Source organism: Tauraco erythrolophus, chromosome 8 (assembly GCF_009769465.1).
Source record: "Tauraco erythrolophus isolate bTauEry1 chromosome 8, bTauEry1.pri, whole genome shotgun sequence".
In the NCBI taxonomy this organism is placed as follows: domain Eukaryota; kingdom Metazoa; phylum Chordata; class Aves; order Musophagiformes; family Musophagidae; genus Tauraco; species Tauraco erythrolophus.
The window spans coordinates 15,204,886-15,339,386 of NC_141472.1; the positions used below are offsets into that span (position 1 = coordinate 15,204,886).

General features: G+C 39.4%; 2 protein-coding genes across 2 annotated transcripts; both read right to left on the reverse strand.

Annotated features, from left to right (window-relative positions):
* Positions 1-1,137: 1,137 nt before the first annotated feature.
* FAM237A (family with sequence similarity 237 member A) lies at positions 1,138-18,442 on the reverse strand. The gene is made up of 6 exons (XM_086615885.1): positions 18,387-18,442; positions 16,963-17,048; positions 12,336-12,546; positions 8,953-9,009; positions 5,454-5,869; positions 1,138-1,277 (listed from the first exon to the last, which is right to left on the reverse strand). Exons 1-6 carry the CDS (start codon positions 18,440-18,442, stop codon positions 1,138-1,140), a joined length of 966 nt encoding a protein of 321 aa, XP_086472011.1.
* Positions 18,443-34,057: 15,615 nt separating this feature from the next.
* ADAM23 (ADAM metallopeptidase domain 23) lies at positions 34,058-109,014 on the reverse strand. Its single transcript, XM_086615702.1, has 25 exons — positions 108,843-109,014; positions 107,623-107,849; positions 94,475-94,551; positions 79,004-79,067; positions 74,467-74,549; positions 73,664-73,727; positions 71,230-71,302; positions 70,625-70,698; positions 69,636-69,701; positions 65,522-65,593; positions 62,498-62,664; positions 60,348-60,432; positions 59,696-59,786; positions 58,007-58,055; positions 55,652-55,751; positions 51,909-51,980; positions 51,049-51,135; positions 50,487-50,567; positions 48,164-48,214; positions 47,628-47,691; positions 45,885-45,990; positions 44,325-44,444; positions 43,193-43,361; positions 42,806-42,917; positions 34,058-34,152 (listed from the first exon to the last, which is right to left on the reverse strand). The coding sequence occupies exons 1-25, from the start codon at positions 109,012-109,014 to the stop codon at positions 34,058-34,060; spliced, it is 2,421 nt and encodes an 806-aa protein (XP_086471828.1).
* Between the last annotated feature and the right edge of the window lie 25,487 nt (positions 109,015-134,501).

Consider the following 134,501-nt stretch of genomic DNA (forward strand, 5'->3'; position numbering starts at 1 on the left):
GCTGATAGCCCTCTACAGTTTTTGTCTCCTTCCATAAGATCAGGATTTCACCCAAAGAGACTATGTTTAAGCTTTATTTTGTTCAGGTTCAGTAACCATTTTAAGATTTCATTTGCACATTTTGCTACTTGAACCTATTTCTGCAAGTTGAAGAACATCCAGCAAATGAGTTTTCCTTTAGGCATTTGAAAAAAAAAAAAAAGGCAACCAAAAATTGCCACATGCTCAAGGAAAGAAACTATGAATGAGCAACTAACTGTAGTTGCCCTAGAAAGCTGAATTTTGTAGTTGCATTCAGCCAGCTAGGCAATGGAAACATTTCATTTCCTCAAAGCATCAAATGTTACCTGCCCAAAGTTACGTGGCATTAGTTAATACCAAATTTTCTATTAGAGTTATCAATAACAGTCAGAGGAAACTGGTTTGTCTACAAAGAACTTGCAAACTAAAAAAGAAGCAAATTCAAGTTAAGTACAGTAATTCTTTTGGTTAAACACTTCAAGTGAGAATGTGTAACATTTTAAGTGGCATTTTTTATAACTAAAAATTTAGGGAAAATACCGTAAAAAATATCATATGTAAGTAAACAGGAGCTGGCAAAACCTGTTAAGCCTTTTACTTTTGCTGGAAAACTGAAAACATTTTTTTAAGGTATTTTTAATATAAAAATAAGTACTACTTTAGTAGGATGCTGTCTTTCAGCAGTGGTTGCTTTGTACAAGCGTACAGCTAGGCACACAACAAAACATCACCATCTTGACTCTAATCTTGTCATGGAGTCAGCAGAGGGGTTTGGCAACTTCCTGCTCTGCCTGCCTATGTCTTATTGAAGGATCAGTTGTTTCCTGTTTTGGCACCCAAAACACAATAGTTTGGATAGGTCACATGCATTACAAAAAGCCTGATGTACACACAGATTAAAGTAGGCAACTGCTTATAAATCATGCAGTTTATTAAGGAGACTGAATTAATAGATAATTAAAAAAACCCACAAGTCCAAGTTAATCCGAGATACAGTGGTCATAGTTACAGGCCTTTTTCCACCATGTAAATTGACATCAATGCAGACTAAAATGCAAAAATTAAAGTGAAGTAGTTTAAAAAAAATCTTCAAATCAAGATCTTGGACTAGATGTGTCATTTTCTCTTTTTCCCTAGTTCTCCAATGATTCTTCCAAGTAACGTAGGTCTACTTTTATGCACGTGGATACTTATTAAATCTTCAAATGAGTATGTCTTCTGCAGAACCGGTGACCTCTGAATATGAGAAAATACCCCTGAAAAGTGACATGAAAATGCATATAAGTAATCAATTTCCAAACAGCAAAAAGCAGCTGAATGCTCAGTTTCCCACCTCCATGTTTCCTCCATCTTTAGCTGCTACTGATCCCCTTTTTATCAGCATTGCCCCCAAACCTCTTGTTATGGTGATAGCCATATACCCTCCATTTGCAAGTTGCCTTTCAGTGACAAGTTACTTTGATCTTTTCCCCCAGAACAGACCTTTCCCTTCAGTCTTCCTATAAACCTCTTTCACTTGTAATTAGCAGAGGCAAAGCACTCGAGCCTGCTCACAATCTTACTGACTCACCAGCTTGTCATCTACCTCCTTGCACAGCCGATGAGGTCTCTCACACTGCTCAGTACCACATTTGTTATTTCCTTGAGGAACTGTGGGGCACTTTCTTTGCAATCATCTCCAAAGGCCAGCAGATTGGCTTTGTTTCTTTTAGACACATTTGTCTTCTGAAAAAGTAACTGTTAACGCAGTATCTGTTTATTTACCAGACCTCAAAGGTGCAACACAGCAGCCTTTGCCCCACTACCCTCCCTGGCACCCCACAGCCCAGCAGAGCTGGGACAGCAAGTCGTGTCTGTCTTGGGCCAGGTGCAAGGGCTGGTCTGAGCCCAATTACCTGCACCTGGGAGGGAGGTGTGCACAGCTGTGGCCACTCGGAGTGGTGAGGTAGCAGGGGGATTGCTGGGCTTGGACAAAAGAGGTGGAGAGGTTTTTGTGTTTGCCTTCTTCAGATGTTTCTGCTGGAGATGTGCTATGTGGTTTCTTGAGGAGGGTCTTCTTGTGCAGTTGCTCTTCAGGAAGATTTGCTGTGAGTACAAAAGCTATATTTTCCTTGTGGTACTTCGGTCTTATTTTGGCTCATTAAGAGTTGTTACAACTATAATGTATCTAACTCCAGCATTGCGTTATATTGGAAATGTTTTTATGAAACCTGCTTTTTCATAGTGTGTGGGTTTTGTTAGGGGAAAGGGATGAGTTACTAAAGATACCTTGGCTAGGTAACTGTAAAGGACTCAGTTTAAAGCTGACTAATGCTTCTCTGCAGGATATCTAGGAAAGTTGAAATGCTGTTGGGTTAAGTAGGATGTTAGCTGCATGGAGGCATTTTGTCAGATAACTCATATATACAGCTGTTCTGATTTTGTTGTGTTTTTCATGGATTGCATGGAGTCAGAAGAGTGTCTTCAGATCTGTTAGTAACTACAGTCAGGAGCCTGGCAGGACTAGATTATTTCAGAAAAGTGTTTGAACCCCTAAGTCTGGATGTGCACTGCTTCTACCATTGTCTTGGAGTACACTCAGACAGGCTTGTTTTCCAGAAGGGTAAAGTATGGGGAACTGTGAAAGTGTTTCTTAAGTGTGATGGAGTAATTCTGTTCAGTACTACTGAGAAGCTTTACCAAGGACTTCTGTAGGACTTTTTGCTTTGGAGGGCTCTTCTGTTTTGTTTTTTTTTTTTTCTTCTTAGAAGAGTTCAGTTCCTGACACTCAATTTTCACAATGACCTTATGGGATTTATACTTTAGTTCTGAAATCTTACACTAGAATAACAACACCTTAACGTTAGCATTTCTGTGCCAAGTTCAGATCTCTGTCTTGCTTTTCTAATTCAATTGTATGTTTCAGGAACTACAGAGAATGCAGCTTACAGATTGCTCTTGATTTATGATCTTGTTTGCAATTTAAAACAAAAAAAACCCCAACCAAATTGAAATTGTAAATATTTAAGAGGAATAAAATGAAGAGCTTCAGTATGGAGCAATAAAGATGTTATCAACAGTTGCAAAAGTAACAGTATAAATAATCTTGCTTTATTATTTGACTTCTAAAACAAGCCTGCTGAAAGCTATTCATACCCACCCATGTAGATGTGGAGCAAAGTACACAATGTCATTGAAAGGCCGTTAGTGCTGCTCTTTGGGCTAAGAAAACAGGCTTACACATCTCTCTGTGCATGAGCAGCCGTAATTCTAGTCCTCATCATTTGCTAGCATGTGATTTCTATCTGCAATTATTAACAATTGATTTCAGCTTTCACTGACTAAACAAGGCAGTAGGGTCAAAGGTTATAAAGATTAAACCAGCTGGCTTTGTTAAGAAACTGAGAGGTTAGATAGCTCCTCCAAAAAAAAAACTTTAGGCTGTCAGTGCTATAAACTGCCTGCTGATGTTAATCAATTGTACAGAGAAACCAGATTAACTGATTACAATTCTCAAAACAAAGAGGTAAAAGAATAGAGAAGGGAAGGAATCTTTGTTTGTCTTAAAGTGTGAATACTTAGTAGTGTCTCAAAATCTCTCTATGTAGGAGTAAACAAAAGTCAGTATTAATCACAAAACCATAATTGGATTCTTTAAAATATATCAGACTGTTAATCTTGACTGGAACAAAGCTTTTTGTTTAGGAAAATCACAGTGTGATATAGATATGAAGAGCAAGATGTAAACAAAAGGCTAAGGGGGGAATTTAGATGGTGGCATTCAGAGCTGCAATCGTGAAACCAAAAATTCATCTGTTGCTTTAGCCTGGTGGGTATCTTAGTTTTCGATTGTACTACCACCTCATGTGTCTAAAGCTGCATTCCGTTTGCACCCAAAAGTAGATCAGTCTGGTCAGGATTGGGCAACTTGTCGCCGTTCTGATGTCTAAGGCCACTTGGGAACCAGAATGGGAGTCTGTGCTGCCTGCCATCAGCTTATCTCAACACAGCAAAGATCTTCTCAGAGCCATGTGATAGCTCAGATTCTTTACAGAGCAGGATAGGATCCACTCCTCGCTTTTAAAATGCGGAGAGCAGTGGTTTGGCTCAGATATAGAAACTGGCCTTGTGTATGCGAGTTTGTCCTCAGTCTGAGGGGATCGATTCAAACACGACTCCCATCTCCTAGATTAATGGCTAGGATACTCCCTCTAGGTAATGGAGGTCAAGAGCTCTCGATCCTTCCTATCTCAAATCCTGTTTTTCAATACATAAGACATTTTAAGGTTTGTGGGCAAGAGCTGGACTGCTCAGTGGTATAGTGTCCCTGGGGTGGAAGAATCCCAAGTTCAAGTCCCTTTTTTAGAGACTCAGTAATGGGTAACTGTGCCCAGAGAGATTCTTCATTATTCCACGGACATTCCCCCCAAACATCTTAATAACCAAGGCACTGATCTAGGAAGTGGCGGTAAGGGTCTGAATCCATTCAAGTAGAAAGGCAGTCCTGACTTCTCCCTGTGGGCCCTATGTGCTACAGTTAGTGATGGCAGCAGCACTTCTGCCCCTCCATCAAATTATAGCACCTGCCCCTTTCTGGAAGTGGACATTCTCAAGGGAAGGATGCATCTGTTGGTAGCAGGATCAGACCAGAGCCTTGGAGGGCACTGAGATTCAGCAAAAGCTATGCTGTATCTTCCTGCTGAGAACGGGAAGGCTAAGTGACATGCTACCTTTTGCAGATCCTGCTGTCAGGTGCCAGCTCTCACCTTACCGCATATGGAGACACTAACTTTAAGCCTGGGGATTCTGCTCTGGGGCTGGGAACCTGGAGATCAGAAATTGCAGCATTTAGTGCTCCTCCTGAAGCTGTAGCTGAGTCTGAAAGCCTGCACACATCTGAGTCCTAGGTCTGTTTCTGTTGCGTGTTGGGCAAAGTTACCAGTATGGAAACAGGAAATATCTAGCGGTTGACTACTAGATGGCAAGTAAACATATCTTTACTCTTCTGCTGAAAGACTGCTGCTGTCCCCAGCAGCACCAGTGTGACAACACGCTCCTGGGATGACACACCTCTTGGAATGAGGAATTCAGAACTTGCCTGTCCATGGCACAATAGCAGTAAAAATGCTGGTACAGAAGAATATATTTGTAAGTTCAGTTGCTGAGCTGCCTTCTTTGTTCGAATCCTCCTGTGTTTCACTTTCTGCTGTCCCGCCTCCCCCACCTAACTGAAACTTAAAAGCTGTCATTAGAGTTCAGGTTACTTGGAGGTCAAGTTTTTGCTGAGATGACTTTGAACATAAAAATAGCTCTGTACTGGATTGGGGGGTGGTTGTGCAGCACTGTCCTCTGTTTCTGTACTATTACCACATAACACAATAAGCCTGTATCTCGTCTCTTTCCTACTAGGCTCTTGTTATTGCCTATGAGACATATATTAAAGGAGTAGTAACCTTGGTTTCTCCCTGTGAACTGAGAATGTAGAGTAGCAATCTTCTGTTCAGCTTCCGCTAGCTGCCTTCTCCCTAGGCCATGGGTTCTGGAGAGCACACAGTCCACGTAGATATCCCAGAAGAGCTGAGCCAGGTCCCAGAACAGAGCCCCATGTTTCAAATTCTCTGATGATTTCAGGAAGATCATGAAGTCCCAAAAGCCACTGACAGAGTCAGAAATGCGAGGCTTCCTCATCTCCAGTAAGACAGCTGAAGAGGATTCCCAACACTGGGGGTCTGCTCGCCCAAGAGCTAGTGGATCAATTTGGCTATGGCAAAGGAAAGGTGTCACGCAGAACGCCCCCATGATTAGCAGAGAGCAGGTGAGTCTCATGTTGCAGTGGATTCTTCCTCTGCTCCCAAGGTCCGTTCTGTCACTGAAATGTAACAAAATCAAAAGCAGCTGAAAGACAACTCACTGTTAGATGCAGGAACACCCTGCTACCTTACATGATATAGAAGGCACTTCAGGTGTTGATAATTGTTTCTCTGCTCTTTAAAAATCCGCAAGTGCTTTTTTGCATCTATGAATATAAATACTAGTGGAGATGCATTACTCTGTTGCAGAAGTGTGTGTTAAAATTTGTTAATCATCCTCAAATCTGTATGATGAACTCTCTTATCTGAAACTTCTTCGTATTGAAAATTTTTGGCCTTTCTTGATTTACAGATCCCTTACCTTTTTCAGTAAAAATCCATTCCTTTTTACAGAGAATTTAAACCTTTAGACAGTCTTGCTTTCCTCAAAATTTTATGAGCCCTCTAAAATAGTCTGCAGACTCACAGGGATCTGTGGACAGCAGATGGAAAACTTTGTTGAAAGTGTGTCCTAATGAATTAAGGTGGGTTGCAAAATCATCCATTGAACAGCGATGTTTTACCTGCTAAAATGCAGAACAGTTCTGAAAAGAGGGTACAGCAAAGCCACATCCTAGCAGCTCTATTGTACAGCATGTATATGTGCGTATAGAATCATAGAATGGTTTTGGTCGGAAGGGACCTTTAAAGGTCATCTAGTCCAACACCCCTGCAATAGGCAGGGACATTTTCAACCAGGTTGCTGAGAGCTTCATCCAACCCAGCCTTGAACGCTTCCAGGGACGGGGCATCTACCACCTCTCTGGGAATCTTGTTCCAGTGTTTCACCACCCTCATTGTGAAAAATTTCTACCTTATATCTAGTCTAAATCTACCATCTTTCAGTTTGAAACCATTACCCCTTGTCCTATTGCAACAGACCATGCTAAAAAGTTTGTCCCTGTCTTTTTTATAAGCCCCATTTAGGTACTGGAAGGCTGCTAGAAGGTCTCCCCAGAGACCTTTCTTTTCCAGGCCGAACAACCCCAACTCTCTTGGCTGCTCTTCATAGGAGAGGTGCTCCAGCCCTCTGGTCATTTTTGTGGCCCTCCTCTGGACCCGCTCCAACAGGTCCACGTCTTTCCTGTACCGATAGATATAAAAAGTACAGATGCTTATTGCAGATCACTATAACAATTGCCTGTTATGTTAAAATTGTGAAACTTGATAAGTAGCAGCTATAGTGGGAGAAATCCTGAGACTGATAACCTTTTGGGGACAGAAGGGCCCAGCTATCTCCATCGGATTACATTTCTAGCATGTGCTTGTATTGTGTGGTTTCTAACAGCAACACCTGAGTTCAGCTTTTAGGACAAAGAATTCTATTTAATGTGTGTGCTGATGTTTTGGGCATTCATGCTTTTATGGTTTTGGTTTGATTGTTGGAGGGTGTTGTGTGGGAAGAAGATACCTCTCTTAATGAGTTTAATAACTAACTGGCTTTTTGTGTAGAAAGCCTCTTCCATGAGTTATCAAGAGCACAAGCAATACTTCTCTATATGAAGAAAAATGTTAAAGGCAGGATAAGCATGTACAGATGGATCGTGTGTGAAAGGTATCCCCCAGCCACAGCCAGCGTGCAAGACCAGGGAAGGGGAGGCTGCTTTGTGGAACGTATTTCATTGCAAAGATAAAGGACTCTTCAGAGATTTCAGTCCTAGCAGTGATATTCTTACCTAGCCCCCTCTCTGGTTACCTGGTCAGGTTCTGGGAACATTTTGGAGGCATGCAGGCTTTACTCTGCCACTGTGTACAGTCACTTTTTAATCCGAGTTGGGATCTCGAGAGGAGAATTGTCTTCACAGCCTTGGATCTGAACCTTGCATTCAATGAATAGAAGAGGGACAGCACACTCTCCTCACACTGCTCTGCCTAGTGGGATGTCACCTATGCCAGTGGTGGCAGTAATGGGGTTGTCCTCATGCTGCTCCCAAAATCTCCAGGAGCATCGTTCTTCTGTACCCTACTGCACAAGGCAGGTTTAGATTGCTTTCTCAGAAGCAAAACCGAAGACATCCTGTGAGTCACTGCTCCATTCTTCCTTGTTTGTGCATCAGACCCTTTCCATGGGCAGCAGACACCTGTGCATGTATGCTGTGCAATATGCACATATCTATCTGTTTACTGAGACTTTTTCAAGGGACATAATAAACTTGGTTTATCAAGCTTCCAGTTTTCAAAACAACTTAGTAATCTCAGATATGACCATAGGGAGGAAGAAAAGAAAACCCAACAACAACAGAGAGTTCAAACAAAGGAGTAATACTAGAATTGGCTTTTAAGGATGGTTCTGTCATTTGGACAGGGGCCATCTGGTTTGCACTGGTTAACAACCGAACTGGCTGCTGTGCTTTCCCTGCTTCCCAGCCCCTTTGGAAACTTTCAAAGTTACAAAATTGGGTAAAACAAGGACAAGGGCTCTGGAATTGTCAGAGGTGTGAGCTGGCAGGGCATTAATAGGGGAGTGGGTGCCACTTAAGGTGTGGTGTGAATGGCAGTGGACGGTATCCAAGACCACTGGTCCTTATGGTCCGATCAAACTCAGGCAGCATTTTGCTGTTAGTCTTCTACAAGGTTCAGGATTTTTTTTTTTTTCAGTTGCTGAGAGCTGGGGGGGGGTGCTCGGGAAATGCCAGTTTTCATGAATGTCTTACCTGTGCTCGTGGTGAATGCTTCCCTGTCATTCCCCCCTCACCCTCCAATCTTCAGGTCCTTCTGTCCATAAACTGGAGTTCGTGCGTGTGTGCGCTATTTACCCCTTCCGGCTCTGACTTTCCTTCTTTTTTCCTCCCCGCCTTCCCTTCTCCTCGCAGTTTAACCCCCATTCCACTCCCCGTCATGAGCAGTGCCGCACAATAACGATAATTAAAAAGTTGACGAGCTCATTCGTTATCGCCGCTTTACGTGGTGGGAGCCGTCGGTTCCGACCACTCGCTCGACCCCAGCCCCGAGCTGCCGACGCGGGTTGCCGGGTGCCGCCCCGCCGGGGCGCGCTCTTCGCGGGGCGCCGCGGCCGCGGGACGCTCCGCCCGTTCCGCGCGGCTCCGCTCCGCTCCCGGCCCGTCCTGTCCGCCCCGGCCCCGCCGCCGCCCGCAGCCCTTACCTTGGCGCTCCGGCGCGCAGGGCACGGCTCTCCGCGCCCGCCGCCGCCGCCGCGCTCCTTAAGAAGCCGGAGCGGGCAGCCCCGCTTAGTTTTTTACGTCAGGGCTCGGGGAGAAGCCCCCACCCCCGGTGCCCTGGCTGCTCCCGGGCACCCGGCCCTCCCATTTCCTTTGGCGGAGCTGCCCCTGCTGCAAGGCGTCCGCTGCTCCGCCTGCCCGCCTCTCCCTGCGGACCCCGGCCCGCCTGGGGGTCTGCCTGGCAGCGGAGTTGCCTCTGGCCGCGGGGAAACCGTGCACAGGGGCGGTGGAAGAGTAACAGACCCGGGCACAAAGCTGCAGCCCGCCCCTTGCCACCTCTCCTAGCAGTGCCGCGTCGGGAGGGCCAGGGATAAAAAGCATGTCCCCCTACCTTGGAGCTCGAGTTGTCCGGACCTGGCTCAGCCCCCAGGCATCTTGCTTGCTGTGCTTGGCTGCTGGAGGACCCTCCACCCCGGAGCAGGAGCCTGTGTGGCACAACTAGAGCTATTTGCTGGCCAGGGTGCAGCACATGCAGCAGCAGGTCCAGCTCTCCTGGGAACTGAAGCAGTCCCAGAAGAAACAGTGAAGACATTAACTGCAGCATTGGGGCTGAGCTGCTCACTGCAGCTCAATTCACACAACTTTAGGTAAAGGAGAGCTGCCTTGGAGGCTGTGCACCCTCCAAAAGGAGACGGCCCTGGCTACATTTTTGTGCAGGAAAAGAATTAATAACGTGATCTATTATTTTTATTGTCTGCAACCTCTCTCCACTGTATGCCCTTGGAACAGCAGCAAAACCTCTGTACACATAAGGGATGTAGGCCAAGCTAGTAGGGAAGTGGAAGGAAGCCATTGGTGAAAGGGTCGTCTCCTGGTACATGCGGTGCAGAGAGGAAACCCTGAGCTCAGCTCTGCAAGTGCCAACTCTGCCTTCGTTCTCTGTGCTTGCTGTAGCCACCTCTTCGTGTGCATAAAACACACAAAGAGCTTGGCGCTCTGGGAACAGTGTTGGGAGTAGCTTTTTTAACCACTAACTGTTTGAAGCAATAGGGAGGGTGAGACCATTCTTTTTTCCTAACCCTACGTAGTCTATATTCCGAATCCTGTAACACTCTGCTGGCTGGCTGAAGTCAGTGCAGCTGCACCAGTACATACCAACTGGGCACTAGCCCATTTTTTTCAAGACTTTCACTGGCAGCTCCCTTCTGTCTTTGCACTCTGAACCACAATCCTTTCTTCATGAAGCAACTGTGCTTCAGTAGCACCAGGCTTATCTTTGTTGAAGTCAGTGGGGCCACACTGGTTTATACCAGCTGAAAAGTTGGCTGGAAACACTGATTTTTCTGTTAGTGATCTATATCTTAGAATCATAGAATGATTTGGGTTGGAAGGGACTTCAAAGATCATCTAGTTCTAACCCCCCTGCTATGGGCAGAGACACCCTCCACTACACCAGGTTGCTCAAAGCCTCATCCCACCTGGCCTTGAACACTTCCAGGGATGGAGCATCCACAACTTGTCTGGGCAACCTGTTCCACTGCCTCACCACCCTCTGAGTGAAAAATTTCTTCCTTATATCCAATCTAAATCTTCCCTCTTTCAGTTTAAAGCCATTTTCCCTTGTCCTATCACTACACGCCCTTGTAAAAAGTCCCTCTCCAGCTTTCTCATAGTCCCCTTTAGGTACTGGAAGGCTGCTAGAAGGTCTCCCCGGAGCCTTCTCTTCTCCAGGCTGAACAACCCCAACTCTCTCAGCCCGTCTTTGTAGTAGAGGTGCTCCAGCCCTCTGATCGTTTTTGTGGCCCTCCTCTGGATCTGCTCCAACAGCTCCATGTCCTTCTTGTGTTGGGGACTCCAGAGCTGAACGCAGTATTCCATGTGGGGTCTCACGAGCGCAGAGCAGAGGGGCAGAATCACCTCCCTTGACCTGCTGGCCATGCTGCTTTGGATGCAGCCCAGGATACGGTTGGCTTTCTGGGCTGCCAGTGCACATTGCTGGCTCAAGTTGAGCTTCTTATCCACCAGTGCTCCCAAGTCCTTTTCCTCAGGGCTACTCTCAATCCATTCTCCCCCCAGCTTGTATTTGTGCTTGGGATTGCCCCGACCCACATGCAGGACCTTGCTCTTGGCCTTGTTGAACTTCACGAGTTTCGCACAGGCCCATCTCTCCAGCCTGTCAAGGTCCCTCTGGATGGCATCCCTTCCCTCCAGCATGTCAACCACACCACACAGCTTGGTGTCATCTGCAAACTTGCTGAGGGTGCACTTGATCCCACTGTCCATGTCGCTGACAGAGATGTTAAACAGCACCGGCCCCAAAACTGATCCCTGAGGAACACCACTTGTCACTGGCCTCCACTCGGACATCGAGCCGTTGACCGCAACTCTTTGAGTGTGACCATCCAGCCAATTCCTTATCCACTGAGTGGTCCATCCATCAAATCTGTGTCTCTCCAATTTAGAGACAAGGATGTTGTGTGGGACAGTGTCAAATGCTTTGGATAAGTCCAGGTGGAGGATGTCAGTTGCTTTTCCCTTATCCACCAACACTGTAACCCCATCGTAGAAGGCCACCAGATTTATCACGTGTGATTTGCCCTTAGTGAACCCATGTTGGCCATCACTAATCACCGTGGTTTTTCCCATGTGTCTTAGTATAGTTTCAGGATCTGCTCCATGATCCTGCCAGACGCAGAGGTGAGACTGACTGGCATATCCTTATAATTTACATCTTTCTGTGCATTCAGTCTATGTAATGGTGAAGCATGTTAATTTCCTAACCTATGATCTTGCAATGTGTCTGACACTGTTGGATTTTTTTGCTGATGCTTTATTTTCTCTTCTCAAGGAGGAATCCATGTGAAAGTGCTTTTTGTTAGTAAGGTTACCTTTTAACAAAAGTGAAAGGAACTTTTTGGGGGTGAGAACTTCTGGCTAGAACCAATATAGATAACTATTGCGAGACTTGGGCAAATTTGCAAATGGTCCGTTTATTTCTCAAGAAATGTGGGGTTGGGAATGGGAGAATAGTGAGCACCAGCTGCTGGAATACACTTCATTCAGGAGCTGAAGAGTGCAATGCCTTGCAAGGAGCCCTTGTAACATCCAGGAGGAAGCCTCCCGTTGCATGTAGGATCTCCAATGCTTCCTCTTTGTGCTATCAAATGCAGGCTATTCCAGTAGATTTTCTCCTCCCTGGTTCTAGGAATAAAATGATCCTTAAGCATTTTGTTTTCAAGTCTGCTCTGTAGGAGCTGATTCTGGGCCCGTGTGCTATCTGGAGCCCCCTTGGCCAGTGAGTAACCAGTGTGCTTTCAGTCTCTGTGTTTGGGGCCTGAACGGGGTGAGGGAGAGAAGGAAGGTGCACCTGTGAGACATGGGTGTTGTGATGTAACCTAAAGGCAGCTCCTGGGTCGAAAAGGCTCTGAGGCCGCTTGTGTTTATGGTGGGCCTGGGTGCAGGAGGCCAGACCAGAGCAGGGCTAAGATGCCGTAGGAGTGCGTTTTGCTGACGTTGCTGGGTCTGTGGTGCGTTGCTCTGAGGACTCTGCCCCATACTGTTAAGGGTAGAGCAAAAGGCTGCAACGGGAAAGGAAAAAGCAAAATGTTTCTTGAGAGTTGATACATTTCTGCCAACCTGGAACCTTCCTGTATTTGTTGTTAAGAAGTGAGTTTATTTAATTGAGTCTCCTTCTGAGGAGCGCTTTGTCTGGTTTTTGGATCAAGAATGACATTGGTTTCATTCCACTCAGAATCCTTCTGGTAGACCCAAGGGTGCTGAACCAGGGCTTCTCAGAGAAATGAGAGTCACTGCTCAAGGGAAATACTGCTACAGATAAAATACTCAGCTCTGCAAATTCTTCCTGAGCCTACTACGGTTTGTTCCTTCTGAACCAGAGCGCTCGTAGTCTATTTCTGGGAAAGAGGTTTTTGGTAATTGAATTCATCACCTCAACCTCCTAGTGGAGAAGAAACACAGAAGGACTGGCCGTCTCGCTCAGCTCTGCGTGCGCTCCCTCAGTAAAGCTTTCTGTGCCCTTTCAGGCTATCGGCAGTCTGTCTGTCACTGCGCTGCACGACGTATTCCCCTGACAGCCGATGTTCCTGTCTTCAGTGGGTCTCCATATCTTATGAATGAATTCAATTCGGATGTAGGTCGTATCCAGAGCCGTTTGTAAAAGGATAGTTTTATCAAGAAAAGTTGATTCTTTAACTCATAGATGAGAGAGAGATTCCAAATCATGTAAGGCTACAGAAATGATGTTATTACTACCAGAAAAATATGAAAGTAAAATATAAGAGCAAATGTTAAAATGATCATGCTATAGGAGTAGGGGATGGGAAGAGAGAAAAGCAGGAGACCATCTCATTGGTATTTGTGTTTTGAATAAAGGCATAAACAACTGTGTGCAGAGTCACTTCCTTCCTGCATTTGCTTCCTGCAAACCCTCCGATGTGGTTAGACGTTAGCAGTTAATAGGTGATGCCTTGGGGTTGCTTGAGACAAGTAAGCATTTACAAATTAAAAAAAAATATATATTAAATTCAGCACTGAGGCTGAGGGGCAGCAATGTGTGATGGTACATACTGCTTGCCTCTTACTTCCATGAGCAGCCACACCTGGACCCAGTATTAAGCTCTGTAAAATGATCTGCATGATGGAAAAGACCTTTTTCAGCCTTAATCCAAACAACACTTTGAAGACATATTCTTAGCTGAAAGTTGGTGTTTTGCTGAATTGGGTTCCCAATTATCCCAGCTTTGTGTGAAACTTGGCTAAGTTACAGCAAAGGCAAAACTTGTGATTCTCAGAGCTGGGGGAAACCCAAAGGTCTGTTAGTTTTTAAATTCATAGTGTGTGGCAGAGACTTGATTTTTTTTTTTTTTTTCTTCAAAATCCCCAAAGGCAAAGTGCAAAATCTAACTCCCATTTATACCTTTTCAAATTCTCTTTTAAGCAGGAGATTAAACTGTTCTTAAAATTGGCTCCCTGACAAATATACTTAAGAGCTGCTTGGAAATGAAATACTTATGCTTGATCCAAAGTCTGTTTGTGGGTATTTTTTAGTATTTTTTTTAATGATATTTAGAACGCTTTGAGTCAGGACTCTGAGTGGACTCAGTTATGCTACTGCCTATTAAAGAACGACAGCCTTTGAGTGCAGAACTTGTTTGAAAAGTAGAGTATGTTTCAAAAAAAATAATTTTAGCTAGGAAATGACACAAGATAGTGAGCAGTCTGTAACCTATTAGCAGGAGACTGGTGTTTTGTAAGTGGAAAGGGGGGAAAAATTTAGCAAATTCTTCACCAAATTATTTGATGGCACCTGTATCCTCCATCCAGGATGGCTTGTGTAGCCCTTGATATTGAATCTGCAGTCACAAAGTGATTGATGACCTCATTCTGCTCTAAACAGTCCTCTGGATTATGCTCTGTCCAAGTTGCCAGCAGGAAAGTCAGTGGATGTGATGTGACACTTAATCAGCTCTAACTGGTAGAGAGATGTAGTTGCTTAAACATAGAAGTCTTCAGTGCTGTACACTATTGGTGATGACCTGAAACATCTCCATGGAACTAGCAGACAAGACATGGGACAGGCAGGAGACCAGTGTATTTCTGGGCTGGAGCCCTGTGGATGCCCTGGGATGTCTCTGGCCTGTGCCTGAGAAGTGATGACTTAGGCAAGCTTTGTGCTGCTCTGCCTCTGCTGTTTTCCTCTGCCAGGACATGCTTCTGTGCTCTGTTGGAGTTGAACAAGTGTTGGTGAAAACAGTCCTCTGGAGGAGGCCTGTAGTTTGAACTTATGCTTGAAGCAGGCTAACACTAGATCAAGTCAGCTGTAGCTGGGCTCCTGGTGGAAATTTTTTTCCTAGTATCTAGCTTGAGTTTCTTAATTTGTGGCTATTACCCCCTGTATGGCTCTTCCAAGAAGAATTTGGCTCTATTATCCTCACAATTATTTGGAGGGAAGTTATAGGTGTTTTCTAGATCATTCCTTAGCTGCTTCTTTACCAGGCCCAAAGAGCCAAGTTACCTCACCGTGTCTTCATGAGGTAGCAGGAGCCCATCTTGGTTGCCACCTGCTGTTTGGCCCTGTGAGAACATACGCCACCACCATTGTCAAAGGGCTTCAGTATCTCGCCTAGCAGAGTTTGTTAGTGCCTCTGACTTGTCACCACCTTTGGCTAAACCGTAGCCAGTTGTAAGCTGCAATATTCTGGTACTTCTTTCCTGGTGCGTGGTGTATCCAGCTCTTCTCCTTGCCTGTGACTGTAAAAGGCAATGTTTGCGTTGCTGCTAATTCTAACTTTAAACCTGCCTAGCATGTAGTCTAATTCCTAGATGATTTGAATGCATAGATTTTCATAATACTTCACTTTAGAACACAGCTTGAGTGGCAAGCAAGCATTTGTGGTATTTCTCTGGAATACCGTTGGGTTTTGCCAGTTGCTACTAACTGGTTGTTGCTTGTCTACTCAGAGAAATGTACGTACAGATCTTCACTGTGAGCTGGTGCTGCAGTTAGTGTTTCATGTAAGAGAACCAGGCCAAAGCTCATCTGATTTTTTTTTACAGGATTTCTAGTTCTTAATATCTCGATAAATCTGATGTTAAGTGATTATTTGTGAGGCATGCAGGCCATGCAGTGTGCTTTGTTTGTTTCCTCCCTTGTCACCAAATAGGTCGTATTCCTATTCTGGTTTTCCTTCCGTGTGGCAGATCTCCAGATCTTAGACCTTTGGGGTTGAATTCTCATTGCTAGATCTTCTCATCCTGTTTCAGCAGTGTGTAGGGACCTTGTTTATTGAGGCCTTTTGAATCACTGGTATATTTTGGCCGGAGTGTAAACGGGTCAAGTGTGTGTTCTTTTATCTCCATCAGTTTCTGCTTCCCCTAGAAGGTGTGAGGGACTGCAGTTCCTTATTAGAAGAGATCCATCTCTTTAATAAAGAAGTTTTCCTCTCTCTCCTTGTCTACTAGCTATCGTATGTGATCAATTCTGTCACCAGGGACATGTTTGGAGTGTTTTCCCGACAGTAAATTTAGATGCCACTAGTCAGAAGTTTGAAGTGGCTTCAACGTTTACACTACTTTGAGTGAATTTGTGAAAGAGGTAAAATTTCTTGTGGCAAATGGATTAAATACAAGCTTTGAAAAGACATTTGGAGCAGGTATTTTTACAAGTGCAAACTAAGCAATGCTCGTTAGAAAATTAATGTATATTTTTAAAAACTTAATTTGGTAACATGCGAAACTATAAATGCAAGTGACCTCTGTAAAGAATGTGACTGTGAACTTCTCATATTTCTATCCAGACTGAAATATTCCAAGAAAATAATGTAAAAACCTAAACTGGTTAATATAGTACATTAAAAGTTAACTGTTCGTGTCCTGTGGGCAGGGTGTCTCACTTGAACCATTTAGTGCAGTTTTTAGAGAGCCTTTGATTAATTTTAATGGCATCCAGGATATTTATATCCAGACAGCTATCACTTATTGAATGAAGGGATTCATTGCCGTTGGAGTGCTGCACTGATACCTCCGTGCTCAAGAATAGAATTGGTTCTTCCTGATTCCCTGCCCTCCGCCTTCCTCAAGTACTCACAGGCAATTGAGGAGCCCTTCTCACCGCCAGGCTCTCCAGGCAGAAGTGAGGGTCACCCTGGGTATGTCGCGGTTAAAAGAGCGCTGCGGTGAAACATGCTTTCCTAAACCCGCCAGCAGCAGCTGGGAAAGCGAGCCTGTTACGGGAACAACTTCTCCCAGAGTGTTACAGCCAGATCTGGGGAAGAAAAACACTTTCACAGCCTGTTCTTTCTTGAAAGTGAGTAGGACTGTAGTGTGGTCTCTCCCACCCTTTGTTGCTCTAAGGGTGTTTCTTTCCTGCAGCTCTTGGGAGAAAAAGGTGTTTGAGTGCGCTTGCCTCAGGGCAGCTTCTGTAGCCCGCCAGTGGCCCGCAGGGAGGTGTGCCAGCCTGGCGCTGCCACACTCACCCTGCAGCATGTGCACTCCCCAGGCAGCCAGGGCCCAATGCCAGGAGCCTGCACATTCATATCTGAAGGTGTTTGGGGAAACTAGTCTGCAAGAAGAAATTGGAGGCAAAAATTATTTAGGGCCAAGAAATGGGTCACAGGACGTTCTGGAGAGTAATGAGGATATTCTGTCTCTTGTGAAAGGGATGGACTTGTGGGATCTTCAGCTTTTGTTAGTTACCTGCTGATACTCAAATAGCCCAGCAAACAATCTGCTTTATTTTATGTTCTGCTGCTAGTTCTGGCCTAGGGTTCTTTGGGACTCATGAAGTTCTTCCATCTCGCTAAACCAGAGATGTGATGCCTTATACGTACACTAGTGGTGCTGCAGTTGTCGGAGGAAAATGGTTGTTGCCGTGTAAAATCCGATTAGAAGTATCGATATGTTGTCATGCCTAACTTACTGTCAGTGAAATTCACCACTTGGAATGATTTTTCCAAGTGAAATAGTACGAGCTCTGTTGTTTAGTATACTTAGACTAGACAAAACCCATACGTTTTGAGTAAGGAATAGTGTGATGGAGGCAGATGGCGCATTGATTTATTTTTTTTTTAATTTTTAAAATTTAATTCTTTTTTTTTCATAGCTCAGACCACTAAGCTTTTGAAACCTCCGTTTCTATTTCACAAATGTACCCTTTGAAACCTAGTCTCAAAGGAGATGCTACAAAGGTGATACTAGAGTGAAAATTCTATGTAGTATCTTTAAATCAGAGCTTCTGGAGAGACTGTAGTTCGATTCAACAAGGTCCTTTCTCTCCCGTTCTGTTCTTAATTAGGCATGCCTAAAGAGCAGCATGTTTCTTGAAGAATAATAATGTTTGAATGCCTGTGTGCAGGGCTGTCATAAACGTAGCAGCCAACCAGCTCTGCCTAAAATCAGAGCTCCCTGGGCTAGGTGCTAGAGGTCACCTTCGAGTAGGACAACTCCTGTCCTAGAGATTTTATGTTTGAAGTGAAAAATACCCAGCCAAATCAGAGGAAGGAAAACCAAAGCACAATATAATGGGACCTGAATCTTTTACCTACCTGTCCAGCCCTCCGATCCAAGAGCACACAGTCAGGATTCTGCTGTGTATGGGAATTGTCTCTTTCTTCCTGCGAATGAGGCAGGCTTGAGTCTTGAGTTCAGGGTCTCCTCATTACAAACAAAAGGAAACTTACAATCTTTAATTTCCCAAAGCTTTTCAGTGAATGCTGAAGGGCACTATGATAGGTCCAATTTCTTGGAACGGCTTTCTCATGACTCTGTAAACTACGTTATTGTTAACAACAGCTGTAAGAGTAACTTTGTATGGGAGCAAGTCTTGCAATAGCAATACAGGGTTCAGATGTGCCTGAAAAGAAACGGGAGAAATTACTGACTCCAAAGCAAACAGGCTTGCCTGTGCACTTTGCATCCATCCGATTTCATTGTTGGGTCACCCTTAGAGCGGGGCATGTTGGCAAGGGAATAGGTTTGGGGAGGAAGCGGATAGTCAGAGTATGTCAAATGCCTACATAAATGTATGAATGGAGTACGGAGGCTTAGACTGCGGCCCCTGTACTCCGAAAGTGACTTGAGCTTCTCGTGGAAAGCACTGATTGAGGCTGCTTACCATGACCGTGAGCACTGCCACGGCAGTTCTGTGTAGTCGTGTAACTGTGTAGTTACTGGTGTGTGCTGGAGCAAGTGAGGCTGCCGTAAATCGTGTTGTGGGAGGAGGTCCTTGTTAGGAAAGTAAGCATCTCTGTGCATGTAAGCCGAAGAGATGAGTGGAAGCATGTTTGGTGTAACTGCACTGAGGCTGGTGTTCAGGCCTTGCCAAATGCAAGTACTGCAGACAGCTGGAGCTTGACGTGTCCATAGTGGTACTGCCATGCAGCTCTGCATGCTGACCAGTGGAAAGCGGGGTGGGTGCTGTGGCAGCATGATCTGGCTCTTGGTTCAGCTTGACAGCAAAAGGTGCCATTCAGCCACCACCTTTGAGCAAGGGTCATTAGGACATTGTCCACCATGAGTCAGAGCTGCAGGGTCACAGGAAAATCGGTTGCTGCTGCTGGTGCCATTTTCTTCTGTAACCCCGTTGGTGAGGGGACTTCCACTTGAGCAGGTCTGTAGCTCAGTAGCCCCAAGGAACAAGCTGAACCGGCAGGCCAGGATGACAGCGTCAGTCGTTCCAGGGAGCACCACAGGTTTCCTGTCTGAGCTCCTCTGTGGCAGTCTGGAGACAGGGAGGGCTTTGGCAGAGTAGCAGGGAGCTGCGCTCCTCCCTGCCTCAGGGGAGGCGCTGGCACTTTGTCAGCAGTGAAGGAAGGTGTCTGGCACAAGGCTGCACCCAGCAGCTGCCTTGCAGTGCTTGTCGCTGGTCTCCAGCGGTGACTGGGAGCACCTCAGGGGACTTTGCCCCAGGTGTGTGCTCACACAAAGCAGCTGGGAGGGGAAGAGGGGGTCGTTTCTCTCTCGGGTAAGAAAAGGCCTCTGCTGTTACCAGTGCTGTGGGTTATGTGGTTGTGCTGCAGCTCCACAAGGCATCCAGGTGCCCTGTCGCCTAGATTAGACACTAGGGGCAGATCTGTTCAGTTTTCTGGAATACTAAATGCTCCTTTCTGGGAACAGTAAAGCCTTCAGGTGCTCCTTACCAGTACTTCTCTGTCCTGTGAATCCATAGCATCCCAAGTAATACACGTACTGAAGTATCTTCTAAAGAGTGGATACATAGTAGATGTTTAAAACCTCAACCTTGACAGCCCAAAGACCTAATCTATGGGAAGCTGTCCTCAATTAATATGGTCAGTGCTTATCCTGTTCAAAAGCGAATTGCCAAATTTGTAACATGGATCTAATGTGAGGGCAACACGCAGAAGGATATTGATTCTTGTTTCCATATAACCATGAACATGCACAAATACTTTCAAAGGAATCAAATGGGATAACTTGGAGCTATCAGTTGTCAGCTCAGTGCTGCTTGCAATTGATAAGGAAGCAAGTTTAGCACAGCTGCCATAAAGTTACCATTTTTTCATTTCTCTTACTTAATTAAATTTAATTTACTTATGTAAATAGGCCTAGGTTTGAGGTAGCTAGATGCTTGTCATTCTGGAGAAAAAAACCTTGTCGTCATCTTAGCTGGAAACAGGAAACCAGTCAAAAGTACTGTTTGCTTGTGTCATTATTTAGCTGGACGCTGTCCAGGTTAGGCTGCGGAGGAGCAGCGCATGTGCATGTGTGGGAACACGTCCTTGCTGCAGGAGAGGGGAAACTGATGTTACAGAACGGCAGCATGTTGCCAGTGTCTAATGCACCGTGTGCCACATGCTCATGCCTTGGTCTTCCGTGGAAAACACAGCTTTCGCAACCTGCGCTTCTCCCTGCATCCGCAGCACTTCAAGCAACAGACAAAGCCACAGGTAGTGCAGATGGCAACCTGTTGCCTCACAGTCCCAAAAGCAAAGTCAAAGCTCGTACTATTTGGTCTGATGGCTGAGGAAATCATAGAATAGTTTGGGTTGGATGGGACACTTAAAGGTCATCGAGTCCAGCCCCTTGCAATGAGCAGGGCGACCTTCCACTAGACCTGTCAACGTATGACAATATGCAGAGTTAGAGAAATATTGCTAAGTGGCGCAGTGTTGTGCGTATGAGGTCTGGGACCTGGACTTGGACCAGGAGCTTTGTTCTGGTTTCTGCCTCTCCACAGTTAAGTGTCATGTAGCTGCGTGTATCCTAAAGAGGGAACCAATTCTTTGGCTTAGGACAAAACCAAGCTCCTTTAAAAGAAAATTTTAACACGAACCAATGGACTGACACTCGATCACTGGATTTCTACAGATTGGAGCATTCTGAATTACACTGCCTTCAGCAGTTTGTGGCTGTGCCCCTCTGATGTGGGGTCCTTGTACATACCCAGAGGCCGTACATTCTCCCTCTAAATAACTTACTCAGCAAACCTATGGAAATACGAAGATGTGCTGCTGTGCTTGAGTTCTGAGTGGTGAATCTCTGACCTGCACGATGTGTGTGCAGCTTTAGGCTGGTTTTGTGACCTTTAGCTTTCAATAGTACTGGTTCGAGCAGCGCTACTACTAAAATTTCTAGTTATTTTCTTCTTGAAGCTTTCCGAGGACACTGAAACAGCCTCTATTGTATTTCCGATGGATGATTCACATGTAAATTAATTGTTCAGCTCTCGTGGGTAGGAATCTGCAGTAAGTGCCTTTGGAACAAAAAGGGGCTTGGGGTTCGTACAACATGACTTGCTGTTGTGTTGTTTTTTCTTCTTACTATCAAAGTGCCCAGGAAGATCACTTTCCCAGCAGTGTTTTGTGCCATCATTGTGAAAGGTTTCAAAAGCGGTTTTTAAGATATTTTTTTCTTGCAAAATCAGAAGTAGATACACAGCTAGCTATATATTGCTCGTTTATTCATACACTGCAAAAGGCCTAACTCCTATTTTAGGACTGCATACCGTAATTTATAGCCAAAATGGTGCATGTCCATATTTACAGATAAATCCTCCGACACTCAAATGACAGGAAATAAAAGCGGGTGATGGTGGATCCGTTCGTGATAGTGTTTCCTCAGTCTCTAGTTTTAAATGAAAAACATGCTTTCATATGTAACCTTGGCAGGTATTAAGGCAAAAGTGCATTTTGTTTCCCAGTCTGGAGCTGGAGAAAACTGAAAATGTCTGCAGTTATTTGGTAACGGTGTCATGCATGTGTTTAGTTTTCCCAGGCTGGCTTCACTAGTTAGTCTGGCAAAAAACCAAAAAGGGAAACTGGGTTTCATTCTGTAATCCACTGAAATGATGACCACGTTATTTGGTTATTACGAGGCCTTCAAAATAGTTTTTAAATAATTACATCATTTTAGACTTTTTGTAATTATATCCTTCAGAGTTTTGAACTGCAAAAGGCTTCCCTCAGCAAACTGGTGCATTCTGGTCTCGTTCAACTCGGTGAAGGCAGAGATGGGACTGAAGCGGGCCCAGCCACCCTCCTGCTGCATGCCTGCCCAGCCCTGGGCACCGCGGTGCTGGGCGCTGTGCCCACGCATGTCAGAGCCTGCGTGCAACGTCCTCGCACAGGCAGAAGCTCACTGGGAGATGGGATGTGGTTTTGGAGATCTTCAGTAAAAGAAAACTCCAGTGAATTTCCACTACTATAATGGCAGTGATATCTCGAACACATAAATAAAATGGAGAGAATAAATAAGGAAAAAATGATTGAAAACTAAAAGCTACTCCATTTCATGTTCATGAAGTTTTTAATACTCATCTTGCGAAGATGCAGAACAAGGACTATTGAATTTCCATTCATTAGCAGCCAACAAGATATGAATGAGTATTAACTTCAAACAAAAACTGATTTATAACATCAAGTTGTGCACTTAAAAAAATAATTACAAATAATTTTTTAAAGGAAGAGTAACAGTGGAAGCAATAATGAATACAAAACATGACTGATTAGGCCTAAAACATAACTTCAAGTATTCTATGGTATTTTCTCAGACACTTGTCTTAAATTGTGTAATACCCATCTTTGCATAGTAAAGAAAAATTGGTTAAACTCCAGCCGTAAGTAATCTGTTTCTTTTAACATGCACCTATACAGCTGTTAATTTGCCAAGCAGACTCCTCTTTTAGGAGGATCAGCTCAGCTCAGTGAGATCATGCAACAAATTGGAACGAGCTATACAGTTACCACGGTTTCTTATCCAGATGAGTAGATAAATAATGGAGCAAATTTATAGTGGACGAAATGGACGCAGTGCTGACCAGGTCCTCTTTTGATGATGCTTTGTGATGAACAAATTAATACTAAATGGATATGTACTTTCCAAAGCACAGCAAAGGCAGGGTGTAGCAAGCCAACACCTACCCAAACCAGTTTCTTAATTGTCCACCATAGAAAACACTTGAGCCTGTACCTACTCTGCGCTGTGTTGTCACCTGTGTTCTGCACACACCTCCACATGCACCCAATGGCTGATAAGCGGAGCATAAATCCAGTCGAGGAATCACCATTCCTATGAAACTGCTGGTGTAAGGAAAAAAATTACTCCAGCACTGAACATATGTACATAGTAGCTGGGGACCACTGTGGTCTGATTTAAAACATCACATCACACACTAATGATGTTGTTTGTGAAATGCTTCTCAAAGGTTTATTACACAGGTAGTTTATGTATATCCAGTTGATTTCACTTATTTTAATTTTTGGTAACCACTGGTGTTTCTGTTGTGGGTTACACTCGCTTTGGAAGCAGAACTCTCACAAAGCTGGGAATTATGTTCCCAAGCAAAGGACTTTTAGAAGACAGTAATACAGTTGCAAGTATTTTTGGTTTGCCATGTAAGTATCGTCACTAACTTCATCCTGCTTTAAGTCAGGTAGGAATTTTTCAGAGCAAGATTTATGATATTTACCAATGGTGACTACCCGTGTGCAGCACCTTTAACTCATAACGTAGTGTTAATGTGATTATGTTAAAGCTGTTTAAAAACACTGGATAATAACTGTCAACCAAAACGACACATTGTAGTTCTCTTGTGAGACTCTTGGATTGAACATTATCTTAATAAGCAATATCATTGCAAGGAGATTTTGTAAGTCACAGGAAATCTGCAGCATTTTCTTAATATTCTGGCTCTTAACACTCACTCAGGAAGTGGATTTCCACTGAACAAAGACGGAATAAGCAGTGTAACTGGTCTTCTGGTGTTACTAATATCCAACTTTTAAATTAAATCCAAAATTAGAAGTTTTTAATTCTGATTATCAGATGCAGCAATGAAATTTTCAGAATTTACACGAACTGAATTACCTGTTTTAAATCAAGATGAGAAGGATGAGCCAGACTGTGCAGCTCCATACTGTAGAGGCCTAAGCTAGACATCTTCATACCTTTCCCAGGTCAGGCGCAGCCAGGCCAGCTCCGTTACTGGAACAACAGCACTGCTGCCCAGCACTTCTCTGCAGAGATCCGTGTTTGTACACGAGGCGTATCTAAAAGTGATTGCAACTCCCAGCCCCCTGAGATACATGGGATTTTGCATGCTTTGTGATGGGAACTAGCTCTCAGTAACCAGGGGCCATAGTACCGATTTTGCATCCCACTTTTCAAAGTGTAACGCATCAGAGAGATACAGGGAGTGAGTCAGAAACATCAGTCACCTTTGCAAGCTAGTTTGGGTGGGTGGGCAGAAGGTAGGAGAAGAATAACTTGTTCCAAGCTTTTAACATTTTATGACTATTTTAAGGCTTATTTATTTCACAGGATCTAGACAGGAAAAAAAGTAGCTATAGTTTAAAAAAAAAAAAACAAATCATACCAAAAACCTTGGCACTTCTGTGGTTAGTTTGAGATGGTGTTGCTTATCTTACATTATATTATGGAAAATCTGTATAACAGCCAAAAAAAAGTAATCCAGACTTATAGTCAGTACATAGATATGCATTTATACATTTTAATTGTTTTTGGTTTCAAGCATACAAATTTTAGATCACATCCGTTTGGTGTCAGAACTCCCTGCATCTGCATGCTATTACCTGCCTTTTTTGAGCAAGCCCAGAACATCTGCTGTACAACATGCTACAGAAAAAAAGGGGAGCAAAAAAACCCAAACCCAACATCAAAAATAGATTTACATAAAGAATAGAACCTTTTTTAGGGAAATCCTTTTCTCTCATATATATATTTATATATAATCTGTGAAAATGATATGTCAAAATCTTATTTCCATATTTACACATTTTCCTTCTTGGAAGAATTACATCTGTCACTCGATAGCTTCTATACCCAACAGGCTCCTGGCCCAGGAGACCAAAACAAGGTGGACAGCGAGCTCACAGAGCAGGGAACTCTGAAGTCCAGTGGCAGAATGCACTGCGTGGCTGGAAAAGCTATCAGAGCCTGGTATCAGCTTCCCAGTGGTTTGCGTTTATTGGGCTGCAGATTCTGCTTGGGTCAGCTTGCTAGCTTGCTTGGTTGTATGTGAGCCATGCAGGGTACCCTTTCAAAATTAGCTCCTCATGCCACTGGAGTCTGAGAAGAAAAAGTCATGCGAACTCAAGTGAAGTTAGAGTGCCAGCAGGCTGGGGAAAAAAATCTTCTATTTTGTTATTTTGGAACAGTTCTCTTATTGCACTTGGTCTGTGTGTCTCCTCCTTTGTTTGAGGAAAGAAAAAAACCACCTGATTTTGAAACAGTTTGCTTGTAACGCTTGTCAGTTAATGTTAACAAGAGAAAGGTGAATGGAGGAAGTATTTTGAACTTATCTCCAAAAAGGACAGTCTTCTACCATCGCAAATCCTAATTATGTTTATAGTTACTGTTTCTCATGTTCTTCCTTACTGATTTAGTTCCTGTGCAGCTACAGCAAAGCCATCATACCCAAAATCCAGTAGTGCAAGCTTTTTGAATTGCATTTCTTCAGATAGGGCCTTGTTGACTTGGATCGAATCTTCTTTTTTTGACATTTCTTCCAGGTTGCATCAAAAGGAGATGAAAAGAGAAAAATGCAAGACATGAGTTATATCTAACAGGAACAAAGCCATTGCCAAGGTCATAGTAAAGTAAAAGGCTCACAATGAGACAGTTTAACAAGGAACCTTTCCAAGGGGTAACAATTTAAGGAATTTGGTTGCACGCTTTCTGTAGCATAGTATCAAGTATTGGTTTCCTTATGCAGTTTGGAGATCATGCTGGCACACACAGAATTCAATTATTTATGTAGTACTTCAAGTGGCGCTCTGAATTTGTAGAAACTTTCAGCCCACAGTAACACGTGCGTCCACTAGGCCAAGAAAGCATGCACATACCTAAAGGGAATGAATCAGAAGTGCCAGTACTTGGAAATACATAAGCACAGGGAGGCTTGAGCTCTCAGAGCAAGTGCCCATCTCTGGCTGTACCAGAATACCAGGATGCAGTTCACGTGTTCCAGTGTGATGAAAAAGCGAGTGCCTCTGTGAGCTCTTACCACACTATTGACCGTAACTGCTGTGAGCGTTAGTAAGGTGCAAAATATAGCAAAGACATTGCATTCGAAGGAGACTGGACAGTTTTGTAAACTGTGAGTAGAATTTAATGTTCGCAGTGGATAGCAAGCTGGTCAGTGATATCCAGTCTCCTGCGACACTGATATCCTATGTCAAACAGCAAGACATTAGGAAGCCACAACAAAAGTTGGGTGCAACCTCCCCAGTATCTGGCTTTATGTGGGGCATCAAGCAAGGGGCTCATGCATTTAGTTTTAACATTGGGCGTATGCACCGCTACCGCCACCAAACCGACATGCAAAATTCATAAATTCCCTAAAGCTACTTATTGACCCCGGGATTTTCTGTTTTCTGCAGCCCTGTAGCTACTGGCACTGCTATGATATTTCTATGTATACTATATGCAAGGTTTGCCCGGTGGTTTAAGAGACTAATGGATGCATGCAAAGGCAACTTGTTTTGAGAAGACCTCCAGAGACTGGTAATTCTTGGGCATCCTTTGTTTTGTTTTGTTTCCTTGGGTACCGGTGCCTACGTTTTTGTAAGGTGAATGCTTAAGAATTGCTGGTTTCTGAAAGATCACTATATTAACCTTTCAGTCACTTTCCCCTCTGGGAGTACTTCTAGAGTCCTTCTGAATTAGGCCAACATTACTTCAATCTCTCAATCCATCCTACTCTGTACTATAGGTAAATTTGAGATGAGCAAATCATTTTTTCAGGCCAACGTGCAGAACTGCATGATAAGAAGTATGAACATAATATAACTCGGTTGAATGTGAGGTAAAACCTGCTTTGCATCTGCTTGACCTGCCAGTTTCAATGGGGAAAGGACGTCTGCTTCTCTTCCTCCTCTGCCCCACCCCTCAAACACTGTCTAGCATACTTGAAATCAAACACTACCGATGAGCAACTAATTAGTCAGTGCCCTTAAAACAAACCATCAATGCACATAAAAACCAGATAAGGTAACTTGTCCTCCTACTCTAGGGAAAGCGTCCAGTTCGCTTGAAGAGGACAAGTCATTAAAACATGTACTGAAGTACCTTCTGTTACCAGAGTTTAACAACGAAATTGACTTTGCAAGTCCTAGAACAAGGTAGAGAGGACAGATGCTGTGCTAGCTTCCCAGCACAACTCCTGTAACAAAACTCTCTTGACTTTTTTCCTATCAAATCTTTGTAACCTGATCTCCACCAGCACAGTACGCCAGTAAGGACCATTCCGAGGTACTACGGCTCAGCCAGCACCCGTGCTATGGGGCAACAGGCAGTCCGCTGTGCCCTTGCCATGCATTCTGCCATCTGTCCAAACCACGTGTTCACTCATTGCCTAGTTTTATTCAGCAGATACAAGGAACAAAACAGTAACTAAAACTACTGCTTTTTTTCACTTAGGATATTCTGCTAAGTGTTGTACAAGAGGGAAACATCTGGAGAACTAAAAGAACATATAAGAGCCTGAAATAGTCTCTGAAATAGGGCACATCAGGTACAGTGTCAACAAGGGAACACAGTACACGTGCAAAGCATGAACAAGAGCCTGCCACATCGCCCTGACGCTATCATAGCGCTTCAGAGCAGGCAGGCAGGTGCTATCCTGCAGGAATCAGAATTCTATTCTGATTCCCCGACCTGCTTTAACAACTTCATCCCGAACTACCAACCATTTTTGTACTAAAATGTAGACAGTAGTCTTACTTAAATCGGCAAATAGAACAAGGATCTTTTCTTCCCCAAGAAAATAACAAGAAAAAGAAAGGCAACTAGGTGAGTATCATGTCCTGGATGTTTGCACCTCTTTATAACTACATACTATAGTAGTACAAGGTTCTTTTCACTATGCTTCAGTAAAACAGTAAGGCAGGGAGCAGAGGAGTTCTCTGTGGAAGGACACAGAGGTGAATGATGCTGTTCCCTAGTTCTTTGTTATTTTATGTCTAAGATCTTAGAACATTAAGTTCTTTTGCATTTAATGGTTTAACGCCTCTTCAAATGAGGGTCAGACTTTCAGTCTGTAATCCAATCAGAAAAAGTGTTTCTAACAAAAAAAATCATCAAAAAAGCACACCATGCTACTGCACATCACTGCCTCTGTAACATGGTCATCTCTACAAATAAAAAATACTTCAGGAAAGAAAAACTGGTTTCAAAAAAGGTGGATATATGTAAGAAATACCTTGCTGCAATCCTCTGCACTTTTTTTTTGCTAATAATTAGGAACGTGATTACACAGTATATTACTTGCAATCTGTGCCTTTGTGATCACATAAATACAAAGCTTTACTGAAGTATTTAAAGATTTATTCAAAACCAGTATTTTAACCACCTCAAATAGCTAATGTTTTCATAGGCATTCCTAAAGCATGGTCCAAATCATAGAATCATAGAATGGTTTGGGTTGGAAGGGACCTCAAAGATCATCGAGTTCCGACCCCCCTGCCATGGGCAGGGACACCCTCCACTACACCAGGTTGCCCAAAGCCTCATCCAACCTGGCCTTGAACACTTCCAGGGATGGGGCATCCACAGCTTCTCTGGGCAATCAGTTCCAGTACCTTGCCACTCTCAATATAAAAAATTTCTTCCTTATATCTAATCTAAATCTCCCCGCTTTCAGTTTAAATCCATTGTCCCTTGTCCTATCACTACATGCCCTTGTAAAAAGTCCCTCTCCAGCTTTCTTGTAGGCCCCCTTTAAGTACTGGAAGGCTGAAGAAGATTAAATAAATGACCTTTTGCTACAAAACTGATTCAAATTAACAAAATGAAGGACTAAAATTAGCAGCTTAAAATAAGACTTTGGCCTGCTATTTATTCTAGTAGTTTGGACAAAAGTGAGAAAGTATCTCATGTTTGATTCTAATGCTGATGTTTGTGAAGCGATGACTATGTTTAGGTCCATGACACATGCTTTACGGAATTGCTGGTGAGGGGACTGAAACCTCCTTTCCTCACCGAGTCACCATTGTCATTCCACAAGAGTGAGACGGCGCCTGCAGCCAAGGCATGGAAGCTTTAATGGTAGGAATGTCCTTCCTCTACCAGTAGCATATTAAACACTGTGGTTTGAAATCTTGCAGACTTGCTACATCGAAATGAACTTCAAGTTTCACATGAATTGACCTCGGTGACGGGCAAAGTCATGGAACAGGTTATCTTGAGTGCTATTAATGAGCACATACAGGTTAACCGGGTGATCAGGCCCAGTCAACATGGGTTTATGAAAGGCAGGTCTTGCCAATCAAACCTGATCACCTTCTATGACAGGGTGACCCGCCTGGTTGACGAGGGAAGGGCTGTGGATGTAGTTTTCCTAGACCTCAGTAAAGCCTTTGATACAGTTTCTCATAGTGTTCTGGTTGAGAAACTGATAACTAATGGCCTGGATAGGCACACCCTCCTTTGGGTTAAAAACTGGCTGGATGGCCGGGCCCAAAGAGTGGTGGTAAATGGGGCTAAATCCACCTGGAGGCCGGTCACCAGTGGGGTTCCCCAGGGCTCAGTGCTGGGTCCAGTTCTGTTTAACATCTTTATCAATGACCTGGATGAGGGGATTGAATGTACCCTCAGTAAATTTGCGGACGACACCAAGCTGGGAGGCTGTGTCGATCTGCTCAAGGGTGGGGAGGCCCTTCAGAGGGATTTGAACAGACTGGATCGTTGGGCTGAGGCCAATGGCATGAGCTTTAATAAGGCCAAGTGCAGAGTCCTTCACTTGGGGTATAAAAACCCCAAGCATCGCTATAGGCTCGGGGAAGAGTGGCTGGAGAGCTGCCTGGCGGAGAAGGACCTGGGGGTGTTGGTTGACTACCGGCTTGATATGGGCCAGCAGTGTGCCCAGGTGGCCAAAAAGGCCAATGGGATACTGGCATGTATCAAGAATAGTGTCACCAGCAGGAACAGGGAAGTGATCCTGCCCCTGTACTCGGCACTGGTGAGGCCGCACCTGGAATATTGTGTCCAGTTTTGGGCCCCTCGCTTTAAGAGGGATATTGAGCTCCTGGAGCGAGTCCAAAGAAGGGCAACTAAACTGGTCAAGGGGCTGGAAAATAAAACTTATGAGGAGCGGCTGAGGGAGTTGGGGCTGTTTAGCCTGGAGACGAGGAGGCTGAGGGGAGACCTGATTACGGCCTATAAATACTTGAGAAAAGATGGTGGGGAGGTGGGGGAAGGGCTCTTTACATTAGTGATGGGTGACAGAACAAGAGGAAATGGGCATAAGCTTAGTCAGGGGAGATTCAGGTTGGATGTTAGGAAGTATTTCTTCTCTGAAAGGGTTGTCAGCCACTGGAATAGGCTGCCCAGGGAGGTGGTTGAGTCCCCATCCCTGGATGTGTTTAAGAATAGGGTGGATGATCTACTTGAGGATATGGTTTAATGGGGATTAGGGATGGTTGGACTCGATGATCTCTAAGGTCTTTTCCAACCTAGAAATCTATGAATCTATGAATGCTGTACTTCCACACATGATCCAGCAGAGTTCAGGTGGAAATATGTAGGACTCCCTTACTGCAGTCTAAACAGCAACGGCTTTAAAAGTGCTCTGCAAGGCTCAACTGATGTAAAATCTACTTCTTAACAAGGTTTCCACCCACAGCCTTTAACCCTAAGCCACCTGAAATGCGTAATGAGGCTCTATGCCTCATAAAATTGTCAGTTAACTTTTTTCTTTCCTATTCTGTCCACAGATTAACTTGATTAGAAAAATTAACCTACAATTCATTCTTGAAACTGGAAGTTGGTTGGTTGTTTTGATTTTACTTTGTTTCTCCAAACTTGCATCAAGCCTTCTTTTATGCTGCCCCTCCAACCCCCACCCCCCACCACCTCAGTTCATGAACAAAGTTTGCTTAGTTGCAGCTTACGTTTGATATGGACTTGACACCACAGTACCGTATGTTCATATGAACATCTGATAACCTGTGAAACAGAAATCACAGCTCCCAGTTTGTAAAGCATTAGCTACCTTCTCTCATATTTGCAGAGACTAAACATATCACTTGCTTAAAAAGGAAAAGTTAAAATCCTCTTTAATATCATCTGTCCCTCCAGATATATCTGAAGCAAAGTATCAGAGGGTCTACCTGTGCTGGCCCTCTTGTATACAAGCTGAAAAGCCTTTCAGGTCCCCTCTGACCCCCAGAAGAAACATGCACTTCAAGCTGTGAGCTAGGCCAGGCCAGTGTATTTGAGGTTCTGCTACAGAATAAACATTTGCATCTTGCTCTTTTGAGAGTAAGAGCTTCTAGAGATGTTTCCAATATAGATCCTTTATAGGGATAACAAGCTTCTACATTTGGGCAAACTAATAGCACCAGGATGCAAAGTTGAACACTTGTGAGAGCCGTCTGAGAGATGTGGAACACAAAGAAGAAATAAACAATCAACTAAATACAGTATTGTTTCAGACAGGGAGGGATTCTCTAAAGATCTGTGCTCACGCAAGTTCTCGAGCGCAGGCGTCCCCGGTCAGCAGCCGGACGGCTCACACGGCTGCTGGCAGGTGCTGCAGCACTGGTGTGAAAGAGTGAAGGCTGTTACGGCACAAGACAGCTTACAAATTTTAATGACTCGTACTACGTTTTCAACAAATCACCTTCTGCAATGCAAATGTATTATTTAGGGATAAGTACTCTGTGTCCGGAAAGTATATGAACTGCTAAGTAACACACATGGCTCTGACAGCAGAAAACTGGTCCAAAGGTATAATCTGACATTTATTTTTTCCAACAAACTCTAGCTTGGTTAATTCCTATGGAAATTTGCAATGTCAGTGTTTCTAATGTTATTGCTTTAAATATGCATGCATTGTTGTACTCCATAAATCAAAAATTTTAACAGAAATGTTAAAACGCCCCTCGCAGAAAATTTGGCTGTATTTATTTAAAAAGCTAATTGCAGTAAAGTGAGGGGGGAAAAAAACACCCTCAGTTCTGCAATTTATAGAGATTTTAATGTATTGTTTATATGCTTTATTTAGGTTAAAAGACAAATGTCTCCTATAACTCTGCATCTAGTAGGATTCAGTAGGAAAAATGTAAATGTACTTGGACATATTCTGTAGCATTAACTAATGCAAGTATTACAGAGAGTCTGTAAAAAAGCATTATTCCCAGATTAGGCCTTTACACAGAAGAAATCTTTCAATCCATCAAATGCAAAGAATCCCAATTCCTTCTTGTGTTAACACCACATGAAAATCCATATCTGTCACTGCATATTCTAAAACCCACACCTCATTTGAATTTCTGCCTTTGAACATTGATTTGATGAAACAACATAACAAATCAAAAAGGCATAAATACTAAATTATTTTACTGTTTATAAATATGGAAAAAGCTAATCTCAGCCATATGAGGCACAATGCAAAAGATATAGGACTGTATTAAAACTACGTGTTTTAGAGCTGCCCTGTATAAATTTATAAGTACTGGAGGCTGACCTAGGAGTAGTCATTGTACAAATAACTGGATTTAATTTATTTAACTGAGAAGAAACTGTTAAAAAAAAAAAAAGATACAGCAGCTCAAGGTAAGTCTATCATCAGGAACGAAAAAGGCTTATGATGGTCATACGCCCACGCTCAAGGACTGGTGTTTTGGTCTGTGTTGTATTTAATCTTTTCTTACCAAAGCAAATGAGGAGCACTGACTCCCGCAGCTGATGCAGGCAGCTGTGCAGCTCTTGCCAGTGTCCAGGGAAGCGCAGGGAGCATTGCTTCCCTCAGAACATGCATTTAGAGAAAAAAAAACACGTGGCAGGCGCTGGTTCTTTCTGAATGCACTAGTAGTGGCAGGCAGTGCAAGAGGAAGTAATAATTGCCTGGTCCAGAAGAAAGGGCAAAGTCTGTTTTCAGCAGGGCTGAAAGAGGTGGAAATGTTTTGCTTGTATTTGCATGTGTAATTAAGGCCACTGCACACTATGAAAATACAACAGTCTAAGTCAGAAGTAAACAAACATTTTCAGGTGACCTTTGAAAGTGAATTAACAGATAAATATGACCTGATCACTGTATTCTACTTTGATTGCCTTAATCAATTAGGGAATATTTTTTTCCTCTCATCTCAGACATGGAATATGAATATAGGCCATAAAAATATTCTTTGTATTATTATAAAAACCTGATTGAGGAATTATGGCTTATTGTTGTATCATGGCTTAATCTTGATTCATGCTATTGAAAAACACTGCAACTTGAATACCATGAGAAATTACTTGTTCTTGTGCTTAACACTTCCAGGATTTGTAAGGTTATAAACACCGATTTTAAATTTGGACCCTTTTTACCAAATATGGACCATGCATGCAGGTAGACTTGACACTACAAAAAAAGGCAAGAATTAATACCTTTGTACAGGACTCTCTTTGCTTTAATGGTCACAAGCAGAATGATTAGTATGTTACTCTGAAAAGTTATAAAACACCTTGAACAACACACTGAGTGAGAAATGTTTTCATCTTTCAGGAAACAGCTCAAGATTTCAAAATGTTCTCTCTAAACCTGACTTTTGAAAAAAAATTGTGAATTGATATTAAGAAAAAAACCAACTCAGTAACCACAAGCAAAAGGTAGCTCCGGTACTTCTAAGTCAACTGTCAACACATTTGTTACTGAAAACTACTCAGCTACTGCCAACACTTACCATTTACAGATAAAGTCTTTAACTGTAAAAAAGTTTATCAGTTTGAAAGTACTACTGCGTTCAAAATAAACACTCCTCAAGATGTGTCTTCAGGGTTTTTAACAACTGTAGCCAACTTCTGAGAACAACGCTATTACTAATTGGAGGTGAAAAAAAGACCTTGCTCCCTAAGTGTTGGGGTGAACTACTGAAAGTTAAATTCCACCTTCTATAGTTCTTCAACTTTGCACCCTGATGACATCTGCCAGTTTCAAATCCTCCTGTTCCTCCTCTTGTTCAGTACACATGTAATTCTTTAGAGCAGTTTGTTATGGGTGAGGGGGGGAGTTAGTTAACTTAGAAATCTTGTAGCAGGAACTCAAAATTTAGTGATGTGAGCAAGAAATAGAAATGCCATAGCCACTGAAGACAAGACATGCGGCATTGCTTACTTAAAGCCCCATCCTGTCCCCCCAAGGACAATAGCTGCTACCAGGATGGCACCAGCGATGGAGCCTATTATAAGATTGGTGGCACTAGGACCTGTGATAAAGGATTATGGTAAGACAGACATAAGAACCAACCACTTTATTCACATTAAGTGAAGCAACTGAAGGGTAGTCAAACAATTCAAGGAATACAGACAGCACACAAGGTGATGTCTGCAGACAATTTCAGCAAGCCCAACTTAATTTTCTTTAACAGCAAGAATGAACAAAGCTGTTGGTCTCTGCATTGTGCTATGTTGACTTCTACCATAGATAAAAAATCTAGTATTAGACAGTAAATTCCATTGTGACTTACTCCATTATCTAGTGAATGAACTGTCAGCTGAGGACACTAAGATATTTGTGAATAATTCCTTAACTTAAAGGAAAAAGTACGAATGCGGTATATTTTATGACTAGAGCAATTGAGAAGGAAAAAAAAAATAATAATCAAAAAGCCTAACTTTTTTAGCAGCACTTACTAATTAGAGTCCAGGGTCCCTATGGTTACATCAATGCTAAATTTACAAACAAATGTTTGACAAAAGCAAAGGATTATATAATAAGGAACAAAAGTTGAAATAAAGCTGTATTCCCATTAAGCTTTCCAAACATCAAAGCATCTCTTCATCATCCTCAAGAAGCTACTTAACAACAACGTAGGGAAGGGTGGAGCAGGAAAACAGAGCAACAAAAAGCAGCAGCTCAAAATACGTTTGTGCGATTTCCTGAAGAGGGCGAGACAACACCTAAGAGACATTCATGATTGACCCTTAAGTGCTCTATTTACACGGGGTGGAGGAAAACCGACAATAGGCTTGAGTAACATTTTAATTGCTCAGTACAAAAATTTCCTATTGAGCAGTCTTTGATGTAAAGCTAATTGCATCTGAGCTCAAGGCAGAATGAAACCAACCCAACAGTTCTTTTGCAGCATATTGAAACTTTTTGTTTGAACAGTTACAAACCTAGGAATAGCCTTCAAAAAGAAGTTCTTACCTCCTATCCTCGTCTCCCCAAACCAACAGTTCAATACAGCAATTGAAATTTTCCTATTTAAAATGTTCTGAAACTGAGTTTGGAAAACTGCCAGACAGCTAACATAGGGAAGAAAAAAGGAGCAGCCAGAGATCAGCAAAGGAAAGAGCAAGAGCAGCTGCAACAACTGAAAGTTTTAAGCTGTTAGGTCGGTATCACAAAACCTTCTGCCCAGTCCCACGCACTACAATAAGTATGTACACTAAGTTTTAAAATTTACTGCAGTGACCTAACTTCACTGCATCCATTACATGTTTCCCATATCAATGCTTCTGGAGATCAGATTAGCTAAAAGAAAACCAAGGTTTAAAGATTGCTTCCTGCAATTCCTACACAAAGAGTATTCAGGAATATTAATAAAAGACTTAGACTGAGAAGAAATATAGTGAGCTTTACAGCTATGAGCAGTGCACACATCTGACAACATAATTAAAAGGCAATTCTTCACAATTTGGAAGAACATATCTTATTTGGACTTACCTTTAAAGTCACACCTGGCTCAAATCAACAGGAGTGAGTACAGCAGAGGGTAAATGAATGCCATTCCACAGGCATTATATTCCCAATTAAGGCTTGCTTTCAACAGCAGCCTAATGAGCTAGTGTATCTCACTCAGATCTCTGGCTTACTCTGGATTTTATCAAATGATTGGCACACAACAAAAGACTGAAAACACAGCAAGTAATTTATCTGTAATAAATTTTAGAAGCCTTGAAGAATTCTAAACCTCATTTCTTTCTAGCTATAGAATGCTGTCTTCCCACAAAAGAACTACAATGATTAACTGATAGTACCATAGCCATAATTTAAGATGAGGCAGTACCTAAATCGCCACTTTTTTATATCTCTCTTCTTACTATGTTTCCTGGTTGTTAAATGTTTGGAGAAAAAAAAACAAAACAAAACAAAACACAATTATTTCATAGTGCATATCCATTCAACGAACAGCAGTTTGTTCTTTTAATACAGAAAATCAGTATTGGTTTTATTTCCTATAAATATGGAAGAATTCAATGAAAATTTAAACAGAATAATATACAAAACAATTAGGTTCAGTTAATAGAAGTTACTAATATTATGTTAAATAATAATTGGGTCCTGATAAAAACACTTTTCGGATCTGACCCAATATTTATGAAGCATCAGTGACTACAGCAGTGATGTTCATTTTTAACACAAAAAAACCCTGAAAATCAAATGCCTGTGAGAATTAGGGTACCTGCTAGAGAGAGCCCAAGAGCGGAGTACATGATAGATGGCTGTGGATAAAGACATGTCCACTCCTTTGGAATTTTTGACCTGTTTCACAGTATGCTGGGAGTGGCAGTTCCCATGAATGCAGATAATAGCCATTTTTCGTAGTAAAGAAACTGAAAAGGCCATGTTTAAGGTAAAATTTCACTGACGGTCAACACCACTATAACCTCGTTTCTAACTTCAATATAAAAACAAAGCTGGTGGAATACTTATGATTACTGAACAGCAACCACTTGTTTGCCAGAATGGAGTCCTCCAATTAATGAATTCCAGTTTGGAAATACAGAGATTTAAGAGGATTATTGGTAAGCCGTTTCAAGACCATAACAGACTGCGCACAGAAGTACTTGCAATGGGACTGCTTTTACATGTTATACCTTACTTTAAAGATATATGTCTTATGTTTAATTAAACATTATCAAGGAAATTGTATTATTAATAAACTAGAATTTTGCTAGCAGTATGAAGCCCACTCTGCATCAAGTCACTTTAGTTAGTGACAATTATGAAGAAAAATATAAATCAGTATGTTTCAGCTAAATAAGCTTCTCTAGTCCCTGGACTCAGATGCTCCACATAAATACAAGCAAACCAGAAGAGGAAGGTTCTAATAACCATCATATGATGGGGTCATTTTCCATCCAGACTGTCAGAAGATGCAATACTTATTTCTTCCATCACACTACTGCTATAACCTGCAGATTTAGCAGGAGGAAGCTCCAGCAACTAACTGCACCATAACCGCCCGGCACACCACCCTGTCCTGCGAGGTGCTATGAGGTGCTATCTGCTTTGGCACAGCTATCGTGTCATCTTTTAAGACTGATACAAACGCTACTGAAGGTATTAAAACAGAACGACACCTTTAACTTCAGTGGACTTCAGACTATTCCCTAAATCTTTATCATCAGATTCTAGAAGCATTAATATACATTGCTTTGAAACTCTGCTAGAAGAGGCAAGTTTACTGCAGATTGTCCTGCAGATAACACCACATTGTGGTGGCTTGAAGTTTTCTTTTCTTGCCTGTCACTTTGCCAGCCAAATCCTCTGTTTTAAGTTATCAAAGCTAAGTATCCATTTTAGGATGAAATCTGGAAAAAAGACTCACCCATTTTGTCCCCCATGACTCCTAAAATAAATTCATAAAGTGTTAAGGAACTAAAGTTATTTTAGCACTTTGAAGAAAAGTTTGCAATTTGCAAGTTGAAGCAGCCAGGAAGGAGGAAAGGGGCAGGACCTGGCGTAGGGCTGTGATGAACACAACTTCCTTCTCCTGCAGCCACTGACAGTAACAGCCTGCAGGGCATTAGGTTCCCCATGTGCTTTCTTTAAATCAAGCAACAAAAAGTAGCAGCAACTTGCCTTGAATGTATGTTTGTATCTGAAGGAACCAGAGGACAGAGGAAAGACTGATATGATCCAGGAAAGAAGAAGGGATAGAAACAAAAAAAATGAGTCAGGTAGTGAGTGATAAGAGGAGAGGAAAGACGGAAAAAACCTGGAATTAGAGCACATGGATACAGGGGCAAGAACAAATGGTCAGGGACATTGGTCAGAGCTGAGTGGATTGAGACAGTAGGTAAGGGGAGATAAAACCAGACGGGTACAAGGTAGAACATAAGCAAAAGGCAAATGGTCCTCAACCTGTAGGCAAATAAATATTCTTCTCCAGAATCTGAGTCCCAAACCTCTAGAGAGTTTTCAGCTTTTAGCAAACAGCTGTAAAAGCCACCAGCAGAACACAGAGCTGATCTTTCTCAAATAGATGATCTATTAACTTCTTCCTTCTCTTTGTTTTTCTATTAGTTGTCCTCTCTGAGTGCAAAGTTCTCTACTCTTCTGAGAATCCAAGATGAGTCTCATGTAACAGTCTAGTTCAGCAAAAGCTAAAAAGGTTGTATCTAGGGTTGCAAACTCAGACACCCAAAATGCTGCCTACCAGAAGACTGCCTATGCAGCTTTGATTAGAACTGTATACGAATGCTTTTTCACACAGCCTGATTAGGAATCACAAACTGTCTTGTTATGATTCCCCCTGCAGAGAGATGGCACTGTCACACAACACAGGTAATGCATAGGATTAGAAACACAGTTGGAAATCTCAGAAAAGCGGAATAACAGTAATTTATTCTGTAGTTTGCACAGTGAATGCAGAATGAAGAGACTTCTTATATGGTCATTTTTATATGTTCACATATACATATACACACACACACGTATATAAATCAAATAGCCACTGTTACAACTGAGGTAGTAGGCTAACACTTAAGATTACAGTTTCCTAAAGCTATGAAAAGACAATAAAAACTGCTCATACATATTCTTTATATATGAATTCTATACTTCGGCATTCTACTGCCTTGAGGTAACAGAATCCTAAGCAATGGAACATTGTGAAGCTTTACTGTAAAACTAGCTATCTATACTACTGTCATCAGCTTTCATCTTAGCTAGATTGTGTGACCTATAATTAGACTGAAAGCCCCACAAATTGTAATAAACAATTTCTGCATTTTATGATATAGTCCATGATAGTCTATTTTGCAAAAATAATCACCAACTTCCATTTTTCCCCATTATTTTTATAATTTGGTGTAATGGAAACATTTAGACATTTAATTTTACTGTGACGATGTAAAAATTCACAAACTTATTGTTTTATGCCCCACATTACCCCAGACAGGAGAGGGTTCAACACTGCATGAGCAAACCACATGACACAGACACAGTCAAATCACGTGACAAATACGGTCACCACATGACAAAGCTAATGGGTAATACACAGAGGGCTCGGGTGCATACGGTTACCTCACACACTAGGCACCAGACATAAAACTCAAACTAAGAAAAATGCTTACTCTATTCCCCACCCTGTGCCTCCAAAAATCACCCCCAAGGCCAGAATGGTCCCTGCCACTGCACCTATTAGCCTGTTAGTGGCCATGCTCACTGTGTGGAGGGAAAAGTGAAGATTTTTAAGGAAATGATCACATATATGTCTGAAACGAAAACATGAAATAATTCCCCAAAGGAATATTTTACGCTGTAATCCATCATCGGATAAACAATTCAAACCTCCTAACAAACCTTTATTTACCAAATAGTGTAGCTTTAAAAATTCTCAAATGAGCTATATTTGGTTTTCTTTGAATGCTTGCAAATATTTCAATGAGAAGCCTTCCTGTAAATGTAAGACCATTCCTTTTAGCTTGTGATTCTGTTACTTACTTAAAAAAGGAACATCTACAACCTAAGGCTTATTTGAAACAGCCAAAATGCAAATAAATCATCAACAAGATAACTTCCTTTTGATCACCAGAAACTTACTGTATCCATAATATAATTAAGCAAATGAAAACTGTTTGTTTGGAAACAGTTCCATCACAGGAAAAGAAAAAAAAACAACAAACTAAAACCGAACTTTTTAATTAATTTCTTTACTAGTTAGCAATATTTTCCTTTGCTACTGCATTTATCAATAGGAGACTATTTATCTATATGACCTAAAGACAGGTAACTCCTTTTAAAAGGAAAAACCTATCCTAGAAACATGCTTCAGGTAACACCCTGGAAACTTCAGTATGTTCTCTTAAGACATTGAGGGCTTATTTTTAATTTTTTAAGGGAACTCTTTTGAGAAAAAACACCTATGCATTTCCTATGTTAAAGATTAAAAGCTTGATAGATTCACTGTGTCATCATTGATCAAAAGAAAGCAGTTGAATTCCCTGTCTAATGGGAACTTTTCCAAGGGACAAAAACTTTATAGTCTTCATGCTGAATAAAGTCTGTTTTGAAATGGTTTCATAATTTTTTCCTGTTTCATAAATATACACAAACACACACACACAATTGAGACATAAGTTTTATATTAAAAAAACAAACACACACTATTCCACTAGTCAAACAATGGCCTAATTCGGCAAATGAAATTGCAAAGGAAGAATCTTGTGTGCATGTGGAGTTCTAATGATTTCAAAACTACTAGCCAACACACTCTGAAGTAATTAAAAGTTTCTGCAGTAGCCAAAAGCTAACAGGCAGAACTCTTTGTCTTCCCAAAACTGCTAGCAATGCTGTGCAGGATACAGTAGGTTACTGAGTTTAGAGTAATTAAAGACTCATGTATTAATACCAACATAATTAAGGACCACTGATTTTTTAAATCCTGAAATAACAGTATGGAGCCAAAAGCTATTGATGGATGATGGAAAGTCTGAAAAGAAAAGAGCAGCAGGAGTAGCAGTCAATTGTCAGTTATCATAACAATATATAAATAAATAGCAACACTTCCTAGCTATATATGACCTAACTGTAGTAAGAAAAATGCTTGGATTTATGGTGTGAAAAATCTTAAATCTTTTAGGTGAATTTTGACATCATGAGTGTTCTGTTTCTGAAACGTAACAAAACTCAAATTTAGAGCCAAGGAAAAACAGTATTTTGGTTTCTGTCTCAAGGCTTGTAAACTGGCATATGACATAGGAACTACTGGTAATAAAGGGAAAAAAACTTAATGGAAACTAGTACATTGGATCTTTACGATACAGAAAACTACTTCTGTATTCTTCTGACATCTTCTCACGAAGGAATTCCTCTATTAGCACACCAAAAGAGGTTATAGTAGCTGTCAGTGTTCAGGCTCCTAAATTAATTTCTAGATGATTCAATATCAATAAATTACTATAACATCATAAGTAAAAATAACCCATCTTTTGAAATCATTGAGCTACCTTGTACAAAAATATATTCTGCCTTTTTGCAGAGGACTCCACTGAAAAATGCAGACTAAACTTTACGTCTGTACCTACTGACAGATATCCGTGCACATAATATCCATTTAAGACTTTTTCTCAGAATATTTCAGCTTCGACGTATTAATTTTCATAGAAGTATTTTCATTCTGAATTAGATGAGTTAATCTGAATTACAAAACTCTAACCAAGGTAAGTGTACCTTCTGCGTTGCCTTTCCTATAGACCTTTTACAGAGAAGGGAATTATTTCTTAGCTACAGAATTTGGAAATGAGCAAGATAAAATTCCTGTACTCTCAGTGTCACAACTGTAAATACTGCTCCCCTTATCCAAAGAGAACTAACCAGCTCTATAGTGCTGTTCGACACTATTTTTTCTTAAGACTCTGTAAGCAGCGTTCCACAGGTAGGAAGGTTTTTATGGGAAATGGAATGACAAGTAGCTTTGTTCGACAGGGTACAAACCAGGCAGCTCTACAATGAACAGCAGTGGAGTTAGGAGTCCAGGAAGCACCTGCACAGATTCTATAGTACAAATCTAGACTGTTCTAGAGAGTCCCCTTCACAGTGGTAACTTGTTTTAAGATGATCTCTTTAACAGTTCTTGGTAAAGGTCTACTGGAACCATTCTGCTACGGGGCAAAAGAATAAGGCATACAAGACAGAAGCAGAGCCATTCTGGAAGGACATACCAAAATCCTGTCCTCCCTTGAAACCTTGGCTATTTTAAAGAGTGATGAATTGGAGTCTGAGCTCTAAGGACTACATTTTTAAACATCTCTATCTTCTTTCCATCAGCCTTGTATAAAGGACAGAACCACCTGGAACTGGGACATAGCAGAAGAATTTTGTTTGGGTTTCTCAGTTGTCTGTTGGGAAATTTATCTGTAAATGCACAACACTGGATAAATACAGTCTGATGTTGGACAATGTCCTGATGACAGGAAAGACAAAAAAAATGGACAGCACAATCCAAACACATTCTTTGGCAGAGAAGTCAGAGAGAATCTCAAGCGCTTTTCTTCCTCTTTGAAAAAACCTTTTTTATGAATTATTTCCTCAATAGCTCCTCTTTGTATTTATACTTCATATGCAGTCGAAATACCTACTAAATACATAAGCATAAGCAATAATGATGGTAAGAATAATTTAAGTCCTTAAAATCTTATATCTTTTTCCTCCCATTGAAATCTGATTTCAAGGAACTAAAGCTTCTTTTCACTAGGGACATTCCACTTTTCCCTTTTTATGCCACAGCTCTCTGAATTAGCTGAGAATGACAAAGGGAACTGGAAATCTCTAGTAAAACATAATTACTCAATTATCATATAAATAATAAGAGCTACACTTGGTCAGATCCCAATCACAAAGAAAACGATCATAAAATACAGAGAATAGAGGACAAAGGAAAAAACAGAAAGTACATACCATTAGCTATTGAAATCTTCCTCAAATTTAGGTGAGAAAAATAAAAGTTTCATCAATTCTCAAAGCAGAAGGACCTATTTCATCTACACAAAGCAGAATTTTACTGTCTGGGTCTAAACAGGACTGCACAGTAGTATTCTCTTTCTATATGCCAATTCTATTACCATGTATCAACAGAAAAATGTCATAAATACTTGAAAGAACACCAAAACTGAAATCACACAAACCCTTGGGTCCTTCATCCTTCTTGCTACTGGTATTCCTGATAGGATCATCAATACTGCAGTCCGTCCCGGCCCAGGAGAAATTACAAATGCAAGTGGCTTCGTTACTACAAACCTGGAAAAGGAAATAAATGACAGCAGCTGGGTTTTAGGTACATTTTATTAAGTTTATTTAACATGTAATTAGGTATTTAATTCACAGTATAGTATATATTATATTATATTAATGCTTCACAGAATGGCAGTCTTCCCATGAATCTAACATTTGTGTTTTCAGATCAATAGGCCTTAGGAACACTTTCAGGTAGAGAACTCCACAGGGTACACTGAGATCCCATATAGCAGAGGTGGCTGGAGAAGCTTAGCTGCTAACTCCCAGTACACACTCACCCCATGACCGGAACAGACTTTTCCGTTAGAACCAATGGGACAGCTGCTTATGTTCAAGGACTGAATTGGTAGGCACTTTTTGTCCAGACACATCATGTGAGGTCCACATGGGGCTCCATCCTCCACATAACCTAAATCTGTATCGTCATCTAAAAGAACATGAGCACCACTAGGAGAAATAAGTTTTAAGATACTGTTAGTATTATGGCTGGAGTCTTTTGCAAATATTAAACATGTCGGTGTAGATACTAAAAGCCTCACACCTTTCTCTCATTTAAGCACACAGACAGACTGAACAAAATTATAAAGTTTTTCTGTCTGTCCACAGCACTGACAAGGTGTTCCAGTTGTCAGACTAAAAAGAGCTCTAGATAATGACTTAAGTACTCAAAAAGGGCATCTTAAGCTTTTTGGGGTTTTCAATAGTCTTTGATAGGCCATGCTTTTTTCTGTGTTTATTTGTTTGTTTGTTTTCCAAATGCTGTGAAATACTATTTCTAGAAAAATGTTAAAAAACTAACTTTCTGTGTGATGACATTTAAATAAAAATACTAGTGGAATAACAAAAGAGTTAAGAATCATTGTTCACTCAGGATCTAACTATGTAAGAGAATATTCTTAGCATGACAGTGATGTTGCCAATGTCTTTAAAATACAAATCCAGGACTGTGCACAGGAGAATAAAAACCCATTTACCTGCCCTTTAACTGAACTGTAGCTTAACATCTTATCCTGCCACATCTCTTCAGCTTCCTCCCTCTCAGCCTTTACTTCCCTACAGCTGTTTCTCTGAGGACATAATACTTAAAAACATTATATTTAATATATGGCTGTTTAGCAATTACAGACTTTGTTTTTCCCCCCAGAAATGCTGAGCATTAAACTCTGACTGTGAAGTTCTGCTACTGGGGAGATCAGATAGAGTAATCAGGAGGATAATCCACATTTCACCCTCTTTAAATGTGTAATATTAGGCTTTTTTTTTTTTTTTTTTTAATCAAAAGAAATACCACTCAGAATAATGATTTTTCCCCAAATTACCTAAAATTGTAGAATTTTACATTTATGTTTATCTTAATTCAATTAGGTTTGATAGAGCAAAATCACATTGGAACTCTGCATTATCTTTTACCTGCAGTCCACTATTCGTCCTTGATGATAAAAAGAATTTGGGATAATTTCTCCTTGAACTTGACCAACTCGTGGAACTCTAGTAAGATTAGTACAGAGCAAAAAGCCACAGAAAACATCACTGTAAAATGAAAACATAAATAAAAAAGTTACTGTAATAACATGAAGTAAACTTACAAAAAAGAAAGACTGGCAATGATGCTGCTGACCACGTTAAGTAATACATTACCAGAAGCCACATGACAGACTTTCAGAGTGCAAGTCTGAAAATAAAATATTATTTGATATAAACGACAAGAGGCAGAAACAAGTAATCGTTCATGCTAATGCACCGGTAGAACGTTCATGTGAACAAAAAATTCCTCTGTGCTCTATATACAATATCGAGGAGTCGAACTGCACGAAGCTTTGTCATATCAGGCTAAATTACATTTCCCTCTCTCTAGCAGCTTGGATGCCGTACTTTAATGTGAAGTTTGAGTTTTTAATTGAATTTTACTTCCCTTGCAGGACAACAAAACCATAGTAACAATTGTTAGCATGCAGTGTGTGTGACTGAATTTTGGTTAAGAATCTGCTTTATTTGATGTTATTTTATATGCGCCATCTTCAATAGAAGGATATCAGCTTAAAACTTCCATCTCCTACTCTAATTGTCCTAAGTCAAAGAAAGTAGCTGGACGAATGCCAGGAACTGTATTTGTTAAAATTGCAAAAAATTTAAATGGTCCTTCAGCTAGACCACTTTTCTGCATCTCTCTACTGACCAAGAAAAGCTTTTATACAAATGAGGTTTTTTACATACATATCAGAACAACACTATTCTCATCTAAATATAGAAAAAAATCCATTAAATGACTCCTTTCCTTATGATCCTATCTGAAAAGTGAATCATGTAATCAAATAAAACCAAAAAACCCACAAAACTAAAAAAAGCCACTTAACAAACATCAAATAGTCAAAGAAGGAGAACACCATTCCAAGACTGAAATTTTTACACGCATACTTAAAAATTACAAAACAGTGAGTAAATCAGGAGAAATTTAAGTCTATCTACTAATGATTATTAACTTGAAAAGTAAATTTCATCAAATATCCATCTAGTAATGATCACATGCAAATGTATCAGCCATCCAAATGTCTAATGGTCCTCTCTGGTCAAAACAAAGGTTAGAACAGACTTGAAATAGCGAAGCCTGGTCTCAATCCCAGCGCAAGCGAAAACAGTGTGTGTATTTGCAGCCTAATTTATCTCTACCAAGTCTGAAGGTATTTGTATATTATGAACTCGTAACTTTTTGCTGCCTTGTCCCCCAGCTCCTCTGAAAGAACTAAAGTCACAGTACATTCTTCTGAAAATCTGGAATTCTTTACAAGTGCATGGCTGAGTCACCCATGGACTTGTCAGAATAGAATTTTTTCAAGATGCAAACCTTGTGAGGGAAAGAGGATTCAAATAATGCAGAACAATGGCTGCTGAAACATTCACGAAAAAGTAGACGATATTAAACCAGTATTAACCTTTTTGAAATACAAATAATCTCTACCAAGCTGAACTTACTGTTTGCTACACTGAATCCATCTGTCTCCATCCTTCCCACAGTTTCCTTTTTTCGTGCCTTCTGTATTAAGCTTTTCATAACAAAATTTGTCAGACCCTGAAGACTCTGTTGATGAAGAATGGAAAAGGAATGTACTTTCCACTGGCAACATGAAAGCCTTGAAAACTTGCATATTTTATTGCAGCAGTTCTCCATATTTTTGTAATACAAAACGTAAATCTAACCACATGTGTATGTACACAGATGGTATTTTCCAGTGACTACAGTGGGAATCTACCAGACTGAACTGCAATACCGACAGATGGCTTTTCTAAAATAATGCTCAATGTTCAAAATTTGCTCCGAACTTTTTAAAAAAACAATCTCCACAGCGTCTTCATTGTCTTCTGTGTTTGAATTTATCTGTGGCTTAATTTCGCTCACTTCATAACAGTGGCATATATATTTTAATCTAGTTGTTTTCACTGCAATTATTCCTGTATTTCAGGACATCAAAGATTTTATATATGATATATATCATATGTTCTGACATCAGCTCAATGTTTATTTTATGTCTTAGGAGTTCACAGAGACAACAAGGTTGGACAGTCAGAGTATAATTTGTACTGCTTTTTATGAGCAGAAATCTGAACTAATAGGTTTTAAACCACAATTATTTACTCACAAGCCCATTTGTTTTTTCTAAAAATCAATTAAAAAAAAAAAAAGAAAAGCACAACAATTACACAGAGGGAGATAATATAGGTAAATAAAGATAAAAAGTAAGACAGGGTAGTTTCAGTAAAATCACTTGTGCAGCAGACAAATCAAATATTTTAAAATATAAACGTGTAAGATACAAAGAAATGAGTTAAAAACATCTACTGCCTTTAATATTATCAATAAATGCGAGGTGGCAACATAAAGCTCAAAAAGGCAAAGAAAATGATGTCTCCATCCAATTCGACACTTATATAGCATTTTTTGTATTGTACAAGACAAACAATAAATGGTAAAACTATATCCCTCCCCTCTCACCTTCCCTAGAGTGGAGTGATTCTTCTGCCTCAAATAGGCAGTGTCAGCAGTGGCAGTTGTGATCATACAAAATGCACAAGAAAACCTTTAAGTGCATCCTGATAGTTCTGCTCTGCTGAACTCTCTAAGTCATTACACACAGCATTTATCCCCTCTCAGCTGCAGGCAAAATCCATTGCAACTGCAATTCTATTTTACTCAGTACCTCTGGGCTTAAATTTGTACTCTCTATATATTTGAATTCACAGTAATGTACTAATTTTTCTGACTATAGGATGGTGTAGCAAAGAGAGGCAAGGTGGAGAAGCTTCCACATGAAGCACTGCTGGGGTAATGGAAGTGACAACTGTCACGAAAACTCAAAAACATCTGTTTTGAACTATTTTAAGAAAATCCTCAAATCCATTCCCTGCCCCCGTTAACAGTAACTCAAAGTTGCTAATATTTTGTATGTTTTCTCGCCTAATTCCACCAGAGTCTAGCATTTGCTGCCCTACCTATGTCTGCAACCACATCACGTCAGAACGATCTCACTGTGATCACTCCCAAACAGGCATTCAACTCAACGTTTCACTTGCCAATCAAGCCACAGTTTCTCACTGCAGCCTACTCTGCCGAGGAGAAAACTTTAATTTTCAGTGGCAAGAACGAAAAATAAAAACACAAAACAAAGGCAGGAATGAACCAGAAATAAAATACATTTAAGGTAGTTAAAGTTAACCTACTAGATCCCCAGATATATTTGCACTGATTATCTCTTGTCTTGCAGTCACCATTATAGCAACGGCCCTAAACAAAACACAACATGTTAGCAAGCAGAACTGAACGTTATTTCATGTCCTTCACCGCCCCCAACAAATGTCTCATTTTGATTCGTCACACGCACGTACTGGGGTGTATACTAGTTTTCATGAATTTAGGCAGATGGAGTACACATTCTGGTCCAGATTCTCCAAGTCAGCTGGTGTCTAATACATACTGACATTTCAGCAGCTGCTTTCTACTTCACATTTACATTGTTGTAAAGAACTTATTAACATGGAGTGTAATACAAGATCTGCATGTAAAATGTAAAGATACCAAGCAGATTTTACTCAAACTAAAAATTTTTACTATTCATAGACTGCAGAAAGCACAAGCAACATTGATGTCCAAAAGACAAAATTTATGAAGATATATAGAAGACAAGATTAAAAAAAACAAAAAACAAACTTGTATTTGGTTGATTTCTGATGTTCAGGGATTTTAAAACATTGCATACCTGATTTGAATCACAGGCATACCCATCTTGTTTATGAAGATTTGGTGGACACTGAAAAAAAAAAGAATTATTTTTTATCATGTGTACTATAATAACAATACATCAAAGGATCGCATATGGAATTTTCCTGGTTTTAGAAGACAATTGCACAACATATAAAGGGGATAGATAACATAATTAGTGCAAGAATCTTTATAGCTACGAATACAAATGAAAAAAATCAACATCTTCAGCCATGAAATACAAGGCTTGATCCTAACTTTCTGCATATTCCAAGTAGAAACTACGGAGGTGAGACAAAATAAAAAGCAGAATGAATGTGTTCAGTAACAGGGTATTCAGTAGCTAACACTGGGCCATGTTTGCAACACTGCCACTGCATTCATTTCAGTTCCACTAAGAAGGTAAGCAAGCCCGTAGTGATAGCCTACCAGCCTATTGCTTACATTGCCATGTTCTCTTGGCACTGGAAACTTTTTCGATATGAACACGTCATTAGGTCCAGAAGCCTCAGATTACTAAAACTAGGAGCAGACCATTCTCAAAGCTTTTCCTCATCAAAAAAGGGACCTGTGAAGATTTGGAAAGGGTATGCTGCTGCAGTGTACCACATTAGCCAATACTCTGAGGACAGCCTTTCTAGCTTAATAAAGCCCTTCTCCTTCCCATTAAGAATGCCCCATCTACAGAATAAAATATTTACAATAAAATCTCAGCAATAGGTACTTATCTGTAAGTGTGGATGTCTTAGATGATAACATAAAGTTACTGTTAATTTATTAGCATCTATAATTACAGTCAATGCCCAGAGAGATGTGATCTATCCTGAATCTTATTTACTCAAAGCTGAGAATTTGACGCCATAGATGACTGCAGTAGAGTTACGAAATTCTTAAATAACCTTAAGCTAAACACTCAGTACTCAAAAGGTGCACATACCACCTAAAGCGTCAAAGTTGCTGTCAAAATGGAAGATGTACAAAATGATGACTAAAAGAACTCAAGTTAAAACAACCCTTGAGTTTCTGTTTATTCCTATAATTTTGAGTATTGACCAAATGTTTTCAAGAGAATGCATAAGATCCACTTCTTTTAAAATTATCGCATTCAGTTGCTGAGGCGAGCAGCTCCAGAGCCAGCACAATCCAATCCACTGCGAAGCACTGTAATGTGGTGCACAGAGGGGTTTCCTGAACGGGGGCAACATCAGGGGGAGCCGAGAGTGCCGCCAGGAGCTAGCAGCTCATGTCACAGTGGCTGACGAGACCTTGAGGGGGCAAGAAGCAATGGCCAAGCTGCCACTGCCACCTGCGTAATAGAAGCCCATAACAGAAGCCCTTAGGGAGCACCAGCAAGCAGGGTGTGGCATGGCAGGGCATGGAGGAGCAGCACTGAACTCTGCCAGCTTGACCAGGGTGCAATGGTTATCTACCGAGCAGAAATTCAAGGCCTCTCTAAGCTCTGCACCCACCACAGCTGACACAGCTTCCCAGACAGAGCTGACACATGTGCCTCGCTCTTATGCCAGCAGCAGACAGCAGCAGTGAGCACACCTGTGCGAGACGCACCCAGGTAAAGGAACTCCTCTGCTTAGTGAGAGAGCTCCAGGAGGAGGTGAGTAGGTTGAGGAGTATCAAGGTGGGCAGGAGAGAAAGCCAGAGAGCAACACACACTATGAGAATCTACCCTGAGACAGGCAGACGAGAAGCCTGATACTGATCCTTTGAAACAGGCTGTCCAGGGAAGTGGCTGAGTCACCATCCCTGGAGGTATTTACAAGACGTGTAGATGTGGCACTTGTGGACATGGTTTAGTGGCAGATTTGGTCGTGTTAGTTTAATGGTTGGACTCAATGATCTTACGGGTCTTTTCCAACCTAAATGATTCTATGATTCTATACTCAAATTAGTTGTAATTTTTTACATTTATATTTTAAACTATTTTATTTCATAAAATACAATGGTTATTACCTTTGAATCCATTCACATTTGCAGTATATTCTTAGTACTTATGTTATAGACCAGGCAAAGAGTAAAGGAGGATGTCTGACAAATACTATGCAGACAGGCAAAAGCGCACAAGTTTTAAAAAACAAACCTACAGAAGTCGTATTTTAAGGCCACTTAGATTAATTCCTTTTTTTGAGCTTATGGTAGTTTATTCTTATGTTTAAAAAATTTTATTAGGATTAAAAAACCCTCCACAGTTATTTCTGAGTATATGAGAATGCAGTTTTTTAATCCAGATTTTCCTCTTCAATTGATAGAAGATGAGAGCAAACAAACATCAATAATGTAAGCAGAGAAAGCTTCTGCACACTTACCTGGCCAGAATCTCCAGTGCAGATCTCTGCAATATCACATTCATTCACTGCATAGCGACAGTCATAGCCTCGTGGGAAAAACTAGAAAATGAAGAATACGGTTCAGGACTACAACTATGTGAAAGCAAAATTAAAGGTTCCTGTTCAGAATTACTCCTCATTTTAACACTTTGTAGACACTATACTAACACAATTGTCTTTTTTTTTGCTTGGCTTAAAAACAGAACACCACAATCTCAATAGTTATTTTCAAGTGTTGAAAAAGATCTCATTTCTTAATCTTTTAAAGGCTAGACTGAAGCATACAATACTTTGAAAAATTATGTTTTTTTCTCTGATATATAAATGCAAACAAAATGCATTTTTACATGAACACATATCCAATGCAATCTATCCCCTTTATATTAGGGGCAGTAACCACATTATTGTCTGGAATAACAGTCTTAGTCTACATAAGCAGTTCCTTTTAATCCTACATAAAACACACTTTGAACTGTAACAGGCTGCACATGACTTCAGTGGACAACTGAAAAGAAAATAGACATACTGCAGCGACACTCACAAGACATGATGTATTACAGCAGGGTCCATCGCTACAATGAGCTCCGTTAGAAAGAGAGCACTTCTTACAACAGTCTGCATAGCATTCCTTGAGAAAATATTAAGCAACATTTTTAGTTTTCCATTTTAAATAAGTTTTTTCTTCACAATCTTTTCAACAAACTATTATGTATCAGCAGACAAAAGATTCAGTTCAGCAATAATAACCTGCAGTTATCAGCTGGAAGAATCCTTTGCAATGCTCAAATATTAAAGCAAAGGGAAAACACTGACACATATGCTACAGTAACAATGGGATTCACACCTTCTGAAGCCTCTTCACAGGTGTGGAACCACCTGTGCCAATGCACGATGCTCAGTCAAATTGCATTCAATGCAGAAAAAAGATCAAGAAAACTAATTATGGGTGTAATTATGTTTAAATACTAGAACTAGGACTCAAAGCTACAGGGCAGATTTTTGCAAAAACACTCTTGGAATATTTCTACAATAGAGAAGAAAACAGTTTACTTTTGCTGTCTGAACACAGGCACCTATCTCCAAAGCATAGATAAGGAGTCTATCACTCCAGGCACGCTATCCAGGAAAAGTAAAGAGGTAAGCACTTCTACAGTTCAATTCAAGAATTGCTGGAAAACAGCTACACCTTGTCAGTACGACAAGACTGTTCTGAGGACACTCTCCGTTGTTGCAGTCATTCTTACTTGAAAAAATGTTTTAACACAGTCCTTTAAGTTGTTTCCCTACCAATAAGCAAACCAAACTCATTCCATAACTTTTGCCCTTTCCTAACCAGTCAGATAATTCATCTTAATATATTTTGTAAGACAGACTTGTGGAGTAATATGTAACTCTACTTGCCATTCGGAAACCGCAATCGCATTCTTCTCCTGCTTCTACATATCCATTTCCACACTCAGTGGTTTCAAAGAGCTGAAAGCAAAAAAGCCCCCCCAAAGTCAGAATAAAACTAGTATCAAATGACTTTTCTGTCACACACAGCCCATCTTTGCAATGCTACAGAGACACACTGTCACAGAGAATACATGGTGTGCTACTGCGATGGGAAGGCAGCACGTTTTTCAAGTGCTGTTAGAATTGTCAAGACACGAAAGATGTAGAGCTAAATCACTTGATTGCCAGCCCTCTTTAGGAGAACACTGATCTCAGAAAACTATGATAAACAGAACGACGATAAAATAATTCTCCAGAGGATAACATTTGAACTTCATTCCAATTCTGTGGACTCCAATTTCTTGGAGAAACCTTGGACAATTCCTTCAAGAAACCAGTCAGTAATACAATCTCTGGGATCTACTCCAGCACCCATACTTGCTCATGCAATTACCTACTGTCTATTCCAGTGTAACATGTTTGTGCATGAAAACAATAAACATTCAGAAACACTGCCAAAAGGAAGTCCTATGTGCCTCATTAATAAGTTAGAATAACACAACCATATGGAGATAGTGCTAAACAGTTACTCCTAGGACCAGATATATACAATACAGATAAATTCTACAGTTCAGGATGATATAGATTCTATACTGGTTTCACATATTATCACTTTGATTAAAGGTGACTGCCCACTGCAGGAGAAAATCAGTCTCGAGACCATGTAAAGAAGCTGAAGGTGCACAAGTCCATGGGACTTCATGAAATGCATCTGCGGGTCCTGAGGGAACTGGCAGGTGAAGTTGCTAAGCCACTATCCATCATATTTGAGAAGTTGTGGCAGTCTGGTGAAGTTCCCACCAACTGGAAAAGGGGAAACATAGCCCCCATTTTTAAAAAGGGAAAAAAGGAAGACCTGGGGAACTACAGGCCAGTCAGTCTCACCTCTGTGCCTGGCAAGATCGTGGAGTGGATGCTCCTGGAAACTATGCTAAGGCACATGGAAAATGAGAAGGTGATTGGTGATAGCCAACATGCCCTTAGTAAGGGCAAATCCTACCTGATAAATTTGGTGGCCTTCTGTGATGGAGTTACAGTGTTGGTGGATAAGGGAAGAGCAACTGACATCGTCTACCTGGACTTGTCCAAACCATTTGACACTGTCCTGCACAACATTCTTGTCTCTAAATTTGAGAGACACAGATTTAAAAGATGGACCACTTAGTGGATAAGAAATTGGCTGGATGATCGTACTCAAAGAGTTGTGGTCAATGGCTCGATGTCCAAGTGGAGGTCAGTGACAAGCAGTGTTCCTCAGGGGTCGATATAGGGGCCGGTGCTGTTTAACATCTCTGTTGGCGACACGGATTGTGGGATCGAGTGCACCCTCAGCAAGTTTGCTGACGACACTGAGCTGTGTGGTCTGGTGTGGTCAACACACTGGAGGGAAGGGATGCCATCCGGAGGGACCTGGACAGGCTGGAGAGATGGGCCCCTGCAAACCTCGTGAAGTTCAAGAAGGCCAAGTGCAAGGTTCTGCACATGGGTCGGGGCAATCCCAAGCACAAGCACAGGTTGGGTGAAGAATGGATTGAGAGCAGCCCTGAGGAAAAGGACTTGGGAGTGCTCGTTGATGAGAAGCTCAGCATGAGCCGGCAATGTGCGCTTGCAGCCCTGGAAGCCAACTGTATCCTGGGCTGCATCCAAGGAAGCGTGGCCAGCAGGTCGAGAGAGGGGATTCTGCCCCTCTGCTCTGCTCTCATGAGACATCACCTGCATTACTGCGTTCAGCTCTGGAGTCCCCAGCACATGAAGGACATGGAGCTGTTGACTGAGTCCAGAGGAGGGTCACAAAGATGATCCGAGGGCTAGAGCACCTCTCCTGTGAAGATGAGCTGAGAAAGTTGGGGTTGTTCAGCCCGGAGAAGAGAAGGCTCCAGGGTGATCTTAGAGCAGTTAAAGGGGGCCTACAAGAAAGCTGGAGAGGGACTTTTTACAAGGGTGTGTAGTGATAGGACAAGGGGTAATGGCTTTAAACTGAAAGAGGAGAGATTTCAGTTAGATCTAAGGAAGAAATTTTTTCCATTGAGGGTGGTGAGGCACTGGAACAGGTTGCCCAGAGAAGTTGTGTATGCCCCATCCCTGGAAGTGTTCAAGGCCAGGCTGGATGAATAGCAATACCCATACATAGTCTTCTTCACTGGCAATGTCAACATGATTCATAAAACTGAAATTTGTGGTTTTTTCTCTATAAGCCACTGTTGCTACTATGCTTCAGAGGAAATAGCAAGAACTCTTACTATGAACCTGAAATTCAGTTCTCCATCAAACAGACCTGGTTATCTGACCTGTAGCCCATAAGAAAACAAAAATGGGTCAACCAGAGAAATGCAAGAAAATAACAGTACACAAACTTCCTATGGCATTAATCAGGAACCATCAAATATTCATATACATGTCATGGCATAACTCAAAGGTTATAATTAAAATGACATTATGGTGATGGTGACTGCTTAACACAAGTACATTTTATTTACCTAAAGATTAAACACACCATTTTCCACCTTTCCTCTCAACCTCCAAACAATAGGTTTCAAAATACTGTATGATTTTTTTTTTCCCCCCAAAGTACTTTAACTTCAAAGCTGTGAAACACAGACACAGATAACATATAAAGATAATTCAACCATTCTCCTGGGAGCATTTTCAGGGAAGTAAACTAGATTGTTATTCTGTATACAGTCAATTTGACAATCTGTTCATATTACTTTGCTAGACCACCATCATCAAAAAATGAAGCTGTGTTTTTCTTTCTCCTTACTTATTCTTTTCTGTAAGAATTCTTACATTCTAATTCTATAAGCAAAGATACTACCCTGGGAAAAGATTAAAAAACACTCTTAACGAGCAACATTTTTTTCAGTTAATTGTGCAAGGTAGTGGCCTGCCACAGGATACAGCACAGTAAACAGAGGAGCCTAACAGTCTCATGCGGTATTAAATTCTACAAGGACAGCAAGTTTGACACCCTGATTAAATAGAATATTAGTACTTTCAATTGATCTTACTTTGCAAAAAGAGCCACATGGAATATTTTTATACTACTCAGCTTTAGAAGGATGTCATGCTAATACGGCTTTAGAAAAAATTATGACCGTAATAAATTTTTAGGCGAAAAAAGCAATGGATGGTACAAGGAAACAGTTATAAATTACAGAGTTCGCTGGATGTACATCTGAAATGAAATGAAATTAATTTAACTTTGAGAACAACCACAAGCTGCTACTGTCTATATTATGTAAGCTATTGATTTCTAATTCCTAGTGTGGTAATTAGCTTTCTTTTAGCAACCGCAGGCAAGACGTCCAAGAATTGAGTGTATGCACTATGACCTCACTTCTGGATGTATTTTGCACTACTTTCAGCTTAAAAAGTAGGGCATTTATGTTGAATAGGGATGTAGCTAGCTGTGAAAAATCAACTGCAATATTTCTCATTATCTGAGCATGAAGAATTGATGGAAAACAAGTTGCATTCCTCTTAAGATTATTTTTAAATGTGGGAATGAACAGTCAGCTAATTACAAGCAACCTCAAGAAAATACCCATGTAGACATTTGAATAAATTTGAGAACAGATGAGTGTTAGTGAAATTATTACATTTTCATTACAATGTTTAGCAGTGGTGCTGACTACGAAAATATTTATTACCTTTGTTGGCCTGTTGAAAAGACAGGCACCTCCCCCACGAAGTAAAAATTCTTTGTATTCTGCAATGCTGCATTTGGAGAATTTCCTGGAATGGTATACCCTAAAATGGCAAGGAATTAGCTGAATAAATGTCTTGAAACACCAACAGTTACTGGAAGGGGGCAGAGGGGTCACAACTTTTTTTTAATACTGTAAATCCCAGTTTCTTACAACTACTGTGTGCACAAGTATGTCAGCTCAGTCTTATTCTCAAAATAAAATCAGAACAACGAAAAAAGTTTTTAAACATTTTGCATTTTTATATTTCTATTATATGGATCTATGGTATATGAAACTGTCATCTTCTAATCTTCTTAATAATGTGAAACCACATTATCGTAATAGCTGCAACGCAGCCTCTCCATTGCGTGCATAATCCAGTGTTTACTTGGGTTATTTCCCCTGCAGCTTCAGTTTAAAAGATAATTGCAATCCAGATCCCTGATTTCACATCAGGGTTCTAACTGTTCAACTCGTCTGATGCTGTTAATAAGGTTAATTTTTGAAGTAAAAGTAATTGTAGCCATAAGAACAGCTGTATAGGGTCAGACTAAAAAGTCGCTTTACCCAAATCCCATCTCTGATTTTGGCCCTGAAAATATGCCCAGGGAAGAGTAGAGAACATAGCACTGTACTATTACTTGCAGAGTATTTTTTCAAGCTCTGAACAATTTTCAGCTCAGTGACTTTCTCAGGAAGCCTTGTTTTGTCTTATTTAATAATCTTCATTGCATTTTCTCTCATGAATTTGCCCAAAATCTTTTAGCATCTACAAGATGCCATAGGAAGAATTTTCACAGCTTAATTACAGAAGGTAGCAGAACAGTTTCATTTATTTATGTCACCTATTCATTAGTCTCATTTCATGCCTCCTTAATTCTTACACTGGAAGAAACAGCAATCATTTGCTATGTTGTTCACAATGTTACAGACTTCTCTCATATTTCCTCATCTCCATCATCTTCCCAGTCTGATGAAATCATACTTTATTAGTCATTTCTCACACAGAAACTGTCTGATATTTTTATCAGCCATGTTTTGAGATCTAGGAATGAGAACTATTCACACTATCAAAGATGGGAGTAACCATGCCATAAGGAGGTTCTTTGTTCCTCTGCTAGCAGCTCACTGCTACTGAACTGACGTTTCCCCATTGAATTAGTCTCTATATGAAAAACGTCTTCTGGCACTGATGGAATTAATTGAAAAGGTTTTACATTGCAACTAATTATTCACTCATTTCATTAGTCAGTCCTTTTTCAGTTTCTAGGTGACTATCATCTGCTCCTGGCATTTCTTGTACGGTTACCTTATCTACAGAAGAGGTTTGTTCCACAACTACTTCAACTGATATTTCCATCTGAGCCTGACACTTTGATGAGTTCATCACAGGAAGGAAGCTAGTGTCTATTCTGATCTGCGCCTTACTTTGGATTCCAGAAGCAAACTTACTGAAAAAATTTCTGTTGCCTTCATACGGTGGCTGGCAATTACAAGTCTACAGGAAAGCCACATAGTAATTCTACTGAAGAACCCATTTCCAAATACCACATGAAGAAACTAAGCTCCTTCTGTCTTATTTATAACGAATTTTCTCCAGGATGTTTGCAATCAAACTTCCACAGTGAGCAAGAATTCTGACAGGACTCAAACCCCTACGTTTCAGAAGCTATCATTTTCTAATCAATTGATTACAGTATAGAGAAAAGAATCTTTGACAGTGTGTGAGGGGAGAGGGAAATGAAACCTGTTTTCTCCCCACAGAGGTGTGCTTCCCCCTTAGACTTCACTGACCATTTAGCTAAGGATTGCGAGCACTTGCTGAAAGTTTGAGGTTTCTACTTTTATTCGCTGGAACAGAAGCAGAGAGATCTGTTCACTCAAAATTAGAATTTTGAAGGAATTGCATAAAAAAAGAATTCAAATTTAGGAGGAAAATAGAAATATCACTTATCAAAACTGTATTATAACACTTTTTCAGCTGCATGTAAAAAGTATAACTGGATTTATTTAATGAAAAATATACATTCTTTACTTTTCAGTCATTGTAAGTATAGCAAAGCATTAGTGAATACACTGCATTGCACTCCAAAATATAAGATTTATGAATAACTTCCTAAAACGTGAATAGCAAAGGGAATGAACCGTTGAAAATGGAAATCACTGATCTATACGTTTGGGTTTTTCCAACTGCTTCTAGTTTTTCATTTATTAATACTAAAACACATGGACGAAACCCAATACATAAATGTTTATGTCATAGTGTAAACTATGAACTCATTCCAGAGCCCTCAATTACTGATAGTTATGACATACCCCGTCTCCTCCATGATGCAACCACCCCAGGATTCAGTGCAGTCACACTCTTCTCAGACAAGACCAAAATACAACAGAAAAGGAAAGCAGTTATAAATATGCTTACAATAAATATAAAGTACTCACTATAAAAATGGACCTTGACGAATTACACAAAGATTAGATGGTTGCTTGGCTGTACAGGTTCTAGCCCTAAAGAGGAAGCCAGCCCACTTGAAGAGATACTAATATGCTTAATATAAACATGGTACTTTCAAATTACCATATGTGCATGTCCTGAGACTCAACGCAAAGTTTCAGGCAGTACAGAAAGCTAAAAATAGCTGGCAATGTTCTTCCCTACATGCTATCAAAACACACAGCACAAGGGTATATGCAGTACACAAGGTACTGATGATTAAAAATGTTCACATTTCCTCCTCCCTAAAATGTGTACAGAACACCATGAAGGAGAGTTGTTACTGAACAGGCCATGTTTTTTCTCTTTGGCATAGAATTATTAATAGTAATATGTGAATCAGCCAATCAAACATTCATTAGAAAAAGCAGTTGAGCGAAAATGGATTTACAGTTTACTTACAGCTACAGCATGTAAGTCAACAGTGACCAAATTCCAAAAATAAAAACAAAAGATCAACATGTTACGGTTGGTAAAACAGACGTTTTAAACGACCCATAAAAAATATCTACCAAAGTAGTAATATTTTCAAGAAGAAAGATTCTGTATTCTGGTTAATACAGCAAATCCATACTGGTTCTCCACAGAAAATATTCACAGATTATTTATAGGCATATTTCTACTCTATCCAGATCTTTCATTAATCTTTCTCTATAAAGGGTATCTGAATAAGGAAACTGAGGTATCATTTTAAAACTCCCCATCTTACAGTTAAAAAAGATTCTGATTTCCAAATTATATGAACTCTGCTTTACCTGTAATCAAACACCAATGATATAGAAAATATTTCAGCAATTTCCAAGTTTACACAATTCAAAAGCGATGCTTTACAAAACAACATTCCCTAAACTTTTCCACATTTTTTCCAAATTCATAGATTTCTGAAGTGATTCAAAATAAAGTCAGCGTTATCAGTCACATTTTTAAAGAAGAATCAAAGAGAGAAAGTAGCCAACAAATTGCTTACAAGATGTGAGTGGAAAAACCCCAACAATTTTCTATAGCCCCAAAAAGGGCTTTTGCAGCAGCTTCTGCACCTACACTCCACATGCATTAAGGCCACATCAGTCTAATCTTCTGGCTGTGAAGCAGCAAGATAACAAGTTGTGCAAATGTCACCCTGGACCCAGTTTCTTACTATTTCTTCAATTTTCAATCAGGTATTTTTGTATTTTAAGAAGTCAATAATAGTTCTATAGGAATTACAGATTTCATTATGACAAATAAGGAGTTCTGAGTTAAATTAATGGTGTTTTTACCATTATACTTTTGAATGTTGGTTATGAATCTAACCTCCTGACACAGGACATCACTGAGATCCCTGCAAAGCGAGTGCTAACCTGGTGGCTTTTATTTTGGTTGAACTCCAATTTTGATGCACGTATTTCCAAAAGCAGCAATTCTTGTCCTACAGTTACAGCAAGTTTGGTATTTGTTTCAAATATTACAAAGGAAGAGTTTATATATTTAGCTAAGGAGGACAAAAGAAGACTCCATGTCCCTGTACATACTTGGTTTCCTGGCAGCTGGCTCCCATTGTATTCCGAGGTTCTGCGCAAGACTTTGTGCCAGTTCCTGTGCCATAGCCAAAGGGAGGCCATACTGCATTTCAAGAGGAACACAATTAAATAAACAACCAATCAATCAAAAACCAAACTTAAGTTATTGTATTGAACACTACACTGGCTTGTTCTGGCTTAACACATACCTACTACCTCAGTAATTCTGTATAGCCAATCACAATTCTGTGTGCATATAAGGAAAATAAACACAATGAAATATGTAACAAAAAAAAAATTCTTAACCTGCCAGAATCTGTGTCCACTGGTTAACCTACAGAAAGAAGTCTGTTTGATATATATGTAATATAGTTTTGTATAGTATGATTAACTCTCATTAAAATAGGAGATATTAATTACTGATTTGGGTCTAAACTCCTGCCAAATACACTAAAAGCCAATTTAAGATCTTATGAAGAGAATAATGCAGACAGGAGGCATGCTTTTTAAAAAGAAAACCACAGTGAGCAGTAGTTTAATGATGATACAAGAAGGCTGGCTGTGAGAATCCTTACTCTGAGGATAAGTAAGTTACCTTTAAACAAACTGAGGTTATAATATACAGTTTTTATTTTATTTCACTGTAGTCATGAAAAAAAATTACCTCATTCACTCCTACTCCTCTCGCCACAGAGCAAACCCCTCCAAAGTAACTTAAGCTGCTCCTTTTGTAATGAAATGTCACATTCCTTACAGACAAATAAAAATAAAGAAAATATAACACATTGACAGTGGGCACCAAGAACTTATTGAAAGATCACACTTTCCCACATACTATGATACATTGCATACGCATCAATCCTCATCTAACCCAAAAGCAACTGCAAGTTTACAAACAGAACATTGACATCAAAAGAGTCAATTAGCTACAACCTTTGACAAAAATACTATTTTTATCTTGCCTAGTCAGAATCAGTCCCAACTCGCAAGCAAACCAAGCAAAGAAAGCTGGAGTACCACATTCCTAAGAAAATACAATGATAACGTTTCCTTTAAAAAGATAAAAAGATATTTGAATGTATAATTTGTCAAGAAGGAATTCTGTACTGAAATGTATCAGTGTTGAGAATTTTTTAATTATGCTCTTAATCCAAACCAATTCAAGTTCTAGTTTCAACTCCAAATGAAAAGACTGAGAAGTATACTTAAAAGGAAAGTAACTTAATACTGCTCTTTAACCCTGCCTCTTTTCATTTATGGTTAATCACTGAGGGGAGGTTCTAAACAACTGATATACCACATGATAATTTTATTTAAATACTTTTTTTTTTTTTAAAGAGCAGCTAAGACCCAAATAATTTAGTTAAGTGAACCTAATCTGGAAGATACAAATTATTCTATAAAATGTCTATAAATGATTATGAATTATACCTATTTTGACTTCACAGGCATAATAATAAATCTACACAGCCTTGGGCATGCATAGCAAATGACCCTAATCTTTGAAAATGAAATCCTTTTACGATAGCAGAATCAATGTCCCTTTATTTTTTCAAACGACAGAATACTCCAGATAGGTATATATTTATTTTTTCAGAACATTCTGACAGCCATCAGAACTTCAAACTGCAGCTTAACTATACTAAGTGTTTAAAGCTAGATGTTTTACACAATAGACAGAACCACAGCAAGGGACGAGGTTGGCAGGCACTTCTGGAAATGGTCCAGTTCAACACCCTTGCTCCAAGGAGGCTCAGTTGAAGCAGGCTGCTCAGAGCCATGTTCCATTGGCTTTTGAATATCTCCAAGCATGGACATTCCACAGCCTCTCTGGGCAACCTGTTCCTGCATCTGATCAACTTCACAGTGAAAGGGTGATTTTTTTTTCCCCTATGTTTAAATAGAATTTCCTGTATTTCCATTTGTGTTTGATACCTTTCAACTTGCACCACTAAGAAGAGTCTGTTTGCCCACCAGTAAACTCTTCAGTAAGTGACACAATACATGCATAAAAGTAATGAAGAGTGCACTTTGCACATCTTATGAAAAACATAATTAGCATTGAGTTGCAATGCCTGTATTAAGGCAGTACAACTATGACAGAAGCTGGAGGAAATTCTTCATCCCCTATTTTTATCTTCCTCTGCAGAAGATGAGTGATAGCAGAATCATATGAAAGACCTCTGTCACTTCATCTTTGTAGTATGTCATGCTGCTATGAGAAGGCTTAAGATCTTTATGCTGCACAGGGGAACACACTCTTCCTCCTCTTTGCTTACAAATGCTGTGAAGTAAAAAAATACTGTTGCTCAAGGTTGACGTTGTGCCTAATGATGCAAGTGGAATTTCCCCTCAGAACATATTGTCTCAGAAAACAATTCACTACAGCTCTAAAGGAGACCTTCCATTAACAAATCATCACAAGCTATGTGTGTGAATAAATATAGTAACTGGAATGCTCTTGTGGCAACACATAAAACTGTCAGCTCTGCCCTCTCCTGCTCTTTACTGGGAAAGCAGTACATTACACACCTGATAAGCAAAACCCTTCAAATATGTGACACTGTTTCCAGGTTGCAAAGACATTAAAATTTCATTATAGGCATATATAAACGTGACCATGGTATACGCTACACTTATTAAAAATAGACTAACATGTTAAAAACAGATTAAGCTTCCTAAGGAAGACAGATGCTGATTGATGTAGTGACTACCAAGCAAAAAAGTAAGCAAGAAGAGACAGGTTGATAAAAGCAGTCGACAGAAAAGTATATAAAACTCTACTAGTCTAAACCATTGTGTAATGGTACATACGAGAGCAGGTGGACAGCATCAGCATGCTGTTTGATGTAGTGCTGTCGATATTTGGAGAAATCATGAAGCATCTGCAGAGGGTCAGGGTGAATACTAATACGATCTTTTTCCGTCCAAGTTTCCACAGCAACGAGAACCACCCTGGTGTTCAACTGTTCCTTGTATATCTGAGGGCAGAGACAGGACAGGCACAGGAGTAGAACACTGGGTCAAACATGCACAGTTAGCCAGTAAGAGTAAAGCGGAAGGACAAGAGGGATAAAGCAGGAGGGAAACATAGGAAACAGTTAGCTGGTAATGCCTTGGATTTCCTAAACGTTAATATTCTGATCAATTTTTTTTTTTTTTCCTGAGAGGGCAAAAAAAAAATATCTTGTTGCTCTTTTTTTTGAGCTACTCTCTTTTCTTTTAAATTCTCATGTCAAGTAACTTCTCTACTGAGTTTTGCAGAAAACCAGTAAAAAAAAATCAGCAAAAAGGAAACCTAAAGATACACTGGGTGATCTCAAAGAAAAAGGAAAGAAAGATCTCAAAGACAGAATAGCCAAAGCCAATTCTTAAGTCAATATTAAATAATTTCTCAGTTCTCCAATACATCCAAAATTTAATTCACATAATGCTTGATTTTCATTTCTAGTATGATCACTTTATGCTAGTCAAGTAATGTGAGAATTAAGTAAGAATATTAATTTGTCTATTAATTTTAATGTCACTGTAGCAATGGACAAAGAAACAACAATCAGGCCCAAGTAATTACAAAACAGCTTTAAAATATCCATTTTAACTTTGTGCACGATACTTGATTCTAAAATAAAATTGCTGCTTTCTTTAGGTTCAGGTCATAAAATGCCAAATTTTATTAACTAAGGTTATTCAGAACTTGCAGATCTACAACAGATGAACTCTTTATCCGCAATAGACAGTCTGCCCTTCAAAAGTCTTACATGGGACATGAAAACACTTACTGATCGTACTTAGTTATGATCTAGAAGCACTGGATAATTAATCCATTGGCTGTTTAATGCATAAAATACACAAAAGGCAAGTTATTTGATCACTTCCATAAGGCATTATATTAAACATACGTTTTTATTATCTTTTTTCCAAATAACGCCTACAATAGACAAGATGAATTGCAAATATCCTCCAGCAGTTATAACAGACTGAATAATCTAGCACTGACTAGCATGCTAGTCTTTTGTATCAAGGCAGCATTATCCTTATAAAGAAGCCAATGCATAATAATCTGCTTCGGAAAAAAGGCAATAAATACAGGAGGCAAGTCAGAGCAACCAGCTAAGCTCAATTTTGTCCAAGAACTTTGAAGGAAAAAGGAATATTAATATGCTTCAATCGGAGGGAGATAGCCTGAGGACACGCACAGAAAATGGTTAATGACATGACAAAAACTGATAAAATTAAACCTCCGAAATCACATACGGGTGGATCAATAAAGGCTTTACTTGTGTTTCCTGAGAGGAACACTATTTCCTGAAGCAAATGGAGGGAAAGAATGGAAGAAGGGGCAGAGAACCTGGAAGCCTCTGAAAGCAAATATCCTTCTCCCATAATATAACAGTAAGAAATAAAGCCCACTCCCTACAAACATAAGGGAATAACAAGGTGGAAATTCCTGCTCCTTTTCACACTTTGTTTAAAGAAAAGGCCATTAAGATCATAGAATCATAGAATGGTTTGAGTTGGAAAGGGCCTTAAATATCATCTAGTTCCAAACCTCCTGTCACAGGCAGGGATACCTTCCACTAGAGACCAGGTTGCTCAAAGCCTCTTCCAACCTGGCAATGTTATGTTATCTTGCAAGATCTCTATGAGGTGACTGAATTCTACACTGGAGAGAAGTTGAATGTTTCTGTATACACACACATAGCAAATGAAAATGGAAAAACAGAAGGAATAGTCAGAGAAAGGAAAGGCAGATTAAATAACTTTTGTTAAAATGCAGAAGAAATACAAAAAAATAACAATCAGATGAGGAAAAAAACCCGAAGATGCTACCCTTTCTTTGGGAAGGTCCAATATAATTGCAAAAATATTATTTCAATTACTTATATTTTTATCTGCTCTAGTAACTTTTCTTCAGACTACTGGCATGTTCAAACCATTACACAAAAATATTCAAAAACACTTCCAGTATTTTATATATTATAAATATATTCACCTAAATTTTTAATATACATACAGTATATAATATCTTATGTATAAAGTATTATAAGAACAAATATTGCATTGATTCCTGTGAACTAAACAAACTGCTGACAATGTTTTGCACTGAATCATATCACACAGTTCTATTGGTATCAATAACGTCACATGGAAACGGGACTTTGTGTCAGAGTTTTACTAGCCATTGCATTCATCACTACTAGAGTGATGTTTTCACTACAAACACAGCTCTGAGATGCATGTAGTCACTACAAGGATTAAAAAAATAAAATAAAATTTTACCACAAATCCTACTTTTAGTTTATATGCTCTATGTGAAATTGTTCCAAATTTAGTCACAGATACAAGTATGGTATCTGTGTCAGTGTCACCCATTTATAATGTACTACAATGGGATTGGTTTGGTTTTAAGCTAAAAATAGAGATTTATAAAGGAGAATTTTTATTCACAGTTTCTTTCTCTCCCAATAGATATGTGTATCCTTTGTGAGCTACACTCACAGCTTCAACCACTTGCGGTTAGATTCATTTCATGAATCTAAACTTGATTAATTCTCATTCTTAAGCAGTGACAGATAATGAAAATTCCTTCAAGTTTGAAATTCCCCCTGCCAAGAGCACACTCTGGAAGTTGCAAACTTTGAGAAAAATGCCAAGGATAATTAGGTGGTCTCTTACATGTTTATTTTTCTGTAGAGGAACCAGAAATTATTTTTAAAACGTAATTTTTATAGTTGCTCATTTTTTTAATCCTGGTATTTGCTAATGGTACCTTATTAAATACAGCTCTAAACTAACAAAGCCACTGATACAGTTTTCAGAAGAAACATTGATACTTACAGCATCTACAAGGTTTACCACAGACTTTGCAAAATTGTTTGTGTATGCATTTGAAGAACGGTGCTTTTTGAACTAAAAGGAGAAGAAAAAGTAGAACACAGTGAGAACTTAAATATTCATTACTAATATTTTATTTTTACAGTAAGAAAGGAAAACTAATATTTTTAGAAAGAATAAGGGAAAAACTCAAAAAGCTTTCCAAATCACAGCCTGTATCTCATATTCAAGAATCCCTGGAAGATAAAGGAAGTCATGTCTGCTAGACAGCCTTTCACATCTATAAAAGGAGCATTTAGCCACAAGAAATATTCTATCTAGAATCAGAGTTCAAATGTTTGAATAAAATTACAGGTAAACATAAACATGAGCTCAAAATTGAATGATGTTTGAATGAGATTACTCATTGAAATTACGCTTAACCTGATGAGTTAAATATTGGCCTGCCGCATTCCATGACTATAATTATGAGACATGAAGATGAAACATTTACCACTTGTCCTGTGTACAGCTCTTTGCAAAAGCATCCTTTCTCTACTACAGCACCAGACTTTTATGACAAATACCATTAGTTACACCAAAAGGCAAAAAGGAAGAGGGAGTGTATGGTAGAAGTAAATATGTGTTTGAACGTGGAAAGAGTTAAGCTAAATAGCTTAAGTTTTAACTTCATTTTTTTTCCATTTCTATAGACTTAGATGAGCTGTATTACAAGTTCTGCTTCCTAATTTCTGGGCATGTCATTACAATCAATTCATGCCTTTCCTTATCCTGCCTCACAAGTTCCCTCTGTTTCACGTCAAATTTTCCAAAGATGCTGCTATGGTATCTGAACACAAATCCATGACTTCAAAAAAACTGTAAAATTAAAACCAAAATTGCATTACACAATATGATTCGCAGGCAGGAAAAATGAGTCTTCAACATTTCACAGAAAAGGAACACAAAATTGCATATAACAAAGAGGGTAAAAAGTCTTACTAATTTCAACTACTGCTTAAAAGCAACAAGTATCATCACCTCATGAGCAAACATTATCAAGTTCCATGAAAGTGTCAGCTGTTCCTACTCCAAAACACAGTGCCCAAAAAAAGGCCTTGAAACAAGAGGGTCTGACACTTCTCTGAGCAACTGAGTAGCTACTCTCATCAAATAAGTAAGATGATTAACGATCTTCCCAAATCAAAATTACAAAACAGACAAATCCCCCGTTTTCCAGAGTTATGCTTGGTGCAAAGGTGAAAGTAAAACTGGGAGATATATGTGCTTTTAAAATTAAATAATCTGTTTCTTAAATTGAAAGTCAGGAGACACACACACACACTATATCACTAGACAACAAATTTTCCATCCCTTTAAATTCCGGTTTTCAATTTTTAAATATAAAAATATTTAATATTTAACATTTTAAAATACTTATTTAATTAATTTAAATAAGTATTTAATTTATTTTTAAAATATTTATTAATTTATTTATTTAATATTTAAAAAATATTTCAAATTTAAATATTTTTGCACATTCTAGTTTTATATGGATGAAATGCCATAAAGATAACAAAAAGCTCAAACTTAACAATGACACTCATTCATTTGACTGCAGACAAACTTTTTAAATATGCAGTTATTCACTGTTAAGTTCCACAATTCTTCAGCACATCCACACTAGGTTTTAATATCCAAAGATCCCACAACATAGGTTTGCAGAGACCCTCTCCCCTATAATTGTTCTCAAAACAAAGCACTTTCAGCTACAGTGCTAGTAGGCACTTAGCATGTCCACTGAGACGAGTATCCATATCACAGGACTCTGCTGCCTAGGGAACCATGATACTAGAACAAAATAATGAGGGAAGGGAGAAGGGTGGGTTTGGTTTTTTACTTTGAGTGAATCCCAAACTTTCCCAGAAGCAGAAAGATAAAATAATATGCCTTGGAAAGCGTTATAGGTTTTCATTAAAGTATTTAAATGCCAAAATCAATAGCAATATACAACATAATGTGTTTGAACACAGCTCCTAAAACAGAAATTAAGCCAACTAAGTCAGTAAAAAGTGTAACAATGTAATTAAATGCTTTTAGCTGTGTCTTTAGTGTTACAGGAAATGAAAATTTTGTGAAAATACATAATATTAGTCACTTAAAAACACACTTGCCAAAGAGGTTTAAAATACTTCTTCCAACACAGAACCTTGCTGCAGGAGAAATTTGCCCTCTACTGGTAAGCAGAAAACCTTAAAAGTACTTTTAGTAAACTCCTGGATTGACAGGCTTTAACTCATAATTGTGAACACTTCCTTAAGTATATTCATTTTATTCCTTGAAAAGAATTATTATCTACTTCTGAGTCACTGACAACTCTGAAGCAAAGAATCTTGACTGCTTGCGGTCTAAAGTTCTAACAAATAAAGCCTGAGAGGAGACAAGGGTCAGTGTCTGCAAAAAGCACAGCGAACAGACTGTCTGTAATAGAATCATAGAACAGTTTGAGTTGGAAGGGACGTTTAAAGATCACGTAGTCCAACTCTCCTGCCAAGAGCAGGCACAAAGCAGGATAAGAAGCCAGAGGAAACAGAGAGACATAGAAATATCTCTTCATAACGAACACCAACCACAGACCTCAAGACAAGAAAACAAAATGTCCGTAACTTCAGTTACTGTGCCCTATCTTAACAACTGAAACATAAGCACTCTTAGAATAGTTTCCTACCAGGTGGCTTTATAAGTGAAAACAGTTGGAGAAATTTCTGTCCAACTCTTTCTAACCCATTCAAATTCTCCCCACATTGCCGAATGGACACAGATTAAATACAAATTATTTTGCCCAGATTATTTCTATGACTTATTAAACAGATGAGGGAAGGTTGTATTATCTGTCTACTCAGCACTGGAACAAGTACGAAATATTGCATCCTGTTCTAATATCTGCTATTTCTGGCTCTTTAAAAATCACTCTTCAGTGTTGACAAAAGAGTGAACAACAACATAAAGAACTGGGAAAACAAGCAGTAGAGTGAAAGATGCAAAAAGCTTTCACAAAAACCTAGAAGCTTACTTTACTTGCACATAAAATATGCGGAAACCAGTTTATCGACAGAATTTGATTTTAAAAAAAGGTCTTGCTCACACAGAAGCAAAGTCATACTAAGAGCTGATGATCCTTATTTGCCTCTTAGTCAACGAACAGCTGAGAAAGCCAAGCAAGACAAGGGCTCAGAACAAGGCACAATCAAGCTGTTTTTAGAGTAACTCACTGTCACTATATTGTTATTAGAAAACTTTTAAACCTACATTGAGTGTTTTTCCGTAACAGATAAGCTCTAGTTAAAACGTAGACTCTACTGGACTCAAACTTGTGATGCTTTTCAAAAAGGATCTACAAAATAGATGTTTAGGTTTACAAAACCTATTACTCTCCAGGCTCCTCTCTCCCAATTTTTCATAAGGGTAACACACAGACACTTTGATAGTCTTACTCGGCATAATTAGTGAAAGTAGTAGCATTTTAAATAACACATGTCACTTGGTCTGATTTTTTCCAGTCATCCTTCAAAACAAAAAGGAAAAAAAAGTGGGCTTTTTTTTTTTTTTTTTTTCAAAATCAAATGACAAACACTTTCTAAATCAAACAAACAACTTACCTTGCACTTTATTATGAATCCTTTTTATAAGCACGGAATAGCCACAAAGAACAGTAACACAGTTTTGTCTATAAGCTTTGCTGCATTAAAATTTAAGTTAGTAAAACTAAATTAAAAGCAACAAGTTCTGACCTCTTTCTTTATTACTTTAAGGATAGGATGTAATTTTAGAATGTTTAGTGTGTTTGTTCTTGACATAAATGTTTTGTTGCTTTCCTTTGCTGGTTTTGGGCATATTAAACTATCCATATGATACCAAAGTGTTTCAGACATATTTTGAATTTAGAATCACTGTAGAAAATCTTAGGTAACATTTAGCATTACTAGGTATTATGGCCCATACTGTGTTGTACACTACAAATGTTAAATGCTGCTGCTAAACGAAGTATTTCATCCAAAAGTAGCTGATGCAGCAGTGCTGTACATCACCCTACAAATTAGAATCAAAACGAAGATTACCACTGAATTGATATACTTACCATTTTATGGTCATTAACTATCATGAGCTCCAGATATTTCATTTCTTCAAAGACCCCACGAGATACCTGATGGATTAAAGAAATTCTTTGAGAAATCATGAAGATGTAGCGATTTTTAAAAATAACTGCACTCGATTTAATAGGATTACCCATAAATATTACGTAGGGTGTGTAAATCTGTAAAAACTGGGTCAGATGTTCAACTAGGGTAAATAATCATAGCTCCAGTAACTTAGTGAGTTACAGACACTGGCTGAGCATCTGAGTCACATCATTAAGAATGTTCAGAGTCTATGCTTTTTGGTTCAGTGCACAAGCCACCATTGCCTCCCTCCTCTCATTTTCACAAAGGAGAAAAATCTCAAACACTAAAAACTCTAAAAACTCTTGGTCTACTGTACTATTCATCACAGATTTAATGAGGAAGGAAGTTACTAAAAATAGATGCACCCTCAAAAAATATGCTGTGGATTGTGCAACTCAGTAAAGAAACAGATTAATCTTCTTTAACTCAATTATTCCCCTGACACATACGCATGTGCAGATCATGAGGACTGTCCACTTCTGTTCTCTCAATAGCCCAGTTCTTGGTCTCCTCTATTGGATTTTTAATTTCATCATGCTACTTAACAAGCCAAATGAAAATAAAGTTAGATATCTACACAGTAGCACGGCTTCATTCAAAATTATTATTTATCCTCAAACAGACTCAAAACTTAAAATTCTAAACTCACCTTCATTACCAAACTTCCATTCAATTAATGTATAGTGTTGCTGTCACTTTAAAAACTTTATCCACTTTTCTCCAAATATTCTATTTTTAATCTTCTTGTTTTATTATTTGGTAATTGTATTATGTGACAATATTAAGCTACCAAAAATATTTGTTTACTAAAGCCTATGTTCTTTCAACGTTAAAAAAATCCAGAAATCAGGTTTTATTTTTGTTTTTATAAATGGTCTTAACTCAGGGTCATGCTTCTACTCACTGCTCTCTTTCTTCTCTTCCTCCTCAGCCACTGTAGTTCAGACAGAAAGGGCCATTCAGAAGTAGATTCATCCTCTATACAAATTACAAATTAAGAATTTCCTGGCATTACTTTAAACTAGTTATGTACACTGTCCAAACCAAAAGTAGATTAAGATTATCAAAATTAGAAGAACTTTTGATACTGAAATTTCATTTTTAAAATACACAAAATGTAAAATATCTCGTATCAAAACTCAAGTCATTTAGAAATCTAAAGTTAGAATTAAAGCATGTAAGGAGAAGTAAAGAGATTGTAACTTGGGCTTAGAATATATCTTTCTTACATCTTGTGTCCTCGATAACATTAATATCACTGATTAAAATAAATGATTTACAGAAGAAAGCTAAAGATAGGTCTCCATGGATGAAACTCTTCCAGCTGCTTTTAGACAATTCTACATTCCATTGCAATAATGGTGAAAAAGTTGGCTTAATATCTATTTTTCAAGTTTTTCTAAATAATCAGCAATTTTATATAGACTGTTAGCCTAATATTCACATTTTTCAAGTTCTATACACAATTATCTCCAATATTGAAAAACTCATAACATAAGCAAAACATACCAAGGTCCTGCAACTGCTTGGAGGCTTGTGTTCCGTAAGTTCTTTGGATGATATGTGGCCTACTTTTACTTTCCTGATAAGAAAAATAAGTGATATTTTCTTCTAATTAATAATATCAAGTGAAAAGTGAGGCACTTCTTTTAGTGTTTATAATTTTTATTATTTTTCCATAAAATACAAGCAACTATAGTACCAATTTGGAACAATACTAATATGAAGCAATCTATTTGCAATCCTGAGCAAATGATGGAGCCTCTCTGCTTCAGCACATTTACTGGCCTACAAAACTGAAGTATCACAGATGTCTTTGAGATTACTTGAAAAAAGTCCTTTAAAAGCCTTAGTGTTAGAGAACACAGACCATTTATTCCAACAAATCAAATTAGAGAGTATTTATCTAGTTGAAATCTTCCCGCAGATGAAAAGCAACTATTTATGACAAAAGTGTATCTTTCTAATTGGAGCAAAATGCAAGAAACTAATCAGTACGCTATCTTTAAGGGGATTATTTCACCCTCTTTTATTGGTGTGTACAACACTTAAAAAGGAGAAGACTTTTAATGCATACTTTCTTTAGGAGTCTGACATGTCCCAGATTATCACATTTTGATATCTGCTTCTAGAAAACAACCATCTTCTCTTCTGTAACACCTCCTCTGCAGAGCCCACCAAAACAAGCAATTATTTTCAAAGAGTAGGATGCTACTGTTCTGTAATTTCATGTTACTGTTCATGTTACTTCTATAACATGAATGACACAACGAAGGAAAATATTTCATATTTTTGCTGTTTGGTTTTCGTGTGTTTTTTTTTTTAAGGGGAAGGAAGAAAAAAATTTTATATAGTAACTGCTATAGTTAAGATTAATCAAGCTGAATAAACTACATGCTGAAGGCATTGGATCTTGCGTACAAGATATTTCTCTCACATAGTACAATCAAAAAGTGAGCCTCTGAAAGCTTTCTGTAGCTGTAATATTTTGATCTTCAGTAGTTTTGAGTAAAATATTAATCCCATCTGTCTTTTTATCATTTAGAATTCCACACGAATCCTTAGCAGAGTTGGCAGATAGTATCATACTTTTATAACTAGAACTTTCACTCTACTTCCAAGATTTACTGAAATATCACACTCAGAGAGATATTGGTTTCCTTTGTCCACTCAAGCAATAAAACAGTTTTGTCAAAATCCTCTCTGCCTACTATGTGGATACCATTGTATAAATATGATTTCTATGAATTTACTGTATCTGTTCTGTCAGTTATAACTTATATGCCTTATAACTTTTATGAGTATGTGCTACATCAAAATGCATTACATAGCTTAACACACAGCACATAATATTGTTCCTGAGGAGACTGATAAATCTTTTTGGATGTAATATTTTCCCCTGTCTATATGGTTTCACTTACAGTCCAATAATTGACCATCCAAATGATACAGATTCCTTTGAATGTTGATCCAGTTTCTTTGAAAGTATCAAGAGTCAAAGGTTTTGCAGATCTTTCTTTGGACTATAAGCTCAGCTTTACAGTCACTAAAACGTACCAGTTCTGCAGCATTACATTATTTGCCATATACTGGTAAGTACTAGAGCAAGACAAGATTGAGAATGGTAATATAGCATCTGAAATATGTTCTACAGACCAAGCGGGATACAAAACTTAAGAATTCTCTCTCAATGAGAAAGAATCAAATCACTCAAATATTTGAACCATTCAAGAGGTAGAAATCTACCTGTTTTTACTACTGTCTATGTAATTGAGTCAGTCCTATTAACAGCTGAAGTTTTAGAAACAGCTTATAATACTTAACATGAAGTACAAAAATAATAATAGTTAGCAAGATATTTGCTTAAACGCAGTCCTACATGCTGATCCAGCATAGTCATATATTTGAATATACTGGATGAGAATCATTTGAGCTATATAGCGACTACTGACTGAACACATATAAAGTGCAAGATACCCAGATATAATCATCTACTTCATTAAGCTTTTTGTGGAAACATGGTAGGTCAAGAGAAATCTGATCCAACTATTTACAGAGAGATGAATAAACAACTTCCAGAGACCCCTTCTATTAATTTATAAATCCTATAGTTCAAGTACTAGAGCAAATTGATAAATGCTTTTTGACAGCCCATAACCATTTGCTATGGAAACAGCCTTAGTGTATTCCGAACATCTAAATGATCAACAATAACTAGGGAAAAAAAAAGATTAAAGAAGAGCAGAGAAAAACCTTAGGTAACTCATACTTACGCATTTTTTGCCTTAAATAAATTCCAATCAGGTGTTTTAAAATACTTTTGGTTTTCATATGAATGCATGAGAGAGGTCACTCATTTATTGCTTCATTCTAATACCTGTATTTGCTATTCTTTGAGCACTCTTTTTCCTAAATCAAATAAATTAGATAAAAATAAACTTACTGCACTGTGGGTCAGATCCATTGGTTCTATCAAGTACAAATAAGTACCATCTTCAAACATGCCACTAGAACATGGAGAAAAATAAGTGATATTTAGGATCACATGGCAATTAATTTGACTCCAGAATATGATTTTTGATGAGACAAAACCAAACTTAGGGCTGAAAAACTGACCCATATTAAAATAACTTCCATATATGTTCATTACTACTGCATGCGGCTAAAGCTAAGAATTTTTTTTAAGAGATAGGCACATTTTAATGAACTAACACTAAATATAATGGCAATGTAATGATAAAGCACCAAAAAGAGCAAAGATTTGACCTTGGAAAAAGGCAGTCCTAAGACACACATTAGCAAGCAGAATATAATCAACAGTCAAGTTGCACTTAACAGTAACTAATCCTAGTAAGGACAAATTTTTTAGATATTTTCCTTGTACAATATAACAAAAAGACTGATTTTTCCATTAGCTGACAGAACCATACATGAACTATACATGAATACTGAGCAAGCAAACTGCTTAAGTACAATTCTTGTTTATCCTTTACCATAATAAATCATCTGGTGAAATATTTATTTGCACTTATCATATTAAAAGGTCTCCTGAGACAGCATCAAAGGACTTCAATCCCAATGATCCTAAAAAATAATGCTAGCAGTTTGGTACAGCTGGTACTGGCATTTCAAAACATCGAAATTCTTTGGGCCTGTAGAGTTTCAGTCCCTCACATATTAAGAAATAATATTCAAGAATAACAATTAGTTAATAGCCTTGTTTGAACAATGAGATCGTGCACTTACTGAAGTCCATTACAAGTGGAAAGAGCAACTTTGGAATCCTTGATACCTCTGATATTTCCATGGTAGTAACAATGCTCTCCACCCTAATAATGTTTAAAAACAAACAAACAATCACACACACACACAAAATTACATTTAACGTCTGCTGCTTAAAACCAAGGTAAAAAAAAGATCTAACACCTTGCATTGGGTAAAATTTCAGAGAAAGTGGTTATTGTTAAAGTAAATACCAACGACTAGTCCTAACTGCTTATAAGAGAAAAACCGTGCTCAGTAAAGACTAATTTATGTAAGTCTTCTAGCCATAACATGGGTTATTCCTTTATTGAAGTCACAGCATTCTTGATACTTAAGAGTGTTTCTTTGCTGTAATTGATTCTGTAAAAATGTTACATAATGCAGGTTACATGAGGATTGAACTGTTTCTTGATGCCTTCCAGGTCCGTTAAAATTACAAATGATATAGTGCCCGTCAATCACCTGGCATGTATTTGGCTTACATCTGGATTCTACCATTTTTTCTCACTAAAAATTTATCAATTAAAATGTTACATCATTAGATTATAGGTACTAATATCACTAATGATAAATGAGCCAGAAAGCGAATCCAGTGTATCAACACTAAAGCATACTGCATTTTTACTGTACATATCAAGAGGGTATTAAAAGTCAACTCTTGATTTTAACTGCATAAAATTCCAAGTAGATGCAAAACTCGAATTATTCAAAAAAGGGCAGGATTTTTGTGTTTCTCTAAGGATGTCAGCAACCATGTTTTTGACAAGGTCCTGCCTTTATTTAAAAAACAGTAACATTTAAATTACCTACAAGTGTGTTTAAATGTTAGAGACTGAAAAAAAAAAATAAAAAAAAATAGGCAAACCACATCCAAAACTGCTATTCAAATCCTCAGTTCTCAAAGGTCCTAACGATAGGAAGTAAGGGAGACCCTGCTGAGTGCTGCAATGCAAGATTTGAACAGTGAACTGATGCATGGATTAGGCTGAAAAGAAGTAGAAAACATGTTACTAAACGAAGCTTTGTGTATAGTCTTCCACTTCTCCACAAGAACACGGGGGAAGTTCAATACGTATATATATGGGGAGGGAACAGGACAAGACAGGAAACCAAAATACCCCAGAGAAGAATTGGTGTATACTTAAAATCTTAAAGTTCTGATCCAGAAAAGCCTTGCTCAGATGCCAGCTAAACTCTAGTGAATGCTACATGCTTTCCTCTGAATTAAAAGTGCAAGTTCCCTGGTCCTGCCTGCTTTTCATCATAGAATGATCTAAGTTGAGCTCTCCTCTCCTGAAGCAACTAGATCCTGTCTAAGCTCTCCTTAAAGCGGGCATAGAACTTCAGGCATGCTCAGAACACACCTAAGACAATGACAAGATGGATCCTCACAAAATAAGAGTTGCAGTGGCTTTCTTTTCAATATATAGCCCATTACATGCCAATGCCCCTCTGGCTAATAACTACAGCACTCATCCCAGGTTTCCCAACTGCTGAATGATTTCCCAGGTCACCTTAGGAGAGTCAACTCACATGTCCTCACCTTCTAAAAGTATGCTCTATCTCCAAAGCTACTGGCTACTTGGTGTCAGAGCACCCTACCTGAATCAAGCTAAAGCCATCTCATTTTGTAGAAAACACAAAGATTTATGAAGTCAGAAAGAGGGAGCATGACTCTGTACCCCAGAGGCTAGGAAGCTTCTAGGAGGAGGTCTTAACAGCAGACTACAAAAAATAAATGATTCAGATGAGAAATTTAAAAAGTAATTGCTTTGTCAAAGCATCATCTACTCACATATAAGAATTACTAGTTTAAAATAATGTCATTAAGATCTTTTTAAATCTCAATTGTTTTTATTTTCTGTAGTTTCACAATTGGTCATTTTTCTCTATATGTTCTAGTTTTCTTCTATGTACGAAATTGTCTGATTTAATTTCTCCATGTAAAGAAGTAGAGTTCTACTGCACTATCAAGAGTTTTGTATTATTTGATTGTAAATATGTGTAAACCCCTAAAATCTTTAGCATATTTTGAGGATTACACACTATAAGCAGCCACATGGCAAATTATTAAATCCTTTACCTCTGTTCTGATACAGAAATTAATTATATTAATAATTCCATAAATTGCTGAGGGATAAATTGATTACACTGTTAGAGGCTTACAGAACTACTTATCATGACTAAGGGTAAAATAAACTAGCTTCATAGGAATGGTTCAACTGGGTAAACAAGAAGAGTATGTTTATTTTCTACCAACAGAAACAAAGCATCAAGAGCAACCATTGACAGACTGTTTAAGCTATGAACATTTAGACAGAAACCAAGAAATATTGCTTTGACTTTCTAAAGTATTACTTTGAGTTTTCTAAAGAAAAAGGACTAGTGAATTTGGAAGCTGTTAAATACCAGAAATTCTGCTGCTATATGTCAGTGAAGCTAAAATGAGGAAAACTGAATGATGCTGATTTACCTAATTGAAGTAGTTGGTCTTTAATGTCTATCAACAATAACCCCAGCTAAACTAAAGATAAAAAGATTCTCAAAAAGTTTGATTAAAAACCCTTGAGCCTGATTGTCTCTCTCACATATTGTTTGAAAAAAGTACCACTGATGATCAAAATATTCTTAATTCTAGTGTCATGTCATCTGAATTCCAATAAGCATATTGGATCTATACCTTCTGCAATTATTGTAACTCTAGGAAGTACCAAAAATGTAAATGATCTTCTGTACGAAGTACGCACAGCATTATTTACATTTTCCATCTTATTTAATGAGTTATTCAGATTCTGAACAAAATTCCTAACAGACTATTGTGCATAATTAAATTGAAGTACAACACTGAAAGCAATCACTACATATTTACCTTTCTATAACAGAGAATGCAAAAGCCATGCTTTTTAACAACTAAATGACGGTTATTTTTCTCACACAAGTCATCTGAGTAAAGAAATTGATGTTTGTTCTTCAGTGTTTTCACTATTGTAATAAACTAACTCTTTCTAGAAAATACAATGCTTTTCATTAAGATGTCAATTCCTTATATCCACATCAGAAACCAAAACAATCTTTTACTTATTCAGGTCTAAAAAGGATTATAAGATACTGCAAAAGACCAGCACACAGTCCTTAACTGATCTCCCACACAAATTGTCTGTATATTTTTTGAACTTATAATGAAGCCTTTTACAGATTAATATGACCCCAGGAGCTCTATTATTGTTTCTAAATAAATCAATTCAGAAAACATCCCCTAGGAAGTTCGGATCAAGTTACCGCAGCATGCAAAGGTAGTCCATTTGCTGAGTCTAAAATTCTAATATAATTTTCCAGTCAGATTCCATGATTCAGCAACCGCAGTGCTCAGTGCTAGTGCTGCAGCTGACAATTGCATGAGCTTGTCTAAAAGCCAGAGGGAATTGGTTTTTTGCATCATTGAGCATTTTTGTCTATCCTGCAGAGTACTGAGTCTTAATGAAACAACTTCTTTAGTACGTTACATGAAACTATTTTTCTTCTTCAGTGGAAGAAAACATAACTATATTGCAATAATTATATTGCAATGTAATTGTTTAATTTTGCCCTAATCTGAGATATATTGTTTTATTTGAGATTCGCTATAACAAGGGCAAAATAATAAACTAGACATGCAATACCTGGACAAAAAACAGTCACAACTTACTGAAAGCATAAATGCAACTTGAACGCTTGCTTTCCTCCTCTCTAAATAGAGATATATTTCACATGTAATAAGCTCACAAAAAATATTTCAGCATTCATATCAAATATTAAAAAGGTCATTCCCTGAAAACGTAGCTTATAACCTTCCTAGCAACCTACTGGTCCTCAGTTTGTTACTACAACAAACAAAAAGACCAATCTGGTTCCCTTAGTCAGGGCTGAACTATCTTCCATAACTTTCATCTCTTTGTCTTTGGATCAATCCCACATGGCACTGAATTCAATTTGGGAGCTAGTCTGACAAACGTAATTAATTGGATGTCAAGCAATAAGCTGGTTTTGTAATAACTGAAACCTTAACCTCTAGAGCTAAGTCTTTCATTTTCTGTTTCATAATTGTATAATTATTGTAAAGAAAAGTCACTGCAAGTTTTTTTTTGTTTGTTTGAATGTCTTATGTTACCATATCTCTTCTCCTTGCACTTTGTGCTAAGGACATATAAATAATTAATGAAGACTATACTGATGGTGACTTCAAGCCCTCCACCCTCTACATTTTACAAGATGTAATTGTTCTGGCAGTATCTGGATCATCTTCACCACCACCACCTACCACTGCCTACCCCTCACCCCAACATACAGCCTTCCTTTTTTGTACAATTCTTTTTGTATTACTGAAATATTCCTAAAAGATGAGATCACAGTTACCTTATATGTGTGGAAAAAGTCTTCTGCTGTTTTTAAAAGTCTTGCAAAACGTTTTTTCTTTTTTTAACATTTTATTGGCATTGTTCCCTCAGCACGTCTATTCTGACACATTTTAAGAGCACAATACCTTAGAAAACTTCGGGTTTCCATCTTCATAGTGAATCTCCACATAACTGGAAGATAACAAGTCACTGTCAAAGAAAGGAAAAATCAAAATGAGAAAAATCTGAATATTCTTTCCACTGCTATGGGTAGGTTTGGGGTTTTGAGTTACAATTTTCAAATCATTTTTTCTTTCTTTATAAATTAGTTTAAAAAATTCAAACAGCTTGTGTCCAGTAAACGGTTTGCTGGTGCACTGGAAGACAGAGTGTGTTACAGAAGGGGGAATTTCATTCTGCAATCTTGCAGTTTAGCTTTACAATTAGATTATCGGCCTTTAAAATATGAAAAAAAAATAAATCCTATGGCTTTAGAAGTTTGCTGCCAGTAACTGGTACTGACAAAATGTATATTAGTCCATTAATGTTTTTGAATATGTTTTATATTTTATCTGAAAGTTAAACAGAGTATATATAAGGCTGAACAAATACATACACGATTGTTCTAAAGACAAGAGTATATACTTTACCTGGACCTCACTTTCACAACTGAAAATATTCATTTTTTTCAGAAACAGCAATGCTCCTAAAAAAAAAAAACCAAACAAAACCTCCCCACCCTGTACCACCTCCCTTCTTCCTTTCACTTTTTCAAATCAGATTCTTTTCTCACTCTTATTTTTTTTTCCTAATTCTGGCATTCCTAAATGTCTGAAGCATAAAAATTCCCTATACTGTATAATTTCCAGTTCAAATTTCTTATTTTTAGAACACGACTAGCTAGTCTGCATGTGTTCTGGAATCATTTCAATGCTCCCATTCATCTCTCACGCCATTATAATTGTGGTTGCAGCATAGTGGCCCTGAGTTAACTGGCCCTGTCATATATGCAAGACAGGCATTTTACTTAATGCGATCCAGAATTCTCAGCATATTTCAGGCTCTAAGAGCCTGTACCCTTCGAAATGAAAAAATCATTAAAGGGTCTGATAGTGGTACGTATATCAAAACAAAACAAATGTTGCTATGAATAAAAACGATTATCATTATGGAAGCCTGGTCTGACAAAATAGCTCTGATGGGAATTCATGACTAACAACTAATAATAATGGGTATCTCAAACTCCAATCAGGCTATTAGCAATCCTGGTAACACTTTAACTCTGGGACTACTGGCTCATAAAATCAATTCTTCATGCTGCATTTATCCGGCACTACACTTATTGGAGAAGATCCTGCAGAAATCAGTTACCAGTGGTTCTCTTAAAAGTCCTTTTCTATGGAACTGAGAGACCACATTATGGGCACTCTGTATCTGCAAACCCAATGTTAATAGCCATGAAGATCTACTGAAGTCTCATCATTTGTTTTAACCTTCACTTTGATTGCAATATTTAATAGATATATTTTTACATTGCAGATTTAAAAATAAATTCAGTTGCATAAAATAACGTTAACGTTCTCTATCTGTACCATAGTAAGCTATAAATTTTCTGCAAGACAATACAAATGTTTTATAAATAGTTTAAGTGCTTGACTACAATGCCAACATTCACTTCTTCAATGTGGCAAGGTCTGAAGCTTCTGAAGAGGATTATGTGTAAAAAGCAATTCAAGTTTAGAGTGTTGATAATGTCCTTTCTTCATTTTTCATACTTACTATGAAGCACACAGACTGCCATCCTCAGTACTTAATGGGATGGTATAGACAAGGCTAGATGTAACTAAGACAAGTAGGAAAATAGAAAATTCTGATTAGATATAAGTTTAAAAAAATCACTGAGGATGGTTAAACACTGGAACTATGCTCAACTTGAAAGGGATTTGATCAGCTTCAGATTTTTACAGACACTTCTGCTTGAATTCACAGAGACAGTTTGGTTTCCTCAAATCAATTTCAGGATCAGCATTTATCTAATCATTTCCAAATCAAGATCACACTCTCACACCCCCTTTTTTGCCCTCCCCTAGGAACCTCACACAACTGAGTTCAGAACCGCTCTCAGTGCTATCTAGTGCTTTTGGCATCTCCTAGGACTTGCAGTAGGTGACTTCCCTCTGTGTCTACTGACTCACAGCTGACTGTAGTTTAATTACAGTATTTGTCTCTTAGATTTATCCCATTTCACGTGACATAAGGGCTGCTCAAAATTTCTTTAGTCCACCCTTTGCATAATCTTTTCAGAGTTCAGTGCTCTTTTCTTTGATTTTGGCTGAACTTCTGTTGTAACCCAGTTATTTCCTTCACCTGCCAACCTTTTCAATTCTTTAGCATCTAATTACTTCCAACTGCAAAGGGATTCCTGATTCAGGTAATAAATACAGTACCCCACATCATAAGATATCTAACATGACATGCTTATGATGGACCACTCCTATATATATTTTGCAAGTAAAAAGCAAGGATGCAGCAGACAGCAGCTTTTCCAGTAGATTCTACACTTTTCTTATGGCTGACTTTCCAATGCTACTGTCCTGTGGGATCTGCTGGATACAAGGCACATCAATGAAATTCTTCATACTGCACAAATTACCTCCAAAGAAAATTGAGGATAACTATTTATGATATGCTTCCCAAATGCCATGTTGTAAACCAAACGCACCTTTAATTTGTGAACCACTCTTTTGCCAGACGTAACACAGTATCTACCACCTAGAAGTTGGAGTAGAAAATCTATTCTAAGGCCACTGCCTTTTGCAAATTTGTTCTCATGCTACGCTGTAACACAGTATTAAACGCTAGTATCTGACCATTATTATCTTCTTAAGCTTGTTACACACAACCACCACCATGCTGCAAGGGCATTTTTCTCTTAACATTTCCCACAGGGCAGCAACAATGTTGAACTTTCCATTAAAAAAAAAAAATCAAGAAGTCATGGAATTGTTTAAGCTGAAAAGACCTTTACGATCATTGAGTCCAACCATTAAATGGCCAAGCCCACCCCTAAACCATGTCCACAAACACCACATCTACACATCTTTTAAATACCTCCAGGGATGGCGACTCAACCACTTCCCTGGGCAGCCTGTTCCAATGCTTGACAACCCTTTTGATGAAAAGATTTCTCGTAACATCCAATCTAAACCTCCCCTGGCGCAACTTGAGGCTGTTTCCTCTTGTCCTGTCACTTGTTACTTGGGAGAAGAGATCGACACTCATCTCACTACAACCTCCTTTCAGGCGGTTGTAGAGAGCGATAAGGTCTCCCCTCAATCTCCTTTTCTCCAGACTAAACAACCTCAGTTCCCCTCAGCTGCTCCTCATAAGACTTGTGCTCTAGATCCTTCACCAGCTTCGTGGCCCTTCTTTGGACACGCTCCAGCACCTCAATGTCTTGTAGTGAGGAGCCCAAAACTGCAGACAGTATTCAAGGTGCAGCCTCAGCAGTGCCGAGCACAGGGGGACAATCACTTCCCTAGTCCTGCTGGCCACACTATTTCTGTTACAAGTCAGGATGCCATCGGCCTTCTTGGCCACCTGGCACACTGCTGGCTCGTATTCAGCCAGCTATTGACCAATAGTCCCAGGTCCTTTTCCACCTGGCAGCTTTCCAGCTACCCTTCCCCAAGCCCACGGCGTTGCATGGGGTTGTTGTGAGCCAAGTGCAGGATCCAAAACTCATCCTTGTTAAACCTCACACAATTGGCCTCGGTTCCATCAATCCAGCCTGTTCAGATCCTTCTGTAGAGCCTTCCTACCCCCAAGCAGATTATCGCTTTCACCCAACTTGGTGTCATCTACAAACTTACTGAGGGTGCACTCGATCCCCTTGCCCAGATCATTGCTAAAGATATTAAACAGAACTGGCCCCAATACTGAGCCCTAACGAGACACCACTTGTAACCAGTCACCAACTGGATTTAACTCCATTCACCACAACTCTTTGGGCCCGGCCATCCAGCCAGCTTTTTACCCAGCAAAGAGTACACCCATCCAAGCTATGAGCAGCCAGTTTCTCCAGGAGAACGCTGTGGGAAATGGTGTCAAAGGCTTTAATAAAGCCCAGGTAGACAACATCCACAGCCTTTCCTTCATTCACTAAGTGGGTCACCTTGTCACAGAAGGAGATCAGCTTGGTCAAGCAGGACCTGTCTTTCATAAACCCATGCTAAGTGGGCCTGATCAAGTGGTTGTCCTGTACGTGCTGTGTGATGGCACTCCAGGTGATTTGCCCCATAGCCTTCCCCAGCACCGGGGTCAGACTGACAGGCCTGTAGTTCCCCAGATCCTCCTTCCAGTCCTTTTTGTAGATGGGCATCACATTTGCTAACTTCCAGTCAACCGGGACTCCCCTGGTCAGCCAGGACTGCTGATAAATAGGGGAAGAGGGGCCCGAGAAAGCTAGTTAAGATTCAAGGATCACCTCTTCCAACCTCAGAAGCAGTGCATCCCAACTGGAAATCAGGCAAAAACACCAGGAGGCCTTCATGGATGAACAAGGAGCTTCTGGACAAACTCAAACACAAAAAGGAAGTCTACAAAGGGCAGAAGCAAGGACAAGTAGCCTGGGAAGAATACAGAGAAATTGTCCGAGCAACCAGGGATCAGGTTAGGAAAGCTAAAGCCCTGATAGAGTTAGGCCGGATAAAGCTGGCCAGGGACATCAAGGGCAATAAGAAAATCTTCTACAGGTCTGTCAGTGATAAAAACAGGACTAGGGAAAATGTGGGCCCTCTCCAGAATGAAATGGGGGACCTGCCTACCCAGGATTTGGAGAAGGCTGAGGTACTTTTTTGCCTCGGTCTTCACTGGCAAGAGCTCTAACTGCACCGACCAAGTCACAGAAGGCAAAGGCAGGGACTGGCAGAATGAAGAACCACCCACAGTAGGAGATCAGGTTCAAGACCATCCAAGGGTACCTGAAGATGCACAAGTCCATGGGACCTGATGAGATGCATCCACAGGTCCTGAGGGAACTGGCAGGTGAAGTTGCTAAAACATTATCCACCATATTTGAGAAGTTGTGGCAGTCCAGTGAAGCTCCCACCAACTGGAAAAGGGGAAACACAGGCCCCGTTTTTAAGAAGGGGAAAAAAGGAAGACCTGAGGAACTACAGGCCAGTCAGTCTCACCTCTGTGTCTGGCAAGATCATGGAGAAGATTCTCCTGGCAACTATGCTAAGGCACATGGAAAATAAGGAGATGACTGGTGACAGCCAACATGGCTTTACTGAGAGCAAATCGTGCTGACAAATTTGGTGGCCTTCTATGACAGGGTCATAGCTTTGGTGGATAAGGGAAGAGCAACTGACCGTCTACCTGGACTTGTCCAAAGCATTTGAAACTGTCCCGCACAATATCCTTGTCTCTAAATAAGAGAGACATGGTTTTGATGGATGGACCACTTGCTGGATAAGGAATTGGCTGGATGGTCACACTCAAAAGAGTTGTGGTCAACGGTTCAATGTCCAAGTGGAGGTCAGTGATGAGTGGCGTTCCTCAGTGGTCAGTTTTGGGGCCGGTGCTGTTTAACATCTCTGTCAGTGACATGGACAGTAGGATTGAGTGCACCCTCAGCAAGCTTGCTGTGTGGTGTGGTGTGGTGAACACGCTGGAGGGAAGGGATGCCATCCAGAGGGACCTTGTCAGGCTGGAGAGGTGGGTCTGTAAGAACCTAATGAAGTTCAAAAAGGCCAAATACAAGGTTCTGCACATGAGTTAGGGCAATCCCAAGCACAAGCACAGGTTGGGGGGAAAATGGATTGAGAACAGCCCTGAGGAGAAGGACTTGGGGGTATTGGTTGATGAGAACACCTTACTTCCAATCATCCAGAAATCCCTCAATGTATACTGCTAATCTGAGACAACCATGATCTTATTCAGGGGAAGAGGAGGGAACAGGAGGTGATCAGTATGTTTGCAGGTATTTTCCAACATGGCTCTGCTAATATGTGCAACCAGTTGCTTCTGTAATAAAACTAATCTCAATCCTGTTCTCTATACTCATAGCAAAATTAGTACAAACACATCTGCAACTGTGATTTCAAATGGTTAGTATTGAAATGTGATATTGCAGAGATTAGTCCAGGACTGAAAAATTCAGCAAAAATGTTTCACTACAGCCGTAAATTGAAAGACAGAGTTTGCGTAAGGGAATTCGTTCTATATTTCACTAAAGCTTCAGGAATAACAACAGCTGTAAAAATAAGCATAAAACTATCACCGCAAATTTTCCCTACCAAAGCTTTTACCTGTTGTTAAATCTGACAAATCTCACAAAGAAAGGAGAAATTATTTAAGGAAAAAAAGAACACTTAACCAAAATAACTTTCAAACATTTTTTCCAACATGAAAGATACACAGAAGAGGACTATAATGTCACCAGAAGGTGTGATGGGATCCTTTATCCAAGTGGCATCAAAAAGAAAGGCCTGGAATACACTGCTTAAGAGCTCCTATACAAGTGCCTCAGGAAGAAGACACAGAACTCACGCATAGAGTAGGAGTCTCGAAATCACAAAATAACTCTTCTTCCTTCATTATCATTTACAGAATGCCTAAATTTACCTCTGAAAGGCAGCTCTGAATTTTGGAAAATATTTTTGTGCCTCGTCTGCACTGGACTGTGTTTTGTCACCTTTCAGTTGATTCATTTACATTTTGATTCAGCAGAAATGCATCTAGTACAGCAATGTATTGAATGTTTTTCAATATTACGAGCACCAGAAACAGTGCAAGCTTTAATTGAAACAATTGTGTAAGTCATGATCACATCAACAAAAACACGTTTAGGCTAGTGAAAAATTAATATTATGCCTTACAATGAATTTGCAACATGCCATATAAACTAATGAAAAAAAAAAAAGACAACCAACTTTTAGTCTGCTGTATCTTTTTCTATAGTTCCTCTCACCCTGACTTGTTTGTCTTAGGTAATTATTTTTATTAAGCTGTCCTGCATCACCAGCTCTTCTGAGTTACATTGAGAGATGCAAAAGAAGCAGCAAAGTGATATGCCACTCCCGATAGTTGCTGCCTTTAAAACACATGCCAGCTGTTAACGCACGCAGTAGGTGCTTTCTGAAGAACTCACCTCCACTTCCCTGGCATGTATTTCCCTGCTGCTGTTTTCATTAGCAGAGCTAATTAGCATCTAACTATCCTCATGGAAAGAATCGATTTGGGTAGGCAAAGGCTATGAAATGACTAAAAGATATCTCATGCACAAATAAGCATGTTAGCTTCCAGGAACCCGGTATGCAGCCTCCAGAAGAAAATACTACAGCTATATTATCTTTCTTGCATAGTGAAATTATCTTTATACTAAACTACTATCAAGCAATATTTTTTTTTTTAAGTATTCTGAAATGCTTCAAGCTCAATACCAGTGTCTGAGCAACCTACTGTAGTTGAATTACTTAACAGAACACTCATCAGATGTTTTTGTCCATTTGACAGATATAGTTCAGTAGCACATAAAGATGTGGAAAACAAATTGACACCTTGCTACAGCAGTTTGTAAGATCATCAAGACACTGTCATCTAATGAAATGCCCATCTATAGCCTTGTTTATATTATCAGTTTCAATTACATCCACGTGCTTTGTTGAATCATCTGTTCTTATGGGAATTTATTATTAAGTTTCTAGTATGTATCTACAGCAGTCTTTATTTGGCTGCTGTCTTTGAGGCTGCTCTGACAAGAGTGCCTCTGAGAAATAAATATACTGTAAATATTCATTGGTTTTTTTAAAAAAAAACACCACAAGGTTTCACTATTTCTTATATTATCTTGAAGGAGCTTAAAAATCAAAAAACGTGATACTGTGAATCAAGCATCTGTGTTTAAAAGAAACAACTGGTGACGCAGTTGTACAGGTTAACTTCTTCGTAACTATGGAATCAAAGCAAGTCCCCACTCAATTCTGCTATTAATACCATAATGATTCTGTAGCAGCAAATAGTACAGTTATTTAAAAAAAAAAAAAAAAAAATCACTTCTTGCACAGTCTAGCTCTTTTTGGTTTTGTTTGGCTTGTCTTTCGGGCAGAGAAAAGGACGACCTGACAACAAATTTCTTAAACTGGAATTACCTAGGTGACATTTTAAGTATTTTTAAGAGGTCCTCAAATGGAGACAGATCTCCAAGAGAGACTGTCAGGAAAGCATGTTCTGAAGACTTACAGAGTGGTGAAGAAAACACTCCAGATTCTTTTCTGGATCCATCTGCCTCCCTCAGTGCAAGAAGCCCTGAGTCAGTTTAAGGCAGTTCACACAAATTCTTCACGATCCTTTCTCTAGTTATATCCTGAAGCCCTCCATCTGAGAATAGAGCATGCGGTATTTTAATGGCTACTTCAGCAAGTATTTTGAAAGTAGGAGCTTCAAGAGTTCTTCAGAATATTAAGAACAGCATGTTGCTCGGTTTCTGCCATATTTTCCCTTACCATAGCACTGAAGATGATACCACTTTAAAAAGTGCTAAGTAAAAGAATATGAAGAAATGAACGGCTAGACAAGATGTGAGTACTGTGTCACGGAAAATACGTCAATGTAACTTGCTATGACAGAACTTTCCTAGAAGAGCAATTGACAAAATGAAGATTTTATTTAAACAACTGTTCAAGTTAATTCACTGCATTTAAATTGATCCCTTTCATCCATCACCAGCTTGGAAAACAGGTAGTTTTGAATTATCAATAAGAATTTATTAACCTCTAGTGTAAGGTTGAGGGCTGCCACCTGTGTTTGCAGAATGGTCTCATTCAATGGTAATCATATTTGTCAAAGCTTCCTTCATTTAAAGCAAGTGTTATACAAAAGAAAGGTGGGTTTCTTTTCCTCCCAAGGAAAATGTTCCACATATTCTGATACTTTGTGTCTTATGATACAAACCAACTCTTTCTATGAAGGAAAAATCCAAATAGATGCGGACGTGCAGGTTTTTTATTATTATTTTATTTTACTTCTAATACTGAAACTAGTGAAATAAGTTTGTTTACACTTACAGAGAGCTGACTTGACCACCTTCAGATTAGATTAACAACTACAGCAGAATCAGAGATACATTTTGGTACTCCAGCAAACTCAAAATTTATTTTGGTTCCCTTAATCCATACTTCCATGTTGAACTATATTGCACAACTTCAGCTCTTGTCATTGAATCAAGCTAAATTCAGTAATATAGGCTCTTAGGAGCTAGTTTGATAAACTTAATTAATCATATGTCAAGCATACATAGGCTTTATACTAGCTCCAAACGCAAAGATTTCAGTCTGACTATAACAGAATTTGAGATCCCAGTAATTTAATTCAGCATAAAGATCTCGCTATTGACCAGACCGGGCTATCTTAGAAACAGACTGAAAAATCTACTAGATTAGAGAAATAAGAGTTTTTCACCACTGCCATGTTACAGTGGTTACATGTGAGCAAGAAGTCCAGGCACATAACCTAAGAACGGATGCATCAAGTCAGACAACTGCTTAGGAGGTTTTTTGACAGCAAATACACACATATAGCAATTTTTCAGGAAGTCTTCTCAGCATCCAATGATCCATGACACCAGGATTTCATAAACCAGAGTTAGTATAATTGTTTTCAATGGCCCTCAGTACATTTCTGTAAGTTTTTCCAATATCCTGTGACAAGATTTGCATTTCAATTTTTTTTTTTTTTTTTTTTTTTGAGAAGCACGTCCTTTCAAACCTCATTCTGTATTTGATATCTGTAGTTGTTACACAGCAGGAGGCAATAGACATCCTCATCCTGACACACAGAATTTTATAGCATTGTCATATCGCCCCAGACGTGCATTTGCCTTGCCCTGAGCTTGTTGACCCTAACAATCCACCAACCCAATGGCTGTGGTCACATCTCAGCATTCAAAACCCTGTTCAGAAGGGTGCGAGATCCACACTACGAAATCCAGGATCAGGCATGTGCAGAATAAAGTCTTTTGACTCCACGAGCAAGTGGTCTGATAAGATAGCTGACATTCACAGCACCAATGTCTGCGTTTTAAAAAGACAAACAGCATGTCCTCTTAGGTTTTTGGGTGTGTTTTTGCTTGGTTGTTTGGGTTTCTTGTTTTTTTGGTTGTTTGAGGGTTTTTTTTGAGGGTAAGGGGTTTTTACACTGTTTTGTGGGGTTGGTTTGGTTGGTTTTTTACAAATTCTTTAAGATGTCTCTTCCCAGAGGCTCCCAGATCCCATGCAAGAACATACTTCCCAAGAGCTCTTACATCATCACAAAAAAAGAAAAGAAAAAAAAAGTAGAATTTCAAACAAACTAGTCTACACTGAGTTTCTTATAGTCTTGTTCAAATAAACTCTGCTATCAATGATTTTATTGATAGCCACTTTATGGAGCACAACTCCGCTCATGCCTTGCACAGCAGGCATAGGAGCCTTAATTACTAGAAGGGAATCCAAAACTTGAGTGCTTGAAAGTCACGGACTGCAACACTAATTTCTATGGCTACAGTTTTCCCCTATAAAAAATATATAGAAACAGACAGACATACACACTTTTTACTTTATAAATATTTGCCAAAGAGAAAGGGATGAGATGAAGAAAAATGAGATCAACAAAGAGGAAAAAAATTTAAAAGGACTGATCTGGAAGTTTAGGAGGAATGAGAGAAGCAGATGACAAGGAGCAGGAAATACTGCTGAGAAATACTGGAGACATTGATCTAAAAGCACAAGCCCTTGGTCAATGGCAGGATTGGTGCTGCCTTGCACTGCACTCCTGAAAGAGTGAACAAGTAACACACTAGACAGCACACATCAGTGAACGCATCATATAATGCATGCACATTTGTAGAATACACATTTTTATCATAACCTTAGTGACGGATGGAAAAGAATACCTGAAGAACACAGCACTAAACACTTAAAATTACAGGAACAAAATACTAGGAGAAGACAGAGTAACTGAAATATTGCTTATAATTAATGCTTCTATTTTATGGCTGAACATAGTAATTCAGAAGGAAGCCTCCTCACACCATCAGGTTTTTATATTTTTTGAAAAGACAAAGGAAAGCTTTATTCATACATGAATGTCTTGAAAAATATGGAGCAGGTTTAGTATCTGTCTCTAAGTCTTTCTGCATGTGAAATGTCCATTGAGGCAAATGATAACTTTTAATAGGTTACCTCTGGTTCTGGAAGTGGCAAATGAGGCAGTAAAGCTCTGTTATCCACAGCTGAGACACTCAAGACTCTACTTACTCACAGGAGTACACACATATTGTTGTAAAATTCTAACAGAGTTCTTTGCACCTCATCTGTAACAAATTTTAAAAAGCAGACTACTGTTAAAGCTTACCACAGTAATATTATCACATTTAATCTATGCAGCTTGTGTATTTGACATTTGACCCTAAATGTTTAGGCTTTTATTTAAAAAAATGTTGTAATTATTTGAAGTTTCCTTCTGGAAAACTGTGACTAGTTTTTCCATTTCCATTAGAAAGAATTTTGAGAAAAAACAAGAATCAAATAGATTCTCAAATAATCCAGTTACTGCCCTACTAGTTTTTAAATTATGCTAACTGTAATCTGCTCTGGGATTATTCTCAAATTACATTCAGCCCTATAGAAACATACACCACAAAGACTATACAACAGTTAGAAGCTTTAAATTGATGGACAAAATTGGCTGTAGTACGTTGGCTGTAATGCTGCACTTCACGTAAGAGACTGACTGCTCACAAGAGTCATCATATTTTAATGTCTCAAATATAAAGATATGTTACAGTCAAATGTGACGGGGTTTATGGTTTTTTTTTCAGTTCATGCGAAAGATGCCAGATTTTATTCGTTATGACCTCTTAATTGAAAAGAACATCAATTTTCCTGAAAATCTAGGTGGACTTCTGCAGGGAAAAGGAAGAAAAGTAGAAAAAAAAATAAACAGGACGTTTTCAGTGTTGTGGGGGTTTTTTTTGTTTGTTTTTTTTTTTCCCCTTCTCTCTAAATGCTAAATTTTGAGGGAAGTTTTCAGTAGGAAGGAAAAGAAGTTTTCATCTTTGATTTATACCTTCCGTTTCTGTCCAACTCAGGTATCCAATTCCCCATATTCCTCGTATGGGCCTCAGCCACCACAGTCCCAGTCGCGGAAGGCTTTAGCACGGCCCCCGCCCCAGTGCTGGAGGAGGTTTCTTTATTTAGAGACCGGTGCTAGATCATCGGCTGAAAACTGCTATACAATACAGCCAAATTCCACTAAAAAAACAGCAAGTAGACATTTTTAATTCAGTGCTTTCTTCGTTTTGCTCTCTAGTGTGTTTTACTACTACACTGGGACATAAAGACTGTTAGCTTTAAACAGGACATAAGAGTTAACTGCAGAAACACTTGTCCAACAGAAGAATAGAAACTTAAGTCTTCTACGTGTCGGTGGAAAAGAGATCATTAAGAAGTAATCTGCTACCACCTCAGAGAAATAAAAAATAAGAAATTTTTCAAATATGCTAGGATCATTGATTACTCAAATACATTGTTACAACAAAGGACACTATTGTTTGAGGACAAAAATATGAATTTACTGAAATTAATGAACACTTTAAAAGGCTTTTTATATAAATTGGTGTTTATGATAATTCTACATGTTACTTGTTGCATATGGAATTTATTGAGTTTGGGCAGACAATCATAGCTGAATTGTGAAAAGGTTAACTTTTCAAATGGGATTAATCGTTACCCCACTAGTATCCTATATTTCATTTTTGTACTAAGAGCATTAACTAAAAGCATTATTTAATCCACCACAGATTAGAAAAAATATTACTTTTTGCATCAAATTATTTCCATAATCCATATATCTGCAATTAATATGCATTGTCATAAATGACATCACACTGACAGCCTGAAACTGGTCAAACATTAAGTAATAAGCGTAAACTTCAGAGTATCCCACCTTGTTAAAGAGTTCAAAACTAATCTCTTTTCCCCTGAGTCTTCTTGTCAGAAAAAGCTGCCTAATGACTTTTAGGATATAAATTATATTTCATTTGTTTTAACACCTGTAGGCCTTGTGCAACTGAGAAGTTGATTACCCGTTCAGACTCCATACAAATCTTACATTTGAATTGTCTCTGCATACTTGATTCAAGAGGTTTTAGGGGCTTATATTTTCTCGAAGCTGATTGTGCTGTCGCACTATAGCAAGACAGAAAACATCAAGTTTATATTAACATGCTCCAGAAACTTTCAGATTGTCACCTGTTCTTCTTAGAAAATCTTGACAGTTATTAGTGTAAGTGAATATCCAATTTTCTTCACCTCCTGGTTATAATACTTGCTGTGGAAAGAAAGAGCAGCTGGAACATAGAAGGTAGCCAACTGCACAGATTCCAACACAAAGAAAACTTAAAACTAGAACGTGTTTATAGGCAACAACCACATTCTGATTTTAGCTTTATATACTCTAAGAACTTTCCTAAAAAAAGGCAGCCACAAAACCAGAAATCACATAGCACACACAGAGTAGGTGACATTAACTCACCTTAGAGGAACTGGTATAAATACATATTCAAGGGTCTTCTGGATTTTGAATACGTATTTCACACGCGACTGGATTATTTTGGCCAATAGCACATAACAGCTCAAGTCTGTGGCCCTGTTGCTCTACCTTTCCTTCTGACCAGGCATTCAGATTTGTAGTACCAGTATGCCAGCTAAAATTCATTGTCATCCAACATAGTAGCAAAAGGCAGCATTTTGCTGAACACATAAGTGTAACAGATATAAGTATGGCTCTTTTTCAAACCATTGTCTATGCATATTTACAATCTATGATGTTACAAGTTTTCTGACTTACAGTTTTAGAGTCTTATGTCAAGTCAAAAAGTAGGATAGGCTTTTGAAGTCATTTTCTGGAGCAAAATCAGACAAAGACTCAAACGTTCATAAGTCAAAAATCACTCAGGAAGCTAGGAGAACACCTAATGTATAGAGGTAAATGGTAGGGATACCAGTAAGGCCTGAACACTCTGCACCTTACATACAGCCAGTAAGAACATTCTTGATATCCCAAGAGTAGAACCTCTTCACATAAGGTGTGCAGCAACTGATTTCCCTCTCTTTTTGATGTGAAAGACATTGCATTTCTTGATTGCTGATAAAGCAACCATAGTTGGGAAAAAAATGAACATTTACTTTCTTTATGGACCATTTGTTGTTACAAATAAGCAAAGACAAACAGCAGGGTTGGACAATGGGTAACATTGCAAGGATACGTGGAACGGAAGGCTATCAGGTTTGTGATGATATTTGGTTAACAACCATTCAGCATAAGAGACTAGGACAGGAAAAGCTAACAACACTCAGACACACAAACTGGAATGAACAGGAGATAAGATGTGTTTGCCAATCGGGAGAGGGCTGCTGTGCGTGTGTCAGCAGCAAACTTCCAATTCCCATCAGCTGGAGAAGAACTTTATCAGGCTGTTTGTATTCTTATTTACCTGCGTGCAGTTTGCATTTATAAAATGTATTTACAGTAAAACATATAATATAACTAGCAGCCAAGCAGCAAAACGTGAATAAAACGGTTCAGCAAATTTTAAAAAGTCAGAGCTTACCGCTTGGAAAAGCTCTTAGATTTAATAAGCTTGCTTTATTTCTCCTTAACAAAACTTTCATTACATGACCGTTAAGATCAAAATAAGACCTCAAATGGACCTCATTTCTATAGAAACACATTGTGTTTTTTTTTAAACCAGTATGCAATTGTTTCTGTAAATTTATTTCCCGTTTAAGCATGCTGAAAGGCTCAAGGACAGCAAAAGGGGCAAATGCACTTCAAAGCAATACTAAGATAATTTTGCCTGTCCAGTATTTAGTACTGATTTTATACTTCAACTTTATTCTTAAACTTTCTCAGTGTAAACTTTCAGTGGCAAAAAAACTTCACTACAATTTTTAAAGAAACACATAGTTCCATACCTTCAGCTGAGGATATAAATAGATGTGATACATGCAACTAAATCTCCATTGACGTGTACTACAAATCACATCTTCTAGACCTGATGATTATGTAGGATTGTCTGTCTTACTGGTAAACAGACTTCAGCTGCACTTTCCAGTACAGCCAAACAGTTAGGATTCCCACCTCATTAGGAACTTCATGATTATATTGACAATAGCATGTTTTCCACATCATTAAAGATGAGCCATTCATACAAGTATTTACATTATTCCTACACACCGATGCGAGCAACTAAACACCTGCATGACAGTTCACCAATACGTACAAAAGTGCACATGAAAATCCACAACTTTCAAGCGCTACTGGTACTGGAATCTCTCTGTTTATCATTTCTTTTATGACGAATGATAAAATTTCAAAGGTATGTATGTTACAGGCATCAGCAAGGCTAACAGTTACCTCACTTTAAAAAGGCTAAATGTTATTTCATATTAATAAACTTGGATAACAGCATATTTTTCCACAGATCTTGGGATTTCATGTGCTCTGACTTTGTACTGTAAGTTAAAGACAATTAGAGCAGGAAAGAAAGAAACCTCAAATTATGCACTTACTTATTCAATGTGAGGTCAAGGATGAATTTGGAGCCAAAGGCCTCAATCTGGAAACTTGCCTGGGCCAGATGTACAGCCTGTAAACATGAACACACAGGAGTACTATACAGTTTTGCAGAACACTTAAAAGTTGTCAAAAGAATCACTGAGCTTTATATGCAACAAATGTGACAAACACCTGGGAAAAACAAAGTTATGGAAAACATGCTTATTTTCATGAATCTCATATGCATATGGAAAGCTTTGCCCTTGTACCAAATTCTGATTCAAAAGGGTTTGCCTTTTTAGAGGGTAAAGGAAGAGAGAAAAGAAATGGTACCTGAAAAGCATGCTTTCAAATACACACTCATTCCTCTCAAAAACAAGAAAAAAAAAAAAAGGAGATTCATATAAATGCATCTATTTAGCCATAACCAGATGGCTATGTAACAAAAGCATAAGTAATGTAGCATACTGTTCTTTTAATTATGTTACTGCATTCATTCACTTTAAAAAGCCTGAAATAACTAAAGTAGTTATAACACCTGCCCTCAAATACGAAAATCATAGCAAGGCTTGTATTATATATTATGAAAGTCTCCTTCAAAGTAAACCCTTCACAATTTAAGGCTTCGTACTTGGCATTGTAACCCAAACAGTGTACAGAAGACTGATGCTGCTTGACATACAACAATAAAAAACCCACCACGTTAGCTTGTCTTGCATAGGAAGTCAACTTTAACTTTCAGGATATTCATTTTTTGTCAGAGATATAAATTGTATTCTTTTTTTTTTTTTTCTATAATGTTGTAACTGAAGCCAAAGGCATTTAAAACATGCTCATCTGTTTTCTAGGAAAATATGGAGAAGATAGAAGATAAGAGATGATCCAAGAACAACTTTTCCTGAAGACACTGTTCTAGCAGGGTGGAAGAGATTAGATGTGAATTTCATAGAACTTCTTCCCTGATAAAGTTTTAATCAAATCATGCTTATTTATACAGCATTAATAATTACATAAAGTTGGAATATTATGACTAAGCCTTTTAATCAAAAGTATGTCACAAAAACTATACAGAATCATAGAATGGCATAGGCTGGAAGGGACCTTAGAGATCATCTAATCCAACATCCCTGTCATGGGCAGGGACACCTCTCAACTAGATCAGGCTACTAAAGACTCCGTCCAACCTGGCCTTGAACACCTCCAGGGAGGGGGCATCCACAACTTCTCTGGGAAATTTATTCCAAAGTCTTACCACCCTCGTACTGAAGAATTTCTTCCTAAGATCTAGTCTAAATCTGTCCTCCTTCAACTTAAACCCATTTCCCCTTGTCCTATCAGTGGACACTCTTGTAAAAAGTCCCTCCCCAGCCTTCCTGTAGGTTCCCTTCAGGTACTGGAAGGCAGCTATTAGGTCCCCCCGAAGTCTTCTCTTTTCAAGGCTGAACAATCCCAGCTCCCGCAACCTGTCCTCATAGCAGAGGTGCTCCAGCCCCTGGATCATCTTTGTGGCCCTCCTCTGAACACGCTCCAACAAATCTGTGTCTCTCTTATGGTGGGGACACCAGAACTGGACACAGTATTCGAGGTGGGGTCTCACAAGAGCAGAGTAAAGGGGAAGAACGTAACTTAAATAATACAAACGCTAGCTTTTACAGCCCGCAAGGCCAAGATTTTGTTCTCCTTTGGAAGTTTTTGCACAAAGGAAAATTTCTTTATGTTTCTCTTCCATTCTTGGACTACGCAGAGCAGAGTTGATGTCGTGGTTTTAGGCTGATCCAGCAACTAAAACTCACACAGTCTCTCCTTCTCCAATAAAGTAGAGAGGAGAGGGAAAAAAAAAACAAAAGGACTGAGGGTTGAGGCAAGAACAGAGGGAGCACCCACCAACCATGGTCCTGGGCAAAACAGGCAGCGCTTTTTCTCAAAGCAAAACAGTTTATTAATGATTACTTAGAAGGACAAAGGGAAATAAAAACCGATTACTTGAGAGGACAGAAAGAAACAAAACCAGATCTTAAAACCGACACCTTCCCCCCCCCCCACCTTCCTTTTCCTCCCGGCTCTACCTCCTCCCCCCAGCAGCACAGGGGGCAGGGACTGGGGGAGTGCAGGTCAGTTCATTCCGTGCTGTTACTGCTGCTTCTTTCTTAAAGGAGAAGGAGTCCTTACACCCTTTTCCCCTGCTCCAATGGATCCCCTACCCACGAGGAAAAAAATCCACAATTTTCTCCAACGTGAGTCCAGCCCACTGGAAACAATCCTCCCCACAGATTGCTCCGGTGTGGGCTTTACCACAGTCTCGGGTACTTAGGGAGCTGTAGCCACTCGCTCCGGCGTGGGTCGTCACGAAGACTCCAGATGCCTCTCTGCCTTGCCGTGCCCCCAACACGACCATCCTCGGGCTCAGGCATCTTCTCCCCACGGGCTGCGAGTGGGTCGCTGCTCCACCGAGGCCGTCCTGGTTGCAGGGGGGCAGCCTGCTATCTCACCATCAGCCGCAGGGGAAACTCGGCTCCGGCACACCTCCTCCCGCTCCATCCTCACTGACCTGCTGTCGATGCAGCTGTTTCTCTCAGATCTCAGTCCTCTCCAGGTGAACTCAGCCCAGTGGGCACCCTGGGAGTGGGGTGCCCCCGAGTTCCCCAGCTGGCTCCGCCGCCGCCATTCTCCGTGGGCGGCGCCGGCCCGACGCAGGCAGCTGCCCGGCCGGGAGCCAGGGAGCGGGGGCAGTGCCCTCCTCCCTTCTCTGGTCGATCCTGGGCGAAGCACCTTTTCCGGTTCCCTTGTCCTGACTTAAATAGGGCAATTCGCAGAGGCGCCCTATTGGCTCAACCCCGAGGGGGATGGCAGTCTGATCCGGTGGCCAGAACTAAGCCTAACCCGGATCCAAAACCAGGGAGGTCGCAGGGAGCAAAATCCCTCTCCTGCCACCAGAACCATCCCCCCCTCCACATCAAACCATGACAGTTGATTTTCACCTTATTTCTCAAAGGTATCCATCATCTTTCATAAAATACTTCAATATAATTTTCAAAAACAATTTCTAAAAGTTGCTATAGTGACTAAGATCAGCTGTGATGCTTCCTGTGTTAGTTTATCATTCTTTGCCCCTAGAGTTATCATTTCCCTTTCAACAGGGTCACCGAGCTTCATTGTCAAGCTTCTTTTTAAAAAAAGTGTGGTTACAGATGTCCTGGGTTTGGCTGGGATAGAGTTAACTTTTCACAGGAAGCTGGGAGGGGACACAGCTAGAGCAGCTGACCCAAACTAGTCAGGGGGCTATTCAATATCATACGATGTCATGCTCAGAATATATACTGGGAGACCTAGCCAAGGGAGGGGCATCACATCACTGATTGGGAGCAGGCTGGGTTCTGAGTGGTCAATTGTATCACTCATTTTGTATTGTTCTTTTATTAGTATTATTGTGGTTATTATCCCTTCTCTTTTTTTTTTGTACTGTCCTATTAAACTGTCCTTATCCCAATCCACGAGTTTTACCCTTTTCTTCCGATTTTCTCCTCCCCATCTGACCAAGGTGGAGGAGTGAGCGAGCAGTGGCATGGTTGCTTAGCTGCCAGCTAGGCTAAACCACAATAACAAAATATTTTAAAGCTCTTTAATATCATTAAACAATCTCTTACCTAAAGTCTAGTTCTTGTTTATTAAGAGACACAGTAACTTTAAACAAGAATTTTAAAAACAATATTCCTAGGTGATATCTAAAATAACAAAGAAGCAAACTCGTATTCAAGCTTTCTCTCTTACGTTTTTTGGTAAACGAATATTAATCATTGTCTCACCAGTTCACCAATTCACTGAGATAACACTGGCCTGGTAAACTGAGTTTACAGCTGCTCTGAGTGCTTCACCAGACTGAAACAGTTTAAATGTAAAGGTGAAGGAGAATCTGAGAGAATCTGCAAGGATGAAACTAGCACGCATATACAAAAATGTATATAAAAAGGCAGCACATAGAATCTCAGTCTGAATGCATGCCTGGTAGGAAAGGTTTTTCAGCCCCTGCTCAACTTTTCTGCACAATGAAACCAAAGAACAAGTATCACAAGCAGCTTTTCAAACACCTGTTCATTATGTACTAATTTAATTGTAAAAAAAAAAACAAAAAAAAACATGGAAATTTGTTGCAAGAAAAGGGTTGCAAGTAATTTTATTCCATAAAGATTCCACTTAAGTTACAGAAGTTACTGCTTTGAGTCTCCTTCACATGTAACATTTATGTAAAAGTATGCGTCTTCACATACACGTCACAAACAAGACTTCAGTATTATCTAGCAAGTTTAAAAGAGCTTGTACTATTCCATCAAGATCATTCTGAAACACGATAAATGGGAACTACAGAACTTCTTAAAGTACCTAGTTTTTATTATGTTTTTATCTCTCTCCATCTCTGTATCTCTCAGTTTGGAAGTTTTCCAAAACATCTCTTGTTCAAGGACAAACATAGCAATTTTGAGTATATTGCACTTTTACATACAAACCATGAAGACTGAGTCTTTCCTTTAAGATAAGACAATCATTTACAGATCTATGACATAACATTCCTGCAACACATAACATGGCTAAAAGTGACTGCCCAACCAGGATTTACTCAATGTAGTGTATGACTAATGATGATGTTCACAAGTCTTTTTAGGAGCAATACTACCTCTATCAGTGATCCCAAATACTATACTTAGCCAAGTTGGGCAAAAAAGTGACTTCAAAAGTTACTATATACTTTTTCCAGGGTTAGTGTAGAAAAAAAAATACACTTTTTTTTCCAGTTTGATACAAGTGCAACATTTCCTTCACTTTTCCTAACAGGCTACGTGCTATTTAAAATACGTATTCTTTGAAACACTTTTTAGAACAAGAACAGCACATGAAGGCTAAATAATCGACTGCAAAAGAGATACACCCAGGTATTTTGTTACCCACTTAATTTTTATTGGTTTTGCCACCACTGTGGTTCTGATTGCCAATTCCAAACCAACTAAATAAGCCAAACTCTTCAATATCTTTCCTTTCAAGATGATTCAAGCTACTTGATTACGAAAATGCTTTCATGTAGAGGATGACACACCACCCCAAATAATAAAACACACTTCAAAACCAATCATGGTGTACTGGTAAAGTTCTTCAGCTTTTGAAACATGCCCAAATCTTGAAACTTCAGCATAGCATCAGAGATATCAAAAATGTACGTGTGTTAAGAAAAACAAAAAACCAAAAACGGATAACCTCAAGATCAGGAATTCCCATCAAGGGCTATTAAATCCAAAAGACAAGTTCTAGCTTCCAGAAGATCCCAAGCCGCAAATTACTGGACTCTTGGAGACCAGTCTAGGAAGCAGCACCCCATGACTGTTATGCTCCTATATCCCCTCCTAGGCATCTGCTACTGATTGCTCCCAGGGACAGCTAGAGGGACATGTAGTCTGATCAGCTATAGCTTTTATTTCGTAAAATCAAGCCCATTAAGGATACATGTATATCATCCTGTAAGTTTCTATGCCAATAAATTATGTATTATCTTTCTGCAGTTTAAAATTATTTGAAAGTAACTTGCAGTCTCAGTCTACAATATCATAACAAAAAGTTCATCTTGTAGCATTAGATATAAAATCATCGCTGTTTCTGAAAACAATTACTTCTGTATATAAAAACACCACTTGCTATCTACTACTGTGCCTCCCTTAACAGATGGAGCCTGCACACATAAGCAATTGCTGCAAAGCAGCTGACACTAATTTGCTACCCTGCAGTAGGGCACATTCTCCACCAAACACAGCTCAAGCCATCAGTTACAAAAACAAACACTGGATTCTTAAATCCCTGCAGTTTAGCAAAAACACTGTTTTGAATTCAGGTGAATGCGATACACCACTGCTCCAGCAAAACACAGATTTTGTTAAGCCAGTTTAATAATGGATAACCACCCACGAATGCCATTAAGCCAGAAATCAGGTGAAAGTAATGAGACTGAAGTGTTTCATTCTGAAACCCACATTTTCCTGTAACAAGTTAGCACAGAAAGCTACCAGTGAGTTGTCACCAGGTGTTTTAGCTGTTACAATCATGTACCACCATGTCGGGAAGAAGTATTTCAGAAAAGTATCTGTGGAATTCTGTTATATAGCTTATTATTTCACAGTATTCTCTTATCAGCTACTTTGTATGGTGTTCTTCTGATTGGCATAGAAATCCAAATTCAAACAAGAACATAATGTAGATTAGCATATATTTTGAAGAATGTATACGGACTAGATCTCTTACCATGTCTTTTCACAGAGAAAATATTAAACATCACCTTCTACATACATGTGTATGTTCACATCTGCATGAGTATTCTTTACTTACATAAAGAGGAGACCAAGTTCCTTTGTACGTGTTTGTTTACCAGTTAAACCTCTGCAGAGGTTCCCACTTTGGCGGCTGTAAGCTACTCCGACAGCAAAGCTGCAAAATTACATAAAGTTTTTCTGCAGCAGAGGCTGACTGATCATATATAGAGGAGGTTGAAGGAGGGTCTGAGTCTTTAAAATTTTTCCTGCCTCTAAATCCAAATTGGGGATGGGGGGTGAGGTGGTATCTTTTTTCACTGTTCTAGAAGCTCAGATTACTAGCATAGTCATTATAACAAGAGATTCTTCATACTAAAGACGTTCTTAGAGTGCTGTAGCTCAGGGCTTTTTCCAAGCTAAAAATCCATATACATAAAGAATTCTAGTTTCTTTCAAATCAGACATTAGCTTACCTAAAGTTTCAAGACAAAAATGGACTAGAAGGCTATAACTGGAATCTCAATTCTACTGATCTATGTCACAAATTGAACACTTTCATTGTTTTCAATACTGTGCTTGGGCATCATTTGTCCATAATTCACTTTTTCCAGACTTTCAGGAATTTTACAACCATCATCACAAAGTGAAGTACAGTATCAGTTTTACTTTCTTCACAGTAAAACTATGCCAAATGCAATGTGTTATCCTTTCCAAAAACACTGGGTTCCGTCACAAGTCTTTAGGCAAAAGACTGACAGTACCTATGGGTCTTTTGCTACACTCATACAGATACAATCTCCAAATGACAAGCTCATTGCTTTTGGAAATCTATTTTTGCATATAGTTCTGCTGACTAAAATAATGGCCAAAAGCTGCCTCTCTCATTTCAGTAGCTGAGCAAGGGGTTTCATCACTCTCGTTTTGGAATTAGAAACTTAAGTCAGATTTAGATGGACTTTATACCATTAAAACATTTTCTGATCTAGACCTTCCTTCTGATAATAGCACAAATTTCATCACAAATCTATGTGACTTACTATATATTAGTTCCTTACTCTCCTCTAGCCTCTTTGCCTATCCTCAGACTTCAAACAGAAGCCATCCTTCTTTAGTGCCTGGAAAACATCTACTGTATGGCACATATGCCAAGATAATCTTCCACCATTCACTGGAAATAAAGCATTTCATACTGAAACAGCATATCTAAATGTCACAGCAGCATGTAAGAACTCATGCTTAAAACATACAGGATTTTCAGAAAAGCTCCTGTTGATGATTAGTTTCTTGTCTTTAATGATGGACAATAGAGAGGTTACTTTGACACACTGGAACCTCCAGCCTTGAAAACTGTTCTTTGAAAGAACAGTTCTTCGGGTGTGAACAAAGGCTCAGACCTACCTCTGAAGGCAATCCTGCTCTGGCTTTTTTAACCCCGGGGGCCAGAACCCACCCTTCTCTCCCAACACAACAATACTTAGATATCCATTGGTAGTGCTGACACTGGCCTCTAAAATCATATCCCTCTCAGGGCTTTGTTCACAAGATTCTGAAAACTAGTGCATCTATGTTTTGGATCACTTTCCTGCAGTACCCAGCTTCCCACAAATGCTAGACAATCTATAAACGTGACTTTTTTTTTTTAATTCAAAACAATGCCTAGCAAGTACAAGTCTTGTACTACCTAACATTTAGAAACTGAAACCTTTTATTGGTTATCACTTGAAACTCATGTGAAGACCCAGAAATACTACAAGAAAAAAGAATTTTACAAGTTTTAGAAATAGCACAAACCACATTTCAGCTAAGAAACCAAGATATAGATCTACTTGAGTAGAAGTTGGCATAAGGAAAATGTCCTTCCACTCTCAGAAACCAAAGCAGCTAGGAAGACCAATTTCAACCCTCCTGTTAGTCAGTAACTACTGAAGACGCAGAGTCCAAATAAGCCTTTTGCATTAATATTATTTTAATATAGAATAGATGAAAAGACAAATGTACACAAAATCATCCATTTGCAAGTAGTGTAAATTAAAACTGCATCACAGAACATTCTGAAAAAAAAACACAAATGCAAAGCCAGCTGAAATACAAAGATTCTCCAACACTCGTACATACATACTCACAATTTAAACTCATGCATATAAGACATGAAGTTCATTCATTATTTTCACCGATTTTTATTACATGGGGCTTAAAAGTAAAGACCTGTTCTAAGACAGGCAAGGAAAGGGAAGATAATCATTAATGCAAAGGACTTTTATCTGGATTTTAGCAAGAACTCATGTGATGGTGCCTCTTGAGAGATTATTAAACGTAATCTTTCATCTTTTACAAAACGGGCCTGTTTTTCTTCAATACCACCTCCCTTGCAATGCCTGTGATACAGTTGTTTTCCTTTCATCTCCTTTCCTTTAAGGATCCTTTCCCACTCAACTTGGGTATGCTACATACCAAAGTTGCATAAACTTGCAAGGTAAATAGGGCAACATCGCAGAAAACATAACATTAGCCTGGCAGTAACATTTTCTTTATTTAAATGACAAACAGCTGAGCTGAACAGAAGCACCTGGAGTGGTCACTCTCAAGAAAAATAGCACAAAATTAATATAATTTGGGGGGCATTGAGGGGGAGGTTGGAACTGTCTTCACAGTCAAAACTACTATTCCACATTTTTCTCTGTTGTTAGGGTCTGCTAAATGGTTTTCTTAACACCTCCCTCCTCCCCAAAATTACATTAACAGCTTAGAATTATGCATGAAGATATTGCTTCTTTACAACTTCTGAGAACTTAACAATTCTGTGATCTAAAAAATAGTTAGAAGCTGTCCAGCAGATACAGCCTTCCTTCATATGCACCTAGTTCAAGCTATTTTGTACCCAAAATTTGTTATGGTTGCCCTGAGCGTTTCTCTCTGGCAATCCTATTACCTTGAGATCACATCTTTCACTGCAAGATTTTTCCCTCTGCTGGCCACCATAAGGACTTGCTCCTAGACTTTTGTGATAAGTTGCATCCCATGCAATCTTCCTGTCTGTACATGCAGTCTGAAAAAATGAATCGAAGCAGTAATCTAGTTAAATAAAGAGATTACCAGTTCATTCAGAACACTGCCTCCACCTGCAGAAGTTTAGAAAGACAGAGCTGCAGCACACAGATGACTCAGACCTCTTCAACAAGTTTAAGGATTCTTGTGAGCTTCTTCAGTGTGTTTTTATAAACAGATGCTCATTTTTGAGCATTTCACACTAAAAATAACTTCAGAAGAACTCAAAACCAGACAGCCTTAATATGACTGTGAGGAAACAGGTATAAAGATTTGAGAATCTTCAAGTACCAACAATTTAAAATATGCCTTTTTTTAGAACACAAAGAGAAAATAGATTATATAGTAGAAGTCTGTCCGCCTTGGAAATAGACCACTTAGTCAAAACTATGGTGAACATTCCTTTTTTTCAACAGTGAGAGAAACCTTCTTAGAAGAGTAACAAAGAATGAGATAGGTTCTATCAATTGTTTAGATCATATACACTCTCTAATGATGGCGTTTCACCAAATTCAAAAGGTGATAAAGAGGATCAGTGCTAAGAAAATAATTTATTATTTAAATTTTTGATTCTCTGCTACACTGTTTCTCCTCCAGCCCTTCATTTCTACATATATTACATGAAGAAGGTTGCAGACCCTTACATTTAGGAAGAGACTTTTAAAGATAAAATATTTTATATCGTTTTACATAATTATATTTCTCTAGCTTTACCTCTTTCTTCCCATATGTACTCAATTTCCTCTACTCTTCCCCTCTTCTTATAGTGACTCAGCATTTCTGAGGTATTCAGGCCTAATCACACAAACTATCCACATGGCTTATATTCTTATGGCCACTGTAATGAAATTCCACAAAAAGAGGTCTACTGAATAATATGCACTGTTAGGGAGTATATGCACATCATATGCCTATAAATGGTATATGAAGGCTGACCAAAAAAATGCAGGTTAAAGGAAGGTTCCAAGAATAGTAAAAAAATGAAAAAAAAAAAGGTCTTTTTCTTCCTCAACTGTCCGCTATGTATGTATATAAGGTCATGATTTCTATCTTTACTTTTTTTTCACATGTAAAATTCAATCCTAAATACAGATTTCTTTCTTCACCTAACTTAACTATAAAGGTATTCTGGTTGCTTCTTTTTACTACCAACATGGGAGACAGCAAAATCTCCCCAGTAGGATTTATTACAATATAGCATTTATTTTAATTCTGGGAAAGAATAAAAGCAAGTATCAAAAAAATCCCCCTCCTGCCCCCCCAAAAAAAAAAAAATCAAAACTCTCATGTGTATCTTTAACAATCCAATTGCATTGTTTTCTTTATGAGTTGTTTCCTTTTACATCCTAGGCAGACTTTCCCCCACCCCAGTTATTGCTACAGAGATGACTATAGTGAATGTTAAACAGAATGAAATCACCAAAATATTTCCTATTATATTATTAGTAAAATAGACAGAAGGGCAAATAAATTACTTCATGCAAGGAAAGACACAAGATGCAAGTTGGAAGAGAGGGGCGAGGAAGCCCTCTATGGTGCTCTGGAAGCAAGACATGCAAAAATCAAGGCAGACAAGTAACATAATCAACTCTTTCCTTCAACTAAACGGATCAAAGCAATAGGAGTTTCATGCCAGAAGAATGAAATCAACATAATGTCACTTTCCATGAAGCCCCAAGCTTAAAGAACCCTTCTACGGGAAAAACTGCAGCGTTAGCGCTCCCTATGCTTAAAAGGGACACAGCAAGTAGAAGGGAGATCCACTTTACACAACACTCAGCAGCAAGTACACCCAAGGAAATCAATATCAATTCTGTCAGCACTGATTTCTGCAGAGCTTTACCCCAACAGGTAGAGATAAGATAGGGCACAGGAAGGATAGGCAATGGCAGCAATGTTCTTGTGGGAATGCTGGGTAAAGAGATCAGTAGACATTCTCCTCTGTAGACTCCCAAGAAAAACTTCATGCAGAAATGTGGAGGAAGCGCTCTTCCCAAAGGCAGATCTGCAAGTGCCTGCGAATCCCTTTATTCCCACATCCCTCTCCCTAGTGCTTAAGTTAATTTAAAAGAGAGGTCTCACATTAAAGGGAGATTAGTTCTGAATGTAATATTTATTCTTTCAAATAGCTCCATTTTCCAACAATCCAACAGCTTTTCTATGTGATCCATAACAGATTGGTACATTTAGATGCATTCAAAGGCACATACTGGTATCCAAGTTCAATAAGCTAGGAAGCAACCTTTCTTCCCATTAAAACACCAAAACTATACAACTATTTCCTCTTTTTTTCAAGTATTATACAGTGCCTCCATATTAATTCCACATCTGAAATGGCACATAGTCAATATCAACAAAAGCATATATATCGCATAATAAATTCACTTTCTAGAATTTTTTTTTATTAAAAAAGTAATTCAATAAGTAGTGATGTAAGATATGTCACCATCTTACCAGACTGATGATAAATTATCGTGAGGTCACAAAGACCTGGCTAAGCATTTAAATTTAAGAAACGAGGAGCTGCATACCCTGTTGTACCAGGATCTCGGCAATTTGGCCATGTAAATGTTTAACTAGTTGCAAAATTCTTGTCCTTCAGCTGAACTTTACTCATTTTAATATGAAAACACACCCCCCATCGCTGAAGCTACCCACCTCCTGAAGAGGACTCTCACCCACTGAGCATGCGCATTGATTTTTTTAGAGGTTTATACCTTTAACGGTAGATGAAGAAAACCTGTACCAATCAGAAGAGGTTTCAGTAGAATGATTACCAACAGAAATGTTATAGGTTACACATACATAATTATGCATAAATAGCATTGTTTTGAGCACCAAGGCATGCTAGCTTTGTGGAATGGAATTACCACCTATCACCCTTTTTCTGCTCAGAACTGGAATAAAGCAAATATCAGCTTTTTGCACACCGGCTGAAAAAACCTGTATTTGGGACAACAGTAGGAACTCCATTATAGCTAAGTCCTTCAGTAATATCATACACACTGATCTGATCTGCTTTGCTGTCTCTCTTCTCTACCATGGCAATCTCTTCCTTTACAAAACATCTTTACATTCACTTTACCTTTTAATCTGTGGGAAGAAACTTTTTTTTTTTAAACAAAAACTTGTAAAAATAGGACGGAATCATTTTAAGAAGTGCCTCCTAAGCAATATAGTTTTGAATAGGTTTACTTCTTTACCAAGTTATTCTACAAACTCAAAGCGTTCAATCCTACGCAATTTCAGAAAAACAAAATTACTATCTGCATCTATACAAAATGAAATATTAGATCTTGCAATTAAAAATGAAAAACACAGGTATTATTCAGCAAAATCTGGTAACACTTTACAGTGGTCTTCACTGGTCACACACTGGCAGGAAACCAACACTGCACTTATCAGGTAGCGCATGATACACTCAAAGCCAATTAACTCGTGCTGGAAGTTCAGGATTCTAAACAAACTCCCTATGCAGTCATTTCTGCAGTTTAGAGCTACCGTGGAAAAAGCATTTCATTGATGATGGTATACCATAAGTCAAGACACCAGAATCTACGCTGATCAGACAAGTCAACTTTGCATAATTTCCATTCGTATTATCTACAGTTCAGCTTCTGAATCATCCTGAAATTCAAAATAATTATTTTTAAATTAACACAAGGGAAATTACTGTCTTGTTTAATTACATGTCCTCCTGTAATTCCTAGAAATGGTGGTAAGGACCACCATTAAGTCTCAGAGATCTACAGAATAAAACAATCAAACACATTTCCACATCACATACTACCGTTTTGAAAATTCTGCAGATGAGTCTCTTTTTACCCTACCTTGTCGTGTTTCTGCTGGTGTCTTGCCCTAGTATCCAGGATATGGTAAGGGGTTTCAGAGTCTCTGTTGATGTAATAGATTAGTCTTGAAGGCAGTGTGATTTCTTTCTGGAGTTCATTGCTGTAGCTGTTATTTTTATTGTTACTGCTTTTATTCTGTTGAAATGTATTTTCTTCATTTGCCAGTACTTTCTCTATACCGCCTGCCGTTTCATTCCAATACAGGTCTGAGGAAGAAAGATATGCCAGCCATAAATCAGATGGCAGGATGTGTTTATTGCCATAAAAACCTACATATTTAGCTTGCAGTATATTCTAATATTTAATTAATCACTCAAGCAAACAAAAAGATAGCTTACTCGTTGAGCCAGATCTGATTCATTTTTCACACATGAAATGGTTTAAGAAGTCACATTATTTATTTAAATGCATATATGTTTTCATACGCAGTCATGGATTATAAATGTTTTAATGCCTCTCAATCTCCAACAGGAACAAAAAAAAAAACCTTAATGGATATGTAGTTACCCCCTCCATTCTCTTCGACAGCTAAGCTCTCTTCTCTCTCAAAGACGTACACAAACAAATATACATCTACATAAGGTTATAAGAATACCCCCCACGTTCCTAAGACAAACTGAATTCAGAGTCCATGCGCACTGAATGCTAATCAATTCCCTTTACATAATAGGAAGTTTTCTGCCCCTCTCTTTTAACTTTGAGACAAACCGACTACATCCAGCATTCCACATATCATCTACGTGCAATCAAAAGCAAGTAAACACGAAGTACACACAAAAATCCAACCTCAGACAAATTAGCTTCCCAGTCAGATCCCCGTACATGCATCCTAACACACACGAAAACCACCTAAGCCTTTTTCTGTCGCATCCCTCACCAGCGTATTTCTAGGCACACCATCTTCTATCTAAAACACTGCAGCGCTGGCTTCAGAAGCTCAGAGGGGCAGACCTCATACTCCTTTCTTTTTTGTAAGCAAGCAAGCCAAGGAAACATTTTTTTTGAGCCTTGTTTTCCTACGTGCCGAAACAGACACGTACACAAAGCTGGAAGGGGCGGAGGAAGAAATCGCTCAGGAAAAATGGGTATTATCGGGGTTTATCACCCAGGGCGGAGGCAGGGGGGCCAGGGGAGGGAGAGGACGGGGAACGAGGAGCAGCAGACGCCTCACGAACGCGCACACAACCCGTCATACCCACCAGTGTCCGCTGCAGCCGCCCGGGCCCGGGGGCAGAAGGAGCCATGGAGCAGCAGGAGCAGAGAAACGAGGCGGCCGAGGAGCGGCAGGAGCGCGGGGCGGCAGGCGGCGACAGCGGGGAGGCGGCGGCCGCAGCGAGGCTGCCGCAGGGAGATGGTGCCGGGCGGCTTCATGGCTCATAGCGCCCCGGGGCGGCGCGGGGGGCGGCCGGCCGGGGGGCAGCGCGGCGCCCTCGCCCCCGACGGGCTACGCGCAGGGGGCCGGGGGAAGGCGGGGGGCCCGGCGGGCAGCGGTGGGGCGAGGCGAGCGGCTCCCCGCGGCGGCACCCGCCCGTCTGGCTCCTCTCTCCACCGTTCCGGGAAGCGGTTACCTCAGAGCGAGGGCGGGCGGCCGGCGGCGCGCGCGCACCTTTCCCTTCGCGCCACCTCCAACCGCCAACCCCATGGCAGGCGCGCGCGCGCCGACCTCGTCCCGCGGCGGGCGTGCGGGATGGGGCGGGGCCGCGCGGCCGCTGTCCGTTGTGCTGCCACAGGGCGCGCGCCCGCGGGGGCGGGGGGGGGGAGGGGGGCGCGGGGCGCGCGGCACCGCCGAGCCCTCCCGCAGCCCTCAGGTGCGCAGGGGGGCGGGGCGCGCCGCGCGCCCCTCGCGTCACGGGTCACGGCGGCGCGCGCTGAGCCGCCCCGCGGGGTTTGCCGCGCTCCGGCGGGGTGACCGCCACCGGCTGCGCGCGCGGCAGGGTCCGAGCGTAACGGCTGCAGCACGGGGCGGCCTGCGCGCTGCCCGCGGGGCGGGGCGGGGCGGTTCGAAGCGCCTCGGACCGCCCTAAGACGCCGAAACACGAGTCTTCTCTTGCTCCCGGGGCAGGCGGAGAGCGAGTGTGTAATTCCCTAATGGGGGCGGCACGCAGAGAGCCGCTCGTGCACGCGCGCAGGTGCAAAAAGCCGAGTTTGGAAATACTCAAACTCGTTTAAGAACGTCGTGCGGAGTGTGGAAACCGGCAGTGCAGAGCGAGGCTTGGAAGAGACTTTGCGGGACAAGAAGAGGAAGCCGCGGGTCAGCGTTCTCCCAGGGAAGCTCTGCCCAGGCGCAGACAAGGCAAACGAACCGTTTCACAACTTGTAGTCCTCATACGCCGCAGAGGGCTGCGAGGGGCCCTGCCTGTGACCCCTCCTCTCCTGCAAGCATTCCGTAGAGCTTCAGCCTCCCCTCTGCTCCCAATGCTTCCAGCCAACCGATTTGTTCCTTACATCTCCCCTTTCGCCATCTTCTTTAGGCCCTGCCACCCGCTTGTCCTTACTGACTGCCGCCAACATGCGATGAAGTGGTTGTGGAGGTGAGAACCAATGTTACTGACAGAGTGTACGTACATGGACAAAGAAAATGGAAGTGTGCCCAATACACAAAGAGGAGCACTGCGGGAAGGGGCAGGGTAGGTGTGACCTGGTGTAAATCCTCTCTGGTGTGCTGTGTTCAGCAGCAGAGTCTGGACCACGAGCAGAAAGAAGTATTAGTGCGTTTCTGTACAGTGAGTAGTATCTCATACTTCAGTCCAGCATGCCTGGGGTGAACCACCAACATGAAGAATATTAGCAAAGACAAAAATATCTTCAAAGAGAGATGAGAAGATTAACCTGCTGCTTTGTATTCATTTCGTGGCTTCAGGAGTCAGAAAAACCTGGAAGCTGAGTGCAGAGAGACAGGTTTAGATATTGAGTTCTTAGTGCACATTTTGTCCAGCAGACTTCTAATACCCAAAAATAGATATGTTTTGGGTTTTGGTACAGGTCTCACTGGTGAGGAAATAAAGATGTTTCTCCTTTATATCTGGATATTGCTTTTTATTTGTCAGCTTATTCCTTCTAATCTGTGTCTGGGTACCACATGGATTTCTGGAAAGATAGGAATTTTCTTTGCTTCACATAATTTTCTTTAGATTCCAGCCTGAATTCATTATCATTGTTAATTTAGAAAGTATGAGCAGTTTCACAAATCATTACCATGCAGACTACTTCATAGCAGTAGTATTATTAATTAAACAAAATAACTTCTGAATTCTCATGGTAGTCAAATAGGTCTACTTGTTGAAGCTCAAAATCTAAGCGTGTAACGGCAGACAAAGAGAAGACACAGACTCATGGGATGACCAGGTGTGAAAAATACCAGAAAAATGTGCCTTAGAATTTCTCTTGTTGTCTGGGTCTAGGGAAAAAGCTGTACCAGTTTCCTATATAAAATGGTCTTCCCTGATGCTCACGTTCCCAGAACCTTTCATGCAGCCCATCTAGTCCAGCTGTTCCTCATGATTAGATATCAGTAGAACATTTCAACCAACAGCAGCTCCTGTTTCTCCCCATAAACATATAAACAGATCAAAGGACAGGTTTTGTCAGGGCATCTATATCTAAAATAAATAAATACAATTTAAAAACATGTTTGAGAAGCAAAGAACAAAGGAGTAAAGAGACCAAGACCATACATTTAAAAAAATAATAATTCAGAAACTAACTTTCACCACACAAGAAAAAAACAGCAAGTCTAGCAAAAATGAATGCTAGAAACACCTGCTCTCTGAAACTACCCGGCCTCTTTTTTGCTGTCCAGATTTTGAGGGGGAGAAAGTAATGATTGCCTCTTTCTATGAAGGTTGTCTAGGGCAAAGATTTTCAAAATTTCTTTTAACTCATGTACAAGTCTGCAGCAGAAATAATCACCTGAATATTTGAATTAGAATCATTTGAAGCAGACATGCCTAGTCTCCCAGTCCCGGATGGACATGTAACTCAAGCTGTGTTTCATAAACCTGCTACAAACCTTCAGATAGTCATGTGCAGTTCACAGAGCATAAGCATAAGATGAAATGCCCCACTAGGTATAGCAGATGATTTTTTTTTTTTAAACCTGCTTTCATCTTTGAAATAATCCCAGATAGATTGCACTGCAGATGTCTAAAAACAAAACACTAGAAGCATGGATTATCATAGCAGCATCTGTACCAAATGAAAGAAATTGAAACGTCTAAGTCAGAGGCACACAGGAAACCGCAGATAGCTGGCACTTCAAGACTGGCTAGGGAGCAAAGGCATACTAGGCAAGGTATATACATACTTTCAATCTGGGTGCTAAATAAACTTTACGTCACATCTCCAGATGATTGCCCAGAGCTTTTAAATTCCTTCCTCCTTCATCAGGATGGAGGTCAGAGAGCACATGGGGTGAAATTTTGTAATGCAACAATTCAAATCAAAAAAACTTCAGATGCAAAAATAGTCTTGGCTGTTCATATTGACAGTCAGTCAGGAAATGTTAGTTCAGGCTCTGTTAACCCAGTGGTAAAGATATAACCTTCCAATACGATCAAATGTCTTTTCTGATACCACCTGAAAAAAAGGAAAAAGTCAGCATATCACTTGACTTGGGAAAGTCTCTATGTAGAGCATGTTTTAAAGGACTTGCTCCTTACCAAGGCATAAATAATATTTATCTTGCTGAGTGAGCACAATAAGACTGCGTCTGACTAGGAAATAATAATAATAATAAAAAAATCTGGATTTCAACAGTAGTCTCTTATCTAACACTTATTTCAAGAATCCAGTTAGGTCCTGTAACAAGTGAGCAAGGGGAGTGTTCCTGGATATTCCTCACAGAGACAAACTGTTTGCCATTTTAATAGAAAGAGGAATATTTCTGTTACAAATGGGATATGAAGGAGACAAGTTCAGGAGGTACAAACGTGGATGACTAATTTATCAAAAAAGTTTTTTCAAGGAAGCCAAGAACATTGGCTATCAAGTTTACAATCGCGATGACCATTACAGAAGAGGAAACCGTAATATCAAATATTCAGTGTAACAGGAGGTTAAGCATAGGAATACTAGCACAGTTACTTTGGTATTAACAGGGGATACCAATTGGGCAGGTCAAGACTGGCCTTGGGTGATGAAGGGTACATATAAGGCCATAGGGAGCAGGCAGAACAAAGAGTAGAGCAGAAGCAGCCATTGCTGAACTCTGCTATCAAGGAAGTGCAGTAGTCAATTATTATGATTTATTCATGTTATTGTAGCACTAGCAGGCTCAGCTGTAGGCCAAGGTCCCACTGTGCTCCGTGCTGTACAGACACAGGACAAAATGACAGACCTATTGGAGAAATTTCCTTTTGATTTGCAATAGCAAATAACCCTGCCAGTGCTGTAAATAACAGAAGAAATACAACAGCTCCAGAAGGCGTACCAAGCACACCGAAGGTCTAAAGAGACGTAATTACACAGGGGGCATTGAACAACAATAGAATCTCATTAGCTGGCGCATAACTAATCCACACAACCTGTAATTTGCATGCAAAAGAAGGTGATAGGCATTCTATGTTTCTCAACAGGGGGTTAACAACTAAGACAAAGCTGTACTGAAACTTCATGCCACTCCTATTTCCTTATTATATATCATATGCAGTGGAAGTATGCATAATTTATACTTAAAAGAAACCTGGTAATTGCAATGAACAAAGCATTGCATTAGTATAACTTTTTTTTGAGTCATACATGTTTGAATACTCACTGATTCTCCATGTTCAGCTATTCTCAAAGAGCTCCTTGGTCATTAGTGTTAAAGGGAATATTTCTATGTGAAGGGCTGTTACAAAATATTTTTATAATGTGACCTTCTCCTGCTACACATCCCACCACCTAACAGCACAGCAGCAACTCAGCATTTAGTCAGAAAAATAAGTACTTTTCATTTATTCTGTTTCTTTTAGTATCTTTAAATACTTTTTAGCAACAGGGGTGAGGAGGGAAGCTTTAAGCGTTGCAGTGACAAACACGTAAGACAGACTCAGAAAACAGAGCACTGGCTCTAGATTCTTCTGAAGCAAGCATCACTTTCCAAACTGTAGATCTAACAGAATAGGGTTTCCATTGCTCTTCACTTTTCCATCTTCTTTATTTCAACCTCATATTCTTCAGAAAATAACTGCTTTCTCCTGTTACTTAGATCATAGTTCAACAGTGCCCTGAAAGTTCAACAGAGCCCTAAAACCAGTTTTACCCTCCATGTACAACAGTGGAACGATGTACAATATTGGGCAGCACACTATTTTAAACACAGTAATACTATAAAATAGAATGCAGTAAAAATGCCATTTTTCCATCAGAGGCATCACTCATTTACCAATCTCTGCATGCATGACATAATTGCTAGCTACTTCTCTCACCAGTAGTACTACACAAATGAACTCTTTGACAAATACCATATGTTCCAGCACTCCAGGTTAAACTACAATCAGTAATTAGGGTATATTTGCCAGCCCACTTCCCTCAAAACGCTGAAATATTAATGGTAATGTTACTAGTACTTAGAATTTTAGTAAATAGAATTTAATCAATAGTTTGTAATTAATATAGTTTGCAATTGATTTTAATAATATAAAGCTATAAGAAATATTTCAATGAAAAGTATGCTCATACAGTAACCAGATGTTGCTATGAAAGTCTTTGTATAATCCTGTACCAAGACCAAAGGGATAAGTTAGAATCATGTAGAAATTAGATAACAAGTACAAGTTGACCTACCAATTGATTTATGATACTTACATAGAACTAGAAGAATGCATGTAGCTATCAAGGTTTGGGTTAATGAGAATGAAGAAGGCCAGCCTTAACGAGTTATGGGTACTTGCCACGAAACCATGAGGTAATTACCAGAAACTGTGAACTTAAGCAAAATGTAATTCCGGCAGGGGGAGATTGCGACCACCGACTCATAGACCACCTACCCATATTATACCCCAGACTCATTTCCAGATGATTCTAAATTTTATTGCGCAGAATCGGAAATAGGGGAAGAATATGCTAATGATTTTCGGGAAATAATTTGTTTATACATGTGTAAGCTCTATATAAGAAGTTTAATTTTGGTGCAAGGCGTGCACGCTAGGAGGAGATATCCCCCGTGCACCCGGCGCCGCAATAAAGAAGTGTCTGCTTATCTACATCCCATTGGTGTTGATAAGTTTCTTATTCCGGATTTTCGGTAACAGTAAGGTCAAGAGAAGACAGCAAGATGATGAAAAGAACGTATCTTACCAACATTCAGCAAGGAAGGGAAGTGAACACAGCTGTACTGCTAATAGCAAACAAGTCAAGGGTTTTATTAATTGCAATTCCATTTGTATCCAGGTGAAACTTGGCATCAGTAATCTACTTTTGACTGCAGGAGAAATTTATTTTGAATAAGCCACACCAGACTAATTTAATTATTAAATCACTGTGTAATCTTGTGTGATTATCTAAGCATTAAGAACCAAGGGATTTTACAAGTTGTTTAGTGGGATTCCTCAGCAATGTTTAAACAACTGCATGTAAGTCATTGTATGCAAGATACTGCAGTGAGGTATTTTTGCCATTAAGGGAAATATTATGGCACTAAAGGCTCCAATTATTCACCATATTGTCCAATTTATTAATAAGAGACAGAGCAGCAGCAGAAACATGCTGGTCAGTGATGCTATCTAGAACATATTCGTCAGCTTTCTGATAAGGATATACTTAGCAAGTAAAACATATGCCACCAGCAGGAAAAAAGATGCTGTTCTAATAAGTAAGCACTTCTAACTGTGGATCTGACATCAGCCTGCTACTTGCTAGCTCCTTTCACTCTTGTGAGTTAAAATGTAAAAACAGTGTCAAGAAAGTAAAATGCGGTGGCAGGGGAAATCTTCCCTAAATATGTATTTTGATTTGTATTTCCTTCAAATTAAATACATGGAGTTCACATCCCAAGGACTTGCCACAGCTCTATCAAATACTTCCAAGTGGTAGGTTCTAAAAAAGCCAGATTGCAGCTATTCCAGTGCAACTTTGCAAAAGGGCAGGAAGATAGCATCACTCTTTCATTGACACACTTGCACATTCACAAGGGAGAAAAGGGCTGCAAGGGTTCTCTCAAGTCATCAAGTCCAGCCCTCAGTTACCACCGCATTATATATTGCATTTAAAAGTTATGGAAGTTTTTGCCCTTCTGCTACCACTGGAAGGCTGTTCCAGAAGCTCATTGTTAGAATCACTAAGTAAATCCTCCTGCTTCCCAGACTAAACTTATTCCTGCCTAACAGAAAGCCATTTGTTCTTCTGCCAGTGCTAGTATTAACAGCTCATTCCTCCTGCTGGTAGATATGACCAGACACTCGATGCTTACAGCATCTAAGCCCAAGAAGAGATGAGTGAAAATTTCATGAGACTGTAGTTGAAAACATTAAGGATGTTTTCTTCAGCACAGAGATGCCCAGAATAGCAAGGACTGCATTAGCTTGAGAAGCAGAAGGAATATGGCCATGCCAGTACAACATATGCTTGAGCTACTAAACCTCACTGAGAAAAGGAACTTACCTAGCTGCAGCTACTACTACTTGGAAGCTAGTTTGCTGGGCATGGACATGCAGCATTTAAAGGTGTTACACCCAAAAATAAAAAAATTCTTTCTCCAATAATTTTCATTTGCTGAGGCTGCTGCTCAGGTAAGAGACTTCTACAGAGTCTTGCCTTCTACGTAGTCTTGCATTCAGCAGATAGACCTGTGCTGATACTGCTGCTGTCACTGCTGTCACCCTATGCTATAAAAGGTAGGTAAAAATGCTGAGAAGCAGCAATGTTAGTCAGATGGGGAAAATCCTGGCATTTCCATAAAATGCAGCTCTACGAAATAGGAAGAAAAAAAAAATGCTATATCAAATTAAGTGTCCTGTCTTTTCTCCATAGAAAAACTTGGACCAGTTTCCCTGGTCCTTCCCTAATTAGGCATGGGGATGAGTCAGACATGAAACACACTATCCTGAAAAATTCCTGTTTGAGGATGTATCTAGGATTTGATACTGATTCCTCTAAAGAGCCTAAAACATTCAACCATCATTTCTGTAGAGAGATAGTCAGAGTTTTTAAGAAAAATCAGTGCAAAGTATTATCAAAGTGCTGCACTAAAGTCCTAGGGTGTCCCAGACACATTTGAGTTACTAAAATACATTTTTTGTCACATAAATAACTTTCAGTGCTGGATGTGGATTACAGATTGGTGTGTTATCATTCCCCCCTCCTCCCCTTCAAGATCTTCTAAACTAATTTCCTTACAAGTTTGATACATAACCAAAGAGAGTCCTCTTTCAGCTTCTCCCCATCAATCAGTCTGGAGCTATGGATTCCCAAGTTTTAAAGAAGTCAGTCACAGATTTGGTGATTCTCATGAACCACCTGCCAAAGACAGCACCTGGTCATGTCAACATAGTTGTTTGATAACAGTGTATCAAAATTATGCACATATCCCAGCCTTGCATAATTTCTGCTGTTAATTCTTTGAGCAGATTCTTGCTTCTGAAGAAAGCTCCAGTAAATTTTCAATCTTCCAAAGCACAGAAAAAATCACAGCCCGCTAATATTTCACTAGTTTACTAGACTCAAAATGCTGGTGCCGTAAGACAGCAGATACTTCAAGGGACTACTTCTTCTGCTTTGTCAGCTTGCTACAAAGGCAAATAAGATTCAATCAGTCTTTCTCAATGTAGTGTGCACCCCTCGGTCTTCTTGCTAATTTTCTGGACAAAAATATCAGCCACAGATGCCTAGAGCGCAAACATCCCCCAAGTCCTCACAACCATGGAAGTGGATACTCCTTTCTCACACCCACAGGAGCCACACACAGCCCGACCATGTGGATTGTCATGTCGAGAACCCACACTTGGGGATGTGAAATTGTGCCCTTTACCCCGCTACTTCCATTCTTCCTCTCACCCACATAAACTCACACTTAGTCACCCTTCAAAGATCTTATTATCGCTCTATATGGATATGTTCCCAGCGATTTTCTGGAGTTGGTTATCCCACTAGTTAACTGTAAGTTTAAACACACATTATTATTTGTTGTTACTATGGAAATGTCACCTTTTTTTTTAAGACTTCCTTGGAAGTTAAAGCAGCATTATTTTATCCTGCAGGGAGTATCTCTGTAACATACTCAAGAACATATTTATTATTCAAAACCCATACTTCAAAAATAACTTTTTCTATTACTACTTATGAAACTGCATCTTATGGAGAATTAATTAATTTGCTTTTGTCTCTTAAATACCATCCATATCTTATGGTGAAGAAATGCTCCAATTTTAACCATCTTTCAGTTTCTCAGCCCCGTCATTTTGTTTTCTACATGTGAGTACCAGAAACCCCATAATTAAAGGTCACTTTCTTTCTCAAGACTGTTGCTTTGAGAAACCAAAGGCTTCAATACATAACGATGCCAGAACAATTTCTTGCTGCAGACAAGCTGAAGTGGCACAGCAAAGTTGTCTGTATGCATACATCTGCCAGCCACTGTTTGGAGTGAGACATCGCCAGAAGCAGCTCACACCTCCAATTAAGGTTTAGTTGCACTAACTACACTATCGCAGTTTAAGAATTTCACATAAATATTAAGAAAACTGTAGGAATGCATGAACTTGCCCACAGAAAATATTTGCTTATTGTAAGCAACTCTGGAAAATTAGCTGCTTCTGCCGGAGCTGAAAGGGACTCGTTTGCTGATAACCAAAGCAACACAAGCATCAAGTGCTTGAATAAGAACCTAAATCAAAAGAAATCTCACCTCTGATTAAATTGGGTTTCAGACCAAACCCTCTTGTCATAACAAATGCATACACAAAACTTGGATCATGTGACTGCAAAATAAAGAATTGAGTCACAGAAACTTGAATTATTCTTTATTTTTATTACTGTTCTCCTGTGCTCCTGTGGAGCTTGGCGTGCAAAAGAATTTCTTAAATAAATGAACAAATTACGCTTCAACTGGTAGAGCCTGGTGGACTGGAGCATTAAACAGCAGGGGAACATGCCCAAAGGTACAACGCAGATTAACTGCACAGTCCAAAGGACAATGTGACTTCTGCAGACCAAAGGCCCTTCCCACTGGACAGTGTTTTCCTGCTGTTATTTTTTCATATTATTTTAGCCCATCCCAAAATTTAAGTTGCCCTCCAACACAGTTGCAAAAGCAATGAAACTTCCATTTACCAAAGAAATCCTGCTGAGCACAAAATCTCTCTTTTTCCTCATTCTGCCTATAAATAAATTGACTTTTCTTCTTTAAGTAAAGACTGCTTCTAAACAGCCACAACTATCCATTGATTCTGTGAATGTTTAAGCAATACAACAGTCTTTCACAACGTTATACCGCCCACAGTCCTTATGGGGGAAATAACAGTAGCTGAATGGATATGGACAAGGAGCATCACTGTAATAAAAAAAATATCATGCTTAGAATGAAAGCAACGCAAGCAGCATAATATCATCTCTTTTGCATTATTTTGCCAAGTAACAACCACAAGAAATCCATGCAATTCTATTTCTGCTTCAGGAAGGTTGACTGCTCAGTCAATCTGATTTACCATAGCTAAAGAATCACCATATTTTCTCGACCTCAATTGTTTTAAACTTGACTTTCCCACTCTAAGCTGCAGTGCAGCACCCAGACCAGTGTAAAATAGCACTGGTTACCACGCTCCCTGGTTTCTAAGCGTGGATACAAACTAAGGCTTTCAGACTTTTCACATGACTTTGGATTCTCTGCAGCCCTATTTTCAGTGGTATAGCAACTCTAAATCTGCCTTCACTGCTTTTTTAAGTGTTCCTTTTAGAGACGCAAATTGCGGGGCAGAGCTCACATGGTTCCTCCTCGTTGCTGCTGGGTTACAGGGAATAAACCCCTTGTATTTAGCAGTCCCTAGTGCCAGAGCAGCCTTTACAGATGTGGCCATATGGTAACAACCCTCGGTCTAGGCTTAGAAAAGCACATAAATAGGTTTAAAGTGACATTTAAATGCTGGTTTCTGGAATCTTTTTTTGGTCCCAGACATATGTGTAAAGGCAACAAGCTGCAGAGCCAAAACTAGAATCTGTACTGGAAGCACTAGTGTGCTTACCCAGTCAGGGTATAAAATGTTATTTGGTTTATATGAGCTGTCATGTAGCTGAACTGCAGAGCTCAAATTTAAAATATTCATGCTCATCCCAGCAATCTTTCCCCTCCCCCCTCCAAGAAAGCAATGAAGAAACTGTCTTACATTTTCAGATGTAACTATTTGTTTTACAGAGGGAACATCTTTTGTTGGGCTGCCAAGCCTGAGTCATCCCTACAGACTCATTTCTAGAAGAAGCGTGCACATAGGACTGACAGCTGATCACAAGCCATCTTCTAACTTCCATAAAGATCTTATAGGTTTTAAAGCAACCTAGTAAAATTAAGACACAGTAAACTTTCCTTTATAGTGGCAAACATTAATAAAATTCTCCATTGCTGTAGTTACAAAGAGGGAAGACTTTCTTATTCATAAAACTAGGTCACTGAGGAAATAACGCGCTCACACGGCAGGGGAAAGCAATCTGAGCATGCAGATAGCATATTTCCCAGCTTGCTACCATGGCTTGGACTGCCTCATCTGCCTCTCAGCTGCTCCCGCCGCGGTTCAGCGCTGAACCTTGCAGGGCCTCCAGCAGATGTGATGAAGGCCAGGAGCAATGGTACCGAGAGCTTCTCCACCGGTACCACTGTGAGCGGAAATAGGACCTTCTAGTGGCAAGTGAAAAGAGTCAGCACAGAAGCTGGTATATTAGGGTATTAAGATGACAAACAGCAGGTGGTAACAACTTTAAAGAGCACAGATATTGAGCAAATAATGATCTTCCCTTTGGGATATTTTTTTTTGGCTGATGCCAAAACAGGTCAGCATTTCTCACATAACCTGTGGGCTGGCAAATCCTCCTAGCCAGCTTACTGCTGCAGAGCAGATTGGAAAAGCACACGACAGCTGTGTCTCCAGAGGCTGGGTCACCATGGGGCATCCACCTACTGGGGACAGGCTTCGGCAGGGATGGGGGGTTTGCTTCATGAGGGTCATCTTGGCAGAGCAAGGCCCTGGGTACAAGACTTCAAGAGTGGGCAGGGCAAAGAGTTAAGCATCATGCCCAAGACCTGCAGTGTTTGGGCCTGATGGCTTTTGCTGGAAATATGAAGACAAGGAGGCCCCTGGTGACTGGCTCCCTCCCTGGAGGCTCCTCACCATACACTCACAGGAGGGTACGTGGGTCAGGCACTGAACTCCTTCTCCATCCCCTCTGCCATCTCCAGGCTCTTTTCTGGAGGAAACCCCACTGCCAGGTGAAGACGCTGGTCAGCATCTCTCCAAATTCCTCGGCTTGCTGCCGCCAGCCAGATCGGGCACCAGCAGCCCCCACAGCAGACATGCTGCTTTCAGCAGGTCACCTTTCACACTTGCTGCCCTGCTGAGTGGTGGGGCAGGGCAGAGAAGGGCTCAGTGGTAAGGGTAAGGGTAAGGGTAAGGGCAGCCAGGTCTCTGCGGGTGCCCGGGCGAGCGCTGTATCCTTGTGTCTTTCCTGTCATGTCGCTGTTGGAACTGAGGCATCTGCAAACGAGGACTTTGGGTCAGCATTAAGAGTGCCTCTGCTCTTCGAACAGCTCTGGAGGTATGGGAGCTCTCCAGGCTGCTTTCATAGCGGAGCGTCTCAGGTTTCATCGAGCGACTTCCCTCTGTCAGGCAAGCGGCGTTTTTTCCTGGCCTCTTTCTGGCTCCTCTGCTGCCATGTTACATTGTCACTTCAATGGAACTGCAAATAATGAGACAAGAATAGCCAGAGGCTCATCCGGTGACCCTCATACTGCATCTTTCACAAGTCTCAGATGGCTGTGTCAGGAGGAGACACAGAGTGATCCTTTGCTGCCTCCTCTGAAAATCAACTCTGTTTTGATGGAAGCAGCTGTAATCTCTTCCCACTTATCCTGCCAAACCCAACCTCCACCCAGCACAAATCCCTGGTGGGACCTGAATTAGGCTGACAGCAAGCCCTGCTATTTTTCCAATTGACATTTGGAGATACTAGAGATTTCTTACATTTTTTTCATTTTTACAGTAAGGATGACCTCAAGGAATTAACATGGGAATCTTTCCATTACCTTCCTCAGCAGACATTTCTGCCCCAATACGAAAGGCAGCTGAATATCTAGAAGGCTCTTTGCTCAAGGCACATAGTAATTAGCATACCTTGTGCCAGGAGGGAGAGGATTAGACTCTCCCCAGCCATCTGCTGAATATGCCTTGCCAATGTCAGAAGAGCATTTTGCTATATAAACTGAACAAAGCATATATCCATATACAATTTTGAAATTTAGTAACTTTCCATTGAAAATAAAATGTGGCTTTGCATAGCACAAAAAGGAGAAGCAGAAATGCACCACAGCATAACTAGACACAGAGAGTATGTTACTGAATCTTAAATGTTAACTTTGGGCACACTGACACTAGTAGGAAAAAATGGCCATGTAATGCAAGTTCTCAGAGATTTCACAAATCACCTTCATGACATCCATACTTGCTCAGCAAATGCTTACTTGATTAATTGACTCAATAGGAAAATTGAAACAGGCATGTGAGATTTAAAATAGAGACTCTGAAATTTATTTGTAATAAAAAAAAAGTAATAAATAAATAATATTAAAGAAGTTAATGCTGTAGGGCCTAGGAGGAAGACACCCCCATGTTCTCTCAAATCTCATTTGTTACACCGTCCTTCACCAAAGTATTTTCAGTTACAACAACAGCTAAATTGTACTCTGCAGAAAGGTAATTCAATTTTCTGGTGGATTTTGATATATTCTTGCATTATGTATGTTTCATTGCAGTCTGGAACAAAACAAACTTGTTTTGTTTTCAGTTGCCTACCAAGGAGGATGGAGCGCCAGCTCTGAGAGAGCCTAAGTTGCTCCTCTCCAGCAGCTGAGCTACTCAGAAGAGACTTCTCCGTGCCTGACCCTGTTCCATTTGCCCAGGATTGTAATTGCTGCATAGCAGGTACATTGATATCCTCCAGCAAAATCATGGAGAGCTTGGGAGTAAGGACTTCCAAATAAGTAATCCACAGCAAGCCACCAGCTATACCCCTACAGGTAGACTTTCCTCCTGTCTGGCCTTCAAGCAAAATAGGACCTCAGTGCTTCTCTACCTGCAGCCCCTAATGCAAATAATAGAAGAAGCAGGGACAGAGACAATATGACATATAGCCTACTGCCAACCCATGTCTTATGTTGAGGCAGAAAATGCTTACCCATAAGTTAAGCCTTAAATACCAGCTTTCCTCTTGCTTCAATATTCATAGCCTACTAGCTGGATCCTGAAATATGATAAAAACTTAGCAAGAGACGCTGACCAGCCTCAGCATCCAATGATTGCAGAAGCAGAACATAAAATACAGTGTAAGGACCAAACCTGGATGGAGCTCTATGCCTAAAAAGTATTTTTTTCTATCTCTAATTTTTGTAATTCCTTTAAAATTCATATAACAGCTTTGTTACGCTTCATGAACCTTGTCACAAGTACAAGCCTTCACATTGGCACATTTTAAAAATAACCAGTGAGTAAGATCCTGTTCTCATTTCTATAAAAGCTCCCCTACTGATGATAAAAACTGGTTAATAATTTAACAAAGTAATCTGAGTGTTCTAAAAGTGGCACAGAGCCGTTTGTATTTAAAGAAAGTGCTTAGTTATAGGAGATTAATCTGCGAGAGAGGACTATTATTTAATAAACACTTCCAAAACCATTTGCATAGACTCCTAACATCACCTACCTATGGGTAACTATAGGCTGTTCATTCCTCGTGTTGCCTGCTGTCATGTTTAGGGAATGGCTCCACTGAGAAAAGGCTGGCTACTTACAGACTAAAACATTGCTCCACGGGAGGTTAATGCAGTTTGGGCTGTATAATCAAGATTTGAACTCTGCCACTTCAGACAGGCCCCAACAAAGTCATAAGAAAAGTTGAGCCCCTGCAATGCAGGTTATTGCGCTGAAAATCAGAAAGAATTGGAGGGTTTCTTTTTCTTTTTTTTTTTTTTTCATGGATTCTGGGAGGTTGCTTACCCCTACATTATCAAGGATCTCCATTTACATTGAATGCCATTTTTACCGATATTCATTTCAGGTTACCTAGGGTCTGATCCTCATAAATGCCTAGCAAAGACTCAGACTAGCATCCAGGCCATAGGAACCTCTAAAAGTTAGTCAGTGTGCATCTTGATTTGAAACTGAAGAAGGTCAAAACTAGTGAACATGTTGAAAACGTTTCTCACTTTTCCTTTAAAACAAGCATAATACCAGGTTATCAGTAAGAAATCATAGAATCATAGAATGGTTTGGGTTGGAAAGGGCCTTAAAGATCATCTAGTTCCAACCCCCCCCGCCATGGGCAGGGAAACCCTCCACTACACCAGGTTGCCCAAAGCCTCATTCAACCTGGCCTTGAACACTTCCAGGGATGGGGCATCCGCAACTTCTCTGGGCAACCTGTTCCAGCATTTCACCATCCTCAATATAAAAAAATTTCTTCCTTGTATCTAATCAAAATCTCCCCTCTTTCAGTTTAAAGCCGTTACCCCTTGTCCTATCGCTACATGCCCTTGTAAAAAGTCCCTCTCCAGCTTTCTTGTAGGCCCCTTTAGGTACTGGAAGGCTGCCAGACGGTCTCCCCGGAGCCGCCTTCTTCTCCTGCCTGAAAAACCTCAAATCTAACAGCCTGTCTTCATAGGAGAGGTGCTCCAGCCCTTGGATCATCTTTGTGGCCCTCCTCTGGATCCACTCCAACAGCTCCATGTTTTCAAGAATATTTTTTCATCAAATATTTTCAAGAATAACAACTAATTGGAAGTTACAGAAAATGGAAAAAACAAATATGCCTTTTCTTTATTTGGTTAGTGGATCCCCACATCCTCTATATTTCATCTTGCAGGTAAAGGTATAAAAATATTTTAAAATGTTTTATGGCTGATGTCTATATTCCAAAATTTTAATAATTTAACAGGATTATTTTTGTTTTGTTTAATATATTATTTTTATTCTTCAGGCAGGTTAAATTTTATAATCGAATCTATGAATCTGAAATACTGAGCTTCTGGATAGCTGAAAGTGAAGCCTGACAGAAAAATTACAGTTTCAAGGCATTTTCTAATTTGGTTTATAAATAGATGGCTTTGACATACCACTCAAAAACAAAGCTATAGTTAGCTTGCCTGAGGCAGCTGCGCAGCTGGGAGAAGAATGTACACTGGCAGCCTGGCTGTGCAGTCGCCTGTGTTGTGATACTTGCTATCAAAACACCAGTTAAGAACACAGGAAGAATTAGCATTTTGGCTCAAGGCAGAATGATACGAAGCGGTCTTTGATTTTATGTTATCCAACATGTAAGCCATTGAAGAAAAGCAAGCTAAATGGATTCTTAATCAGAAGCAGGAGGAAAGAAACTCTAATGCAACTAAACTTAGGTGTTTTGGTACAAGGCAGGTAGACTTGTGTGAAAATTACCGTTTCCTGTAGTTTTAAAGCTTTTTCACTACAGGTAACTGAATAACAAAATAATTCATATATTTAAGTCGAATGAAGGGCGCAAATATTCTTGAAGTATGAATAGGGGAATGGATACCCATAGAATGGCACATCCTGTTTGAGGCCTGATCCAGACTCATTTCTGCCACTGGAGGTTTTTGCATTGACACCAGCTGATTTCAGCCCAACCACACGGATGAATATTCTGCCATACCTGCAGCATTCTGGCTCTGAATCAGCACAAAACATTAGAGATTTCAGTTGAAGCTCAGAAGTAGGTCCCCTTGAAGCTTGCTGGTTTCAAATCTTGCATGATTTGGGCTCTAACTTAGTGAATTCATGTCCTATTGCACTACCTTGAGTATAGCAGGTACAGCAATTCTAAAGTTTATTTCGTAATTATTAAATTCATGCATTCAAACAGCAAAATTAGGATCTATATCCAAACTTTCCAAAATCTCAGTTACTTCAATATAATGATTTGTTTCAGATCCACCTTTCAATGAAACACTTTCTTGCTGACAAATAAACCCATGCATGCAGAAATATGAACAGATGAAACCATGATATCACACAATGAATGCCATTAAAGGCCTTTCATGCTATATGCAAAAATTTTTTTTTTTTTAATCAAGACCAGCGTTTCCTGCCCCTTTACTTAATACTTCTTCCAATATTAATTTTCAGCAATCACAGAAAAAAAATTCCCTATGCCTTAAATGACATAATAATAAGAGACTGAAAAAGAGCGGTATCCGCCCACGCACTGCTTACAAAATGATCTCTAGACATCTGAGATGCTACACGACCTTAATTTACATCAAATGCATTAAGTTTAAACATTTACTTTAAATAAAAATAAAAACCACCACAACCTTTCCTCACAGAAGTGTCCACACTTAGCATACAAATACCATCAGAATCCATCATTCAGAAAAAAATATTTCCTTCCTTGAAAGTACAAACCTGAGACTGTGATATAAGTGATAGTCCTCTTCTAAGTGTTAGAAACATGAAAATGAAAGTTAAAAATGAGTCAACTTGTGCTTGAATTTCACCACTCAGTTCTTTCAAATCCACTTACAGCCTTTTGACTGTCAAGACACTGATAAAAGCGCAATGTAGCTCTTTAAAACAGTGCCGAAGAAAAAGAAAGGAGAAAAACAAACCCAGACCCACCACAACTTAAACACTCCACATAAAATTTCCAAAGGAGCCTGAGTGACTTGAAAGCTCACGTCTTCCCCCTCGCCCTTCAGATTTTAATTCAATAATTTAATGAGGTTCACACAAACTGATGACAATGGAGCTCAGATTCACATGACAAAAGTCATCTTTTGGCAAATGTTGATTCTTTCCCCTTATAAACTTGACATAAATTAGTACATTTACAAAGAAAAAAAAATACAGTGCTATCATCCTGTCTAAGATGGACTAGAAGAACTTAAACTGATGACAGACATGCCACAGTACTGAAACAAAAAGAAAATAAAAAATAAATGCCATCATGAAGATAAATATAAGTATAAAAAGAGAGACAAACAACACAAGCTCACACAGTAGGAATGTTTGTAACTTCAGCGCTCTGATACTAAGCCAGTTATAACAAAATATTGGACACAAAGCAAAATAAACCCATCCAAAAATCCCAAGTAACAACAAATGGAGCTAAAAGCAAACAGGAAAAATACATAACAAGAACATACGCAAGAACTGTAGAGACACATAACAAATTTATAATCACAGCAAAAAACTATGACGTTTTAGATTACAGTCAGCAAACCCATATAACTTGAAATAGTCAAAAAAGATCTAAGGAAAAACTTTCCATTGGGGAAGAAAAAACCCTTAACTCCTCAAGGATAGAAAGAAGGGAGAGTTAAGCCTTAGGAAGTTGGTTCTGAGGACTCATTTTGCCACAGAAGCCGGGTAAACTACAGGAAAACCGAAGCCCACAGAGGTCCTCATGGGCACAGCTGTTTGTCACTGCCACCTTCTCCTTTCTGGGCTGTGCTCTCCGCTTGGCACAGCTGGGTGAGGGTTTCAGTGCCAGCTACTCCCCACAGCCACCGCGCACCATTCCTGTGCACCAAGGGGCATACAGCACAAGCTCCCGGTCCAGCCGCCAGCGGGCAAACAGACTGCTCAGCAGCACGCAGTAAAAGGACAAGAGGTACTGAGGACAAACTGAAATACAGGAAATTCCATTTAAACATAGAGAAAAAAACCTTTTTAATCTTGGGGGTGGTCAGATGCTGGAAGAGGTTGCCCAGAGAGCCTGTGGAGCGTGTGTGCCTGGAGATACTCAAAACCCCTTGGGATGTGGCCCTGAGCAGCCTGCTCCAGCTGAGCCTGCCTGAGCAGGGGGATGGACCAGACGAACACCAGAGGTGCCTGCCAACCTCAGCCCTTACTGCGGTTCTGAGAGCTTAGAGGAGACTATGGGAACACAGGCTTGCCAAAATAAAACTGTCTGATTCCTGTTGTTTTCCCCACACACGCACTAGAATGTGAGTCTCTTACAGGAAAAATTGGGTTGAAAAAGGACTTTCAACCCATTTTTTCCTGTGAATGAAAAAATTTTGTTTTCCAATACACCCTAGAGTTAAATGAAACACTCTCTGGCTGCACTAGGAAGCTTGGAAAGGATGGGGAAGGCAATAAAACAAGATCCAAGGACTAGAGACAGACAGGTGTGGATGCTTGACTCCCCTTTACAGTTTCCATGAAAAGACAGAGATGTCTATGAAGGCATAAGAAATAACTACATAATTACATAAAACTATATTTGTGATACAGCCAAATAACACTCATCACACCCTAGTCTGAGAAAATAAAGATGGAGAACTCTGCATTGCAGATGAATTCTTATTTTAAAATGGAGGAGTGTGAGGAACAAAAAAAGAAATTTGCTAAGCAGAAAAAGTGAACAGTCTCTATAAAACTGGAAATAAAAATATGTAAAATAAAATTTTGTGTGTTCTCTTTTAAGTGCTAAAAAGAAAAAACCTTGTGCTTACCAATGCATTTCACAAAAACCATGGAACACTGACATCTAAAATAAGAAAAATATAGAAGATAATTCTTGATAATATTGAACACTTAAGAGTTCTTTACATCCACAGAGACATTAACTAATTGTGGTAGATGAAAATATGCTGACTTTGACTCCAACATTATCCTGACCCCTGATTCAATCAAAACTACAGTGTGTTGGCAATAACTCAGAAAATGACAATTTGCTAGAACAAACTGGAAAATTAAAGCATTAGACACATTTGGAAATCCATAAAATATCTGTTACCAAAAAGTCAGTATGTTTTATTTTTAATTGTATGCAGACTGAGTCTAACGTTATTAAACAGAAAAGCACAAATGCTTCCATCATCATTTGGGCAACTGGTTAATTAGTCATCATTAGATCAGAATTTTAACAGAGCTGCTTTCAGTGTTTGGAGAAATCTGCTGGTAGCCACATACTGCCTTTTAGCTTTTCTCTTTAGCCTTCAAAAAGAAGCAGGTGCACATTGTAAAAATCATTTTTCCTCTCTTAGCAGTAGCTGAAAGGATCAGAACGAGCCTCTGTAAAGAGAAATATTATCTATGTATTAAGCAAATAAAAGCAACATACTAGGGGAAAGAATGATGGAGTCTGAGCTGAACCACCACAGGAAGTAGATGGATTTTGACAACTGTTCGCAAAGGTTCAGACAAAACAGAGATAAATACTTAGAAAAGGACCTAAACTGAATATTCACCAGTCTACTTCCAATCCATATTATATCTTTAAGTCTTATTCCTCACTTTTACCTTCCTCTTCATCTTAAAACTCCAGTGTAATAAAAAGCAAGTCATGCACACGCATTGAGTCCACGAGGGATGCAAGATGTATGTCGAGAACTACCCCTGCCCCCTTCACCGTTAATTCTCACAGCACAATCGCCAGGCCAGCAGACAGGGCTAAGCTCTCTGCATGAGCTCGCAAGGGGATATTTTGACCCTGCAACTTGCTTGTACAATATTAATAATGACTAAGTAGGCTATAACCAACATCTTCAGTTGCACCAGTGCCAACATTAACACAATATGACACAGCAAATACGAAAAGCTGACCAGCTTTAGTATTCGAAAGTACATTTTTATTTGAGGATGTCAGAGATGTAAAAAACTGTTTGTGAATGCTAATATTTGGGAAGAACTGTTTTCAGTTTTCCTTAAGGAAGGAACACTGACAGAGAAAAAGCCTGGGCTTAAAGTCACTGACACTGTTAAATCACATACACTGTAATAATGATCTGTGTTCATACATTTCATCAAAAATAACGCTTCTGCACTTCAAGAAACTTATGACTTCCAAGACCACAGAAACACAGTAATTTTGTGCATCAAATCACTAACAACTCCAATGAATCCACAGCCAACTATAATGATGTTATTAATTTAATCATAACTCTCAAATACTTCAACTTGAACTGGACCTTCATTGTACCTGACACTCTCTAAGGAAATCATTAATTGTTTATATTTCCCATGAAAAACACAATCACCAGACTTAAAATTTGGTTACAGTATCATGTTTTTAACTAAATATCTAGATGTTTGAACAATGTTTTTTAATGAGTCATTATTTAACACCACAGTAGCAGCTTCATTCAGCCAACTACGTAATACATAGCTATCTTCAAGTATGGGCTGAAAACTGCTAAGCATGTCCTGAAATTTTATGACATATTGAAGCCTCAGGAAACAATATGCCTATGCCTTTCAGCCATTTATTGATCCGAACTGACATATCTGTGTGCATCGCTCCTGCAAGAGATCACGCTGATTTAAACAGGCACTGTTACAAACAGCAAATGACTACTAAATTTAAAGAACAAGGTATTCTACACAGAGTATTCCATTGTTCAAGGTATTCTAGTATTCTATTTACCAGAAAAATCTATTAGAAGTATTTTTGCACACAGCTTTGAAGACACTTCTACATGCATTGTAAGATCATGATCAGAGCTGATTTGGTCTATGATTACAGAGAAGCCAATCCATTTTGCATAAAGTAGAAAGCTACTTAACATTATGATACTTCCAGCCTCTGCCCGTATCTGTTAAGTGCACAGTCGTAAGAAACTGTTCATGAATAAGTTCTGCAAGGATCTGGCTTGCCATGTGGTTGGTGCTTCTTGGTTTCCTGCTGCCAAAATGCAACTAGACATTTAAAACACATCTGGCACTTTTTCAATGCCCTCCTAGGATGTCATTGCTCTTGGCATCACTGCAGTCAACAGAAAACTTCTCTGGGTCGATACCATACAGTTGTGAATAGCTGTTGAAATTACGACTGGCTGTCCTAGTTTTGACCGGAATAGAATTAGTTTTTCTTTTTAGCAGCTAGAAGAGCTCTGTGTTTTGAATTTAGTCCGGGATTTGTTATGAGAAGAATGTTGATAGTGCACTGAAGTTTATAGTTGGTGCTGAGACATCAAGGACCTTTCAGCTTGCCATGTTTTTGCCAGCATGCAGGAGCACAACAGGCTTGGGGTGGAGGGCATAGCTGGGGCAAGGGACCCACAACTCCTAGCTTATGATTTGAATTTAGATTTAGGATTGAGGGCCAAATTGGCCTGTAGAATATTCCATATCATGCCACGTCATGGCCAGTATATAGACCAGGAAGTTGGGGAACTCTCTTCCTCAGATTCTCGGAGTTTTCTCTCTCTCTCGCTCTCTTTCCAGGCCTCTCACTCGTCCAGTGTTGCTCACTAGCCCAGGCTGCGGCTCCAAGGATGTCACTGCATCTCCCACTGCCAGGAGGAAATGGCCTGCCTTTTGTAGGCAGGGTCTAAACCTTAATTAGGAAATTCAATCAATTCAATCCAGCTGGGCAATCTGGGCAATAGCCACAGTTGCAATAGCCATAGTCCAGGATTGCAGTGTTGGGACTTACCGTTTTGCAATCATTTGCTGGGATGGGACAGGCGTTGATCACTGGGCAGTGAGCAGTTACACACTTGTTTGTATATATTATATATATGTATATATTTCATATATTTGTATATATTATATATATTTGTACATCGCATAGATATATTATATATATAAATTATAATTAAATCACTTGCTTGTATATATTATGATCATATTTTAAAATAGAAACACATTGTATTATTATTATTGTTGTTATTATTATTATTATTATTATTATTATTATTATTATTATTATTATTAAATCGTTCTGATCTCAACTCATGAGTCTCCTTCTCTTTTCCCCTTTCTCTTCCCCATTCCCCAGGGGTGGAAGAGGGTGAGTAAGGGGCTGCGTGGCCAGCCAGGTTAAACCACAACATTGCCCTAGTTCAAAGTAGTAGCTTATTCCATAGCATTCTGTGGTGTTCTTTCTACAACAAATTACAGCAAATAGTTTCAAGTTAAATTCCACTTCAAGAATAAAGAAACTACAAAAACGCAAATTCAGTCTTTATTTTATTAAAACAAGATTTGTTCTGCTGAAGGAATGAATAAATTTATAACTGCAAAACACAACCAAACAGGGAGCAAAACCTTTGCTTCTGGGCATGCTCAGACATATGCTACTACAAAGTTTTCTGGAAAAGATTATCAGGAATGCTGTAATTCATAGCATTTAAAGACAAAAATTCTGGGATTTTAATTGCATTAGCAAGTAAGATACATTTTACTTATCTGTCCCCAAAACATCAACAGTTGAAACACTGTTCTATTTCAGAATAAGGATGAGTTCAGATTACTCCATTCTCAGGCAGAGTTACCCTAAGGGAAAGAAAAAGGAAGACAACTACAGAAATCAAGAATCATCATCCCACTCCTGTTTCACACTACTCGGTGAAATAAGTGGACTCCCAAGCACAGGAGCACATATACCAGCTTGTCCTCTGCACTTCAGATCAGGACACCATCCACTTCTGCTACCTGTCACTACTTTGCTTCCAAACAGAATAACGGGTCCCGTAATTTAGCTCTTCACAATGTAAAAAAAAAATCCAAATGCATGACTGAGGAAAAACATGGAAACAATAAATCTGAAATTAAATGCGCTGAAGATACAAAGAAAGAGCATCCCGCAATAGCACTGGACAAGTTTGCAATATCACTGTATTCTTACAAACTCACATTGTGGCAAATGATCACAGGCAGTAGAGACAGAGAAGCAGATAAAAAAATTACAGCATCAAACAAGAGTACTGCAAAATACATTACCAATTACGAGAACACGAAAACCACAGACATGTATTCTCATTTGGGCATAAATTCAGCATGAAACTTAAACAGAACTTCAGATTAAGTCATAGTCTCATTATAACTACAACTAAATACCTCATTTTATCAGAGTTGCAGAGAAGAGCACTTTCCTACTAAAATTACAAGAACATTGGATGCAAACTTGTCAGAAAGAACTAGAAAGCAAAAAATCCTATCAGAAAAGGAACTGAAGAACTGCTAGGTATAAGTGTCAGACATCTAAAGTTTTGGGGACCTGCTAGTCTATGTTTGGTTAGCACCTGGCACAGTATGAGTCTGGGTCACACTCAAGGTTCACAATACAAGTAAATAATAAAAATCAAACTGCTTAGATGAATGAGTACTTTGTAGGAGAAGAGACTTTTTTAAAATTATGAACTGTATAAAAAATGTAAGTATGAACTAGCAGAAGGCCAAAATTACATATGCATAGAAGAAGAAATTGTAAGATTTTTCTCAACTCCTGCATCTAACTGCTGACAAATAGATTCAAAAAGCATGACACTAATCCTCTTTGTTATCTTTTCTTGCTTGTCTAGATAAAGACATGTAAACATACTGACAAACATCTTTGTCTGCTAATGTTAAAAAAAAAAGCAGATTTAAAAAACCCACCCCCTCACCCCAAACCAACCAACCCTCCAATCAATTTCAGTGAGAAAGCATTTCAGCTCTGAAGTTTTCCATTGTAGACTTCACAATTGTGTTTTGAAGTTTCAGCCATGCTGCTAATGAAACAACATGCTATTCCATAATGGCAGTAGAATTAGTATCACTTATCTAATAGGGAAGTGTTTGACTAAGTCCTCAAGATCCCAGAAAACTCTCTTTTCTCTTTCATGCACATGATACTTTGAGTGTCTGCAATTTGTTACATTTTGCACATATCTTCATCAACTCTCTTTCCAAATCAGTTTCTACATTTCCTTCTCATATCACAATCTCCCCTCTTTCTCCTAGTAGTCACTGAGCATGCACAAAAGAGGTTTCTAAACAGTCAGAAGTGAGACACAGAAGAACATCCAAGCTTACAGTAAATCTTATTTTGACACTGTCAACCACAGAAATGTTTCCAAACTTGTACCAAAGTCTTTTTTCTTTTAAGAAATTGTTACATTTCAAACTTTTTTTTTTTTAAGGAAAATATATAGCTACTTACACTTTTATTTAAATATAATACATTTTTCTTTTTAAAAAAACCCACCCTGACAAGGGGGTCTGTTATTTACAAAAAAAAAGACATTACAGGCTAAAAATATTAGTCCTTCTACAGTCCTCAAGATATTTTTATTACTCGAGGTTTCAAGGAAAAGTTGTGTGCTGGAGAAACACAAGCTTGTAATGAATAAGTGTAGAGAACAGTATTTTTGGCTGTAAACAAATCTGCACTAGTGATCTTAAAGTACAATGTGCCTTAAACCTTACTGACACATAAAACATGCTCTTCATGTGTACAATATTGTGAAAAATAAGATGGAAGAAGTTAAGATAGGAAAACATTCTTGTATCATAAAAATATGTTAGAATGGGAATTATCTATAGTTATTTTAAAGCTTTGCTTTAAAACAAACTTTATTTAAAAATCTTCTTTTGCTTTATCTAAAAATTAGCCTTTCTATAAAAACCACTCCTTTAAAACTTTGCTTTAAAAAAATCAGTTTTATATTAGACAAAATATTAAATTATACAGGCACAATTACTTGAGGGCTATAAGAACACATATTATAACCCTTCATTTTCCAGTGACTTGCAATATAGTCATAAGATTCTGTGTCTACTGACAATCATAGGAAAATTCATCCATAGAAATCAACTTTTATTTCAAAAATAAAATAAATTAAAAAAAAAAATCTGTCAGGCCATATTTGACTTGTAAAGAAACTTGGTTTCTAGCTGGCTTAACTACATGCACATCTTGTTAAAAAAAAATATTTTTGGAATTTTTTAACAAGTGGTTTA

Bases quoted from the DNA above. Each gene is read 5' to 3' on its own strand.
- ADAM23 (XM_086615702.1), bottom strand. From the start codon at position 109,014: ATGAAGCCGCCCGGCACCATCTCCCTGCGGCAGCCTCGCTGCGGCCGC. The intron at 47,692-48,163 runs GTATGCAATGTT...TGTTTTGTTTAG, and splicing joins ATGCCTGTGATTCAAATCAG to GGCCGTTGCTATAATGGTGA. The intron at 45,991-47,627 runs GTAGGTTAACTT...CTTCATCAACAG, and splicing joins CAAATATATCTGGGGATCTA to AGTCTTCAGGGTCTGACAAA.
- FAM237A (XM_086615885.1), bottom strand. From the start codon at position 18,442: ATGCCCCGCTCTAAGGGTGACCCAACAATGAAATCGGATGGATGCAAA. The intron at 12,547-16,962 runs GTGAGTGTGGCA...TTCCCGTTGCAG, and splicing joins GGGAGTGCACATGCTGCAGG to CCTTTTGCTCTACCCTTAAC. The intron at 9,010-12,335 runs GTGCACCTTCCT...CGGCTTCTTAAG, and splicing joins ACAACACCCATGTCTCACAG to GAGCGCGGCGGCGGCGGCGG.